General features: G+C 36.0%; 1 protein-coding gene and 1 pseudogene across 8 annotated transcripts; both read left to right on the top strand.

Moving 5' to 3' along the window:
- Positions 1-27,069: 27,069 nt before the first annotated feature.
- On the top strand, positions 27,070-143,009 carry ATP11A (ATPase phospholipid transporting 11A). Of its 8 annotated transcripts, none has more exons than XM_087967248.1 (31): positions 27,070-27,692; positions 85,298-85,420; positions 88,294-88,383; positions 89,358-89,438; positions 90,825-90,932; positions 96,411-96,539; positions 97,359-97,462; positions 99,510-99,560; positions 101,179-101,243; positions 102,187-102,268; positions 102,940-103,090; positions 104,789-104,986; positions 107,263-107,436; positions 108,756-108,919; positions 110,065-110,136; positions 110,440-110,513; positions 111,189-111,292; positions 111,971-112,152; positions 112,710-112,961; positions 113,567-113,741; positions 114,485-114,587; positions 115,072-115,217; positions 119,139-119,198; positions 120,307-120,434; positions 121,553-121,688; positions 122,998-123,021; positions 131,205-131,270; positions 132,057-132,160; positions 133,935-134,100; positions 138,636-138,768; positions 140,689-143,009. In XM_087967248.1, exons 1-30 carry the CDS (start codon positions 27,654-27,656, stop codon positions 138,723-138,725), a joined length of 3,441 nt encoding a protein of 1,146 aa, XP_087823374.1. In that variant the 5' UTR covers positions 27,070-27,653; the 3' UTR covers positions 138,726-138,768; positions 140,689-143,009. The 8 variants fall into 8 exon arrangements, with proteins under 8 accessions (XP_087823374.1, XP_087823375.1, XP_087823378.1 ...); XM_087967249.1 differs by having other exon boundaries at positions 138,636-138,740; positions 140,689-140,822; XM_087967252.1 differs by lacking the exon at positions 122,998-123,021 and having other exon boundaries at positions 138,636-138,740.
- LOC113412916 (small nuclear ribonucleoprotein Sm D1 pseudogene) lies at positions 86,807-87,403 on the top strand (annotated as a pseudogene).
- Positions 143,010-144,179: the final 1,170 nt, after the last annotated feature.

Raw genomic sequence — 144,179 nt, 5'->3', positions numbered from 1 at the left:
TTGTGTGGTATCCAGGTTGAAAAATCCAGGTGAATGAAATTGTTATTTTTATTATCCTCATCTTCCAGAAAGCGAGAAACATAACATACAGAAAAGTCTTGTTTAACAACCACTCGTTCAGTGACAGTTTGAACTTACAACGCTGAACAATTGGTATTTATACCAGTCTTCAACGTTCCAGCCATTACAGCACCCCCAATTGTGGGGATCATGTTCCAAGCGGCTGGTAACTAGCTTGTAACTATGATATTGCAGCATTTATGATCACATGATCACCATTTGTGATCTTCACTGCCAGCTTCCAACAAGCAAAGTCAACAGGGAAGCCAGCAGGAGGTCACAAATGGTGACCACATATTATCACTCTTAACGATGGCACAGGATTCAATCTGGTGGGATTCAAAACTTTTTGCTATTGTTCTGTGGGTGTGGCTTGGTGGGCATGCCCATGTGACTGGGTGGGCGTGACTTATTTTTTTTTGCAGCCATCTGACCCACCCATTTTCTGGGCCTCAGGCAAACCTCCTAGGGGCAGCATTTTTGCTCCCAGGAAGGTCCCCTGGGGCTCAGGAAGAAAAAAATGGAGCCTGGAGGGGGCGCAGAACACCCCCCTGCTCCATTTTGGGGCCTTCTGGGCCTCGGGAGCCTCCTGGAGGGGTGTTTTTGCTCCCAGAAGGCTCCCCTAAGGCTCAGGAAGGGAAAAAATGGAGGGGGGCTGTGCCCCTCCCTCCATTTTTTTCCTTCCGGGCCGCAGGGAATCCTCCCGGGCGAAGCAGTAAGACAAGCTAGGGGAATCCCAGCACAGCTGATCCTATGAACAGCTGATTGTCGGGAGGGGAAAAAAAATACCTTAAGGGGCAAGCGTCAGGCGGGCGAGGTGAGCAAGCATTTGGTGTGTGGGGCAAGTGAGCCAGTGGCAACTGGGCGACCTGCTCAAGGGCTTGGCCAGCCAGAACTCACTACTGGTTCAGAGACCAACACCAAATCCTTGCTACCGGTTCGCTTGAACCGTTGTGAACCGGCTGAATACCACCATTGGATTCAATTCACAATGGTAACTGGAAATACAAGGACTTCTGTTGCTAAGTGGTATGGTCATTTGATGACACGCTTTATTACCAGGTCACTTAGCAATAGAAATTATGGTCCCAATTACCATCATTAACCAAGGATTACCCTTGCATGTCTTATGCTTTCATAGATGCACTTTTCCCCAATTTTATGTTTTAAAAAAACAGGATTATAAAAAAAAAAACAGTGCAAACATACAAAAGAGCAACAAAAATACTGAAGACAATGAACGTCTAAAGGTACAAACCTAAAAAATAGAAGAATCCACTTAAACAAAAAAAAAAAAACCTCCATCCAATTTAAAAAAATAATCCAAACAGTAAAATCTAAAATGTATATTTTAACTAACTAGATTTAAATGGTTTACAATGTTTACATTAATTGTTAAATTTTATATTTGGACAGAAAGAACAGCCAGCCCATCGAAAAATGAGTTACAAATTAGCTTATTTCCTCCAAAGCTCTAATGTAAACACTGAAAGCACAACTGCTAAGTTCTTAATTAAGGCTGTTGAGCTAAGAACTTGATACATCCAAACAGAGGTACTATGCAAGGAAGATTCACTTATCTGATTGCTGACTCCTTGCATTATCACATATGCATTTTATCACTGCATTACCTACCGTATTTATTTTATTCTGAAAGCAGACTATATATTTTATTTTTTATTTTTATCTCATCTATAAGATTGCAAGACTAATCAATAAGCTATTCTAATTTGGGCATTCTTCCTGTTGAGAGACATTTCTCAAAGATGTATTATATATGTGTGTGTGTGTGTGTATGTATATGTATATATGTATATTTGAATAGGCAAGCCAGGGCAAAACTAGGACATCCCTTGATTTTGTTTTTTCATTTCTGTTTTAATGTACATTTTTGTCTTATTTTGGCTTTTCTTCTTCATGAAGAAAAGATGCTGTGGGATACTGTACTTGGTACTCCAAATTCTGCAGTAATAAATCTATAAGCTGTACTGTTTAAAGGAATAAAGTAAGATGCCAGTTATACTTCACTTTGGTTCTTTTATTGATGAAACATTTGAAAACAACATAAGTTGAAAACAACTCAGTGAACAGAGAAATGATAGAAATTCTTTGTCAGTCTTCACAATGGTAATGCTGGAGCTATGATTTAATTCAGAGAAATGAAATAAGAAGGAATAATGGATCTGTGAATGTCTGCAGAAAGCTTTGGCTGAACAAATGGAATAAAACCATGTAAGCACATATGGGGAGAATCTTCAAATGAGCTATAAAGAATAGAAGCAGAGATCAACAACTCTAGACTTAGTGTACTAGAGAGAAGTATATGCCCCAGAATCATTTAGAATGGAGTACTCAATCTCAAGAATAGCTTTTCTTTTTTCATTAAGAAGATTCAATAAAGAAATGTTTCACTTCTTTCCAACCTTCTTGCCAATTCCATTTCCTAACAAAGCATTTCATTTCTAATATTTGTAGGATACTCTACTCACTATGGCACTTGTATCACATAGGAACCATCACTTTAAAGTTCAAGGAGGGGAAGACATTGTAAGTCAGGTTCTGACATCCAAGCAATCTTAAGAAATTGAATGCCGGGAAGATAGCTGAAAATGGAAGCAGAGGAAGTAATAAGGCACGTTATAGTTAATTGCAATGTCCAAAGGAACTTGCTTAACTGAAAATTTTTCAAGAGTTCAGAAAGGTGCTTATGTCTTGTACAGTAAAAGAATATAACATTTCTGAAATAATTTGCAGGGGAGCAAATGCAGCAGTTATCTGCAACTTTTAAAAAGTATTTGATTTTTTTTTCAAAACTGCATGAGTGCAAATGATTGAGTTTATTTTCAGTGTTTAATATATCACAGTACAGTATTTCTCCTAGACCAGATTCCAGAACAATTACTTGGAAAACTTCTACTAGCAATAGTAGTGGAAAACAAGTATTGTCCTTTTGTTACTATCCCGAACGATGACCAGTGCTTTGTGTTTAATCAGATTTGAGAAAAAGTTTTCCTCTAAACATGTTTGAGTTGTTACTCAATTTCTTTCCTTGTCTTTGGAAAGAGTTCAGGGAGCCAAATTGCACAAAGGGATAGAACACTCATAAGTTATTGTGTCAGCTGCACATATCATCCTTATACTTCAAAAGATGATGAACAAGATTTCAATAGCAACATCCACTTTATTGGTCAGAAAATTTCCCAGAACACACATATTCATACCTCTGTGGTGGACCATTGGTTTCCAAGCCTGCAAGAAGAATAGTTGCAGTTTCAACAAAATAATCTGATCAGGAGAAACATCCAAGAGCTTCATTTCACCATCCTTTTGCTTTGTAAAAAAAGATTTAAAGGTTCAGAGTGTGAATCTCTGACTACATGAGTCTTAACTGTAATAAATTGGGATAGATCCATAATTATTATGGCTGCCCATAAAATATTGAGGTGCTTCAAGCATTTGCTATGGACACTGAAACCAGAGGCAACAGCATTCCATTAGCATTTGGTGCACAGCCATGCTGGCCACATGATCACAGAAATTGTCTTTGGACAATGCTAGCTCCCTTGCCCAAGAAACAGAGAGGAGCACAAACACACACACACACAAATATACACACACCTGTATATACCGGTGGATGTGTGTGTGTGCGTTTGTTTATGTGCTCATCTCTGTTTCTTGGGCAGAGAGATGGGAGGATAGTAGCCACTTTCCATTGTCATTTCGCAGCAACCAGAGAAGCTTGAATGCCCAATAAAAATTACTAAAGGTAACATTTTCAGAGAAAGTAAAGAAGTAAAGCCAAGGTCCTCAATGAAACATACACACATGCAAACACTAAGAAAAAAGGAAGCAAAATGTGTCCAATAAAACTTTTAAATTCATTCTAGATAACTTTTTGAGGAGGAGGAGACAGAAGAGGTAATGATGGTGGCAATTAAGACAAAGACACAACTGGATTTCTGCAGCTCAGATTAGGCTCAGATTATATTGTTATATAGTAACTGGATTCTAACTTCATCTTCTAGTCCTAGAATTATTTTCACAACACTATAGAAATTAATGGAATGTCTGCAGAAATATGGCAAGCAACCGAAGAAGAATCAATAAAGGTTTTATGTCAGCAAATCTGTAGAACAATACTTTAACCAACCATTTGGGAGAGGTCAGTCTATGTGTACCACCAATACCAAAGAAAGGCAACTTTTAATGGTTTTCCTGTGACGTTCTATAGAAATGAAAGCTGGACTTTAAAATAGCAGAAGAGAAAAAGTATTTATTTTTTCAAAAAAAAATAGTGCTAAAGAAGATTCTATCTGCAAAGGTAGGATATCATGAATAAAAGTACAGATTCTTGGGGAAAGTACAAGATTTTCATTCCAATAAAAATCCTAATAATATCTTTCCTTGGCTATAATATTTTTAGCAGAAATAGCTTGAATACATGGACCTCAGGACAGAAAGATTTCTTAATGACTAATTAGCCTATCCTTTTTCTTTACATTGTAGCATCAAAAAAATCTCCAAGTTGCAATTACGTTTATCTTCTATTTTTCTTTTAATAGAAGCTATATCATTTACCCATTTCATATTTAACTATCAGCGGTTTATAAAATATATGTAGAACTTGTATAGGCAGGCTATCTTAAGAAATAATAGAATTATATAAGTAAGGCTTTTAAAATATACGAGGAACTCCAAAATGAATGGCATCTGCTTTTCTGGTGCAAGGCATAATGCTAAAAACATTTTCAGCAAAATGTGCATTAAAACAATTAACCAGTATGCTATAACTGTACTTACAGATTGTTTACACCAGGTGGCAGTGCAGAGGTTTCACAGACCAACTATAGAGCAAAGTGTAGACTCATAATTTTACAGTATATACAGGCAATTATATTCTTTAATTAAACCAATAGGAGATATATTGCATTTTACAGAAACTTCACTATATAAGTGAAACTTAATATATACACACCTAAATAGGAACCATCATTTATCAGGCAAAGTTTTTTTCTAGGAGAAAAAGTGAAGCTATGCCAGCAGAAAAGTTTGGAATTATAGGCAAAATGTGTACCAGCACACTTGTGGTTCACTCCCTTAAGCTCACATTCTTAACCTCACCATACATGCCAATTAAAAATAAAAATGGAGAGTGGCTGGGGGAGGCCAAAGGAATTTTAAAAACTTTAATCCTTTAATGATCCATTGTGTTTCTGTGTTCAGTATAGCTGACATTCTTGGTTTTCTTATTAAGATCAATGAATGGATATAGTTAGGGATGAGTGAGAACAGAATACTTATAGGATTTCAGCCAAATATTTATAGTTTTCAATCAATATAGTGGCTCTCGCTGACAAACACAGATGCAAATGCTCCCCAAACTAATAGTGCTTACAATTAAACATGTTATGGCATACTATATTTAACATGTCTGTTAACACCTCAGTGGCTACTACAGTTGCATTTCACCATCCTCAACCATATTGCACAAGCAGAAATGAGGTATTCTCATCATTATATAGCTCTATGTGCAGATGTGAAATTGACTAGCCGGTCATTTTATAATGTTTTAAGCTTTAGATAAAATACTACAAGGGTTTCATTTCTTTTGCTACAAGATAGTGGAGAAATTCATAGCAGGACTTACATTTTTGAAAGAAAAAGAAAGAAAAATTAGGCATAGAGTCAAGGCAGCATGAGCCTATGCGGGGAGCAGTTTAAGAAGACAAAAATTCAACGAAATCAAAAGAGCCAACAATTGTGCTCCCTTATTTTCTACTGCCTGGTTTCTGCTTCAGAAATACAGTATTTTTAATACAATACGCTTGGTATTAGAGTTCAATATTTAAAGTAAAAGAAAACTTCATTAAAATGAGATTTGTGCTATGAAAAAGAGATGGAAGATGTTTAAATATACGTATTTGCAATATACTGGTTGGATTTCAGGCTGAAATACATATTGAGACAACATCAATCATACTTATGGATGACCTCTGGCAGATCCAGCATTGGGGGTGGGGTTGTATCCATTCTGGCTCTTTTTGATTTCTTAATGACATTCTATATCATAGCGTCAAACCCGGGGCGTCACATTGTCATCACATGACATTTCATGACGTTTTTCTCATTTGCAGAGCTGGGGTGAGCGTGGCCTGTGTAAGACACATCCGGGCCTGGCCCACGGGCCACCAGTCTGACACCCCTGTATAAAATCTACATCATTTATTAGGGAGTTGAGAATGAGAGTCAAGTTTCATCAGTGATTCTCCTCCTTCTTCCAAGGTCAATTCCTTTTCTGTAGATAATGGGATTGATATCTAGCCCTAAGCTACTGTTCTGACCCAACTGGGTTCCCAAAGAGCAAACAGATAAAGGCAGCAGCCCCCACCTTTTAAGGTTTAATAATGAATTCTGTTCTGAAGGCTGCTTTCCACTAATTAGCTCTGACAAGAAAGAGCCAAGTTGTTTGTCAAGGCTTCCAAAAACCCAGAGATAAGAACTAATTTACAAAATTCTCCAAACACGAACTAAGATGTCCACCAGTTGAGTTTAAGAGCTTCTTTGCTGTCTGCAAAGAACGCTTTTCCAAACCTGGCTTTTATCCTCTTGAGGGAGGGGCCATTACCTTGCAGCCTTACTCCCAAGTCACCTGTGCTGCTGTAATTGTTCTTTCGTGCACCTTCGTGCATGTGCACTTGGCGCAGGCTCCTCAGGAACCTCCTCGTCACTGCTGCCAGCCCCCACAATCTCCGAAAGCAGCAGTCTGCTCCCTGATGGTCCTGGCCCCTCATCAGAGCCATCGCTCTCCTCAGCCATCTGCACCTGCTGCCAGCTAACTACAACAGCTACTACTCTGTTGGGTGCAGGGCTTGACTGTCTTCCCATTCAAAATCTACATGAAACTTTTCTCATCTGCTGGCATAGGGTATCACCACAATTAGTGTCATCACAATCCAGATGACATTTAGTAAAGTTTCCTTCCTAGAATCTGGAAGCTCCACAGCTCTGTGTGGATAAATATAGAATAACAGAGTTGGAAGGGACCTTGGAGGACTTCTAGTCCAACCCCCTGCTTAGGCAGGAAACCCTACACCACTTCAGACAAATGGTTATCCAATCTAAGAATTGAGTTGGGTGGAGACCCTGACAAGATCTAACACTGTAGGTTTTAGGCCCTCCCATCTAGTAATTAACCAGTCTTATTGGGACCAACATTTAATAGGATTTAAATAAGGTAGGTCTCTGGACTAGAGAGATCAACGCTTTGAATCAAATAATTCTAAATGTAGAAAATGCCCCCTCCCCCAAGCTTCATGTGACTCCACCCTTATGATATGTAGGAAATTATTGAACATTTGGTTGTTATCCCAGGCCTCTTTTTGTTTGGTTTTGGTCTCTTCTAATACACTTTGATTTGGTTTTGGTATTTTGGCCTTCCAATGAGATGCATTATTTTATATGTTTTGGTGGGTGTTTTTTTTAGCTGAAAGCATCCCAATTGTTTAGAAATTGGACAACCAAATAAATAAATGTGATCACAGCTGGAGGTGAATCTGAGTGGGTGCCTCAGAGAAAAATTATCCACATGTTCTGGGAGGTGAGGGATTCCCTGAGGATGGGATCCAGTACAAGTCCAAAAACTTGGAAGAATAAACATCTGGTCCAAGTGACTGACTCAAATTGGATCCTGCAGAAAAAAACAATTGCATTCTAAGTATAACTACTTCAAATAATTTGATAGCTTTAGATAAGTTTATCAGATCATGTAATCTCTCACTGATAAAAAGGTAAAGCTCTACCTATTTTAATGTTCATCAGAATTCATTCTACACTAAGGAAATGGTTACCTGCAGATTTTCAATAAACTTCTGTTTTGTATGATGGTTGGTTTGTCCATACACCTTCATCAAGGCATCAGCTTCACTATCACGTACATAGAATGCCATAGTAGGTGTCATTAATCATTAATCAAATTTTAGCACCAGCCATCTCACTATCTAAATGACTCTGGGAGGTTTATAGATAAAAAAAAAGCATAAAATCATAAAAGATGCAGTTAAAGCAGAATTAAAACTAAATGACAAACAGATAAAAAACAAGAATAAAAGATAAGTTAAAAGGAGAAGGGAACTTGTTGCATGCATTCTTTGATCCCCATGTGGTTTAGTAGCCAGTCATCAACCTATAAAAATAATGCATGTCTAAAATGGACTGTGTGTAAGAATTGTATTCAAATCATGTACACTAAATGCCAACCAATTATCATTTCAGAGATCCCAAATTCTAATTTGAGCTATTATATATAGTATAATATATATTCCCACATTGGAAACAGAAACTGAAAATCTTGATTCTTTTGAAAATAGAATGCAGAATATTGGTCAAAATGTATTTCATGCTATGTGAATTTATCAGTGAAGGTTACAATATTGTTTCAATTGTTTACGTACTATATTGTATATTTTACAATGTTAACTCAGAGGTCTTCTAAGTTCTATTATTTACATTGCAATAGAATGCTATCTATCTATCTATCTATCTATCTATCTATCTATCTATCTATCTATCTATCTGAAATTTCTCTCAAACTAATAAATGACAAATATATATGTTACTAGGGTGAAAATCATTTCATGTCTGTCAAAGATAGAAGATGACACTTGACAGATCTGTGATATTAATGTTATAAGTTTACTGACTGATGCACGGATGACAGTTTTCACTAATGAAAATAAATAAAAGAAACAACTGCTTTTTTCTCATTTCAGTTGAAATTCTGAATGAACAGTTCAGGGGTGGTCTTCAAAATTTTTAACAAAGGGTTCTCTGCCCGGTTGCTAGGTGGGTGTGATCATGGTGGGTGTAGCATAGTCGGCCTCCTGCACCATGGTGGGGGGCATTGCCCTCCCCTGGCTTTCCTTGACCCTCCAGGAGGGCTCCACATGCTCTCTGGAAGCTGGAAATGGGCCCATTTCCAGCCTTCCTGAACTTCTGGGAGGCCTGTTTTTCACCCTCCTCGAGCCTCCACATGCATCCTGCACTTACCTGCATCCAAAACGGGCCACGTGGGGACTCCGGGGAGGGGAGGGGGAGGAGTGGGCAGGACCAGCCAGGAGTGGGATTTGGGGGTTCTCCAAACTGCACAGAATCATAGCTAGGGGCACTGCTGAACCCCTGCAAACCCCCAGCAGCCCGCCCCGGGACAGTTTATCAGGAGGTATGGCCTATTTTTCAATGCACATCAGTTCCCTGGGTTATATAGAATTAGCTGCATAATGTGGGAAATCAAAGGAGGAAGTAGAAAGTAATGCCTCTCACAAATTAATACAATGCTTACGTTATGTGTCTCTTAAATGTTTTACATATTTTATTAATTAACATGTATATAGTATTGATTTTCTGATTCTTTCTAAAATTTGAAATTAGGATTATGGCATTATTATAATTCTAATAGCTCTACTAGAAATCTTATGTGTCTGTATTGGGGCTAACAGCATTCTATCTACTCTGAATGTGTATTCATAAACTCCAAAATTTAACCTGGCTGAACAGTATATATTTAAACAATAACCATGATCAAAGGCATTGCTTGGTATTTAGCATTGGAAAATGTTAAAAGGATGAGCAAGTTCCTGGTTTCAATATTTAATGAGTTGATGAGGCAGTCAAGCAGGAGAAATAAGGGAGGGCAGAGATGGCGCGCGGTGGTACGACGTGTGATCTGGTGGCTCCAAGATCACCTTTGATATCTCCACTGCTGGACAGTCCAACTGGACCTAAACTGTCCCGTAGAGATGGTGATTGAGAAGGGCACATCCTGTCAATCCCAGTTTGTGTCAGTTTGGTGAGATAAATTTCTATTTACTATTTTTTTTTTTTTTTTGGAGAGAACACCCTAAAAGACTAAAAGTGAAATTAAAAGTGAAGATAAAAGTGGTTAAGCGGTGAGATTAAGATTACACTTGTACCAAAGGAGGACACAGACCCACAGCAAATTAAAAATTATAGATCTATATCTCTACTAGACTCAGATTATAACATTTTTGCTTCAATTTTGGCAGGAAGACTGAAAAGATATTTAAATAACTTTATTCACTCTGATCAAAATGGATTTCTGATGAAGAGACAAATTAAAGATAATATGAGAATAATTTTGGATACTCTGGAATATTATGAGGCACATCCCGAAAAACAAATGGCTTTGATGTTTTTAGATGAACAAAAAGCCTTTGACAATGTGAATTGGCAATTTATGTCATTACAACTGGAACAAATGGGCTTTGGTAAAAAATTTATCCAAGCCATAGAAACAAACATTCTAAACAAACTGCAAAGGTTATGATAAATGGAGAGTTAACAGACGCTATAGATATAAGAAAAGGGACTAGACAAGGCTGTACACTGTCGCCTCTGTTATTTGTGTTAACATTGAAAGTGCTGAACAGGAATATTAGAGAAGAAAAAGAAATAAAAGGAATGAAAATTAAAAAGGAAGAGTATAAACTGCAAGCCTTTGCAGATGACCTGGTATTTATTTTAGAAGATCCATTGGAATCAGCACCTAAGTTAATAGAAAAGATAGAGGAGTATGGAAAAGTAGTAGGTTTGAAAATAAATAAAGATAAAACAAAGACATTAACAAAGAACATTTCAACAAGACGAAAGAAAGAATTGGGGGAAGTCTTGGAGATCCAGGTCACAAATAAGGTCAAGTATTTAGGGATAATTATAACATCAAGATATAGCACACTCAAGGAGGACAATTATATTAAACTCAAACAACAGATTGCGACAGATTTGACAAAATGGGCAAACTTACAGTTATCATTGATTGGAAGAATATCTACAATTAAGATGAATATATTGCCGAGAATTTTATACTTATTCCAGACAATTCCAATTAGATTAGGGAAAGAGGTTTTTGATAATTTAAATAAAATAGTGTTAAAATACATTTGGCAGGGAAAGAAAGTGAGAATAAAACTCAAACTGTTACAAGATGCAAGAATAAGAGGAGGATTCGCTTTGCCCAACTGGGAGTTATATTATCAGGTGACGAACTTGATGTGGGTAAAGGAATGGATAACATTAAGGCACTCTAGATTATTGAATTTAGAGGGACATGATTTGCTGTTGAGATGGCATGCCTTCCTTTGGTATAAGGGAACTAAAACAGGGGTATTTTAGAAGACATTATATTCGAGAGGCATTGTTTTTAAACTGGGAGAAGACAAAAAAACAATATTATTTAAAAATTCCACTATGGTTATCTACTATTGAAGCTTTTTCTTATCCAATCACATATAAAAAGGAACAAACGGTTAGATATGGTGAGATATTGAATGAAAAGGGTGAACTTAAATCTATGCAAGCACTAGAACAACAAGGTATAAAAATGAATTGGTTTTCATATGCAAAAATACAATCTAGATTTGATAAAGATTTTAAAACAGAAGGTTTTTATGATAAATTGACTGGTTTAGATAAAATTTTGACAGGTACTGATGAAAAGGTAATCAAAAAACTTTATGGACACTTGCTAGAGTTTAAATTAGAGGAAGAACAAGGTAAAGAAATGATGATTGCTTGGGGGAAAAAATTTGGATATGGGATTGATTTAGAGAAACGGCAAAAATTGTGGCCTCAAAATTATAAAATGACAATGTCAACTGCTTATAAAGAAATTTTGTATAAGATGATTTACAGGTGGCACTTACCCCCGAGGAGAATTGCAAGAATGTTCAGGAATCGGACAAATGTTGGAAATGTCATCAGATACCTGGCCCATATTACCATATGTGGTGGACATGCTTGGATGCAAAAAGATACTGGACTATAACCACACATGGTTGGGAAAAAAAGATAAAACAACACATAGACTTTAAACCAGATATATTTTTATTGGGAATTATACTGGAAATATACAATAAAGAATTGAAATATTTGATTGTAAATGTTTTAACAGTGGCTAGAATTGTATTTGCTAAGAATTGGAAAAATGAAAAAAAATACCTATGCAGGAGGAAGTTTTTAAGAAGATTATGGACTGTGCTGAAATGAGTAAATTGACATTTGAAATTAGAGAACAAGAAGACAAACAATTTTATATGATATGGGGCTTATTTTATCAACGGTTAGATAAAAAGACATGGTAATGAAATAGACTAGGAAGTTTCATAATAAAAAACTAATAGAAGGATATAGAATATATACCGGTAACAGAAATCAATAACCATTGGATGAATGTATAATATAAATTTACAAAAAAATTAGAATCTCATGTAAAATGATGAACAATTGGTTAGTCAGATGAATGATTAACAATTGATAAATATATAAGCTTATGTTAGATTGATAATGTGAGAATTTATATGACTTGTGAATAATGGCTAAAAAAGATTAGCACAAAAGATTGTAACCAACTGACACACTGTATATAACTGAAAGATGGTTTTATGTTTTTTATGTTTTGTTTGTATATGTCTGTCGTAAAAAATAAAATAATTTAAAAAAAAAAAATGCAGGAGAAATAAGTTTTTAAAAAGTGTTAAGTGTATTTTCTGACAGACTTTGCTGTTGGGGCCTGGAGAGATCCCTTTCTTGTCAGATACTTACATAGAGTACTAGTGGCTCTTCAGCTAAGACATTATTATTATTATTTTTATTGTTCGATATTTTTCATTATGCAGGAGTCCAGAATGGTAAACAGAAGAAACATTTGCAATGAAACAATCTAACAATAAGTATATAATTTTTTACAAAAATTGTAAAAAGTATTAAGATGTACAAATGCTACAATTTATCAAAATTGAGGAACATTAAAATTAATACAAAAAAGTCAGTCATTCTGGGATAGTAATCACCCATGATATATCTAGATGAGCAAGTAATTTTCAGATATAGCTCCAAGACCAAAAAAGCTTTTCCAACTAAATTTGGACAAATGCATTGAGTTGATTTAATTCTAAGTCCTTTAAGTTTTTCTGTCAAGTATTGGTACCTTGAACTGGACCTTGTAGGCAGATACGGCTATACATTTTGTTTCTACAGACAATTAAGTCCTTATTCTGGAATTGACTTACTTGACAGAAGGTTCAAAAACCCAAGTAAGATTTCTCTTTCCCTCTCTCCCTCCCTCTTTTTCTGTTTCTCTCAGTCTCCAGCAAAGAATGAAGCCATGCACAGAAAATCAACCTACTATAGCACATAGTAATCAATCCTTTTATATAGATCAGTTGTTCTGGGTTTACATCCTGGGCTGTTGTTCCACTTTTCTGAGTCAACAGATACTTGTCTGTTTTCTTGATTGCCTCGTTTCTGATGGCCTAATTGCTTTCACTCACGTGGGAAACAGAGTAGTAGTTCATTCCTTACTATGGCAGTTGCATTCTGCAGTTTCTTTACCATTTATAAAGAGTGGATCCATGTAGAGTGAATTGCAGTAATCCATTGTGATGTTATTAGGCATGCAATGCTGAAAATAGCCCAGCCTGGTACAGGAAGATAAGTAGGTGATACACCAATGAGGCCCTTGTTCAGTATTTGCTTGAAGTACAAATGTTTTTAGGATATCCTGCTTACTTCCCCCTCTTTAAGAGACAATTGCTGAATGCAAGAAATCTGGACAATTTTTGTCCAATCTCTAATGTTCCATTTTATGGGAAGCTTGTTAAGAAGATGATAAAGAGATGGCATTGATCATGCTTGTTGACCACTCTAGCAGATTCAGACTAGGAGTAGTGTATCTATCCTGAGCTTTCTTGATCTCTCAAGAGTCTTCAGTATCATTAACCAAGATATCCTGTTCAGTTGACTAAGGGGATTGGGAGTGGAAAGCACTCGTTAATGTGGTTCTCTTTTGTTCTTCAAGGCCAGTTCTAGTCAGTTTTGTGGAATATCTCAAGGCTCTCCTCACTTTCTATTCCTATTTAACATCTACATGAAGCTCCTGAGAAATGTTTAAGGAGCAGTTCTGCTGGCTCCATTGCCACCACTTCACTGTCCTGCTAGCCGTGGAACTTCTGATTAATGCTCTGGGCATCATCAGTATTCAACTGGCTCTCAAGTTTCATGAAAATTTAACAATAAACTCTCACAAGCTAGCATGATCCAGCTCCAGCATACCATTGGGTGTTTCCTTATTTGACTTATTGCTTATCTGTGCTTTTGAATATTTTAATTGCTGTCTTGTGTTAATATTTGATTGCTCTCTTGGATTATGTAATATTCTTTAGTATTCTTTTATTGCTGCCTGTTATGTGATTATGTTGTTTGCTTAGACTGCTTTGGAATACTTATTCCTCACAATGGTGTACCTATTGCTTCCGAAACCAGAAGAACCTATACAAACCGTGATGGTGAACCTATGGCACACATGCCACAGGTGGCACACAGAGTCATTTGTGCGGGCACGTGAGCCCCAGCTAAACTTACCTGCACTGCTCATGCGTGCACCTCCCAGCTGATTTTTGGCCCATTTGAGGCCTTTTTTGGCTTCCCAGAGGCTCAAGGGAAACCTCTGCAGCCTCTGGAGGCTGAAAAAGAGGCCCGTTTCATCACTTCCTTTATTTCCAGAAATATTGGAAGTGATGAAACGGGCCCATTTTTCGGCCTCCCAAGGCTGCAGAGGCTTCCCTCAAGCCTCTGGGAGGCCAAAAAGGGCCTCAAATGGGCCAAAACAATCATCTGGGAGGCACAACAGTGAAGGTAAGGGGGCAGTGGCAGGGAATGCACAGGGTCGTGGTGTGTGTGTGCATGCATTGCCTTCTGGATACTGGCATGCGAGCGCATGAGCGCAATTTTCAGCACAGGAGCCCAGAAAGGTTAGCCACTACTGCTATAGAACCTGTGGTTCAATCCTACTTGCCTGTGAAGAGAGCAATACTCCACCATACAGAAAATATAGTCATGTGCTCTCATTGATGGCATTCACAAGCAAAAGCTATTGAAGACATGACTACTATGTAATACCCATTGAACTTAGAGGACTTTCTTTATCAATTACAATGCAAGGATCATTCTATGAGATCAGAAAGAAATCTGTAATGCCTACTTTTTGGTATTTCCAAAAAGAAGCTTAGCTTTAAGGTGCTTCTTTAGTAATATGATAGCAAAACCATTTCTTCATCTGTTAATTAAAAATCTGCCTATATAAAAAACAAATTTCTAGTTAAAGCTGAATTTGAAGGTTCAGGTTGCCAGTGCGTTCATTCTCAGAACTTCATGCTGGTGATATCTGCACTATATCATCATCATCATCATCCATCATCATCATCAAATTTATATCCTGCCTGGCTCCCAGGCAGTTATATCTGGGAATTATTATAATATACAGTATAATAATATACTTAGTGCAATATAGTACATCATAATATATTATTGATAGGAAAGCAGGATAGCAGAAAAGAATCCTAATTTTTACCAAATTAATGAGTTCTTTGTTTCTTTGTCTAATTCATAAGCAGTGACCAACACTCACTTCACAGGAACTGAGTGTTTCAAGCTGTTAGGTGCTTCTTTGATCTTCTACTGCCTGAAGGGACAAGGTGACAAGATCTTCTTTTATATGTCCTTTTCTTGGCCTTGGCCCAGCTCATGGTGTCTTTCAAGATTGTTTGGATTTTTTGTGAGACATGTGAACAATGAAACTAACCTGAATGTGTCACAGCAGGGCAAGAGGTCAATTAGGCTCCCTTGAGCATAATTTTGACAGCCATTGTGACCTGCTCAGTTCTCTCATTTGATATATTTTCTGTCTCATATAAACACAATTTTGAATTGTTACCCATTGTAAGGAAGCCTTAGTGGGACTGAAAGGTGATTAGAATTACATGCATTTTTAACATTAAAACAATATTGGTAAATGAATGAAAATGTTCTCCCCCACACACACCCCAGCAACGTATGCATAACATCTTAGAAAAAGCATTTATTCCTGCATAATAAAGAGGTGAAAAAGAAGTGTCATTTCTCTAATAAGTGTCAGACAATGCAGTTCTTATGAATATAGGTATTAAAACTAATTAAGGCTTAAATGTTAATTGTGCTAAATGTTTAGATTCACTTATGAGATTTTGAATGTATTACTCAAGTGTCTTAAATGTTGCAGCAGCCCTTATGAAGGGCTTTGCCTTATTTTATATTGTTTATGTGACCTTGAAGAACATATGAGATCTTGGTTGGAATATAAGATGTAAACCCCACAATAAAAAAAAGACATATCAGAATTCACTGAGGCAGTGGAGTGACAGTGACAGGTGAGGTTCAAAAACTTGCTCTTGGATACTTTCAAGCCTTGAAAGCAGATTATGTGTGTGTGTGTGTGTGTGGGTGGATCTATCTATCTATCTATCTATCTATCTATCATCTATCTATCTATCTGTATGTATGGTATGTATGTATGTGTATATGTATGTGTATGTGTGTGTGTGTGTGTGTGTGTGTGTGTGTATATATATATATATATATATATATATATATATATATATATATATATATATATATATATATATATATATATATATCTTTGGTTATTCGGGTTTTCTCCCGTGTAAGATTGGAAGTATCCCCACCCAATCAGAACACAGCCAAGCCCCCACCCAATCAAGTCACACCCCACTAGCAGTTAAAAGGAAGAAGCAGCTGCAAGCTCACATCACTCTGAGAAGCACAGAGCTGAAGACACAAGCCTGAAGATGATGAATGAGACTTCATCGAAACGTTGCCTAGATATGGGAGAAAACCCGAATAACCAAAGATCCACATACAAATACCCATGAGAACCTCAGAAAACATTATATATATATATATATATATATATATATATATATATATATATATATATATATATATATATATGTGTGTGTGTGTGTGTGTGTGTGTGTGTTGTGTGTATGTATATGTATATGTATGTATATATATATATATATATATATATATATAATGTATACATATATAGATAGATATAGATATAGATATAGATATAGATATAGATATAGATGATATAGATATAGATGTATTTTCTGAGGTTATTTGTATGTGGATCTTTGGTTATTCAGATTTTCTCCCACGTAAGATTGGAAGTATCTAGGCAACGTTTTGATGAAGTCTCATTCATCATCTTCAGGCTTGTGTCTTCTGTTCTGTGCTTCTCAGAGTAATGTGCTTACTAATGTGCTTGTGTCTTCTGCTCTGTGCTTACTCTGAGAAGCACAGAGCAGAAGACACAACCCTGAAGATGATGAATGAGACTTCATCGAAACGTTGCCTAGATACTTCCAATCTTACGTGGGAGAAAACCCGAATAACCAAAGATATATATATGTGTGTGTGTGTGTGTGTGTGTGTGTGTGTGTGTGTGTATGTATATATGTATATATGTATATATATATTTCTAACACTTACTAAAATAACCACCATGTTAAAAAATATTCTATATCTATCCATCATCTCTTGTTCATTTTAGAATTTCAACTGTTATTAACTTTTTGGTGAATCTTTCATGCTTCTCCTCTGGTGTCTTGTAATTCCTTTTATCATGTCTATTTAATCTAAATATTTCATTGAAAGCAGAATGTTTAAAGTGATGATAATTAATTTTAAGTAGCACGAGACAACCTGTGACCCATCAACATTTGAAAGATATTTCCTGCCAAAGAAACAAGATGACCACAAGCAGGGGAAATAGCAGTGGGAGCAGGAGTGACTTCAATCTTCCTGCCAGCTTCCCCATTGATTTTCCTTTTAGGAAACTGGCAGAGACTGGAAATTATGATCTCGTGACTATGGTTGACTGGGGTGGCACAACAGTGCAGCAGCACTGAAACAGCCATAACTTGCCAAATTTCAAATCTCAGACTCAGGAGTCATGGATTCCAGATTTTGGATGCATTCTATAAAGTAGCTGATTTGAGGCATTTTGTTTCAAAAACTATTGCCCTGTGATGCACCATTTTTCCCAATTGAAGATTACAAACAAACAGACGTAAGAGTTTTAGTAGTATTTGATTTGTAGTGTTAAAGATTCTTTTGAAAAGCAGTCAGAAGGCTCCTAAGACAGGCTGTGGAGCAGCCTCCAAAGAATCCACCATTTTCATAACAAGGACAAAAATGTAATGCTATTGCATCTTCAGTCCTTTTATACTGTTTGTGTGTGATGCAATGTAAATCAGTCTGTGAGATCTAGTAGAGAAGGTTTACTGAGATCCCAAATCTGAGAGAAAGCCTTCTGCAAAAACCCCATGGTTGAGTCTTTTCAGTAATCGACCCCAGACTCTGGAACAGTCTACTATTAGATATTCAGACCATTCCCTACCACCCATCCCCCAACATTTTATTTCTAAACATCCATGAAAAGTTGGTTTATTGGAGAATCTGCTGCCTGAATGATGTTCTTCTAGTTACATAATTGATTTTCTATGTTCTAATCTTATTTTATGTATAACTATTTAGAGTCTTTGAAAATGGAGTGGCATGTAAGCTAAAGTAAAAATCAATCAATCAATCAATCAATCAGGATTTGCCAATCATAAAATCAGGATTGATCTTGCCAGATGCTAAAATCTTTTAGCTTCTCTGAAATGAAACATAGTACACCAAAACAACAGGTTTGTAGTAGGGACTAAATAGGAATTATGGGATACAATCTTATAGTAGTTTGATATTATTGTATGTTCTTTTCTGCTGGAGTTGTGTTGGGTAAGCCCTGTTCATGGGAAATAAATAAGTCACACTGCATTCTGTAAGATGAGAATAACATGTAATTTTATCAGAAAAGGAGGATTGTAGTTATTCAGATCTATATAAAAATTTTCCTCATTCAGCCATGACTATTTGCATTTATTAAAAGATATTTTCTACATATTGGTTCACTTGTTTATGAAACTCAGAGTAATAACTCAAGTCAAGCTTGTATGAGGGACCAAGTAAAATTGTCTAATTGGCTAGCTGAACAGGTAGTATGTAGTTGTTTCTGAGACCTGCCTTGGAAAGCTAGATGGTGCTCATGTTTTTCCCCCATCTATAGGCATTCAGTATTAGTATCAAAAATAAAAATATGTTCATTGTCAATGGTAACTCCATAGACTTTGTGGGTCTTAAACTATGTAGAATAGAATAGAATAGAATAGAATAGAATAGAATAGAATAGAATAGAATAGAATAGAATAGAATAGAAAGGAACCCTGGTGGTCTTCTAGTCCAACCCTCTATACCAGGAAACCCTATACCATTTCAGGCAAATGGTTATCCAATCTCTTCTTAAAAATTCCCAGTGTTGTATTTGGTCTTGCTATTTACTATATCCCTGCCTTCTTTTTAAATCCAATTGCAGAATATACTACACATTGATTAAGGAAGTTGCAATCCATAGAATGATATGTCACAATAGTTTTTTTATGGCTGTGATCTGATGATTAACTACCAGAAGGAAAGTCATTTAATTCACCCCTACTTTTGAGCTTGTATTGCATCATGTAACAGGTCTTATTTATTAAACTGAATGATCAGAACAAGAATTAGCATATGTTTATGTAGTTATTTATCATATTTATGCACCATTTTAATACAGAAGTTCTAGGAACAATGCATAGTATTCCTTCTTATTTTGGAAGATTCAAAAATATTTCAGAAGAAAGTCAGAATCATGACTGATCTTTTGAAAGATATACTTTGCAATTGGGGGTGGGATAAGGGGAGTCCTTATAACGCACCTGTGTTCAGCTCATTTAAGTAGGTGCACCTTTTTCCTTATGTTTCTACTTATGTTGTTCCTGATTATCATAGAAGAGACAACCAACAACAGCTTCCAATGTGTATTCATTAGGGTTATTTTAAATGTGGAGTTTTTAAAAGTGTGTGCTTTTATATTAACTTTTATATAATGCATGTCGGTAACTGTAAATCTAAGAAATGCTTCTATTTCATACCTCAACAGACCCTCCTCACCACTACCTGTAGTGACATGATTTTTAGCCATGAAAATACACAATCTTTTATTCTAAGATTTATCACAGCAATCAGATAATGTAATACATTGTATTTACTTGACTTATTTCTACTCTTTGACTGGGTCATTTTATGATTTCTGTTGGTCTTTGTCACCCTTTGTCATTTCTCAGACATGCTTGGCTGACTGGTCACAGATTTAACTGAATGTTCACTGTCCTCCAGATGGCCTTGTGTTCCATGGGACTGTGAATTGCTCAGAGCATTCAATTTGCTAGCAGTTAACAGCTTTTCCAAATGCTTCTAATCCCATTGCAGGATTTTCAGCTCAGGAAACTGAAACTGAAAAAATGAACCTTGAAAAATTCTATCAAATGACAGGTTTGCATGTATTATTACTGTGAAACATAAAAAGAACACTGCTAATATATTTTTGGCCACTATAAGCAAAGTTTAATTGGAATTTTAAACCTAAGTTCTGTTTCAAATACTAGCATAGATGAAAAGCCATGGTATTAATTCACACAGTTCAACACATGAAATTTAAATGTCTACACAAGCAAGAATCAAAGAATATTAGCTAAGAGGATTTAATTCCTGGACAAAAGAGAGGCCTAGCTGTAGTTTTTTCAAGAAATACCAGTTAAACAAAACTTTTAAAAAGAATGATTTGCATTTTGTAATGGCTAGGTCCATACAATATGGTAAATCAAAAGCAATTAAAATACACATAGCTCGAACCAACATATGAACCAACCCCTACCTTTCAATGGCTAGACTGTTACAATTACTCACACAGTAAGAGTTAATTCCGCTGTTTGTAGCTTGTGGTTTGAACTTCTGGGAAGGATTTATTTTTACAAACATTTATTATAAATTTAATTAATACACAATACATTAGTGCTCTCAAGTGTGCAGTTGATGGTATCAAAAACTGCTGAGAAGTAAGGCAAGGATGAATGCATAGCATCATCCTGCACTCACCAGAGATCATTCAGAATCATGACCAACTCTGGCCTGGAGCTCCATCGAAAGGGATCCAGACAATCTGCTTCAACCAAGGTCCTCTGAAGCTGCTGCATAACCATCTTGTCAACCAACTTCCCAGAAAGGGAAGGTGAGGTCCTGGATTAACATTGTCCAGTATAGTTGGGTTTAGCAATGGGTTCTTGAGGAGGAAGTGAACTAAGGCCTTTTTAAGAAGCAAATAAACAACCCCCTCACTCAAACAGTACGTCACCATTGCAAGAACCCATGGACATGACATCCCTGTGCCACTTTAACAAGGCAGGACAGGCATAGATCTAAATAGCAGGTAGTTGAGCCCACACTTCTAAGGACACTGACCATTTGTTGAAGCCCAAAATGTAATCCCAGATAACCTGGCAAGACTTCTGCTCAGAGACTCCTCTGGACCTGCAACAATTCCACCATCCAACTCAATGCTCTCTCTCTCTCTCTCTTCATCTCCCTCAACTCTTCCCTGAACCATGGGGAGTGCAGGGATCCATGAGAGAGGAGAGAGTGCATGGGTGCAATCTGATCTAAAGCCTTAGCTGCCTTATTCCATGTGGCAACAAAGGTTTCAGCTGTACTGTACAGCCAACCAACAGGAACAACTCCCAGCAATCTCTGAAATCTATCCTGGTTCATCAGTCGCTGGAGCGGACCAATCAAATAGGTATAACCTCCCTGCAGTGGATGGTGGCTCTGGAGAACCTCATGGTAATTAGAGTATGATGTGATGATGACAAGGCCAATTTCAGATCACAGAGCCAATGCTCTGACAGGGCAGGGGTGGAATTCTACCAGTTCGCACCTATTCGCTAGAACCAGTTGTTAACATTCTAAGCAGTTCGGAGAACTGGTTGTTAGAAGAAATTACTGGCCTAATCCTGTAAGGAAGGCAGGAAGGAAACATTCTGGTGTTGCTTACAGAAACTGCCTCTCCATTAACCCTTATTACATTCTTGGCAAGACTAGACTTCTTGTCTCTGGAACTTCTCTGGAGTTTTTTTCCCCTCCTTTGCTGGCACTTTGCTTGTGTGGAGTGACCATTCAAAGTTACAATGGCACTGAAAAAAGTGACATGACTATTTTTCACACTTATAACCGTTGCAGCATCCCCACAGTCATGGGAGGCCAGGCGAGGAGATGCGTGCCTCTATGTGAGTGATATTGAGTTGGCCACACCCAGCCAATAACATGACCACCAAGCCACATGACCACCAACTAAGCCACGCCCACAGAAACGTTTGTTAAAAAAATTGAATCCCACCCCTGTGACAGGGGTCCTAGTTCTGATGTGTGAACACTGTCCTGTGCTGGGTTCTGGATGATCTGGGATAGCCCCTCAGGGTAGCCAAAAATGAAATTATAATCTATAACAGTGGCGGCTAAACTTTTTCAGGTCCCATACCAATAACTGTGTGCGTGCATGTGTGCTTGCGTGCCAGCACCCAGAAGGCAATGCATGCTGCCCCCCTATGCCCACTGTGCATGCGCGCATGATCTCCTGTGCACTGCACATATCTATGCATGCATACATGATTTTCCCCCGTTCCATGCATCTGTGCATGCCTGCGCAATCCCCTATGTGCGCCGTGCATTTGCACATGCACATGCGATCCCCCACATGCTGCACATCTCTGCGCATGCACGTATGTGTCCTGTGCAACCCCCCCACACATACACACATGCGCACCAGAAACCTGACAATCAGCTGTTGGGCAACAGTGGCACGCCCACATGCACAGTGGGGCTCTTCTGGGCGAGCTCTCACATGCCACCAGTAGTGGCTCTGCATGCCACTTCTGGCATGTGTGCGATAGGTTCCCTAACACAGATCTATAATTTATAATTAAACTATATACACGATAATCCTTAGCAAATAGAATTAAAAGGGCTGTTTCTTACAGGAAAATACACTCCACTTCAGCCCATCATCCTGCCAGGACGGTAGCATCCAGGGCCTAGTCTGGGAAATCCTGGCTCTCTACCGATTCACTATATTGAAATGTGCTGTTTTAACTTCTGGAGTATCACCAAGAAAAAAATGTATCAGTGATTAGGGAAGTGAAAGTAGGTCAGTAGCAGACTGCTTGCCAGATCCTTAGATACAATATAAAGATTCTTAGTCATTCCAAGCAACAGAGTTACTACAAATGCTGATGGACACACTGTACCAACAAATATCCTAAGGCACAGCACTTCTCATTCCTTTCTTTCCTCTATTTACTTCCCATTCATGTTTATTTTTGTCCTAGCAAGGAAGGGAATAAAGGGACTTTGAAGCAATATAATGGGGTGAAGCATGGAGAAGATATTAAATTTTGCTAGCGTTGGAATAAGGAAATAAAGTGACATTATATTTGCTTAATTCAACAAATTCTTTATATCCCATCAATATTAACCTATCCTAGCTCCCCCCAAAAGGAGGGAGAACCTATCACATAACAATAAACCAACACAAAATATCAAATATCAAATGATAACTAAGCACATAAACTTTTCCTGATTTTGTGTCCCTTGCAAGAGGAGGTATTTGAAGGCTTGCTTTCTAAGCTTATTTTAGATGTACAACATCCAAATTCCTTTCTTTAGTTCCTTCCCATCTTATGCAGGAATATAACCTGGAGGGAGCTATTCCTTGTTGCTCTTCTTCACCCAGTCATCATACCACAGACCTAATTTGATGCTCTGATGCTGGGCATCTCTTACATCCTCATTTATGAAGATTTAAGAAAAGAAGCTTTCTTTTTTTTTTGTTAAGAAAATGTCCCAAAATGTTTTTTGTAATGTGTTTTCCTACTTCAAGGAAACAATAATTGTGTTTGCACCACAGTGTGCCACAAACTAATCAATGACATTTTAGCCTTTGGTATCGTCTGAACTCTTGCCATGTAAATCCATAAAGTCAGATTACAGATAATCAGAGTTGGAAGGGACTTTGTAGGTCATGTAGTCCAATCTCCGCCCCCCGCCCAAACAGGAGACCCTACACCATTTCTGACAAATGGCAATCCTCTTCTTGAATCTCTTCTTGAAAGTCTCAAGTGATGAAGCTCCCACAGCTTCCGAGAGCAACCTGTTCCATTGGTTGATTGTTCTCACTGTCAGAAAGTTTCTCCTTATTTCCAGGTTAAATCTTTCCTTGTTCAGTTTCTATCTATTATTCCTTGTCTGGCCTACAGGTGCTTTAGAAAATAGCTTGACCCCTTCCTCTCTGTGGCAGCCCCTCAAATATTGGAAGACTGCTATCATGTCTCCTTTGGTCCTTCTTTTTACTAGACTAGCCATGCCCAGTTCCTGTAACTGTTCTTCATGTTTTAGTCTCCAGTCCCCTAATCATCCTGGTTGCTCTTCTCTGCACTTTTTCTAGAGCCTCAACATCTTTTTTATAATGTGGTGACCAAAACTGGATGCCATACTCTAGGTGTGGTCTTACTAAGGCTTTATAGAGTGGTATTTAGTCAGGCTGAGAAAATCACAGTTATATTGATTTTTGATGATAAACCATCAAGTGAGTGTTGAGTCCTGGCAACTTTTTCCTGGAAAATCTATACCCTACCTTTCAGGCCTTCCAACAGCACACCTATTGCTGCTGCAAATGAAGTTGTCCATCCAACTAGCCTAAAAGGCGGGGGTGGAACCTACCACATTTCTGTGCTGGGTCTCGTGATATCCATAAATATAGGTGTAATTTTAGTTGTTTGAAAACTGTCTCAGCAATGACGAAAGCATTGGATTGGGAGAAACTGATAAGTTGTTCACCTGCTTCATTTTTGTTTTCTAAGGCTGTGGTCCAAATACATTTTCCTCCTTACTCTTTCAAGTTTGACATTCCAAGGTCTCACTACATGCAGCACATTTTGCTTGTGCATGCTGTCAATTTCAGATTGAATGTGACCATAACAAAACTCTATTTTTCTTTTAATGGTTGGAACATAAACTTGGATAACCATCATATGTCCACAAAGTCTAATTGATATATGTTAACTGTTATCAGTTAACTAACTACATTGTCCCCAAATACACCCTCTACTGTGTCCTTCCAGACTGAAAGCAGCACTATTTCTTCTTTAACATGACCTTAGTAATGACCATGAGAAGCAATCTGATCTAATCAAATTAAGGCACCACATGAGAAAGCTGGAGACAGTAAGTTCTAGTCCCAGCTTAGGCACAGAGACAGCTTAGTGACCTTGGGCCAGTCCCTTTCTGGGCCCTAGGAAAAAAGCAAGGAAATCCATTGAACTTCTGAAATTTTACCAAGAAAACTGGAGTTTTTTAGACATTCACCAGAAATCAACACTGATTGAAAGGCACACGGACACAGAAACACACACACGAAATAAATAATGTAATTTTATGACAGAATGTGTCCAATTCCATTCCATTTTAGTTTGTATATGCCTGAGATGTCAGTATGTATTTGCTTCATTTCATTTTTCACTGTAGAAGTTCCCTGGGTTGCACAGCATACCGTTGCAGTTTTGAATGGTCTTTTCCTGCATGTCTACAAAGGAACTATGCATTTTGAAGGCTTTAATCGAAGTGCATCATAAACATTTATTAAAATTTCAAATGATCCGGAGGTCTTTCTCAATAATATGTTGAGCACCTTCTGATCTGAGAGCTCCATCAACTGGCACTGACTTGTCAATCATTTTATATTGTCTATCCACGTGGCTTCCTTAGTAAAACATGAGTCATTTACAACTGCCTCTCCCAGTCAATTTGGAATGATGTGATCATCCATCTCTAATATCTTCCTATATAATTGCTGCCTAATATAGGTGCCTGCTTGACTTAGCCAAGCACCTGGAATGACCTTCCTGGTCATGAACCTGCTGGGCATGGAGTACACTTCTGGCATTCTTTGCTCATTCCTTTCAGAACAACCCCCTCCCCATGATGAGGCAACTTAATAGGACTTGAGGGGAAATAGTTACATTAATTGTGAGTTTATGAGCAGTACAAATGCAGCCAATGAATAACATTAGTCATCATCTTCAGAACAAGGTTATTATTTATTTATTTCAGTGCGTGGGGCAAAATATAATGCACCGCCCTTCCTAAAACCCAGAGTCTTTCTTTCTGTTACTCTACTTGTATGAGTTTATTTTAACTTTTATACTTTCATCACTGATTCTAGGAAAGGGCATTGCTATCACCTTGGAATTAGGGATCCCGTATTTATTTACTTAAAACACCAGTATGGAGATTACTGTATTCCCCAAATCACAGGCTTAAAGGATGCCTCTCTCAAAGTGCAACGAACTCTTTCATGGCTCTTTCTGGCAATAAGAGTATCCAGGATGCTCCTTGCCACTCCAGCCCAGGCTGGAGCCCCTCTCAGAAGTCCTAGGCAAGGAAAGTCAGGGGCTCCAGGAAGCCTTCTCCCCTCCTTAACTTTTCACCGCTTTCGCGCGCTTTTGACAAAAGGGACTTGCGCCTTTTGTCCGTCTAGCATTGCCGTTTCTTTTCAGGCCAACTTTTCCCAGCCTGGTGCTTTTAGGGTTTTGGAGAGTATATCAAGGCCGGCCGGGAACGCGAGATGAATCCCCTTTTCACCAGACGTCCAGGAAGGAAAAACGAGGAGGAAATAAACAACAGCCTGTGAGGAATCTGAGGACAACTATAGTTGCGCTCTCGGCTGAACAAAAGGCGCATTGTTTCCCGAGTTCTTCCGCCTTCGGCTCCCCCTCGCGAAGATTTCAAGAGCCCCGCGGGCACAAGAGCGCGTCGAAAGCTGTCACACCACACCGTCTCGCGGTGGGGTGGGGGGGCGTTGAGCGCTTCTGAAGTTTGTTCTGGTGGTCGTCGAGGCGCCCAGAGGTTTGGTGAGCTGCCCGTGCCCGTCTCTTCCCAATGCACCGCGCTCGGCCGCCCCCCCCCCCCCCGTCCCTTAGGGCTCTAAACGGCCCAACGGCGCGTGTAAGGTAACCTCGCTTCCGATTTTGCTCCAGGCAGTCCTGGAAATCGGGGCGAGGAGAGCACTTGTGGGAAACAATGGGGCGGGGATGGCAGGGTGTCTTGCTCCTGGCGAAGAGATTGGACCGCGCATGCGTATGACGTGAGCTGCCTGGTTTAGCAGGGAAAGATCAAAGAGGGAGAGGGGAAAAAAAAACAACAAAAAAACCCCGACGGAGAAGCGAGCGAGGCTCGCGGGGTTGCGCAGGAAATCGGCCCAGCGCAGCGGGAAGTTTCTGGGAAGGAAGGGAAGAAGGAAACATCCTCGGCCGGTCTCCGGCCATCTCCGTGTGGAGCAAAGTTGCCTTTTTTTGTTTCTTTCCTCCATCTCCGCCTCCTTCGAAGCCAGCTGCTGCCGGCGCTGCTACGATTCGGGGCGCCGCGGACCGGAGCAGCGCACATGGGAAGACGAGCTAGCCTGGGGCACGCATGACTGAGCGGGAGCGAGAGACGAGAAGCTCCCGCCAAGAATACCCGGCGACGGGGCATGGCAGGGCAGGGCTGCGAGCGGGGCTGCTGTGAGGTAGAAATCCCAGCGTGGCTGCGGGAAGCAGAAGTGTGAGCCGAGCCGAGCTGAGCCGAGCCAGAAAGAATCCCCCACCACCACTACCACCACACTTGGGCGAGAGCAGCGAAGGGAGGGCGCCGCCGGAGCAGCTGCCAGTCGCTTCACCATGGATTGCAGCCGCCTCAGGACTCTTATTAATAGATACGTAAGTAAGCGGAGGCCCCGCGCTGCCTTCTTCGCGGTCTCGACTTTTACCTCTTCTACTCGGGGCCAATCCCGGATAGCGACCCCGCGAGCTGCCCCGTTTAACGTAGAAGCCCTCCTCCCCCACCTCACTTTCCATCCGCCACATGTTGTTTGGCAGCTGCCCCTGGAGCCTCGTACGCGGCTTTTTTTTTCTTTCTTTCTTTCTTTCTTTCCAGGGAATTGTGATGGCTTCAGATCCCGAAGGAGCTGAGCGAAGCCAAAGCCAAGCCGGCCCCTGGGTCTGTTTTGGGAAATGTTGATCCGGGGATGGGAGATAAGTCTCTCCGCCCCCGCCTTACTGTATTCGTGACAGATGAAAGAGGGAGGATTACAAGTTTTGAGGCTGCAAATATGGATCCTTTGGGTGCCCTGCTTGTTTTCCCCATTCGTGGAGGTTGCTCCTGGATACAGTTGACAGGCAGATGAGCGAAGAGAAGGGTTCGGGGCTCATCTTTGCTGCATTTAGTTGGAGGTATTTATGGAGGATGCCTCAGTGAGACTTTCTGTGCTTGATTTGGCCTCATGTAAACAGGCTTCAGATCCTAGTTATGCAGCATACCCTCCCTACATTTATTATTTCCTTGGAAATAAATGCATTAGTTCCAGGGGTAGCTATTGCCAAGACAGCGGTTCAAGCTGATTGCTTCTCCAAGAATTACTATTTCTCTTTCATTTAACTTTCTCATTTACTTTTCATTCTTCCATTAGTCGCATCCAGATGCTGCATGCCTTCCTTATGAAGATTTCACTTCAACTGATAATTTGCACCCTGTAATTTCCGTCTGAAGAAATTAATGTGGTAGCAATTAGTCAAGTTGATCACCTGGACTCCCCACCCCAACACTTATTTCAGCGTTTTTCTTTAAAAAAAAGTTTCATCAATGATTGTTGGGGGATAGCAACAGATTGTGTAATTAAAGTGGATCTTTTCATTACACCATCATATTAATTCCAAGTCTGTTGTATAGAAGCATGTCCCAACTGACTTTACTGGAGCTCATTTCTCCCTGTCTCCATTTAGACTGACTCCTTAATAGAATGGAAGCTGGTTGCAATTAAATACTGTGCCTTTCAATAAGAAGAGAAAGCCTGTTTTGTGAAGAACATATATTGGCAAGACAGTTCTATTGTACACCAATAGTACATGCATTGAAATTGGAAAGCCAGTTTGTACTCTTTTCTAAATTTGTTAAAGGTTCTTGACCTATAGAAGAATCACACATACTCCTGACATGGCATGTTTAGAAAAAAACATAACTATAAACATTTACATTTTACATTTTAGGAGGCTATTTCAAGCATGTAAAATCTCTGCAGGCCTGCTTTAAATATTATTACAAGCTCTCTTTTCTCAAGCTTTCTACTTCCTGATCAGTCATGAGTCTGATAATCCATCTCATGATTTGCAACTGAGGTCATAAGAAATAGCCCTTGAGGGATATTCTGCATGATTGTCCCCAGCAGGTAGCCATTGCTTGCTTGTGTGGGGTTTCTTCATCATTCTGTTACAGTCCGTACTTTGTTAACTCAAAAGTAAAAACTTCATGTAAAACAGCAGGACCTGATTGCTTTACTATTTGCATTACTGATGCTGACCAATAGTAATAAGAGAAATAAATCTAAGCAAAGAGAAATGAATCACATTTTGTTTAGCATAAATATTGAATTTTCCTTGAAATGTTATCTGGCTGTGAGTGTTCTGTGTATAAAATAAATTAAAAAGAGTGCTAGCTGGCTGTGGGTGTTCTGTGCAGAAAACAGGGTGGGGGGAAAGAATGACAAATTATTCTTCATACAGATATTTTGCATAAAATTTCAGGTGTCATTTATTCAGATTATTTCAGTACTACTAGTCATGTTATTAATCAGAAATTATGAGGCACAAAAATCCTTACACCATATGGAAAGTTTCTGCCTGGCTTTCTATTATAATCAGAGTCACTTTCCATGATATGGACAGCCATATAAATGTGTTAAATAAATAAAATAAATGAATAAAACCAAGAAACCAAGTTAAACAGAAGAACAAAGAGGTGTGTATCGTCTATTACAGGACAAACTTCGCTATAAATTGTAGATAGTCTTTAATATTGCAGCTCCATGAATTAGTTGACATCAGCTAAACTTCAAATTGGCATGGTGTGTTATAATGTTCTCTGCTTTATTCTAGAATTACTTAGACCCTCTGGATTGATTCCCACCCCATGAATGTATGTTAAACCATCCCTGACCAATGGTTCCTCAGGCTCCAGTTGAACTAATCAGTAAAGAGGAGCCGATCACCTCTGGGTTGTAGCTTAAATCCATTATTCTGTGTCCTTCAGACTGAAGCAGCTCACAGCCTTCTTATGTTCAACATCTTTTGGATCCTTCAAAACAGCTTTCATGCCCCCTTTTATTCATTTTATTAATTCATCTTTTCTCAAGGCCCAGTGCTGTTTCTAAGATGGTTCTATATTTTTGCAAGAACTGCCACCAAGCCAGAAATGTAGTATCCTATTATTTTGCTTTTGCTTTTTGTTTTCTACAAATGTATAGCTTTGCATTTGTCTCAGTTTAGTTTTATTCTGTTATTTTTGGCCTTTTTTTCTAATTTAAGATTGGTTTAAATTATATTTCTGATTTCTAAGATATTAGCTATCTCAAACAACTTTGTGGCGTTGCTAATCTGACAGTTGCTTCCTCTATTATTTCTTCCAAGGCTTTAGTAGTAATTTTGAACAGTATAAGACTTAGAACTGAGGTTGTTTACTCCAATTTGTTTTGGAATCATTGTTGAATTCTCATTTGAGAACAGTTTTCAAGGAGTCTGTATCTATTTATCATCTATCTAGTCCCCGTTTAACAATTTCCTAATCACAAAGAATAGGCCTATATTGTTAAATTCTTTGCTTTGTTATATCATATTCTGTAGTATTTCTACCATTTACCAAGGAAGATAGCAATAGCACTTAGACTTATATACTGCTTCACAGTGATGCCAAGTGAAATAAGATAACATAATCCAGTTTGACAATATTTATTTTTGACAAATGCATACTTTTTCTTTTAATTACCATACATTTTCAAGTACTTATAAATTATTTATAATCAACTCCAGATATTGGGGTCAAAATTTATTTATTTATTTATTGCCAACCATCTCGACCCAAGGCAACTCTGGGTTGTCTAAAATTAAACTATAGATTGCTGATCTACAGTTCCCCAATTCTTTCATTTTCTCCTTTTGGAAGATAGCAGTATCTATTAGTCTACAAGTCATCTAGCATTTCACTGGTTTTCCATGATTTCTCCAGATAATATATAAAGGTTCATCAGCAAAGACCTTTAGTAATATTAGGATATTAATCATTTCTTCTTAAATACATGTTTTTCTCTTTCTGTTATTTTGAACATTAATGATATCAGTTGTGTATTTTTGTTATCGCATTCATTATGGGAAATATCCCGTCAGATCACTGCCATACCTATTTGATTCTGGGGCATATAGTACTATAGTATATACTTTAGTAATACAATGTCTAGAAAAATATGGATGTTGTTGAGTTCTATTGGTTATTTAAGTGAACTGAAACCAGATTTGAAATTTAATACAGATAGCCGAAAGAAGTAATAGAAACAAAATGTTTAAGATATAAGGAATTTGAATGAATTCCACATTTGGAGCATAAAATGTGATTAAAGTTCATATGGGCACACTTGTTAGAAACATCTTAAACAAAATTTGTCTTTTCCCAGATAGGGTCATCCATGTAACTCCAGAAATGTCACAGCTGATTTAGATGCTTCATGAATGCCATTGTTCACTCTGAATCACATGTTGTCCTTTGAATTTGGATCTTTGTAGAACGTTATAACAACTATATTCATATCTGGCATTTTTTATTTATTTGAATTATATCCCATCTTTACAGATTGGTGTATAACCAAACCAGATAACAGAATTTAGAAGCAAGAAGAGAATATAAGCCATAAGGTTTAAAATTATCAATAAAATTGATCCTAAGATTGATCCTAACAACAATTAAAATTATGGTGGGGAAAAAAATCTGTACAGGCTTTTTAAATATTAGGATTGGAATGGCTGATGCAATACGCCTTCCCTACAATACGCCTTCCCTACAGAAAGACAGGACTTTAACAGCAGAGGGTTCTTCTGTGTGTCTTAACAGTTGTGTAAATTCAAATAGGAGAAATGGACATCAGATAAATGGGCTGTAAATGGTTTAAAACTTTAATTTAATTGGACACTATCAACACCTCAGAATAAATCTGCTTAGCAATGTATAAATGTACAGATATTTTATAATAGATATCTTGTACCATGTGCCAGTTAGTGTCCTAGCTGTGGCATTTTATATCAGTTATAAATTCCCAATGCTTCTCCAGGGTAACCCCATGTAGAGCATATTATTGTATCAATGTGGAATGCAAACAAGGCATAATGGTTGCTAAGTCTGACTAGCTTAGAAAAGGTTGTATTAGGCACAAAGGTGCAAAAACTTGCTAAATGTAGTTATTCCCAGTGAATCCAATAACACCCAAAGATTCAAGATTGCAGATTTTTAGAGGGTGTAAACTCCCTCTAAAACAGGCTAAACTTTCATCTTTGAATCCAGTTCCCTATTTAGCATTTACTCCTCTTTCAGCTTGCTCTGTTCCAGTTCTTATTCAACTTAAACAATCTTTAAGGGTACAAATTACTTCATTAAAGTTGAATAGTAAGGGCCAATAGAGCTTCAGGTATTAATGATATTTCATACTCCAGGTGACACCTGGCAGTACCTTCATGCATATTAGTAGAAGGTAAAATATAGTACTATGGAATATCATAAGTCATGTAGGAAAATCATGATCAATGTTATCTGGGAAAAGGAGCAGGGCTATATTTCTCTTGACTTGTTCTGGTGTTGGAAATCTACCAAGATAACCCCCCCCTCAAAAAAAAAAACCTCATGAAGATCAAATGGGCTCTATCAAAATGGATGAAAAAACACAATTTTATCTAATAACTGAATGGACCTACAAAAGTATTCCATACATAAAAATGGAAATAGTACGAAATATGCAAAATAGAAGTAATTGTGCAGAAATAATACACTCCTTGGACTGAGTCACATTGAAAAGTCCTTTATGCATTTCTGCATTAGAGTTTTGTACAACACAGATTTTCAAACATATCATTTTTAGCAACAATGTGGCTTAACATATTTTGGTCAGCAATTGAAGATAGAAGTAACAATTTTCTAAAATGCTACCTCATGAAGCATTTCATATTACTATTGCTTATATTTTTTATTTTTCTTCTGGGCTAAAGGTTAAAAGTTACCTTTAACAAAGTATTGGCTTATAACCATAGCTCTTTATGTTCTGAGGAAGTTTATGAATAGAATTTATACTTCACAGCTACTTTTGGAAACAAGGCAATGTTTGACTAGATTTCCAATTTGTTTACAAACATTTTTTTTAAGTGTGTAAGAAATCGATGGGGAAGTTGAATACAGAAATGGTTAAGATACATTGGTTCCCATCCATTGTATTGGGAACCCTATCTGTAAGGCATCTACAGTAAAATAATACATATGAGAAATAAAATTTTATTATGGGAACCTTACTTAGTTGGAATTTACTTAAATGGAAGTGTAGAGTATACTTACTTTATCAGGAATCTTCTGGAAATTAAGAAGCCAAAATGTAAGAAGTGTACCTGGTGGGATAGAAAATAATTGCACCTCTGTTGTCTGAGGAGCAAGTAAAGAGATTGCCCCATAAGCAAATTTGGACCTTCCAAAAGAGAGAAAACTTTTAGACTAATAAGTGCTTATTTTATGTTTAACAGAGCCAATGAAAGCCTTGGAGCATTTAGCACAGGGATGTCCAACTCGCGTCATCATGTGACGTATCGTGACTTTTTTCCCCTTTGCTAAACCAAGCATGGGCATGGCCAGTGCATGATGCATCTGGTCCACAGGCCGCGAGTTTGACAGCCCTGATTTAGCACAATGTATCCCGGGTTAGTGCAAAAAGAGAGAACAACATGGATCAGATATGAAGCCAATTATATCTCTTTGGAGGCCTCTGAGAAGATGTATAAGAAGTAAAAGCTATGTAACAGAATTCTTCCTAAATTGGCAAAGTGTAGGTTTTTCTTTATTAATATCAGCATACTATGTGTTTTGCTTGATTAATTCCATGTTTCTTATAAGCTAATGAAAGATTATTACTTACTGTAAGAAGTTCACAAGACATTGCTGACTATATTACTGAATCTTTTGCCAGTGTTCAGTTGCAACATCTAAACAATAAGCTTAAGAAATTCATCTTGATGTACATATGCTTGTTGATTGCTTAGAATCAAAACTTGAATTCGGGGGTGGGGGAATCAGACAAATCTGAGCATCTGCAAAATGCCCTTTTTAATTCAATTCCTCCACAATTTTATAGAAAAAACTAGTATGAAAAGCTAATGAGGAATTTAATAATCTAATCTCATCTTTAAAATGCAGCAGCTTTAGCCCTTAGGTTGAAAATCAGTCTTTCCATATTCCAAATGCATTAAAGGCAATAAGATCTTAATAGTCCATTTTTCATATTTTATTTTGTTTTGTGTTGAGGAAAGGGGTCTTATACATTAGTTTGAGAATCCTCCTACTTAACAAGATATCATTCATTTAAAGTAGTCTAAATTTGCATGTGCTAGTTCCTGTTGTTTGTGTTGGAACAAACCAGAAATGCAAGGTCAAATGCTTTGAATATTTTCTAGATTCAAAGAAGCAGAATGTTGCCAGTTAGCTTACCTTTTGGAAATTATGGACAATGTAATTTTCTGTGTATAATCTGTGCCCAGTCTATAAATTAAACTGGGATTACATCGTCTGTAAATTTGTGGTTATTAACTTGTAGAGGTGTGCCTTAAAGGATAAACAAACAAACAAAACAGATTCCTTTCCTTCCTCCAAAGAGTAAATAATATATTTATCACCTGACAGCATAAATATAGATGCAAATAGTTGGAGTTTCTTGTGGTTAAAATGAAATGAGATGTTACTGGTGAATAGGAATCCTAATGTCCATCAAGGAGTATTGAATGGATGGTATAACAAGAGTTACAAGGAAAGTTGTTAGAAGAATAATGCACCTTTAAATACGAAAATATTGTATGGCTTTTTAAAACTAGAGATTCACTGTTTTCTTTTTATTGATTGTAGTTGGATTGAAAAAAAATGAATCCCACTCATATAGAATAAAGGAAATGGGAGTAACAGGAAACGTAGGCAGTAGGAAAAGGCTACTCTATTTATAAAAATAAAATATTTTCATTATTTAATTATCTTCTATCTTAATAGAATTACTATGGTATAATTGCTCTGGAAGCAATAAGAATGAACTTCAAGGAAGATAATACTGGCAAAGGAATAAATCACTTGTATCAGTCTATGGACTGGTTTAAAGGGGAAAAAAAGACAGTCAATGAATAAAACAAGAGAGATGATAATCTCTAACCTTTTGGTATCCCCTTCTTCTCTCAAACCAAATTAAGAGTGAACAATGACTTGGTGAGACATAATCAGACAAAGTTCATATTCTGTCAGAACAAATCGTGTGAGTGCTACAGGCAGACAATTGAAAGGCAAACCAAGAGATTTTGGGATCAGCCTCTTGATCCCTTGTTTTGCATCCTGTATAGTCACAAGAGTAGGTGCCACAGAGGTCCAAACTGACTGCTGCTGACCAACTGACCTGCAGAAAAAATGGCGGAAGATTTCATGAAAACAATAGTTAATATGTTATCAGGAAAATTCTCTGGGTCCTCAACAGCAACAACAAAAAAAAACGAGGTCTTTGCAGATGCTTTTAATTAAACTCCTGGGGACACTTAGCCAACACCTTACAGGGCAGAGAAAGCACTAATCTCTCATCAACTTTATTTAATAGCTGCTACCACTTAGGAGAAGCCAGATGATACAGTCTGCAGCAGCCAGCCATTGAGTAGACACAGACACTAATTTACGATGTTTCATTATTACAGGGTTTGTATTCTTTTTAAAAAACCTTTAAAATAATGTTTAAGCGCTCCTGCTTTGTATGAATACATAGAAGAACACAATGATTGTAACAATACAATGCTGCCCTCGTAGAACAAAATCCTACTAAAAATAAGAATAATGCACTCTGAAAAGTTCTGATTGGAACAAGAATCAATTGTGCCTGTATGCAAAATGGATAGAGCCAAGTGAGCAAAAGTGGTGCAGAAGAGTAGCACAGAACAAGAGTGGGAGAAAGCTCAACAACGATGGAGGATGGAGTTTTCAGCTTGGGTATGCAACAGGGCAGAAAAACAGCACTCGGGGAATCCTCTTGGCTCCCACCCCAACTCAACATACATACTGCGTTCAACATAGGGACTTTGGATTTTTAAAAAATGTACTTTGAAATCTCAGCATAAATGCAGAACATGAGCATGAATACATTTATGACCACAATTGAGGCCAAACTTTCTGTTGCTAAATGAAACAGCGGTTAAGTGAATTTTGCCCCATTTTATGACCTTTCTTGCCATAGTCGTTAAGTGAATCATTGCAGTGCTTAAGTTAGCAACATGGTTGTTAAGTGAATCTGGCTTCCCTATTGATTTTACTTGTTGGAAGGTCACAAAAAGTGATCACGCGATCCCAGGACACTGCACCCCATCATAAATATGAATTAGTTTCCAAGCATCCAAATTTTGATCAAATGACTAGGGGATGCTGCAGGAGTCATAAGTGACAAAAACGGTCATAAGTCACTTTTTTCAGTTACATTCTAACTTTGAACAGTCACTAAATGAACTGTTGTAAGTCGAGGACTACCTGTAGTCTGAATCTATCCTTTCTCCGACTCAGAAAACCAGTCCAATCATTGTATTTTACTACTTTTAAGGTCAAAAAATAAACTATTACCAGTATTTTGTGTGAAGCAGAGTTGGGCGCAGGCCCATGGACACAACCTCCTCTGCATAAACTTTGTACCTGAAATTAGTACATAAATATGCTGCTCCAAGAGAAAGCTAGCATAGATGGACCTTTCAAGGGAAACTATGCCAGCATGAGGTCCCTAGCTGTACTATCATTGAGTCTCCAGGAGGTCAAACCTCTTCTCCTCCTGGATTATCAGGAGCCATCTTCACTAGGGAGATTTGCATTACTCGTAATGCTTTTATTCACCCTTGAGTATCATAGACTGGAAAATACAAATGTTTGTTCATCACCCAAGAGCTTTAACCTGCACATGACCCCTATGAGAATCCATGCTGCCAAGGCTGTTCTCACTGGAGTCTGTCTTTCCCTGAAGTTAATCCATGAATTGTTTTAAGGAGTGTAACAAAAGTAGAAGAGGGATTTGTAGAGCTTTCTCTGTGCTAAAAGGGTCACTGCAAAAAAGGGACCTTTGCTATGAGTCATGCCAAATCTAATGCTTTTGGGAAACAACTAAGCAAATCTATGGAGATGAGAACATTTACTATCTACTATTACTACTGCTGAGAAAGTCCTTCCATTGGCACAGAAGAATTCTGTAAGTGATGGGAGATAGAGTTATAAAGCTTTAGTTTTTCCAAACTACTATCTCAATATAAGTATAGCTCAATATATGATTCAGTGGCATATAAATTTATGTAAATGAATACATTAAATGCATTGCACATTTTCATACAGTATTTACATTTAATCTGCTGGTTTGCCTGCCTCATTTATATTTAAATTAGTAAATGCTTGAGCTTCCTTGACATCTAAAGATGTTTTGTGTTCCAGTCTTTGCTTTGGAATGGTTAGTGTTGGGCATCATCTGCTGCTTCAAGTTGTGATCATCACCGGATGGGCACCCATATTCAGGAGGAGGGCTTCTCCTTTCCAAACTATCATCACCCTCAGGAAGAAAATGGGTTGGCTGAGCAAAGGCATTGCCAATTTCTGTGCTGTAGGAACTGCCTCTCCTCCAGCACAGGTTTGGCTTCAGATGTATCACCTTTGACACCAATCCAGGATCAGTAGCAATTCCATTGTGACACTTAGGACGCTAGATGTAGGAGGATTTGAAGCTGTGTGAATTCAGACATTGATGAGCCAAGACTTTCAGTGGCTGCTTCTACTTTGCCTCTTTGATCTCAGAGAGAAGTTTCCTCTCTTCTCATGATGCAACTCTGCAATGCAGAGGAATTTTAGAGGGCCTTTAAATAAATTACTGTAGGATACCATGAAATATTTCTGTATGAGGAGTATTTAGAAAAGATCCTCAGGTTTTTAATACCAGGGGAAATGGTGAGAATCAATTTCTTGAAAGTGCAGTTCTTTGCTTATTATACCAACAGAATTGTTATTTTTATTAAAGTAACTCTATTAACATGAATTTATAAAGTAATTCAGCTCTAATTTCTTTTTTGGTAGGTTTTAGTTTAGTTGTCTTCAAAACTAAAACTATACATATGTGATGATTTTTAAAAGAATGATGATCCCTGAGTTTGGCTGCTAAATATTGTTGCTTTTCAAATTTGTTCCATTGAAATACAGGATCTGCTTGTCACACATTCCAGTTGCTGCAGTTCACCGAGCAAAGCTATCAGTTGTGATGCAACAGAAGGTTATGTTTTTCACCTAGCTTGTTGCAGAGTTTAATGCTGATCAGGGCTGAGAGGGATTGGTTGCCTAAGGTGATCCAGCTGGCTTCAGCACCCAAAGGAGGATTAGAAGCTGGTTTTCCCACTCCTAGTCCAACCCTTTAACCATTACATCCATTGGCTCTCAGTATAATTTCTAAGTATTTTGTAAAATTGGAAATTTAGTCATGATTTATGTTGGTAATTGTTTCATTTGAACTACTGAGCTACAGTCAAGAATGATCATATTTCTTCGGATAAGTTGCTCAACATTAATTTGTTCAAAAGTAAATTGTGCTCAGCATAAGAAACCTGCACTAGATTTTATTTAATTTTCCAAGACTTGAGGAGAAACTTTACTAGAAATCTTTCCATTTTGTTTTGTTCTTTTCCCTGAACAGGTTTGAGATCTTTTTGAAAAATACTTTAAAAGATACTTCAAATTTTCCTCCAGCACTACTTGAGTAGCATTATAAGAATGCGATAGAAAGAACAACAACAAAAATCTTACCAGCTGACAATCAGGGTCTGTGTGATCAGCTGTGCTGTCTGTGTGCTCTGAAATGTAAAAAGCTACTTAGTTGAAGTATTTAACTATTCTTTCTGTTCAAGCTGGCAGTTAGAAAATGTGCAAAATCAAATGGCCTCCTTTAATGGTGCCAAATGTAATTTCTAATAATTCCCATAATTAAAATTTATCTGTAACTGTTTACACCCATAAATGTGCACACTGCTTTTCATGCTGTGCATTATCCAGTGTGCTGCCTGATCCAGTTATGAGAGGTTGCTCTCAGCTTCAGAGGCTTGAATATGTAGACATGATGCTTTTATCTTTTGGATTTATAAGTTTTCCTCCCTTGCTGTCTTCAGTTATTTCAGCTGGGTGGATCCACAGGATAGTGAATCCATATTTGAATGATGAAGTGTTGCCAGCAGTCTTAAAGAGAGGCAGTCATATGTCCTTTTCTTTAAAAAACAACAACCCACATTTCCTATAACTAGAGGTCTTGACAGGTTCTACCTGTCACAAATATCATTTGTGGGGCTAGGTTTAAGAATGACTAGTATTTGTGCAGGTGCTGAAGTTTTCTGGGGGGGAAATACAACCATGTTGGCACATTTGAGTCTTGGTTCAACTTTGAAAAGTCTGCTTAAAAATTGAGCTCTCTTTTATTAGCATTTGCTCTGAAGAGCAATAATAAAGCTCTCTAAACAGGGCTTAGCAATGTTTTGTTTGCTGGCATACTTAATGATTTTGCAAGATTAAAAAAACAGGGCTTCTCAAGAGTCACTTAATTTTTTGTTGGAACAAAAATGGATGGAAAATGTAGGAAAGTTCAAGAAGATTGATACAATTTTAAGTAGAATGTAATTGCAACATCCTTGATTTTTCCCCAATATAAAATGTATGCAGATAGCCCTTGACGTATTCATTTAACAATGGTTTGAAGTTAGGACAGCCTTGGAAAATGTGACTCAGAACCTGGTCTTGAAGTTACAATTGTCTCACATCTCTGTGGTCCCATGATTGCAATTTGGGCACTTAGCAACTGGCTGACATTTAAGATGGATGTCTTGCAATCACCGGATCATGATTTGTGACTTTTCCAGCTGGCTTCTGACAAGGAAAGTCAATTGGGAATGTTGAATTCACTTCACCAGCACCATAATTTGCTTAATATCTGTGGCAAAAAAGGTTGCAAAATAGGTCTCATTGCATGACCCACTTAATAATGACCATATCACTTAACGATGAAAACTCCACTCCCAATTGTGGTTGTAAGTCAAGGACTACTTGTAGGTAATCACCAATAATGTAAAAACCAATTATGTTTTCATAAAACTGATAAGGATTACAACTGCACCTTTCTACCGTATGATTGCAAACTTTGAAATTTGGTATACAGATAGTCCTTGATTTACAACAGTACCTTTAGTGACTGTTTGAAGTTACAATAGCACTGAAAAAAGTGACTTTTGACCATTTTTCATACTTAAACTGTTGTCGCATCCCCATGGTCACATTATCAAAATTCGGATACTTGGCAACTGATTCATATTTATGACAGTTGCAAGTGACTTGGGATGATATGATCATCTTTTGTAACCTTGTGACAAATAAAGTCAATAGGGAAGCCAGATTCTCTTAACAACCATGTCACTAACTTAACTGCAGTGACTCACTTAACAGCTGGGCTAAGAAAAGTTCCAAGTGTCTCACTTAGCAACAAAAATTTTGGGCTCAGTTATGGTCATGAGGACTACCTATATGGCATTCAAGTAAAGTTATAAATTTGTTAAGGATCACGGAGAAAATATAAGGGAAGGGGAGTCTAAGCAAGAGCTAATGTTCTGACCCAAGCCTCGTTCCAAGCAAACAAACACCAGAGATAAAAGCAAAACCTTTTTAATGCTTCTCTGTGAATTCCATTCATTCACAGTAAAACACTATTAACACTAATTATTCCAGATAAGAACAAGCCTTGTCACAGTTGTTCAAGGCTGCCAAGAACACTAGATTAAATTGCACGGAAATATTCAAAACCAAAAGTCTCCAAACACAAACCAGGATAGTCCGAACTTCCACAAGATTTGAAGTGCAAGAACTTCTTTGCTTCCTGCAAAGCCACCTCTGAAGGCTGGCTTTTATCCCTTAAGGGAGAAGCATCACCTTGCAGCCTTACTCCTAAGTGGCCCATGCTGCTGCAGCTGCTCTTTCCTTCGAGCAGCCCTGCACATACATGCATTGGGCACAGGCTTCTCAGGGTCCTCTTCATCACTATTGCCAGCCTTCACAAGCTCAGAAGGCAGCACTCCACTCCCTGATGGTCCTGGCCCCATCCCTGCATCACACACAGGCCCCTCATCCGAGTCCTTGCTCTCCAAGACCTCCGCCATTCACACTTGCTGCCGGTGAACCACAATAGCTAAGGAAAATGTTGATCAAAAGATGATTTATTGTGATAATGGCTGTTACTACTGTATCTTACTGACCCAGTTTGTGACATTTGGGAATTATTGTCATGTTTTATGTTGATTCCACTGCTATCTTAGCAGGCAGTTTCACTTAGTGGTGAAAGTATAAGCAGTCATTCCAAGGTTACTCCAGTTCAATGTGCTGTAGGGCTCCAATCTGTCCTTAGTCCTATTTAACATCTACATGAAGGTCCTGAGAGAGGTTTCCAGAATTCCAATTTGCAGCAGTTTTGAAGCAAAAGTATCTTGATGCACTCTGGAAATATCCACACACACTATTGTGGAAGTGGGAAAAGACACAAAGAGAAACCTAAGCAGATAGGTTTCTCCATTGCAGATCAGCCTCAAGTAGAAGATCCAAGAATGGGTCCAGGAAATCTATGGGACTTTTGGGTCAGAGCCATCACAATAGCTTTGAACTCATTTCCAAAGCCTTTGAACTCATTTCCAATGTCTGTAAGCAACCAACAAAGCTCAAAGAGCACCAAGAATTCCCCAGTTCAGACATGAGCTATATATATTTTCCGTGATTTAATTAATTTCATTCTGCTTTATATGCTTGTTTTTACCAACTGGAATTTGTTCATTGGGGTATGATATGAAGTCTGATAGAATTTGGGTAATCCTTACATGTTTACATAACAAAGCTTTGCTGCTCTAGATAAATTGGGAATGTGTTCTAGAACTAAGCACTCTGTACAAGGAGTAGATAAAGGAAAATTGGAAAACTCCTAATACATGTTTATATTTTTGCAGCTTTGTTCTAGTTCAGAATACATATTTTTATACATGAATAATTTATTTGAACTGGTCGATGATTGTAGGAATCCTTTCTCTGAATAAAGATGCAGGGATGGTTTCTGGCTACATCCCAGATTCAGAAAATATCTACTTGTAGTCTGTTACTTCCTACAGTCTAGTTGCTATTGGTTACAAAGTATTGCTGGTGCATTTTCTATTAAAAACACTACTGTATAATATCGATATGGCAGTATTCAACTAAGGAAATGTCTTTGATTAGTAAAGTCATATTTTCGTTTAGAACTCCATATTGGATGTTCTTTGAATGAAGAACATGATATTAGATGATGTGAATTAGCAGTGCAATCCTGCTTAAGGTTTACTTCTGGGGAATTCTCAATATGTTTTGTGTGGACAATTCTCAATGAAATGAAGGCAGAGAATAAATATGGATTATCTTAACGAAGATATTTTTAAAAGTATTCAAAAACTTGAGAAAATGGTACTAAGTGCTTACATGTCTGTTGTAATTATTGGTGGTGCCCCCCCCCCCCATTTTAATGAAAGAGAAAAACAGAATATTGTTAAAGCACAGTAGTGGCTGGGCAGAAATCTAGTTCTGTGATTTGATAGTTTAGCAGGATATTGTTCAAATAGTATATCAGGATGAGGTTTTTCATTTCTAGCAAATGACAACACCAGCCAATCTTGGCTATCCTGAACAATTAAACAGAGTCAGATCCAAAAATTCAAAATATATTTTTATTTGGAATCGAGTCTTCTGGATTTCAGAGATGAATAAGGGAATGCTGAATTATCTCCCCCAAAAAGAATTGATTCTTTTTACTTCTTCTGATTTTAGTATTGTGTTGGAAATTAAAAAATAAAATTAAAAAATAAAACCTAATGTAGTGTCTATCTATATGTCTAACAGTGTAATTGAGAAATGGTAGCTTGGCTGATCTTTCCATCACTAGAACAGTCCAGATTTCTTCTGTTGAGGTTCCCTTTTCATCCAGCCAACATGAACATTGATAGAGGTTAGAAAAAATCTAGCAAAGGGCTTCCAAACTTGTTGATTTGATAAAATCATTATCTGTCCACAAGTCTTAAAGTTGCCAAGTTTGGAGATATCTGATCTATCATATGTTGATGAGACCAAAATTGGGAGGCTGACTGAACTGAAGTTCAAACATGTCTTTCAAGGCAAAATAATGTGAGAATACTATTATCTCATCAGTTTAAATCACCATGGCAACGATTCTACACAAATAAAACCAATAGTGGCTTTTTCTTTGTATCTTTGTCCTCCCTTCTATACTCACACTTTCTTACTTTAATTTTAATGATTATCCATATTTTGATAGGGATATCTGGAGATATCTCTTTTAAATAGTGGTGAACAGCTCATTTTAAAAAGTATGCATGTTTATCTTAAATACATAATATGTTGAAATATTTCACATATAACCAAATAAAGGAAAACCTTTTTATTTAGTTATGTATTTATTGTAGTTCAACATACAAATAGAATAAATTTGCTTTGTTATCTTTATGTCAGATTGTATATTACAGTAGTTCTTCTATTCCTGAGTAAGGTTACAATATATTACATTACCTTGAAACCAAAGCTCTGAATCCAGACATTTTACTTTTCCCCATCAATACATTGCCACATATATTTTTGTTGTACATTAAAAAATCAATTTTTATGTGACTGAAAATGCAGAGTCAAATAAGTTTCACCTTTGCCATTAAGTCCACTAAAAGATGTATCTTTCGTGTATGTATATGAATTAAATATAATTAAACTGCAAAATTGTAATGAATCTGTTTTCTGCCAGCCTTAAATAATCTCCTGCTTCAATTAAAAGAGGATTTTATCTGGCCTATTTTTAATAGGGGATTAAAGACACTTCCTCTGCATTGTTACTGTTATATGGTGGGATTTATATCTCTTGAAATGTGTATCTCTTAAAGATGTAAAAAAATACCTTTTTTAAAAAAAGATACTGCATAGAGATATATATAGGTTAATTTTTGTGATGCTTTAAAATGCTGATAATTAAAATCAAGCTTTTTCTTATTTTTTTCTGGATATGAATGTGTTTAATAATATATTAAGCAATGAACTGAGAACTGAAAATGCTACAAATAAATATTTTAAATTGATTTTGTATTAACATTTCTTAACAAAATAAGACTAAGAAACATCATTTAAATCCCTTTTAACATGTTTATTAGAATATGAATAATTATGAACCAATACTGAGAGCTGCTATTTATAATAACAAAATCAACCATATTTCAATATGCTTTAAATATTTAAGTGTATGCCGCTTCACTATATAACTTTCCATATATGAAAAATTATACTAGTCACTTCCTGAAACAACATTTTTTCTTGATACTTTTGTTTTGAATGTTATTCATTAATAATGGATGATACCATTATTTCCCTAATTGTTTGAGATGCAGATTGTTTCTCTTACTTCTACCAAATTCTCTTGCTTGATTATTTTCACTAGTGACAGCCACTACCTCACTTTTTCCTTTTTTTTATTACATCACTAGCATCACTTCTACAGTTTGTTTTTAAAAATTATTATTATAATCTGTTCATTTTATTTATTTATTAAATTTCTATACCTTTCACCTCCCTTACAAGGTGACTCTGGGCAGGTTATTTTATATTTTTCCTACTAATATCTTTAAACTCTCTCTCTTGAGGCTGCTATATCTGGACTGCAAAAATCTGGATGACCAGAGAGTTTTCAATGTCTCTTTGCTACTATCTAATGATCCAGACAAAGTATGTTAGCATTGTTCTTTTTCTCTCCATTGGTGTTGTCTCTCATCTCATATTGTTGCTTGTAATAGTCTATCCACAATTTGTTTCTTCCAGAAAATTTCTTTAGATCTCCATTCTCTTTCGCATTATTATCCTTTTTAATTTTTTTGAACATACAAACTTCATGAATAGTTTGTATATCAGTGTCCTCATTTAGTCTTATGTTTTATCCCAACTTTTTATTTTTAAAATAAATACAGTTGCACAATGTGCAAAGTTTCAAGGACCTTCTATCTTACTTTTTGTTTGAATGCAGCTGTTTACTTTGTTTCTTCATTCCCTTTGCACCTCCTTATTTGATAGGATGTTCTCAATTTCACTTTAGTCTCATGAACTGTTCTTTTAATTTAGCCAGTTGTTCTTACTTATGATTTCCCTTTCCCTTTGGGGGTTTGGCAGAGTGCATTTCGTTGGCCTTTCCATATGCTTTCTTTTGGCAACCTGGTTTCTTATTTTGGTTTACAGTATTATTATTACCCTGACTGATATCTAGTTGCTTTTTATTTTGTATCCTCCTTTCTCACCACTGATATTGATATGTCTAATTGCTTGGATGTTAATAATTTATCACACTCTTTAGCAAGTTAGAATTGTCTTCTTGCTCTTTTGAGTTGGCAGTATCAAACTTCAGTCTTTGTGGAAATGTAAGACTCTCAATATTAATTTATCATATCCTACCAATTTGTTCTTTTCCGTTTACAGACTACTTAACTCTTACCAAGTCTCCTTCTACCAGTCATTTTTAAAATCTTCAATCCTTTTCCTCATTTAATGCTTCATTGATCTTATGTTACACATGTAGTTTCTCTTCCCTATTTTCTTCCCTATTTCCTATTAATTTCTTCTAATCTTTGATAGTACTAGCCTAGATATACTGTATATAAAACTATCCAAGAAAAAAACTTCAGAAAATACAATGCTATTTATTAAAATAGCACAATCCTGATTATGCACAATTACAAACGTAATTCTCACTGCATTTAGCATGGCTAATTCTTAAGTTATACATAGAATTTTGCTTAAGTCTCATCATGACTGGGTTCCCTTTATATGGCTTTCATAAGTTTGAATCTTATATCACAATTCTTCTGCATTATTTTTTAGATTTTTGAGTCCCACCTTTATTTCTTTATACATAACACAAGACAGCAAACATGCCTAATACTTCTTCCTTCTATTTTCCTCACAAAAACCATGTGAGGTGAGTTGGGCTAAGAGAGAGTTATCAGCTAGCTCTCCTGCCTTAAGGCAGGACTATGACTCATATTCTTCTTGTTTCTATTTGGTCTATTCAAATTGGTCTAGTTCTTTGAAGAAATTATTTCTTGGTTGGCGATGGAATACTTGTGGAAACTTTCTCTGAGCTAGACTGTTTTCTTTCATTCATTTTTCCTTCATGTTCTATCATAAATAATGCAAATTTTGCTTGTACTACCATTTTCAAAACTTTTCTCCATCCTACAAAAAAGGAGTGAGCAAGTGCTACATTTGGAAGGAAAGCAATAACTATGTGGTAATTATATAAGTACCTAACAAAATATTTTGTGTTAAATCAGTATTGATCTTCAGTCTTACAGAGTAAATATGTTCAAGCTACTTCTCCTCAACACTGAGCTTTTCAGCTGGAAAGCTGATAGCCTGGGTTCGAGACCTGAGCACTGCACAATGGGGAGAGTTCCCATTACTTGTCCCAGCTCCTGCCCAGCTAGCAGCTCAAAAGCATACAAATCTGAGTAGATAAATAGGTACCACTTTGGCACATAGTCATGCGAACTACATGACCAGGGAAATGCCTTTGGAGAATGTTGGCTCCCTTGGCTAAGAAACAGAGATAAGCATTGCCCCCTAGAATTGTAAATGACCAAACAGGGGAAACCTTTACCTTTACTTTATACCCCCCTGTCCCCTGAAATAGATTGTTCATGTAACATGTTTCAAAGAGAGAAATATCACTCTTGTGTATAATGTACTGTGTGTAATCAAAGTTTTAATTTTAGAATATTGTGACATTTAGTCATAATCATGGTTTATTGTGCCTTTTTAGAAATGGGGATGTAGATCCAGAGAATTGAATGACTGGTACAGTATTATCTTTCAGTGTAAACTAGCTTCCTTTTTACTTTTAGCATCACCCTTTTAGCAGCTGAATTAATGCCTATCTTGTGGATAGATAGATTTTGTAAGAATCTTAATTGAGTGACATGGAAATAGTAGAGCCTAGCATTAGAATGCTTTACTTTTGGCAGTGAAATGTGTTTGCTTTTAACTGAGGAGAGGGTGTTAAAATCTAAAATTATTTCGATTAGTACCCTTTCATTCCTAATTCTCTTTGCTTTTTTACTGTAGCATGATGAACCATTACTTCAGTGGAGAAAGCAGTGGTGACTATCATATGTCAAATTGTCATTCAATCTCAATGTGAAATGGGTCTCCCTAGAAAACAACACTTGTTATTAGAAACATAATACATAAATGGGAAGAGAAAGCTGCTAACCTGGATGTTTAACTTAATTTTTTTTTTTGTAGTTCTGAAATTTAAATTTAGACCAACCATTTACATTACCAGAGCAGCGTACATAAAGCACCCTTCAGCAACCACAAGCATTCCAAATAAATTGGAACTATTGGCATTTTCAGCCAGCGTAGCAAATGAAAGTGCTAGCCTAGAAATTATAGTCCCAACATATCTGGTATATGTTGGGGGATGGGGCAGAAGGCTGCCCGTAGAGATGATTAAGCTACAAGAGAAGAATCAATCAGAATAACTGTGCTGTCCTGACAGTTTAGAGTTAATGGGATTTGGGATAGTTAGTTAGGAATTGAGAGCTGTCCCCTTAAGGAAATGCATCATGGTAAATGTAGTTAAGGTATCCTGGGAAATGTAGTTCATGTCATGTGGCCACATCTGTAATCCTGATTGGTCACTAAATTGACCCTTGTTGGATTGGGGGAGGCTCCCTCACTCTTGCCTGAATCCATTACCATGCAGCTGCTTCAATCATCATGGGGATGCGAGTTTATTATCTTTCTACTGTTCTGTTTATTATTCTCTGGATGGGCTATAAAGCAGACAGAGCAACTCCACAGAACAATAACATTCAAACATTGTTTCAATTACAATTTTCACAGACTTGCCAATATTCTCAAGATATGCTGATGGTCAAGACGGAAAAGCCAGCTAGGTGAATAAATAAGCCCCAATAAAAAGAATTCTGGTGTCTTCTCCACAATATTTATCTTTAAAATGCTTTGCACTGTTGTATGAATTTGTACCCAAAATTTCTTAGCTTTTTCACAAATCCAACATGCATGATAAGATGTCTCCTCATATTTTTCATGCTTCCGACATAGGTTTAAAGTATCTCATACATTTTTCATAATTAGTATTGTCTTGTACAAGACAAGAATTTATTAACAAACTCTCTTAAATGATGACACAATGTGAATACCTCAATGCAGTGATGGCTAACCTTTTCGTCGTCGTCACTTTTGCATGCCGAAAGTGCACGCGTGCACGCCTGCACCCATAATACAATGTGCGTGTGACCCCCCCCGCCCCTGTGCATGTGCGCACACACTCCCTGCATGCACTGCGCACCTCTGCAGATGCATGTGCGACCCCTGTGCACGACCCCCCTGTGCATCCCCCACCACCTGCGCATGCATGTGCATCTCCCACGCATGCATCTCCCTTGTGCGCTTCTCCCGCACGTGTGTCCCCCCCACATGCATAGCAGATACCCAACAATCAGCTGACTAGCGGGGGGCATGCATGCATGCGCAGTGAATCTGTTCCGGGTGACAGTTCATGTGCCGGCAGAAATGGCTCTGTGTGCCACTTCCGGCACGTGTGCCATAGGTTCGCCATCACGGCCTTAGTGGATTCTAAGTGATCAATATGGACCAAAGTTATTCTGAGCAGGATTTTTTTTTTCCTTGATGGAATCCATTACAGTAGTCCTTAAAGCAGAATCATAATTTAGCCCAGAATTTTGGGTATGTAACTTTTTGCAATCATAAGTTCAAGGCATTATGATACTGGATTCAATTTTTTTCCCAGCAGTTGTAAAGCAAACATTGCAGTTGTCCGCAGTGGTTTTTTTTTGCTGGAACTGGAAGTAAGTATCAGAAACTGGCAAAATACATTGTCAATCGTGGACACGTGACCACAGGATGCTACAAAAGGTGGTAAAGAGCCAGTTACGAAGAGGTCATGTAATGCCACTATAATTTTGAAAAAAAAGGGGTGAAAGTCTTTTTTGAGTTGACCATAACTTTGAAGTGTAAGTCAAAGACTACTTCTATAGAAACAAATATATAACAATTTTTATTAAAAAAAAAACATGGTGATCTCCATAGTCTTAAAAGATTGGGCCAGTGTTCAATATCATATAATTTAGTCTTCAAACATTCATCTAAGAGGATTATGTTGAACTGTAATATCCTGCATCTGCATAGTAAATGATCAGATGTGGACTACCTTGATGATGGTGTTGCATGTCCGAATAATCTATGATTACAGGTAGCCCTTCAAATTTACAATAGCACTGAAAAAAGTGACTTAACACTATTTTACACACTTACAACTGTTGCAGCATCCTCATGTGATCAGAAGTCAGATTCCTGACAACTGATGATTCATATTTGTGATGGTTGCAGTGTCCGGAGTCATGTGATCACCTTTTGCGATCTTCTGACAAACAAAATCAAGGAGAAGTCAGATTCACTTAACCATCATGTTATTAACAACTGTGGCAAGAACGGTCATAAAATGGCGGGGGGGGGGAATTCATTGAACAACTATCTTGCTTAGCAAAGAAATTTTGGGCTCCGTTGTGTTCATAAGTCGAGGACTACCTACTGTATATTAGTCGACCTCCAGCTGTACTTGAGCATGCAGTTTAATGCCACAGTTAAAAAGGCCAATTCAGTATTAGATTGTATTAAAGAGAAGTGTAGTACCATGGTAGGCAATAGTTTCATTTTACTGTACTATGTGCTGGTTCAACTGGTTTTTGAGTACAATTCTGAACACCACATTTTAAAGTGGAGCCAGAAAAGATCGGGATTGATAGGATAGTAACTTTCAAATATCTAAAAGGATGTCATTACAAATGGAGTCAATTCAATTTTCTGTTGAAACAAAGAGCAGACCATGAACCAACAGGTTGAAATCTAAAGGAATATTCAGGCTCAGAATCTCACAATATGGGAAGATCTGCTGAACAGTATAACTTGGTGTTTTTCAAATAAGCAGCCATATCATCCACATACAGAATGAGATGTAATTTGCAATTTCTGACTGAGTAGGGAAATGGATTAGATGACTCATAAGGGTCTTTCCAGCTCATACAATGTATGAATAATAGAATTTTATGATTACTTTAGAATTAGATATGAAGCAAATATTGTATAATATTTTAAAAAATAGGCAAGATTTATGAAGCTGAAAATAATGCTGACATTTCTTGCATGCCTTCAGGTGAGATTCATTCATAACGACCAAAGGTCATACATTCACTCCAGAGCTGAATACATCTTAGTATTCTTTTTAATCTGAATTATCTGGCTGTGGGTTTTACCACTTTGAAAAAATAAATAAAAGGCACTTAGTGGAAATGTATGAAATTTCAGAAAAACATCAAGAATTAAAAAGATAAGTATATAATATGGCTGTAAATAGTCATTATCAACTGGAAGCACTGCTTGATATGCCTTTGTCAATCTCATTTCCCTGCTGTGATTAAATAATTATTTTGTCAAATCATAAAATTTGAAAGTTTTGTTTATATTTAAATTCATAGAATAGGATTAAAGACTGGACCAGATTATTATTGTTCATCCATCCCTTTACTTTCAACCTTTCAGTGCTAAGTTGTTTGTAAATAAATTGCAACTATTGTTTTTAAATAAATGCCTTTAGAATCTTGTAGAAGGAGAGTGATACAATTTTGACTAGAAAAATATGTCTGATAGTGATTTAGTTAGACTCTACCTATAAACCTTTACCTCATCAGTCTCCAAAAATATAAATAGATGTAACTATATTGAAAGGAGCATATTGTTACCCAGTTTCCCAATGATCTTTATATTTTTACCTAGCATCAATTCTGAATGATTCTGTGTAAGCTTGCTATTTTATTGCCTTGTAATAAAGGAAGCATTGTATATTATCTGATTTTGCTACTATGATAAATTGATGGACTAAAAAACAGCCAAGTGGTTTGGATAAGTTCGTCCTTCATTGTCCTTTAAATCTACTCTTGGAAAATATAAATAACATCGTTTATGCAAATCTTATAGGGAGAGAGAAGGATGTTTCCTAGGACATCAGCACTGAACTTAAATTCCAATCTTAATAAAACATGTTTTAGGCTCTTTCACTGTTTTCCTGAATAGTTTACTAAACAGTTAAAAAAAAACATTTCTATAATTTTAGGATTGGTGTTAAATACAAAACTTTTACCTCTGCTGCACCCAATTGTGCTCATATTGTGGGCCACCTTGTTAAGTAGGTATGAGACCTATTATTAGCATGGCCAGATCAAGCGGTTGTTGCTGGTTTCCATGTAATGGAGATTGTCCTGTCATATGTAATGAAGGCAAATTCCTAAGGTAAATAAGAGATTTTGACATGTCACACAAATAAAAATGGAGATGTTTACTTATTTGTAGAGCAACTGTATCCTTATAGTATATGGTGAGGGGGGTTGCATCAGAATGTATCTTACATTTTTTCTCACAATTCTTGTATTAGGGTTTGTTTGTTTTTTTAATTCTCTAAATGCTGCTGATACAATAGTAGCAGTACTGAGTAAAATGAAACGATAAGTTTGGATTCTAATATGATCTAATGATAATCATCTAAGAAGATTATGCATCAAATAGAAAAGCACCAGGTTTAAAATTGCAGGAGAAGCGGCAGTTAAAGGGCTAATAGTCTTTTTGCCAACAAATATGGGAAATGATTACCTTACAGACTGGAAAACTTCGTATTTATATCTAATGGTGGCAAGAGTGAGAGTATGAAAATTACAGAATATGTATTAGATTTGTACACAAGCAAATATTTGCTTAAAATTTAGAGAAAACAGAGCTATACATAGATAAATATTTCTTTCCATTTTTTGTTAGCTAGAAAGCTGGCATTATAAAAGTTTAATTTGCTGAGATATATATTTTGCTTCCTAGTGGTCTTTTTAATTAATCCTGTTTTGTTTTTATCTCTGCTAAAATCTTTTGCCCTTTTTTCTACTTTCTTTCTGCTATATGAATTGTCATCTCATAAAACGTTTGCTTGCATCTCATGCTATCCTTATGTCTCTTTAAAAACCTTTCAACTCCTCATTGCAGTTCTTAATCACTTATTCTTTTTGTTACAACGTAGCATTTATTCTCCATCTAAAAGTTCAGCCTTTTCTCTTATATTTAAATTTCACTGATCTGAAGGTTTTTGCTCAGAAATGTGTGTTAGTACTAATTACTTAGAAATACATATAAATATACATTCTTTAGAAAAGTATCCTTTAGAAAGATCTATGTCTTTCAGAAAAGTATGTGTATTCTGTACAGTAGAATTTCTGGATGAATATTCTTGGGGATGGCTTTCCTCTTTTTGCAATAGCCTACCCCCAGGGGTGGGATTCTACCTGGTCAGTCTGGTTCTATAGAACCGGTTGTTATGATTTTGCCCAGTTCGGAGAACCAGCAAATCGAACCACTGGCTGCCCCAGCCCCTTCGTGCCCACTCACTCCTTACCTGGTATGCGCACCATCAAACTTGCCTGGGTTTGGTAAGTTGCTATTTTTCCTCTTTTTTTTTCCTGACCAGCAACTGTTCTGCTGTGCTTGGAAATTTAGATTAGCTAGAAAGCAGGAAATAGTTGGATTTCTTGCTTTCTAGCTGGTCTAAAAGCAGAGCTGAATCTTCCTTAGGACTGAAGCTTCTATTTTTTCAGTGCAGACTCAGGTAGCAGATTGCAGAATCCTAGATCTCTAAGTGAATCTGTGATTCTGTGAGCAACTAAATCTGCCTGCCTATTTTGCCTGATTTTGGATAAACATAGCTCTTTTTTTATAAAAAAAATCAATATTTACATACATGGTGTGTTGTGAGTTAATTTTGTGAGTTTGCTTGCAAGCAAATTTTATGTGACAGACTCAGGTAGCAGATTGCAGAAACATAGATCTCTAAGTGATTCCGTGATTCTGTGAGCAACTCAATCTGCCTGCCTGCTTTGCCTGATTTTGGGTAAAAGTTGCTGTTTTTTTTATAAAAAATCAATATTTACATAAGTATTTATAATATTTATATACAAGCCATGCCCAGCCAGTCACATGACCACCAAGACATGCCCAGTCAGCAAGCCACTCCCACAAATTAGGCCACACCCACAGAACCTGTTAAGAAATTTGAATCCCACCCCCGCCTACCCTTGAATATCTACCCAACTGCATTTTTGAAGAACCATGAACACATTTTCATCAGAGTGATTGCAATTTTTTGTTGCTTCTATTAATTTTAATGTTATAATCTAATGTAATATCTTGTAAAGTTTAAACCATCCAGGATCTTTGAAAATGGAGTGGTAACTAAATAAATTCTACAGCATCTTGGATGGGGTAAGGAACATAAAACTAGAATTGGATTAGTTTGAGGAAAATAAGGAAATCTATTAGGATTTAAACCTGATTATATGATGAGTGCTCTTTATTGTCAGCAAGGTATGCTTATCCAGACACTAATCTGCTTGCAATAATACTTGGTCTTAGCTGTGTTGTGTGATTCCTTGAGAAGCAACAGCTTGTATTATTTCTGAGCTGGTGAGCCTGAAACAGCTGTGAAAGTTGAACAGTGTGAAATAACTAGAAAAAGAAGATAAACAGTGTAACAGTTACTAAATATCATGGACTGCAAGATGATGGATCAGTCAGTCCGTCCTTGATCAAATAAAAACTGACAGATCCTTTGAGATGTTGATGATAGGAAAACAAAAACTCGCTTTCTTTGAGCATGTGATACAAGTAACTTTTTAAAAAAAACTATGCTTAGTAAGGTGGAGGAAACTAGAAGAAGGGGTTGATAATGGATATGGTGACCGGAAAGAATAGATGGACAAAATGGCAACCAGGAGTAAAGCTATACTGACTATTATATTTCATTTCTAAAATATTTGTATGTTGTTTGTTTTGCTGGAAGTTGAGAAACCATATGTTAAATATTTAATAACAATAATGACATCTTGTTCTCCACAGGCAGTTCCAGCTTTAAAGACAAGGATTTTTAAATTATTTATAAAATATTACACAAAACAAGATTTCTGATTTTATGACATTCATTTTATAAGTAGCATAATGAAACCAAGTATTCATTTTTAAGGAATATTAATGAGGCAATTTTGAAGAAGAGAATTTCATATAATAGTTATATAGTCTTTTAAATCAGGGTAGATTTTATTAAAATCTGAATGATAGAACGACATCTGAGAATGGATTAGTTTATCCTGTAATCTGATGTAGACTCTAATAATATCACAATTATGTTGTCTTTTCCTGTAATTTTCTCAGATTGTATTGTTTGAGGGACAGTGACAAAATATTCCAGGTGTGCTATACAAGACTGTAGAAAGTTTGCTGTGAGCTTTAATTTCTTTCAAACTGAGATTTTAATTTTATCTGTTCTGGAGTAGCTCCTGCAGAAACCTATCAAGACCCTATAACCCCACCCCAGCTGGAACAAAGTGTATATTAAAAATCTATTTCTTTAACATAGGATCACCAATTAAAAGTCAAAAAGATATCCTCTTATAAATATTATTAAAATTAATCTTAATGACAGCACAGCTGTCAAAAGCACACAGAAATAAGAAAACCATTAATAGAGTTGACTATATTGCCCCATCGCTATATCATTAGCGTTGGTTTGGCTTTTGAATCACAGAAGTGAAATGGTGGGCCCATTTATTCTTTCAACTATTTTTGTATTTCCAAAATTTAATAATAGATGCGGTATGAATCATTTTCTGTAGATTGGCTCTTTGGCATATGACAAGGTACTCTTCTTTCACTTATCCATATCTTCTCTTGACTTTTGTCTCCTTAAGATTCTTACTTGATTCTTGGGTCAAGTAATTTCATTGTTCAATGTTTTGCATTGCTAAAATTGACATGTTTCTTTCTTTTATAATACAGGGAATCCTTGAGTTACGAGTGTAATGGAGCTGGCCAATTACATTCATAACCTGAAGATTTGTTGGAGTGAATCATGTCAAATGAACATGATCACTCCCTGCTTTCATCCATGCATTTGCTAATCAAATGCACTGGTCATTAAGTGCACATAAGGCATCTCAGGGTGGGGAAGACCATGGGGGCCTAGCAATGGAACAGCCCACCTGCTTCTGACCACCCAAGGCCCCTGACTGAGATACCTCATGCTGCCTCCTCTGGGGTCTCCACAGTTGCTCCCTCCCCCATTCTGCCATGCTTGACCCTCTTACCTTGTAAAGATCTAGTGAGCTATCACCTTTCCAGCCATTCTGCTGCAGTTTCTTTGCCTGCTTGCAGTTTCAGCACAAGGTCAACAAGTAGTTTTGTTCCATATTCTAAAAGAATCAGAAACAAAAATGTATCTTCATCCTAAACTCCCTTTCCCCTGTTTTTCTTTCGAATGGAAGCATAGACAAATCTAGCTATCTTTCTGTATCAACAACAAAATCAGAAATGGAAGTTGCTCTTTAGTCCTCTGATTTTCCACTTATAAAGCCACATTATGTTTGCATAACACTTAAAGAAATCTGAATTGTTTTCTGAATTAACTCAACTGCCTGCATTGCATAATAACCACAGCTACATACAAACCACAACATACTGAATCACAAATGAGCTAATTCCGTTTTATTGTAGCATATTGTGTAAAACCAGCCACAAATTGCCAAATACTCCTTGGTCTGTGTGAACAAGGAAACCAAAATCTTTCTTTTGAATTTAGGCACTTTTATTTCCTGTATGCCTTCTTAATTCTACCAATCCTTTCTCTACCTCACAAGGAAATGTCCAGGAAGTGGCAACAAACTGGTTGGGAAGCTTAGGATAAACTGTTCTGGGGCAGAGGATTTATTAAATTACATGTACTAGACCAGAAATCAATACAAGCAAAGGCATGGTAGGTTGCCTAATTCTTGCCTAACTCTAAAATACTTACAATATTTACTTGTTTGACATTCCCAGGCCTCTTTTGTGATAATTGGTTTAAATGAATTTAGAATTGGCAACATATTTCACAGCTAGTAAATCTGGGAAGATTTTCATAGAAAGGCACTTCACTAATTTGCATGGAACCAATATCCTGGCATTGTATTTTTACACAGTTAAAGACCTTGGAAATTGTAAATAGTATCTGTGAAACATTGTTTTACATTTCTGTAAACCAGCATGCTATGTTGATCTTTAATTTTTATGTCTAGGTAAATGGTCTATAAACTTTCGCCTTACAGCCTGACCCTCTCCAGTTTCATTGGACTACAATATGCCTTGTGTTTGGCATAATTAAATTGCAGACCAACATACCTGATCAGCATCAGAGTTGGGGCAAATTTTTAAAAGTTGCCATAATGTTTTATTATATTTGCTTTTCACCCAGTAGCAATTTGAAGGGTGGAATATTGAAAAAGCTGTTTTCTGGATATCTGGTAATACATAAAATAGTATTTCCATAGCTCAGTAGAAGCTGTTTGTTGCTTTCAATTACTTTCAATGGCAAGCCTGATCCAGCACGTTAGAATCAGTGTTATTGGAGAAAAGTCTAACTGACTAGCGATTATTGTGGTGGTGGTGGGGAAAAGGACGCTATTCATTTCCCCCCCACAGTTCCAAGTTACACTGGTTCTGCATAAGCAAGGATAGAGAGGAATAGTTTGACAGATTTAATGAAACCTGGTTCAATCTGTTTTATTCCTAAGTGAGTTATCACTACTAAAAGAAACAAATCTTGCAAACAAGAGTATCTGTAAGTAGATGGAAAAACTGTAATTAACGAGCAACCATTCTGATTTTTTTTTTGAGCCCGGAATCAATAGCCCTGCCATATACATTTTACTACCACCAGATTGATTTTTTGTTCTTTCCTCAGAAATATGGAGCATCAAATTCAATTTCTTAAAAAACAGCTATTTACATTTTAAATTGAGTTTCCATTCAGCTTCCACCACAATTACAATATCATTTTCTTCTGCAGTGTGTGCATTGTGTAAAAATATATTTAGAACATCAGTATAAATATATAGCCAAAAGAATCCCAATTTGCCATGAAATTAGTTGAAACTGATACAAAGTATATACATTCATCCTTTTTTTATTCCACAAGCCATAGAATACACACTTTTATTTTGATGTTATATATATGTTGTAATATTTTTGTAAATAATAATAGGAATGTGAATGTTTTGGTACGATTAATTGGGATCCTTTGGGGAAAAGTGGAAGGTACCAATGCTTTTGTTTGAGTCTGTATATGTGAAGTTTTCATGTATATTTTATAATATAAGATGGTAGGACAGTGACTGACAGCTGTTATTCATAAGATGGTCTAATAAAGACACAAACTTGATCCAGGTTGGAAAAATAATGGGATAATGATGCCCTATAACAGTGATGGCTAACCTTTTTGGGCTCCTGTGCCAAAAATTGTGTGCGCGCCTGCACGCTCGCATGTCAGCACCCAGAAGGCAATGCGCCCACCCCCACCGCCCCCTTACCTGCACTGTGCCTCATAGGTGACTTTTGTCTGGCTTGAGGGCTTTTTCAGCCTCCCAAAGTCTTGAGAAAGGTTTCTGTAGGCTTCTGCAGGCCGAAAACTGGCCCCATTTTGTCACTTCCGGTATTTTCGGAAAAACAGAAAGTGATGAAATGGGGCTAGTTTTCAGCCTGCAAAACCTGCAGAAGCCTGCAGAAAACTTTGGGAGGCCAAAAAAGGCCTCAAACCAGCCGAAAATCAGCTGTGAGGCATGCGCATGAGGTAAGTTTGCCTGCAGCTCGTGTGCCAGCACAAATGGTTCTGCATGCCACCTGTGGAACGCGTATAACATGTATAACACAGCCATATAACATCATTTTTTTAATTTTATCATTTTTTCCTTATAGTTCTGCATATACAGAAACTACTGTTTAGGCTGCAACACTTTGTCTATGCTTTTTATAACTCATGACCACTTAGCCATAGAGTTCTAAAATAATTCTGTTTTAATATTCTTGTGTTGTATTTAGTATCTTTGCTTAGAGAACTAAGTTCCATCTGATTAGATGTGCATTGATGAAGGTGATAGTCTTCATACTCAAAAAAGTTGATGATAATTCCTTTGCTCCTATGTGAAAACCATATAATTAATATAGTGCATATGTAATATACTGCACTTATAAATGAGTCAATCCTATTTATTAAACATATAGGTCCCAAACATTTTTGCTTTAAGATAATTCATTAAAACATATGAAATCTGCCTTATTGTGTACAATAAAATGCCATCTCTGACTTTCCTTGTAGAAATTGTATTCTTTATTTCTGTAACTTCACAATGAACTCCATGGCCTGTAGGAATAATAGACACTGATTGCATTAAACAGCATAATAGAATAATGTTGACTTACATAATTTCCTGTTCATAAAATTATTTTTTCCTTTACATCATTTCCTGAAATTACTGAATGTCTTAACACATTCTAAACAGGGCGACTGAAACAGTTACTTGATAATATATGCTATCTTAAATAAAAGGATTGCTTTCTAAATATAAAGACATATTTATCTAAATAGATTTTTTTATCTGTCTACCTACCTACCTATCTATCTACCTCCACCCACTGCTGTGTTGCAATAGCCTGTTTACATAAATGCTCTCTGCATGATGCTTTTTTCCATAAAATGTTTTGTGCTTGAAAACTATCTTAAAGCCATAGTTTAAATGAATGCATTTTCAAAAGTTCACTTGAAATCTGAATATAAAAAAGTATTTATTATTTTTATTTATTTAATCAGTTTGGAGACTGCTTGACTTCCAAAAGATTCTGGGCAGTTTATAATACATACAAAGAAAAAGAAAACCAAACAATTAAAAAATAATAGGCATCCAATAAATTTAATATTTACCTCCAACCAGCAAAAACTGACAAAGGCTTGGCATCCACCCTAATCCCAAATTTTGAAGCATACATGTATATGAAATTTAATTAAATATTTTGCACCTTAAATTCTCCATTAAGATTTCTAAAATTAACACTGCTTTTCTTCCAATAGGGTTGCTCCTTGACATAAGTATACAAATATGTACTGAATATAAAATATAAAGTCTTCACAGCCCTCTGAGGCTAAGGGGTTAGAGACCTGTCTGATCTCAAATAGGAGACTATGGCAAAGGTCTGGGGTGGCCACCGAGAAAGCACCCCTCTGAAGTTATATAGTATGGTAACATTTCAGAGAGGGAATCTGGAGTGCATCTACCCTATTTAACCTAGTTGGATGGGCAGATGCTCTCAGGAAGAGATGGTCCTGCAAATTAGTATCCCTGGTTAAACACAAACGCAATTTGTGGCATGCTTCTTATCAAAGTGTACATGCAATCATGTAAGGGAGTTACCACTTGTGTTTACCTACACAGTGAATGGTAAATTTATCCAGTACTCAGTTATTAACAGGAAAGACTGGGTGCAACACTTTTTGGTATATTCTTATCAAAGTGTACATGCAATCAGGTAAGGGAGTTACCACTTGTGTTTACCTACACAGCGAATGGTAAATTTATCCAGTACTCAGTTATTAACAGGAAAGACTGGGTGCAACTCTTTTTGGTATATTATAATCAGTAGTCTTTTTTGCCCTTTTGTAATTAAATAGTAACAGGGAAAAAAATAAAGCACAGAGAATAAAACATAGAGAAACTTACAATGCAAATCTAAAAAAAGCATTGAAAGTGCTTCTAAAAAAGTTATAAAAAGTATAATATATAATTGTAATAGTTAACAGTTACAATTTTCTATACACTTGTTTAATATAAATGTCATTCAAGGGTTTATATATTTATCTCTAATACATTTATCATTCTTTTTTAAACTTCTGTATTTTATATATATTCATTTAATATTTCATTATACTTGTCCATAAAATGTCTACATCTGTAGGCAATTCTCTATTGTAATCAGTAGTTTGTGAGGTTTGCAAAAAAAGTATAGTCTATGTTCATTGAGTACAAAGCTTGTATTAATAATGCTTCAATGATGATACAGACTCTACTATGAATAGAATAGAACAGAACAGAACAGAATAGAATAGAATAGAACAGAATACTTTATTGGACAGGTGTGATTGGACACAAGGAATTTGTCTTGGTGTAAATACTCTCAGTATACATAAAAGAAAAGATACATTCGTCAGGAGTCGAGAATCATAAGGTACGACATTTAATGATAGTCATAGGGTACAATAAGCAATCAAACCATACTAGGAAACAGTCAATATAAATCATAAGTATACAAGCGACAAAGTTACTGTCATACAGTCACAAGTAGGAGGGGATGGGTGATAAGGAGTGATGACAAGATTAACAGTAATAGTAGTGCAGACTTTGAAAATAGTTGAACAGGGTTGAAGGAATTATTTGTTTAGCAGAGTGATGACGTTGGGGAAAAAATTGTCCTTGTGTCTAGTTGTTCTGGTGTGCAGTGCTCTATAGCATCATTTTGAGGGAAGAAGTTGAAACAGTTTATGTCCAGGATGTGAGGGGTCTGTAAATATTTTCACAGCCCTCTTTTTGACTCGTGCAGTATACAGGTCCTCGATTGAAGGCAGGTGGGTAGTAATTGTTTTTTCTGCAGTGGGTAGTAATTGTTTTTTCTGCAGTGGGTAGTAATTGTTTCTTCTGCAGTGGGTAGTAATTGTTTTTTCCTAATTATCCTCTGAAGTCTCTGTCCTGTTGGGTTGCAGAACCAAACCAGACAGTTATAGAGGTACAGATGATAGACTCAATAATTCCTCTGTAGATCTGTATCAGCAGCTCCTTGGGCAGTTTGAGTTTCCTGAGTTGGCGCAGAAAGAACATTCTTTGTTGTGCTTTTTTGATGACGTTTCTGATGTTAGGTGTCCATTTTAGGTCATGTGATATAGTAGAACCTAGAAATTTGAAAGTCTCTACTGTTGATACTGTGTTGTCTAGTATTGTAAGAGGTGGTAGTATGGGAGGGTTTCTTCTAAAGTCTACCACCATTTCTGCGGTTTTGAGTGTGTTCAGTTCCAGATTGTTCCGGTTACACCACGAGGCATACAATACAATATACAGTATCAATCAGATTAGATCTGGAAGAGACCTTTGAAGTCTTCTAGTCCAACCCCCTGCTCAAGCAGAAGACCCTATACTATTTCAGACAAGTGACTGTCCAGTCTTAACTTAAAAACCTCCAGTGATGATTCTCCAATGATGACAACTTCTGACAGCAAACTGTTCCACTGGTTAATTGTTTTCACTGCCAGGAAGTTTCTCCTGAATTCCAGGTTGCTTCTCTCCTTGATTCATTTCCATCCATTGTTTCTTGTCCCCTCTGGTGCTTTGGAAAATAAGTTGACGGCCTCCTCTTTGTGGCAACCTCTAAAACACTGAATGTTCTTTGCTCATCTTTCTAATCAGCTTTAACACCAAAAGAAGGATTTAGCTAAGCTGTTATTGTCCACTGTAGTGACTTTAAGGATACTATAAATGCATTAAATAAAATATTAATTTCAAGAGCAAGTATTAAATATGTTGAATATTTTATTAGTCTGTGTGTATGTGGTGTGTGGTGTGTGTGTGCATCAAGAAGATAAAAACTAATACAATATTCAATATTTTAATACTTGCTCTTGAAATAAATACTTTATTTAATATATATATATATATATATAATATATATAATATAATATAATATAATATAATATAATATAATATAATATAATATATAATATAATATAATATAATATAATATAATATAATATATATAATATATATATAATATAATATAATATATATATAATATATATATAGTCAGAAGAAGCCTGCCATATATATAAACTTATATATATATAAGTTTTCACGGGTACTTACATGTATGGCATTCAGCTTTGTTCGGGTATTTTCCCACGTCATAGTAGTTGTGCTTTTAAAGTTGTAGCGACGTTTCGGCAGAATCTCATCTGCCATCATCAGGCTTCTGTATAGTGTTCATCTGTGAGTCAGGCTTTTACAGTGGTTTCAGATTTGAATTTGGGGCAGCCTATTGCTGTGCCAGAATGGTTTTTTCTTCATCCTGATTGGTTGAGAGTCTTGGTCTGTGTTTATTGGTCTTGGAGTTTGCTGTGTTCTGCTTGATTGGTGTTTCTAATATCTTCTGTCTGTTTTTTGGCTCTTTTTGTATCTTGATTGGCTGGCAACATTGTGTTACTTTATTGGAGGCCTTTAGTGCAGCTTGGCTCCGGGTGAATGGACGGCTATCATTAGTTAGGAAGCTAGGTTTCATCTGGGTGCCTGGTTGGGGTGTGTTTGAGCTGGAGGTATCGGGGGGATCTGTTTGTGCCCAGGTGTTTGCCTGGCTTGTGGTGTGGAGATTTTTTTGTTTGTGAGTGCAGGCTTCCAAATGATTGACAGTCTGGTGGAATCATCTCTTCTGTTCATGCTTTCTGGTCTTTTTTCAATCTCTATGGCTTCTCTGATGATTCTGTGGCTGGGGTTTTCTATAGTGGCTAGGGTTTTGGTGCCATTGAAGTTGATGCTATGACCTGTGGCTTCCATGTGTTGGACTAGTGAGGAAGTGTGTTCCAGATTTTTGACTGCATTTTTGTGTTCATCCAGGCGGGTACTTATTCTTCTATTGGTCTGTCCAATGTATGTGGCTTGGCATGATGCACAGGAGACTTCGTATATGCCTTGGTTTTCCAGGTCAATTTTATCTTTGGGGTTTCTGAGGATGGCTGCTATTTTTCTGTCTGTTTTGAAGGCAGTCTTGATGTGGTGTCTGTGTAGTATCTTACTAATTTTGTCTGTAGTGCCTCTTATGTAGGGCAGGACAGCTGTTCCATAGGTCTGTTCATCTTCTGGGTCTCTATTATGTCTCAGTGTGTTTTTGTGGATCAAGCCGGTGATTTTGCTTTTGTGGAAGCTGTTGGCTGTCAGTACTTTGGTCAGGGTGCATAGTTCAGTCTTAATGTGTGTCTTGTCTGCCAGGCATTTGGTTCTAGTAATTAGTGTTTTAGCCACGGAGTTTATCTGTGCTGGGTGGTGGTGGGATTGGGAGTTGAGGTAGCGGTTGGTGTGTGTTTTCTTCTGGTATATGGTGTGTCCTAGTGTGCCATCTGTTTTTTTGTAGATTAGTACATCTAGGAATGGTAGTTGTTTGTTTGTTTCCGTTTCCATGGTGAACTTGATTTTGGGGTGTGTGCTGTTTAGGTATGTTAGGAAGTTGTTTAGGTTTTCTTTTCCACGGGGCCAAATCACGAATGTGTCATCGATGTATCTTAACCATAGTTTGGGTTTGTGGATGGCATTGGCATATATATATTTCTCCTTTTCCACTTATTTTTGATATGAATCATACAGTATTGTACTTTATTGCTCAAGAGTGCTGTTTAATGGCTTTGACAATAAGATCCCCTTTAAATGCACTTTTGGCTGGTTAATAACCTCTGTTTCAGAGAGAAGCATTATATTTTAACTTAATTTACCATCACTGCATCCAAAATGTATCCATTTATGTGAAACTAAATTCCCCTGAAATGGAATACACTGTCAATATCAGTGATTCATCAGCAAAACCAGAAATGAACTAGACCGCAAATCAGTTTTATTTGTGATTCTATGAAGCAAACAGAAACTTCAGTTTAACTAATGAATTAAGCTGCTAGCAGTGCACAGAAGCATGGATATTATAATGTTAAACTATTTGCTTTAATTTTGGTGTCCAATAATGGCATTCTGTTTTGCATTAATGTTTTAAACTTTATTTATATTGACTGTTTCCTAGTATGATTTGATTGCCTATTGTACCTTATGGTTATCATTAAGTGTTGTACCTTATGATTCTTGACTCTTGATGAATGTATCTTTTCTTTTATGTATACTGAGAGCATTTGCACCGAGACAAATTCCTTGCGTGTCCAACCACACTTGGCCAATAAAGAATTCAATCAATCAATCAATTTATTTGGGTTGTTTGAGAGTTTACCTACAGAGTTAGATTGATAAATCCACTCTATTATAGTTCTCCCGGCAACTAGAACTCAATGTACAGAATCCAGTTTTAGCTTGTCAAAACTGATTCTAAAAGCTAATGTAGTTATATATAGTGATTTTGTACCATCCTTTTTTTCTATAGAACCCTATGAAATTCATGATTTTTTTGGATTTTAAACCTTATCTTAAAAAACGCTTTTATAATGAGAATTTCAAGCATTTTCAAAATACGTACAGAAATTACATTTTCTAGTGTGTTTGAAAAGTTGTTCAGTATTTCCACAGACTTCAGATATGAAGTAATAAAGGAGTTCAAGGGACAATCACAGAGCAGTAAAAAAAAGCTAAGATGGAGGTTGGGAGCCCAGGATCAAAGCTTCACCCTTTACTATTCTGTGTCATACTATATATAAAAAAAGAGCTGGAGCTTTAATTGCAGTCATTGCCCTCTTGACTTTTTTTTTTATATGCTCTCCATCCCTTTGATGGGATTCTAGGTCCAAAACCTACATATAACCTACATAACCGACATATAAGAAAAGAATTTTGTTTTGTATTTTTTTTTTGGAACAAATTTTATTAATTTTAAAGACAAACAAACCATCATTAACCATTGAATACATAAAACCTCTTTCCATTATTAATTTTACAAGTCAAGTAAAATATTATTTTATACAACATAATTCTGTTTTACACCATTTCCATATGGACATATAAATATCTCTTAGCAAATTTCTCATTATTTCTCTTTTCGTATTCAATTTCATTATTATTATTGTTATTTTCTATATTTATCCAATTTATAATCATCATCTACATTTCTCTCTGACTGGATTACCATTATTCTCATCGAACATTCCTCCGAGGTTTTATTAATTCTCAAACAAACATGAACACACAAAACACAAAAATATAAAACTTCTTTTAAGAAAGTAGTTTGGCCCCAGATTACCTCTCTTTGTATGGACTCAATTAAATTCGTGCTCAACTTATATACCATTACCTATCTTATTTACCATTCTATATCTTCTATATAACTTCTCCCCGCTTTTCATTCTTCTTAATTCTATTTTATTTAATTCATTTTAATTTCAATCATTGTATTTGTATTTTTTGTCCATTCTTTCCAAATTATCCATTTATCTCATTCCCTACAATAAAAAAAAAAAGGATTTCTCCTGAAATCACTGATCAGAGTATGATGCCTTTCTATCCTCCCCCTAAATTAATATTTAAAATAACGCCTAGTACCCAATCTGATTCTGCTTAGTACATTCTACCTGCTAACTTTTAAAAAGAGAAAAAAATAATAAGTCCAAAATAATTAATATAATTAGATAATAAATCTAAATGTTAAATCTTATAACATTCCAATTATCTATTTCAAAAAACAAATGCTAGAATAATAAGTTTATAGTAAAATCAACACAATAGTCAATTAAACTCTTTAATTAAACTTAATATTTTAAACATTCCTTTTAATATTTTGTTAAATTTTAAAGTCTATCATTACTAAACATTTCAATATTTTAATCTTTTATTCATTCTTATAACATTCTAATTTTCTATTTCTAATACAAATACTACAATACCATCTTATGTACCTTGCAGAATCTTCTTTTTTAAAGAAATTATACATCACCCTTTATCCCTGAAAAAAATTCCTTTTTTCCCATCTTGTTTCATACCTTTGTGGCTTTTTCCCCCTTTTCCCTTCCTTTCTTATCCCACCTGGCCTTTTTACCTCCCCCTCTAATAACCTCCGCCTTTTTAGCTTCCCCTCTCTGTTGTATTCCTTTTTCTTTTGCTTAGTAACATTGTGTTGATTTTGCATCTTATTTTTCTCTTTCTTGAGTGTTTTTTTAAGTCTTAAGTCCTTCATTTTCCTTCCTCTCTTTCTCCTTTCTCTCTTAATTAAATTTTTAGATTCATTGAAGATTTCTTCTTCTTCTTCTTCTTCTTCTTCTTTCTTCTTCTTCTTCTTCTTCTTCTTCTTCTTCTTCTTCTTCTTCTTCTTCTTCTTCTTCTTCCTCCTCTCTCTTCCTCCCTCCTCCTCTTTCTTTCTTTCTTCTTCTTCTTCTTCTTCTTCTTCTTCTTTTTCTTCTTCTTCTTCTTCTTCTTCTTCTTCTTCTTCTCCTCTTCTTCTTCTTCTTCTTCTTCTTCTTCTTCTTCTATTTCCTCCATCTGTTGTTGTGTTTGCTGATAAATAGCCAGCGCCATTTCTAAAAAAATAAAGGCTTCCTTCACAGCGTCCTTGCTTTCTTTCTTTATTTTTCCATATTCCTTAAGTTCATCAACAGGTAAAGCCATTGTAAATCTTTTCTTTGTTCTTTTTCTTAAAGCAACCAAAATGTTTCAAAAGTTAGAACAATTCCCCAAAGTCCCAGAGACATCAGTCCAAACAAAGCACAAAGTTCTCACTTTCTCTTCCTGGGGTGGTATCAATAAAAAGGAAAAGAAAAAAAGCCCAATCTGTATTTTAGAGCCTTGTTGCAATTAATTTCCAGTCTCAAAATCTTCAAGGCATCTCCTCCAGCAAAATCTTAATATTTTTTTGTCCTCTCCCTTCCCACTTATAACAAGAAGCCAAGTTTTTACCTTTTATAAAAAAAGACAGGTTTCTCAATGGCCATTTGTTGATTCCATAGGGAAGGAGAGTAAACTTTCCCTTTCAGCACCTCAGTTTTGCCGCTTGAAATTCTCCTCTGGAAACAAAGTATCGTTCAAGAAGTCATTGTTTTCAGGATTAGGCGTCTCTTAAAGTCCTGGGTCAGCCAAAAAACTTTCTCTTAGAAACTTTCTCCCCTCTTCCTCCTGCTCAGTCTTACCCAGCTGCCGGCTTCTTTGTGGCGGCCATTACAGACCGCCGCTCGACCGCCTTGAGAAAAGGGGGTTTAGCCGGCTGGGGAGGGGGTCTGCAACAACCCAAACCCCTCTCCGGATCCCCCTATCTTCGGCTGCCTCTGCGGGGCAGCCTTAGCCTCCAGATCCGTCAGGATCAGAGGCACCAAGACAGCTAGCGCCGCAGGGATCGCACAGGATCGCGAATCCCTGCCGCTGGCGAAGCCGACAAACCGGAAGTCCAGAATTTTGTTTTGTATTGATGTCCTCGACTTACATCAGTTCATTTAAGGCTGTTCAAAATTACAATGATTGAAAAAAGTGACTTATGACTGATTTTCACGCTTATGACTGTTGCAGCATCCCCATGCTCACGTGACCAAAATTCGGATGCTTGGCAACTGACTCATGTTTATGACAGTTGCAGTGTCCTTGAGTCATATGATCATATTTTCCGATCTTCTGGCTAGTAAAATCAGTGGGGAAGTCAGATTCAATTAACAACTGTGTTACTAACTTAACAACTGGAGTGACTCATTTAATTGTGACAAAAATGGTTTTAAAATGGGGCAAAACTCACTTCTCAATGTCTCACTCAGCAACAGAAATTTTGGGTTTAATTGTGGTCGTAAGTCGAATACTATTAATGTATTAATATACTTTTTGGTAGGGTTTTCAGTCTTCCTGACACCTAATAATTCATCAATGCACATTGAATGTGCTAAAGTTGTTGCAACTGAAAGTTGCCTTGTGGCTAACATTGTAATAACAATGTTTTTCTATTCAGACATTTTACTGCACTGTGAAATACAGACGTTAAAGATTTGCAGCATTATGCAATATAGGAAGTATATACAGTTGTATTGTCAGATGCTTAAATAATTTGGATGAATTAAATATTCCTATGACATTACCTTATAAGGAATGGAAAATATTAGTCCAAGGTTGATCATTGCTAAAAATTTCTGAAGCTCATTTATAAGAAGAAAAACTGAAGTGAATGGCTAAAAGGTGAAATCATTGCTTCAAATAACTTTTTAATTATAATATAATATTATTTGCATAATATTATAATATAATAATATTTGCAAATAACCCAATTTGAAATATTTGTAGTATGAAAGCAGAATAGTAAAATAGATTAATGTTACTTTAGCCAAAAAATAAATAAGGTATATATAAATTAAACATAGGAGGAAAATTTAATTTCAGGCAGAAAATATATAGTAAGTTAAAAAAATGGTGCCTATCCAAAAATTGTAAACTATAAATAAGAGAATTTATATATGTATGTGTTGTGGCTCGGAGGTTTGAGCCTGCTTTGTCAGAGGTCGAGGACTTGGACAATGAGGAAGAGGAGGATTTGGCTCTGAGGTTTGAGCCTGCTTTGCTAGAGGACGAAGACTTGGACAGTGAGGAAGGGGAGGATTTGGCTCTGAGGTTTGAGCCTGCTTTGTTAGAGGATTTGGAATTGCCTTCCTCCCCAGGACTTTCCTCCTCGGCAGGACCTTCCTCCCTGATTGTGCCTCAGGTGTCGGCAGATAATCAGGAGAGCATATCAGAGCCTCTGACTGAGGATCAAGCTGAGGAATGCTGGCTTGATGCGAGGCAACGGCGCAGGCAAAAGTGTAAGTTGCAACGTAGAAAGAAAGGACAAATCAGAGACTGAGATGAGGGACTGACACGCCCCACAGGGAATAAAAGTGGGTGTGTTTGTTCTGACAACTTGTTTGGGACAACGTGTTAATTTGTGAGAGAAGCTTCAGAAGATTCTGTGTGTGACGATAGCTTGTGATTTATATTCCTGCTTTGTTGTCGGACTTGGCAGACAGCTTGTGTGAGACTGCGAAGAACTTTCTCGGCTCAAGGAATTTAACCCTGTCATTTCTGGACTTGTTTGCTTGTTTATATTCATTTGGAAATTTGGACTTCTCACCTCGTTTGCACAGGTGAGACATAACATGTATGAATCCAAAGGGATCGATTATTCAAATCATTACCCAAAACAAATTAATCTCTTTTGTGCCTTGTAAAAAGAGGCAAAAAAAATGCTACCCAAAATTAATGAAGGCAATAATGAGTTTTAAAGTGGGATTGAATGATTCATGGAGAACAAATGTATGACAGTAATAGCCGGTAAATAATGCAAAAGATAGTATTAGAGCAAATCTAGGATTGTTGGTCAGTATGTATGCTTTTTTAACTGCAAAGATGCCCACAAAAGTTTTGTTCATATTACATTTAACTTCATTTGTATCCAGAGAGTTGTACTTGTGGGAATTCAAAGTGAGGTAGTTGTTGGGACAACAGAGATCTCTTTGGTTCACTGGAGAATATAATTGATAATTGGAAAATCAATGGTAAACACTAATAATATAAGTTACAGAAAAAGCAAGGTACTTGTCTGGAATGTGTGCTTGAATTGCTATATAATATTTTGTGGTTGAAATTACTGTGTACAGATAATCCTCAATTTACAACCCTTTGTTTAGTGACCATCTACAATTACAATGGCACAAAAAGGGGATTTATGACCATATTTCACACTTACAACCATTGCTGCATCTCCATAATCACATATCAAACTTCACGCACTTTGCAACTGGCATGTATTTTGGGCAGGACTAGAACTCACATTTTCCTGTTTATGTTACTAATTAATAAGTATTGCTTGTATTATTAATTAGTATTCTTGTTACTGAGGAAACTGAGATGAAAGTCTGTGAGGACTATATGACTCTTGGAGATTTTTCATCAAATTAGTCTATAAAGCCTTGGATGGAAAGCTTTAAGTCTGATATGAGATTACTAACAATATCTGATTTTGAATTCGCTTTGGATGCTCTAGACCTAAGGCTTCAGGAAATACTTTGGAATCAAAAAGAACATGTGGTATTGAAGGACTTTAAAATGTGTCTTTTATAGTGGAGGGAAGAACTGAGGAGGGGGCAAATGACATAATATGTGTGACATCATAAAAATGACACAGTTTGTATAATTCTCAGTCTAATTTCAGATGTTTTATAAATGAATCATTCTAACCTCCAGCAAGAGTGTATTTTCCTGGAAACCTGAAAAGGAAAAGGGAAAAGAATTGACAGAAAGAAACTGAGACTGACTAAATGAAAACTGAGGAGAAAAGAAGAAACCAGAGAAAGAACAGATAGCCATACCCAATTGTGAAGAGTTGGATGAGCCAGCTCTCAGTGCCTTATCCCTTACTCATTTCAGTCCCGCTGGCTGGAGGCTGGCTGGGAGATGAAATCCACAAAGTTGCCAAGTTTGAAAAATACTGATCTATATTCAGAGAGGCTGCACAGTTCATTAAGTCAAATTGACAGCTCCTTTTTCAGCTGCTGAAGCTTTTAGACAGTTTTCATTTTTTCTGGAATTTATGCTGCCCTCCATGCTATTCGGGGAGCTCTAGGAAACTAGATGACATAGATGCAGCAAGCAGTTAAATTGGTAGAGATAAAAATAAAACAGAATCTATATATAGTTTTTCATAGTGCAAAGTTCATTTATTTTCTTTCTTAGAACTATTGATATGTGCTCTGTACCACAAAGTCATTCAATTATTGTGTTTAGACAGCGAATCTGTTTCTGCTTGGCTCTTTGATTAATTGTCTGTTTGGACTGGGATTTCATAACTCCTGTATCCTGGAATTTAAATTCTGATTGTAATAGTATGTACGTACGTAGTATACTATGTAATATAGTATGACAGAATAAAGTGGATTCATTTAAGACCACAATAAACCCCGGGGTAGGTCTCAACAGCTTCTTCCTTGCCATCATGTACTTTGCATCTTAGTAAGGAAGATATTTTATACAGGTAGTTATTAGTTCAAAGACTGACTTTCATTCTATGTGGTGTGCATGTAGACAGCAGAAAATGGGGCAAGGATGGTTAGTTTATCTTCCTCATCCTCCTCATTCTCATCCCATTTTACTGCATTTATACCAGTAATTGATAGGAATTTAGATTTAAGAATATACTTTTTGGATCATAAATATTTTCTCCTAATATTTTAAACAAGGTATATTAAAAGAAGACTGCTGAGATGCAGAACGTGTGTTCTTTTCTGCATTATTCAGAAGAAAATGATACGGGAGAAATAATCTCAGAAGTCAGCTAGAAGATGTAAAATAGCTATCTGTTATTAAACCATTTAAATGCCACCTAATTCAATGCCATACACTCATTTGAAAAAGTAAGTACACCCTCTTTGAGTTATATGGTTTTATGTATCAGAACATAGTAAAAATCATCTGGTCCTTAGCAGTTCTTAAAAGTAGGTAAATACAACTTCAGATGAACAACTGAACAAAAATACATGATATATTACACCATGCCATCATTTACTTTACAAAAAAAGCCAAAATGGATAAGCCATGTGTGAAAAACTAAGTACACTGAACACTATACATCAGCATGAAGATCTCATATCAACTGTCAAGCATGGTAGTGTTGAGGTGATAATTTGGGCTTATTTTGCAGCCACAGGATCCTGACTCCTTGTAGTCATTGAGTCAGCCATGAAGTTCTCTGTATGCCAAAGTAGTCTAGAGTTAAATGTGAGGCCATCTGTCCAACATATAGTTTGGCCAACATTGGGTCATGCACACCAGCAAATCTACAACAGAATGGCTGAAAAAAGAGAAAAGAATCAAATTGTTGCAATAGGCCAGTCAAAGTACAAGCCTCAACCTGCTGGGGTGGGATCTCAAGAGTGCTGGCCATGAACAAATGCCTATGAACCTCAGTGAACTGAAGCAAGGCTGTAAAGAAAAGTGGACCAAAATTCCTCCATAACAATGTGAGAGAGTGTTGAAGTCATACAGAAAACAATTACAATTATTGCTGTTAAAGGTGGTTCTACAATTGAATCATAAGGTGTACATTAGTTTTTCACACATGACTTCTCTATTTTGGCTTTCTTTTTGTAAAATAAATGATGACATATATCATGTGTTGTTGCTTATTTGAGGTTGTATTTACCTACTTTTAAAAACTGCTGAGGACCAGATTATTTTTATTATGTCCTGATATGTAAAACTATAGAACTCAAAAAGGGTGGACTTTTTCACATGGCTGTATCTGTTTGAGGTTTTCTGAATTAAGATTGAAGAAAAAGTAATTTATTTGAATTGTAACAAATAAAACATTTTTTATATCTTTGCAAATATGCTACAGTATCTTAAATGCCCTTCTTTTGCAGTTTAAAGATTCATTAAGTGGGGCAACTATTAGTTTGAAAACCATTTGTTTGCTTGCTTTCAGTCTCTTTTGTGCCTTTCTTCTTTGAACCCCACTGTAGTGGTATTAAAATCATATGTGAACCCATACTATAGTTAAAGTTATGATTGAGGGCGTTATCTTTTGTGAACCTTTCCAGTTGTGGCTTATTCAATAAACCAAGCACATCAGCAATTAGTCCAAAGAATAAACGTAGTCCTGATATTGGTCCTGATGTTGGTCTATGCTCACTGGCATTCTAATTTTAAATTGAATGGGCTAACTCTGGTCACATTTATTCTACAAAATAATTCAGCTTTGAATGACAGCCAGTTTCTGTACAGTTGCAAAAGTGACTGTAAGCAGAGCATCTAGTGCAGGAAAGGGAACAATTGGTACACATCATGAAGTGTGCAACAGACTTCCTAGCCATAATTTATTTGTTAAATTTATTTGCCATCCATCTTGCTGTGAAGCTGCCATCTGTTTCTCAAACACAACCCTTGGGTCCATTGCAAACTGGTTCTGTCAGGGGTATGCCACCCCATCCAAAACTAAGAAATGGAAAGTGGTTAAAGTTGGTGGGCCCTAAAATCCAGAGCCATTCAGTCTTCCTAGGGCTGAAGCCATTCCTCCTCATTCAAACCTCACAGCCCCATTTCATTTTAGATTGACTGAAATGAAATCTGAGTCAAAAAGATTGAATCTTTTTGACTACATCAAAACTCTGCTAAATTCCCATTATCAGCATTTCTGCATTCTTAGTTTATTTCTTGCTCTATTTATACAATTCATACGGCCGTCCAATTCACAAATTGAGATTTTGGGCAGTTATTGTAGAATTAAGAAGTTGGATAAAGCAATTAATATTAAAACTGCAACAACAAAACATCAAACAGCATCTAAACTAAGGAGAAACTCAACTTGTGCAGTGACCCAAACAACTGACCAGAAGGATTGGCCTACTGTCCTGAAAAGCCATCTTTTTAGCACCTTGCAGAAGGTCAACATTGATTAGGACTATCTGAATCTTGAGGGTATGCTTTTCTGGAAGGACGGCATTGCCTGGCTCCCATTAGAAGACATAGAGGGAACCTGATGCCTACTCTGTCCTTGAGAGGGATAGACATGATGGAAATAGGCTTTGGTCTCCCTTTCAGCTCGCCTGTACCGCCCCTACTTGGGTAATAGGAAGGAATAACTAGGTGGCTCCCGCCATCATTTTTTTCTTCTCTTCTTGCCATATTTGCTTTTTGGAAAGATGAAAAAAGTAAAACTAAAGAACATACTGCTGCTGTAATGAATTGCTGCTATGCAAAACCATTCTTCAGAGCAACCAGAAAGCAAGGAAGGAAGGGTTGCTTCAGGATGGAAGGGGGAAATCTTAGGGGAGAGAAGCAGGGATGAGCCAGGAACTCCCAGCAAGGGACAATTTTAATTCCAGGACTCCAGGGGCAAAACAGCGATGCTGTGTTCCCTTTGGAGCAGCAGCTGAGCTGATTAATTTCTGAGTTAATCAGCTCAGCACGTGAAGATTGCTGGAAGCCCTACAATGTCATGGGGACATGCAAAGCCACTGCTGATCTTATGAGCACAATTCAGTTCTTGTTAATCTTTTGAAAAATTACTTTCCTTCTTAAAAGAGAAAATTACTTGCAATTTACTTGCACCTTATACTTTGGGCAGTACGTGATTTTGTGCAAAGGTTAATAGGAAAAATTAGTAGCATCCAGAAGACTAAAAGCATTTAAAATTAAATCTAAAACATGCATTAAAAGATTGTTTATACAGTTTTCTGGGGATATAATTTGCCCCCAGAAACACCCTGTTCTGTTCTTATTCTAACCCTGGAACACAGACTCTCTTCTCCCTGAATTGCAGCATTTAGAGGATGGTAAATCTCTGTAAGTATTACTATTAAACTAACGCATGTGGAAAGGCAAAAGGAAGGGTAAGAAAAAGGAAGGCCATTTCCCAACTCTTGGACAAAGGAGACATGCAGCACACAACTGAGAGAGTGAAGAAAACTTGGTTATAGGCTTGGCATTTCACATTTCCTCTGGCATGTTTGCTTCTGTTCTGTTCTACATGCTCAGCTAGTCACCTTCCCCCAAAACCACAGGAAACGGTATTGTGGTGTTGCTCACAAATTCTTCCCTGCAAATAGATATTCTAGCACCATTATGAAGGAGGAGCAGGAGGAGGAAGAGGAGCAGGAAGAGGGAAGGAAGGAAGGAGATGGGCTCTGAGCATTTCAGTTATCTTTTACATGAGCTTTGAAGACCTATTTTATTGTGAAAAAAAACAGTAGGAAAAAAACTTAGTATGCCTTTTAGTAATTGTGATACAACTATTGCAGTATGTTTTTGGTTTTGCATACTCCCCTTTCCTTAATTTTTTGACCCAGTTATGATTACATCAGCAGATATTTAATCATGTGCTTGGCATGCACAATATGGATAAGTTAATAGCCTGGTTTTATCTTTTACAATATCCTAATATCTATGCATTCTGAATTAAGGACATTATTCATTTTGTTCACATCACTTGCAAGGTAGTTCTGCAACGATTTGTACTTTGTTAATTTCCAGTAACTGTAGGAATATGAATTTCAATTTGCATTCAATTTCAATTTCTGGATAATATAGAACATCATTATCCAATTTAAGACTAGTGTACCTTGCTATTGACAAAAAAATACAATAATAGATCTATTGTAAGTTGAAAAGGCAGCTACAACTAAATCATAATAATTTTGACATTACTGAGATTTTATTGACCATGAATTTTATTATGATACATATAAAAAGTCATAAGAAGATACAGTTTCTACTTGTATTTTGTGTTCCTCTTGCAGTTTTAATTTTAATCCATTCATAAATGTGTGTGATGAAAACATATCTAAAAAGATTTAAATCAGGTTACCAAGGAACCTCTTTCTGGAGATACTGTGCTACCAGTTTATTCAAATTATTCAATGGCTCCTCTTATGGATCTCAATCTCATAAGGTTTTTTTCTCTATCACTTGCCATTTTGTCAATGTCAAGTCTTATATTACACTAGTATTAAACTGGATAATAACATTATATGTTATCCAGAAATTGAAATTCATGTCCCTACAGTTATGTGGTAAAAGATGAAATTAACAACACACAAGCTGTTTAGAACTACTTATAGTTCTTGTACATGAAATGGAACTTTTTATGATACCCAGATTAGGATGGTCTGTCTTTAACTTTTAACTGTGGTTTTTGTATCCCCAGAGACCATGAAACTAGGCTTTTTTCACCCTAAAGTAGTACAATAGTCATGTTTCAATTCATTTTAAATTGAAGTTTCTGCTTTTACTGACTAATGAATAAGCCAGAAATGAAAGGGAGAACTCAAGGTTCACAGAAGTGGCATATTGTTATGCAAAACTTCAGTAATAAGTTTTATTTCTGTAATTGCCATGATTCCAATTTTCTTATTACAGACATACTTGACCTACACAAGTTCGAAAGAAATCATTCCCACATAGCTTTCCACAGAGGCAGTACTTGGGAATAGAGCAAAATTGAATGACAGCATCTACTGTAGCTTCAAATTATTCTGTGTCCTATGGTTTCTGTGTAGCTCGTTTTTTATTTTAAAAGTGATAAAATTATAACCATTGTTATTTTTATTTACCTTCCTATCTCATAACCCTTGACAGTTTCCTTTTTTTAGAAATGGCGCTTACTAACTATCAACAAACATTACAACAGATGAAGACAGCAGAGGAACAAGAAAGAAAGGAAGGAGCCATTTTTAATGAATCTCAGAATTTGATCAAGAAAGAAGGAAGAGAGAAAGAAGAAAACTAAAGGACTTAAGATCTAAAAACATTTAAGAAAGGGAAAAATAAGGTGCAAAACCAATATGATGATAGTAAACAAAAGGGAAAAGGAATACGACAGAGAAGGAAGCTGGTAAGGCAGAGGTTAGAAGAAGGGGGTAGAAAGGTTTGTTGGGAGAAGAAAGAAAGGGAAAAGGTGGAGAAAAGCTACAATGTTTTGAAATTAAATGGAAAAAGAAATTTTTATGGATAATGGATAAAGTATAATTTTTTTTAAAAAAAAAAGATTTTGCAAGGTACATAAGATGAGATGGTAGTATTGTAATGGTTTAAGAGTTGATAAGAGATTAAAATGTTAAAATGTTTAAAAATGATTGGCTTTAAAATTTAATAATAGGGAGGTTTAGAATACTGTTTTAATTAAAGAGTTTAATAAGATTATGGTATTGATGTTATTATAAAATTTTTATTATAGTGACAGTAACACTGTAGTATGCTAAGTGCTATTATTATTGCTCAATAGAAAGCAGTGTTTGAAAAGAATAGGCATTCTTTTAATATATCGCTGAACAACAGGGACATCTGGAAGTTGTGATTGTCCTTATCATCTCACCCAGACCCAACTTACACAATCTCTTTGTGGCATTTGGTAGCAAAACCAATGCAGTTCAGAATGTTTCAATCTGTTAAATGTTCCTCTGCTTATTAACCTTGAAAAAAATTATTTGACAATGACATCACTGATCAGGTTGACCTAGGGATGTTTGACAGCATTTCTACAATAAAATCTATTTTAAATGTAAAGCTGTATTAGAGATAGATAGATAGATAGATAGATAGATAGATAGATAGATAGATAGATAGATAGATAGATAGATAGATAGATAGATTATGACACAATTTGCCACAATTTATTTTTCAGGATATTTTTTTTGTCGGCCAGAATTGTATTACTGTACAGTTCAGATCAAAAGTTGCATGTTTTTTTAGCATTGTAAACAAACTCTGTATTTTCTCCTTTTTAAAAGGCCATGTCAGTATCATTATGTTAATAAAATAATTTCCTGTTCATTCAGATTAATATTTATCATCTTTCTTAATCATTTTTAAAAATTACTGCTTTTATCTGTACCCTTAGACTTTTGACAGCCTCTCAGTATTGGCTTATTTCAGATGCCTTCGCTGTTTCTTTCTTGTTTGGTAATAAATGGAGTGGCCATTTTAATTTTGCCCCGAAGTATGAGAGGTTCATTACATTAATCTTCTATAATTCAATACATATTGGCTAGAGGTTGTGGGATCCAATTTATAACATAAGTCAGAAGACTTCCCAGTGCTAAACTCCACTAAAAGTTTTATAGAAACTATTTTAAAAGAAATTTTAGAAGAAATTTGTAAGCTGCTTAACATTTTTCCTATGCTGTCATGGTTTGGGGACAAACAAATTCTAGCATAGTCTCCTATTTATCCCTGAAAAGTGAAGTTTGCTCTGTTGTTGTTTCATTTAACAGTGCATCATAATTATTTTTCTTAATCCAAGAATTGCTTAAATTAGCATGCCTAAGTATCCAATGTCTACAAAAATTGTTATTCAAAATTGCTAATCTCCAGATATTGTTTCCTTCCATATTTGTTTAAATATGATGAATAGCTCTGTGTTTCACTTATAGAAAAATGGGAAATAATCTATAAAATAATCCTGCCCAAACATCTTAACCAGAGGACTTTATTTTCTTAGAAGTCTTCAGAAGCAGCAATTTTTAAATTTTGTGGGGTGTATGTGTGTCTTTAAATCAACACTGACTCAAAGGCACCCCAAACCCACCTTTCTTAGAAGCAAGTGATTATAATCACTCTAATTACTCAAACAACCTCTTGGTATGGTTTGGTTTAGTTTTTGGTTTTGGACTTATATCCAACCATTATATAGATTTATTACAGTGATATTAGAACTACGTGTTTATCAGAGAGTCAACAATCAAAGTGAAACAAGAGGTCATCTCCATGAGCAGCATAGAAGTTAATAAATAAACAAGCATTTTCAATAATTTAATTGTTACACCGGCTACTTAATATTCCATTGCATACACACATGAACCAGGCAGCTGGGTTGATTTATCGCAAATGTGCACAGCACTGATAGAAGCAGTCCATTTGTTCCACCCTTCACAGAAATGGGTAAAGCTAATCAGAGACCTTTAGCTTATTGTGATGTCCAAATTCAAGCTCCTAATTTGTTGTTCCCAAACAAGCAAATTTTGGGAATCTACGAACCCAGCTTCGTTGCTGGAAATAAAAACTAGGATTCTGGACTCAGATACCCAAAGATCAATTTTATCCACTTGAGTGAATAGCGATGTAAAATGGAATCAAACATTCTTTGTTGATGAACTGGCTGTTCACATTATGGCAAAATGACTTTTGCCATATTATGGCAAAATACAAATATTAATTGGGAGGCATATATATATTTCAACTTTCAATTTTTTGAATCAAAAGAAGCAGAATGATTAAATTAAAATAGTACAAATTATAATTAATTTAGAATGCAGAACTCAGTGTACTATATCTGCTGTGTATATTCAAACCTTTTACTAATCCCTTCATACCAGCTTGCAGCCCATTTTGGTTATCCTCAGTAGTATGAGAGATGATAAGTGTTTTCTCAAGGCAAAAACTCCTCTTCTGCTGCCTAGTAAGCATACTACGTGTTTTTAGGACTGTAGTCTACCTAATTATGGGACAGACAGGAGAGTAGCATGTTGCAGGTGTTGTCAGTGGTGGCAATGGTAAAATCATGGTTCAAGCTTTCTGTATTTGCTGTCCATGAGTTATATTGCCATAAACAATCTCACCTTGCTTGGACAAGTCTGATGCATTTTTTCTAACGCATTAGCCTATAGATGCATTAGCCTATAGATGCTTATATCACAATAACATTGTTCCTCGACTTACAACACTTAATTTAGTGGCTGTTCAAAGTTACAAGGGCATTGAAAGAAGTGAGTTATGACCTCTTTTCACACCTACAACCATTGCAACATCCCCATGGTCATGTGATCAAAATTCAGATGCTTGGCAACTGCCTAATAGTTATGACCGTTGCAGCGTCCCAGGGAGATCACATCATCCTTTTGCAACCTCCTGACTTTAACAACCAGGTTTCTAACTTATGAACTGCAGTGATTCACTTCACAAATGTGGCAAGAAATGTCATAAAATGGGATAATTAACTTAACAAACTCTCACTTAACATAAATTTTGGGCTCAATTGCGATCGTAAGTCAAGGACTACCTATATTTCCGTGTTTGCTAAATTAGGGTAAGGCTCTTATATATTATTTGTAATATATAATATATATTATTGGTTTGCTAAATTAGGGTATCTCTTATATATTATTGGGTGATAGGCTTTTATTTCTTGAATTCATTCTTAAAAGCACGAATCTCTAAAAATCCCAATATTTAACCCAAGTCACATTTTTGTGAACATTCTGCCTCATCTTTTTCTTAAAGCTTTTTATTAGGTTAAACTTTTATGTCCTTTAAACAAGAGTCAAAGTCATATATAAATTACTATTCCTTTAAGTTTTGAGTTTGATAAAGATAACATTCTTGAAAATGGTATTTTTGTATGTGATGAAAAGACAGCTTAATGGGTTTTTCCCCCCAGTTTTTGGGTTCTGTTTTTTGCTGACAGTGTTGAAGCAAGAGAAAGCATAACTAATACTTCCTCACTGATGTGCCAATGAAACTTGGTTTCGGTACATTGAGCTTTTGGTTATTATTAGAATCTCATAATGCTAAGGCATATTTATGGTTTCTTGAATGTACCTTTTAATGGGTCTAAGTAATAAAGTACAAAGAGATGGATACACTTCACTACCCTGTCCATTTTGATGCATGATTTTTCTATTCTTTTCTTTTTGTGCATGTGTTCTTTTTTTGCAAGGTCTTAGTGGAATTTTCTGAGGGAGCTTTGGGACAGGGTGGAAAACTGTTTTGTTATCCTTTTAAAGTTTATATATTGATAAATGTTATCAAGAGTTGCAGCAATATCTATTGTACTATTTATTGTTAGAATTTGGGGGAAGGGATTATAGAATAATAACTTTAATATTGTATGCTGCTGCTTTAAGTATTACTTTTATTTATTTTGTTTTATTTATTTATATATTAAATTTGAGACTGCCCATCTCATTCACAGTGACTCTAAGCAATGTACAGTTAAAACGTAAAAACTGTATAAATATCATAGTCCAATGGGGGCAGTTAAAATAGGAATAATTAATTTAAAATAATTAACTTTTGTTGAACAAAGTTGTAGTTGAGATTAGTTTTGGAGGCTTTCTCCAAAACAGCTTTCTCTATGCTAACCCCCTTCTAGATAGATTTATGTTGCAGTTCCACAATTTTTGGTCATACCAAGATCAAGATAAAACAGTCTTAGCTGAGAATTTCAGGAATTGTAGTCCCAACATACATGGAATGAACCAGAATGGGAAAGAAATTAATATCATATCATATATCATATCATATCTAATAATATCATATGAAATATATCTGTTTTGAGATATTTTCCTACTTTTTAAATGTATAATTTTTTATTATTAACTAGGGCATAAAGCTATCAGCACCTTTTCGATCTTCTATGCTTCTTATCATCCCACTCAATTCAAATGATAATCAATTGGATTATAAAGTTTCAAAATAGTTGTATCCAATATGAATCTAAGTGTATTTCATATGACATTACTGAAGATTGATAGAATCTGGATTTATCTTTCCTATGCTCTAAAACTGCGCTGGTATGTTTGGAGACAAAGTCCACAAAGGAAGGCAAACTGATAATCATAAGATAATGGAAAGTGGTACCTCGTCTGACCACAAAGAGTTAGACCAACACTCTTGAGAGCTACCATTTTTGGGGATATGCCATCCTTGCTTTTGCCATATCTCATCATCATCAACATCAAAGCTGCAATGAGGTGCAGCAACTCCTTAAATGCACCATTCAAATGGTTCCCCTTGCAGATGAGGTTATCCTCCCTACATGGCCCTACTTTGGGAAGAATACATACTTCCATGCATGTCTCCCATCTTTTATCTTCATATGATTGGGGCTGACTCCCTTCCATGCCTCTCACCTCCCAACATGTAGATTGCAAATTACAGTAGGAGAAAGCAACCTGTGGAATCAGAAGGGCGGAAGTCTTAGTGGATTGTTACATGGCAAACCTGTTATTATATCTTTAGTCCAGTCTTTCCTGAACATCATTTATTCCCTTCCTGGGATTAAGAGAGTATTTCTTTTGTTTTTACCTTTCTGTGATGTCTCCTTGTATTGTTTGCCTAGCTTTGTGATACTTGACTTGGTAGTGGAAAGAAGAATGGCTGCAAAGAACCTTTAGTTCAGGGATCCCCAACCTTTTCGACGCCGCGGCCCGGTTCCGGCATCAGCTGGGCGCCGCGGTCCGGTATCGGCGTCAACTGGGCGCCGCCATCTTTTATGACGAAAAGGCGCTTCCGGTGGCGTCACCGAGCGCTGTTTCGTCAAAAGATGGCGGCGCCACGCTTCTGGTGAGCTTTTTGGTAGAAATGGCTTTCTACCGGAAAGCTCACGAGCATGGCGCCGCCATCTTTTATGAAAGCGCTCCGTGAGCTTTCTACCGGAAAAGCTCACCGGAAGCGCTTTTACCAAAAAGATGGCGGCGCCCAGCAACCAGCGGCCGGTAAGGCTTGTTCCGCGGCCCGGTACCGGTCCGCGGCCCGGCGGTTGGGGACCCCTGCTTTAGTTGAATGGACTTATCTTATTTTGACCTTCAGCTCAAGACTAGAAGTACAATTCAGTCTAGTTCTAAATGTTTTGTTACTCTATGGCACGGGTGTCAAACTTGCAGCATCCCAATGCTGTCACATCACGTTTCACAAAGTTTTTCCCATTCAGGGAGCTCAGTGAGCGTAGCCTGCATGTGACACATACGGGGTGCGAGGCACCAATTTGACACTCTTGCTCTACGGGGAGATGTTAGAATTATCTTCCTGCTTCAGAGAACATGGATGTTAGTTGCATTATGTCACATAAAAATCCAAAATATCCCTTGAGGGTGCTCAGCCCAGATCAGGACTGGGTTGTGAAAGATGTAATTTGAAACCATTCCTCAGTATTTGAATATTCAATTAAAAGAGAACTGGGTGGCTAGATTTAAGATGAGCCTTTAGTTTTACTTGCTATACTTTAAAAGTTTGATCAATATATAGCTATTCTGTGTTTTTTTTTATTTTGGTACATATTACTTAAATATTTTGGTGAGAAAATATATATACATAATATAATATAACAATGCTAGTTTCTAAATGGAAAACAATGGAAGCATGTTGGTTATAATTTAACTTTTATATACAGAGATGCACACACTGATACATTATATATTCTGTATATACATTGTTCTTGGTTTCTATTTTCTTGAAGGTTTGAATGTCAAAAGCTATGAGAATTAGAGAACTTTGCTAAATATACAGAATGGATGCCCCAGAGCTATATTTTATTAGGATTCAGACTTATACTTTAATAAAAATCATGTTTGTACTCTTTTTCAAGGATGAATTATGCTATTTTTTTCTGATGCTAGTGTATTAATTTGGCCAATTAGTGGGAAAAAACAACAAAATAAATACTCTTCTATTCTCATAGATTATTGTGAGCCTTTTGAGCTAGTCCAGGCATGAAGCACACCAAGAATATTATCTTTATCTTTACTGTAAGGTTTCATTAGAAGAATTTTGCAAGACTGGAAGTCCATCTCTTCCTCCCTCATCTTTACAGTTCAAGAAAGTAGAGGGGCTTCCTTCTGAGATCTTTGGCAGAGACCCATTCCTTCTGTGGACTTTGCTGCTATTGTCTGGCCATAGTTTAGTCTGTGGCTCTTCCTCCTGTCTTCCAAGGTCATTCTCACATACCATTATATAACTGTAGAGCATATTCTTCAAATATGTAGATGAAGAAACAAGTATCTAGAACAGTAAAAGTGTCAGAGATCTTTGCTATTTATAACCTTAAAGAATCTTGTCTCCTTTTACTGAATTGAGGAAAAGTGTAGTATTTAGTTTTAATCATAAATGTGTGCATATTTGGCATCAGATTTATGGGTAAGTGAATTCTATATAATTATGGAAATACAGAATTTTCTTGTCAGAAAAGATAATCAGGAGCAATATCAAGATGGAAAAGACCATGAAAATAGAAACTATGCAGGACAAAGTGAGATGAAATGGAAAGAGAGGTGAAATACAAGGATTGTTATATTAAAGAGGGTACTTTAAATAATTTTCCTGGAGTTGTGTTTCTATTGTGTTTCTATTGAGCAAGCTCTTAGTTGGTTCTAATAAATAACTCTATTGCAACCAGTAAGGATTTGATCTAAACTACCTGTCATCTTATTATTATCAGACCCTTCAATATACAGTTGATAGAGGGTGTTCTGCAAACAGAAGCATAGTGATTTGTAAAATCATGGTTAATGGATTAACCATTAAGGGGTTAATGGTTAAGAGGTCCCCAACCCCCAATCCATGGACTGCCACCAGTCCGCAACATGCCAGAAATCAGGTTTCTGAAACAAGTAACGCCCTATATACAAAACCACGCCCCCTCCGGTCTGTGGAAAAACTTCTCTTCGTGGAGCCTGTTCCTGGTGCCCAAAAGGTTGGGGGCCGTTGGATTAACATATTGAGTGAATTAGGCCAATTGTCATTTATTCTGAAAATAATGGATATGATCTGAAAATTCTTTTGCTTTGCCTTTGTCATTCATTCAGATTCAATTCAAGGCAAATTTGTGGAGGATTCTTTGTAGTACAGTTTCAAGTATGTTACTGGTGTTCAGGCACTCGCTATATAGTTAAATTGAAAGTTAAAATCCAAGTTAATTAACTTGAAGAATCCCCTAGGCATAAATTTCTGAAATCATAAAAATCAGTGGTTTAATTATTTTTTGACTGAATTGTCCTAGAAACATCTGCTCTGAAACTTCTGAATGAAAGTACCTGAAACAAAATTTTAGAAACAGAGACTGGAACTATTCAATATACACACATCTTCAAAATGTGAGGTAACATTAGCATTGGCTTAACTCTAGTTTGTCAGCAAGAGAGGCAATTCAAGCACTAGTAGAGTATCTTTAAATCTGGTTGGATATCTAAAACAGACTATAACCTATATATTTTAATAACATGTATATTCTAACATAGGAGCTACTTTCCTGATATATTATTTATCAATAATACAAAAGTAATTATTGTTTTGAATATAGGATTCTGACAACTTATCTACCATGTCAGTATTAAGGAAACTATGTTTTACTGGTTTATTTATTTCTATATCAACCACACATCTCTGGGTAATGTAATATAATGTAATGTTTTTATATATATATATAAAAATATATATATATAAATATATATATATATATAAATATATATATAAAAATATATATAATGTAATGTTTATATATATATATATATATATATATATATATATATATATATATATATATATATATATATATATATATATATATATATATATATATCCTTCAGCTTTGTTCGGGTATTTTCCCACGTCATAGTAGTGGTGCTTTTAAAGTTGTAGCAACGTTTCAGCAGAATCTCATCTGCCATCATCAGGCTTCTGTATAGTGTTCGAACACTATACAGAAGCCTGATGATGGCAGATGAGATTCTGCTGAAACGTTGCTACAACTTTAAAAGAACAACTACAATGACGTGGGAAAATACCCGAACAAAGCTGAATGCCATACATGTAAGTACCTGCGAAAACTTAAGAAAACAAATATATATATATATAATAATTTCATATTATAGATATTATTTATTAGATATTTAGAAGATGAAATTTTAATCTTACATGAAGCGTGAGTTGATGCATGTCTCATCAGTTCAGTTATTTATTACTTGTTTATTTAATATATTTCTATACTGCTACAATAAAAAGGACTTTTGGAAGCTTACATTAAAATATGGTATAAAATATGCTCATACAAAAATATGAACATAATAGCACTAATATGTTAATAGCACATAATATGCAAGTAGGGAAAAAAGATAACTTCAAATCAGGGGAATGAACCCTAAAACAAAACAAAACAACAAAAACCCAGTCTTTGATGTAGAACTACTGGCTGAATTATTATTTTTTCTTCACAGTGTGCTGGGGAAGAGAACTGGGTAGACAATCGGACAATTTATGTTGGGCATCGTGAACCCCCTCCAGGTGCTGAAGCATACATTCTGCAGAGGTATCCCGACAACAGAATAGTCTCATCAAAGGTATTCCCTTATATCTTTATTCTTTTCACTGTCTCATATCATAGTTATTTTAATATGCCTTATACTTTTGGCTTCAATGTACACATGCCCCTCTTTTTATCAACAATTTTAATTTTTGCACCAAAGTCTCTTGTTTAATTGCAGAAGTCTGGCACTGAAATAAAAAAAATGCTGTTTATTATTAAAATTTGTCAATAGTCAGATTTTTTTGCTGATTTGTGCAAACATAAAATAGCATGTTCAATGGACTTTATGTGCTGATTTACAGTTACAGTATACCATCAATGGATTATTCCCACAAAAATATGGGCTGCAGAAATCAATTGGACCACTAGACACCAGCAAAAATATGTAGTTTTCTTAATGTCTTTCTTGTCATCCAGTGTTTATGAAATTACATCTGACATCCGGTAGACTCATACTTGGGTAATTTCATATAACTTTATTAAATGTTTTTTTTAAATTAAAACTAACAAAAACTAGTAGTCAAGGGAGAGAATAAAAGCCAAAATAGAAATGACTAACAGATGTGCAATAAAATATAAAATATATCCAAAAAATTTAGCCCATCTTATCATGCAGTCCTTAACTTGTTCATTTTCTGTTTCCAAACTCAGCAAAATTTGTACATTTTAGCCATAGGATATATAATAGGATATCCATAGGATATATAACTCAATTTCAAATTTTATCAAGTTCAGAACTATACGTTACTTTATTAAGTTCAAATCTAATAATAATAATGATATAAAAAGAATAATAATAGATATAAGACTTGCTTATATGAAAACCATTGACATTTATATGCTTCTGATACCAAATCTTCTCTTAATTTTATTTTAAATGCACATAGGGTATATTCTAGCAATTTACCATATCTAACCATTTCTGTTTAGTTCCCATTTCAGTACTGTAAAATGCTTCTTGCGGATATAGCTGTAGAGGTATTTTTGGACATATTCTAATTTATATTCAATCCACATTCTCAAGATGGCACATCTAATAAAATGATTTCTGAAATTTACATTAATCTTACACTTGCTGTTTGATGGCACCCAAATCTCAAGTCATGCCCTTCTAAGTTCAATAATCTTTATCTCTCAGCATCACTCATTCTTTCAACCAAACTAAGCAATCTCTTTATCCTTCTTTAGCCTACTGTGAAAACTCAGTGGCAGTGCTGGTTCTGAAATTGAGGTTCCCAGCTCAACTTTAGCATTAGCCACAGTGCTGTCACTCAAAAAGCCAGCCTTGCACACAAGCCTTGGTTAATGGTGCAACTGCCCACCAGCCTAGCATTCCTTATGATATGCCAGCAACTTCAGGTGGTGTTCTCTTTCTGTTGACAGGTCCCTGTGGCCTAGCTGAGGCTGCTTCAGGTTGCCTGGAGGCCTTTGTTCTTGAAGCAGCTTCAGAGAATGCTGTCCTGTGGCCTCTGCAGCCTCTGACAACTGAGGCTTCTGAGACAGTTCAAGAGCACACCCCATTAATAGCTTCCCTTCATGAGTATTGGAAGCGGCCTAGTTTGAGGTGACTGTGCCAAGCTAAATTTTTCATCATCTCTTTTGGCTTCTCACCCTCAGGGAGCCCTCTATCTGGTTTATCCGTGAATTGCCTTTCTGCCATGAAACTCGTGCAATTTCTTATGAAACTTAGTCATGAAACTGTCACCATTGAACTGAAAAATGGGACTCAGGTACATGGAGCCATTACAGGACTGGTTGTCAGCATGAATACCCATCTTAAAGCTGTAAAGATGACTTTGAAGAACAGTGAACCTGTCCAGTTGGAGACATTGAGCATCTGAGGCAATAATATCAGCTATTTTATTCTGCCAGACAGTCTGCCCCTTGATACTTTGCTGGTGGATGTTGAAACAAAAGTCAAATCCAAAAAAAGGGAGGCAGTTGCAGGTAGAGGTCATGGAAGAGAACATAGAAGAAGAAAGGATGTGGAAGAAGAAGAGGGGGTCCAAAACGATAACTTCTTTATATCTGTTATTTTTTTAAAAAAAGCCTCAAACAACCAGTATTTTTTGCAGGTTTTATTTTATGTCAGTTTTAATGAACAAATGTGGAAAATGTGTCACTTAAATTCAAGTTCTACATCCATATATTATATGAAACCCCTGATTACACTTGTAGTATTTTTAACTTTGACAGAAATGTTTAATTCTAAATTTCAGAATTGTGAAATTTGCAGTCTTATATCATCTGCTGACACCTGGAAGCATTTGTGAATATTTCAGTTTAAAGCAGAAAATTAAACAGTCCTCATTTAGCAACCACAAAAAAAAGAGCACAGCCCATTTGCATGCAATTTCCATAGCCTCGAAAAACTGCATAAAACTAGGTTGTGCCTTCAAGCTGTTGGGTGTTGGTGAACAGTGGCACATCATCTTTGATCTATGTGTTATAATTTCACCACCACTGCCTTAGGAAATTAATTTGGCATGTGGTGCTCCTTAATCACTTAATCAAGCCAAGTCTATGTTCTCTGTAAAATATCAAACTTGGTATTCTTCCTTTTGGATGGCTCAGAGGTATTTCATAAACTATTACCCAATTTATCAAAATTCCCTAGAGGTTTGTAAAATGATTGTCACAGCCAAGTGTAGCAAAATACGCTTCATCTTCTCCGAAATGTTGAAGAATGGTATTTTAGGTTAATTAATAATACAATCCACTTTGTTTAATTTAATGTGACATACATAGACATATAATATATAAACTTTGTATGATCATTTCACAAAAATGCAGTTTATTCCCAGCATTAAGCAATATATTGTGCTATTGACATAGAAAGAAAAAAAATCATGTCTAATTCCTTTGTAAATTAAGATTTAGCCTTCCTGAACTTCCCATCTTTTTCAGTACACCTTTTGGAACTTCATACCGAAGAACTTATTTGAGCAGTTCCGAAGAATAGCAAACTTCTACTTTCTTATCATTTTTCTTGTACAGGTAAAATGCACCTCTTTTTTATATTAGATATATAAGGCATGTATAGGAAAAATGAAAAGGAAAGTATATGTAGTCCTTGACTTATGGCCATAATTGAGCCCCAAATTTCTGTTGCTATGCAAGACAATTGTTAAGTAAATTTTGCCCCATTTTATGACCTTTCTTGTCACAGTTTAAGTGAATAATTGCAGTTGTTAAGTTGGTAACATGGATGTTAAGTGAATCTGACTTCCCCATTGACTTTGCTTGTCAGAAGGTCACAAAAGGTGATCACATGACTCTGGCATACTTCAACCATCGTAAATATGACTCAGTTGCTAAGCATCTGAATTTTTATCACATGACCCTGGGGATGCTACAATGGTCAAAGTGTGAAAAACGGTCATGTTACTTTTTTCAGTGCTGTTGTAACTTCAAATGGTCATTATACAAACTGTTGTAAGCCATGGACTACCTGTAGTAACTTTCCTTTTGGACTTTGACATAGCTGCTCTGATCTTTGAGAAAATCTCTAAAATCCCTGTTTGCAAATATCTGAATTTGGAGATTCAATTCATTTTTAACTTAGAACAGGATGTTTCAAATTCAGATTGATGTGTGCCCTTAGGAAGGAGTAGTACAAAATCACTAAACAAAGTACATTTTGGCTGTAAATATTAAGCATGAATCACTAAACATGCGTTTGTGAAGACATGCATCAGAAAGGTATATTTCAAGGAACCGTAATTAAGTCAGCCTAAGGGACAAATCAGATTTTCCTCTGCATATCCGCATTGTACCTAACAGCACCATCAGTCATTTGAAATTATCAATGTGGCTGGATTTCTTCAAAATGCCTTGACAAGCTGTACCTCACTGTTTTTCAAGACCAGTGTTTGTTTTTATAAAAGTATAGTTTGAAAAGTATTCTTTGTTTAAATATGGTTTTTGTTGAAATCCATATTTTATAAAAAATGTGACATTTTATTTCCCAGTTAATTATTGACACACCAACCAGTCCAGTGACAAGCGGCCTCCCACTTTTCTTTGTCATCATTGTAACAGCTATAAAACAGGTAAGCGTTTTAGAGTTTAATTCAGAACTGGAGGCAGATCAGGTCTACATGGTTTTCAAAAACGTTTTTTTGACCGTTGTCATGTTTGATTCCTTCCGCCTTTACATTCCCTCAGTTGGACTGAGAGATGATTGGCCTAAAGCAGTGGTTTGTTTTTTTTTACCTCAATAACCTTTAAGATGTGTTGACTTTTAGAATTCCCCAGTTAGTCAGGCAAAAGAAAAAAAAGGGTTTCCATTCTTCTGGAAAGCATATATCACTTGTTGATTTTGAATTTTTATTTTTATTCATGATTACAGCAGTTATATTTGCTATACTGAAATGTATATGAAAAGTATATTTCTTTATCAATTCTTTATCCATTGATTTGTTACTGTCAAGGATGCATTGACTGATGAAAAGGAAATTATAAAACAATTACAATTAAGAGGAAAAATAGCCTGAAGATAAACATGCAGATACTGATATATTGGAATAATACTTTCTACCCTATGCTGCAGAATTAATTTCTAAGTTACTTCAGTAGTACTGCAATAATACCATATTTTCAGAAATAGCTTGTGACAGTCATTAAATAGTTATACAAACTGAATTTTGTTTTGACCTCTAAGATTCCTGATTGTTGTGAGGGCTCCAATGAGACTATTGATTTTTATGCTAAATTATAATTCTTAGTATGAATAAGCACTGAAAACTCAAGTATGTCAGTGAAATACTTTATGCACTCCCCAACAGGGATACTTGCAGGAATTATGCCAAAAAAGGTCTAGATAAAACTGGACCATGACATTTAAGACCCCCGCTCTTACATGCAGGTAGTCCTTGACTTATGACTACAATTGAGCCTGGAATCTCAACCATTGAGCGATCAAATATGTCATTAAGCAGATGGTCAGTGCTTCTGATCTTACTGTGCTGATTCTTCACCCTCTGCTTGGATTTTGCCTCCCTCTCATCTCTGGGGACTGGCTGGAAGAGCTGCCTTTGAAAGAGTTCAGGTCCCCTCCATGCATGGAACTCTTTCGGCAGGAGCACAAATGGAGTTTAAATCTTCAGGATTTCAGCTCTGTTTCTGCACCCCATAGAAAGAGTTCTGCTGCCCTCCATGCACTCAGTTCTGGAAGCAGAGATTCTACTCTTAAAGTCCTGCGCCTATGTTTTTCCCTCATTGTGGGATACAGTACAGATTCATTAATGTTTTTCATCCCCTTCTATCTTTCCTGGTTTCTTTAATTTATGGTGCATAATACACCAAAGAATAAAAAAGAAAGTCCATTTCAAATGGACACAACCATGCAATTGTTTTGGTCACCATGCACCAGTAGTTTACCATTTTCTTCTTCTAGCACACATTTGATTGTATGTTTTCTTTGTGGTTTCATTCAGGGATATGAAGATTGGCTTCGTCACAAAGCTGACAATGCAATGAATCAGTGTCCCGTTCATTTTATTCATCATGGCAAACTGGTTCGAAAGCAGAGCCGCAAACTAAGAGTAAGGATCAAGGGTCAATAAATATACCTATGAGGTTTTTGTATATGAGGGCGAGTATTTTGGAAGGTTTCACTTATGGCAAATAGACATTTCATAAACAAATGTACCGTAGATTTAATGAAGTTACAGTTGTTCCTATTGCCAAAGGGTGTACCATTAATGGTTTCCTATTATGGTACACGGCATTTAATGCAGTTATGTGATAAAACATTCTATATAGAGTACCTGATATTATACAGAGCAGTAAAAAAGGAATTATATCAATCCCATTATCCATCAGATAAACAAAGAAATGTTATCTCACTATCTGCATGAATTAATCTGCCAAAAGGTAAGAATGTTTGACTTGCACCAAGCAACGTTTTGTGGTTAGCCATGATAATAGCTAAGCTATGATTGGCCACAAAATAGCTAAGAATTACCATGGCATTCTCTTCTCAGCCCAAAGTAAACTTGTGATATGGCTCCATTGTTAATAATATCCCTTCTTCTGTTAGGTTTTTATAGTTTTTAAATGTTTTTATAATCAGTAATGATAAGTAGTTTTATGCATTTATTTATATTTTAGCTTTATTGTACACTGGCCAGAATTGCTTTGGTGAAGTGGGCAACTACATAATTTAGATTAAATAAATAATTAAATAAAATGTATTATTTTATTGTTCCCAGCGTAAGTGGAATTGCAATACTCTGAATCATACACCATAAGAAATATAAGAAATGTAATTATGCTGGTCTGTGATCATAATAAAGTTAATATATAGGTGCTAAGAAAGAAATGTAATTATGCTGGTCTGTGGGTCATAATAACGTTAATATATGGATGCTAAGTATTTAAGGCCACTCATGGCTTGGTTTTTGTTTCAAAAAGTAGTCTCTCATTTGTGACCTGCTGAGTTTGCCCATGATAGGAAAATTACAAAGTAGAGTGTTGTAATGTAAATAGCTACTCAAATCCATTTTGAATAAATTTCACTGTAGTATCTTTCAGAATTTTTAAAGTAGCTGAGAATAAGATTATAGACAAACAAGATGAGAGAGATAGTATAAAACAAGCCAGTAAGACTGGTATTATAGCAGGCAGTATTTGTTCTTTGTAACTTGAGCTTTACACATCCTGAAGATATTGAACCAATGGATCTTAAGAGTTCTGTTTCACTGAAAAAGGAGACTTAATTCTAGCACTCTCTTCATGATGGGGCTCTTCCTGTCTAGGTTTGTGGCAAACATTAATGTATGTAGTACAGGCAGAAGGGGGTCTCTTTAACAACTTGAAAACTACAACTGTAGTGGAAGGTTGTTTTGGGATTATCTTCATATATTTTCTTCTCTGCTGATCTAAAACAACTTTATATATAGGAACTATCAGCATAACAGGTCAGATGAGTGCAAGTGTATATATAGAGACAAGAAAGAATGAAAGGGAACTTAATTTCATCCATAACATCTCTAAGTGTTAATGTTGATTATATATGCTCCTCAACTCTCCATAGTTTACTGAGGGGCCATTTTGTTACACTCCCTGCTTAATAGGCAGTTAGGCGTTTCAAATTTCATTTTTCTTCTCAGAAAAAAGAACCACAATATGAGAAGAATGAAGGCAAAGCAGGTCATTGGCTACCTGCCTGGGTGTTGTTGTTCAGTAAAAATTACTTAAATGTAGTGGAAGGTTGTTTTGAATAAACATTTGTTTATTTATTTAAATTTGTCAAATAAAAACGAGACCAAGAATAAGAGAATAAAAATACAATGGCAGGGACGATAGACAAGTTTATGCATGCCCCCTCTAGCGACCACTTAAATATGAAGTAAGTTCCACGGAAGTCAATTTGTGACTGAGACTGTGAAAACGTGTAGCTGAGACAACTGAATCAGATAGGGTATTCCAAATTTTGACAACTCTGTTACAAGAATAATATTTTTTACAGTCAAGTTTACATACAAGGATTGTGCTTTTGATTTAGAGAAGAATTATTATCAAGATTTAGTTTCTTCCTGGATTTCGAAAGCACTCTTTATGCAATGGGATATAGATCCTTTTATTGGGCTATTTAAAAAAACAATTTTCCCACAGTAGCGGTCACAGTCTGTCAGCCCTTCCAGGAAGAGCAGGAAACCCAATGTCATATCTCTATTTTTATCATAAAACTACAGTAAGAGAACACTGCAACTCTGAATACTTCTTATCTTTGTGTAGGCTTGCCTGAGATTTTTACACACCTTATATTCTTGTCCCAGAGTGAGCACCTTTTATCTGACCATTGTATTTAGTAGCATCTCTTTCTTCTGTTTCTCAAGGCCATTCCCTCTCCTTCTTACATCCTCATTCAACTTAACCTAAACAAGCCAGTGTAATAGATAAATAGCCATAAATAAATAAAAATAGTCTAAAAATCAATAAAAGTAACATTGACAGTTTGCTTTTTAGTACCAAAATGTGAAGAAATTGTCACTAAATTCAATAGTTCTTCACCCTTTAATGATAGCTAATGCTAGAACATTTCTTCTTGACCATTTCCTTTATGTAGACCATTACAGTGTCTTGTTTTTAATGCCTTATAAGAAAGTCACTTTCAGCACATCAGATTAAAACCACCATTCCCTTTTTAGACTGACAAATCTTTCTGAATGTGTAAAGAGCCACAACCCACAACTACATCATGCAAAACAGCATCATTTTAAAATCAGAGAATGTTATAGGATGTAAATATGTGATTTGTTAAGAAGTGAATGGTGCTCTACCATATTATTATAGTACAACTTCCTGCCTGATGAATAACTTATTTCCTTGCCAGCCAATGTCCAGGAACCAATGATATATAGCCTTAATACCTTTAAAACTAGCACATTTATTATGGCACTGTCTTTTCTAAGTTTATTATATGAAATTATTTAAAGCAGATCAAGGCATGTTATTCTGTTAACAGCTAAAAAGTTTTAATTGTGTGTCCAGAGAAGTGAGTACATCATATGTGCAAATAACTTGCAAGAAGTGCATCAGGTTTCCCACAATCATAAGCACAACATATTTGTATTAATTAAAGCAGTCTAATTTTTTTCCAGGCTTCTGTGTGTGGGAGGGACAGGGAGGCTGCCACTGCTTTAGCAATAGCACTTATTTATATACTGCCCCATAGTACTTTACAGCAGGGGTCCCCAACCACCGATCCGCGGACCGGTACCGGTCCGCGGAACAAGTCCTACCGGGCCGCTGGTTGCTGGGCGCCGCCATCTTTTTTTGATGAAAAAGTGCTTCCGGTGAGCTTTTCCGGTAGAAAGCTCACCGGAAGCACTTTTCATCAAAAAGATGGCGGCTTCATTTCGTGAGCTTTTCCGGTAGAAAGCCATTTCTACCCGGAAAAGCTCACCGAAGCGTAACGCCGCCATCTTTTTGATGAAAAAGTGCTTCCGGTGAGGTCACCGGAAGCACTTTTTCATCAAAAAGATGGCGGCGCCCAGCTGATGCCAGTACCGGGCCGCGGCGCCCAGCTGATGCCGGTATCGGGCCGCGGCATAAAAAGGTTGGGGATCACTGCTTTACAGCACTTTCTGAGTAGTTTACAATGTCAGCATATTGCCCCCAACAATCTGGTTCCTCATTTTACCAACCTTGGAAGGATGGAAGGCTGAGTCAACCTTGAGTTCAGGATTGAACTCTTGGCTGTGGGCAGAATTAGCCTGCAATACTGCATTCTAATCACTGCACCCTCACAGCACATTTAAGCAGTTTAGGTGGACATTACCATTAAAGGTAATGCAGCTCTTAAAGGAATGGAGCAGTTTTTCTGCAGGCTCATGAAGAAGCTAAGGAAAAGATAGGCAACTTTAGTGAATGGTAAAGAGGTATAATTTTGAAGTGTTCTTTGCATAAATTACATTGTTTATAGTTACAGTTTTTTTCTAGGTCATAAGTACTTCTGCTTGGTTAGTGTGCCTTTCCCATTCCTCTAGAGAGAGTTTTGCATATTGTTTTACTTCACTTGTGCATGAAAAATGATTGTATGTTCTACAGAAATGGTTCCACATTTTTCTTCTTCTTCTACTTTAAACTGAGCTTAAAACAAAACTAAAAGCTATTTATCTACAGATGTTTTGGGTTTTTTGATAGAATGTTTCAATGCTACTCTTTAAATATTTTTAATTTTCTGTTTAAAATTTCCCAAAATGGAATTTATTTATAAATGCTGCATAAATGCATAAATGTATTTCTGTATTTCTGTACTTTTCTGTACTTTTGATAAATAGTAATGAGTAGTAATGATAAATAAATGAGTTTGATATTTCATTTATATTAACAGTTTGTTTCTGTTGGAGCTAATAGTCTAACTAAAAGTACAATTTTTTTCTTTCAAAGTGTAATGACCCGTGAAAACCTCACTTGTATTCAAAAGTGATCCTCTGTTCCAATTTATTCCTGTTTCATTATACTTCAGGAAGTATCATAAGTTTTAGCAGTCACAGCCAACATAACCTGAAATCATGGGAGCTTGGCACATTTCAAGAATGTCACCTAGGTGGACATTTTCAGCCAGCCATTGAGATGTCGCAATGCAAACCTTTTCCATTAGTATTACAATGCAGCATGCAAGTACGTGAGGGGTCATATTTGCGTTGTAACATCTCAACACATATTTCATTTCCTGTTACAACTGCAATTCTTCAATTTATCACCTGATATATAATATTATAGCCGAGCAGTATAGGAGACTATGAGGAAGTGCTACTTCTATTCAGTGATTTCCTGAACAGGACAGAAGTAAAATAAAGTTAATAGAGTTTGCAAATTATTCAATTTATTATGAGTATTTTAGTGAATTTCTATTTTGTTTTTTCTTCATTTGTAGTTATAGTCCTGTGGATTGTATATAGGCATAAACAGAAATAACAAAGTATAGTAGGGTTATATCAGAAATTCACAAATAAATCCTGAATCCTTACGTGCATATCATGCTTACACTAAAGTTTAGTATGCCAATAAGATCACAGAAAGAATCATGGTATAGTCATTGATTCAATTTACTTATTAGACTAAATCAAAATCAAATTATATTATGTTGCACCCTATGTTTAATCCAATTAATGGCTGTGTTAAAATGTCATGCTAGGCCATGATCTGTTTTGGCCATGATTTACTGAATAAGCTACTTTATTGGCCTAATACAAAGCTACTAACATGAGATATAAACACCATTGAGAAAAAAACAACAAAACTACATTATGACTTATCACATTCTGTAACCAAGCCTGTAGGTTGAGGGTACAATGCTAATAAACTATAATAATTTGATTTATGGGCAACATTAAACAATCTTGTTGAGTTTCTGTGTTATAATAGACATCATACTAAGCCTAAAAATAGACAAGTCACATTTTGGTTTAACATGTTAACAGTGTATTTATTTACTTTTGAGGGAAGCAACTCTAATCTTATTCTAACCATGATTTCTCTCTGTCCTGCCCACTCCCCCCCCACCCAAGGTTGGAGACATTGTGATGGTAAAAGAAGATGAAACATTCCCCTGTGATTTAATATTATTGTCAAGTAATCGATCAGATGGCACATGTTTTGTTACAACAGCAAGTTTGGATGGTGAATCAAGTCATAAGGTAACAAGTTTAATGATGGTCTCTAGCTGAAGATGAGGCATTGGATGTTTTTCTTGTATTACAGAACCTAAGTTTATGAATGAAAGTATCTATGTTTCTGAAGGATTAAGTAACCTAAAGCTGCAATATTACTTTTGTAGGTGAGTCATAAGACAAACCATCACCTCTGAAAGGGATCACAGTAGGCAAAATGGTAGATATGCTATCCTAGTCGAAACTCAACTGCTTTTATATATGTGTCAACATTGCACACCTTAAAAGGAGCAAAGTTTCTGTTGCAATAGTGTGAGGACCATCTTGCACCTTTATATCCCCTGTAAATGACACTAAATAAATCCCCTTTTTAATTGTGAGACTTTCTTCCAAATAGACTGGTATAGATTTATGCAATAAACCTGTTCACACTTCAAAGAATGGGCTTCCTGAAAAATCAGCTTCAGATTTGCATCATTCCCCCTGCCCACTACAGTACTTGCAATTACCAGCCTGACAGGACAGATGTACTCCTCATAATTACAAGATTACCCACTTTTGGTTTAATACATGGCATATCAAAATTTGAATCTGTTCAGAGAAATAGTTCTGCACCATTTTGAAAATATGAGCTTTCTGATACAGCTTATGACTTATTTAACATAATAGAGCTATGTAAAGTGATTTGATTTGTTAAAATCTCAGAATTTATATCTACAAAGATAGCTGTTTGGTAGTCGTTCAGAGTTGCAGAATTTTGCAATGCCATAGTGTTTGATCCTGTGACCACAGATGAAACTGTGTCTCATGTTTCCAATTTCACTATTACTTCCTTTTTTATTCCAGACATATTATGCGGTCCAAGATACAAAGGCTCTTCAAGATGAACAAGATATTGATAAACTACATGCTACCATTGAATGTGAACAACCTCAGCCTGATCTTTATAAGTAAGAACATGTGATTTATTATCTTCTTACTTATTCTGACTTCACTAATACTACTTTAAGTATATGGAACTCCCAAGTGTAGAAATGCACATTTTGAGAAGATATCCGGAACAATGAAAACGGTTCCCAATGCTTCTCTTCTCTTAGAGCAGAGGTGTCAAACTTGTGACCCGCAACTTGGATGTGTCATGTGCTGGCCCCACCTCTACCTGGTTTAGCAAAGGGGAAAAAAGTCCCAATATGTCAAGTGACACCCCCATGATGACGCATGTTTGACCCCTGTCTTAGAGAGACCTCTGCCTCAGGTGATCAAGATGAATCACGAAACCCAAGAAAACTAGAACACAAATGGTTTGATCTTTATTGATGGCTCTTTAGTGCTGAGGTATGGTAATTCCACATTTTTCAAATATTGGTATTATGCCGTATTTCATTTATGTGATGCAAAACCTTTGAGTTGCAGGCAGTTTGTGGGTATACCATAATGAAAGATGGGGGGACACCCTAAAATGAAGCTGAAAAAAAAGAAGTAAAGGAAAATGTGAATCAGTAATAGGAAACTGATAGTGAAACCAAGGGATTTAAATGGACTATAAAAAAGGGAGTCTATTTTCTTTCCTCGTTCTTTCTTGTAGTACTAGTTCTCTTAAACCAGATCCTAGTTATCTAACATTAAGAGTTGGGATAAATGTAACAGCATAACTGAAGAATGGAAGCTGTAGAAGTTTATGGTGTGTGAAAAGAGGCTCCATGCTGTAATCCATAGTTTCAGCATTCAGTTTTAAAAAGGTTGATTTTTAACTAGAAAGACTGGCTAAACCAGATTTGGAAGACATGTAGCCATATGGAAAGGAACTTGTATGTTGCTAATTGCTGCATTGAAAATTTATTAATAATATTTATATAGCTGTCCATCACATAGAATGACTCTGAAATGATGTGCAGTTTAAAAGACTATTTTAAAAAATCATACAAAATTAATGATTAAAACTATTATATAATTCCATAATTAAGAACACCAGTCAGAATTACTTAGCAACAGATGAAAAATATGCAACATATAGAATGAGAAAATATTCCTATTTTCTATAAATAAAAATTAGCCACTTCCTACAAGTCCATAATTTACTGTAGTAAAGCAGAGGAAGAGAACTTTAAAGAAAATTAAAATATTTTGCTGGAGATCAGGCTTCAGCTAGACCAGGGGTTGGCAACCTTAAATGCTCAAAGAGCCATTTGAACCCGTTTCCACAGAAAAGAAAACACCGGGAGCCACAAAACCCTTCCTGTGCCTGACTATTTCCTGAGCGGCCACAAAACTAGCATATCTAGTTGAATTAAACGTTCTGTTTTCTTCTGAAACTTTTCTTTTCTTGGATTTACCCATAGTTGGCCTACCAGGGGATGAAAACTCAATAAATCACATGCCAGTGGGTGTCATACATTGGCAGTCGTGACACATATTTTGAGCGACAGGGAGCTGCAGCAGAGGGATGGAAGAGTTCATTTAGTGATCATTTGAAGTTAAACAACCCTGGAAAAAGTGACTTATGTCCATTTTTCACACTTACGACTGTTGCAGCATTTCCCCATGGTCACATGATTTACTTTCAGATGATTGACAGCTGGTTCATATTTATGACCGTTGCAGTGTCCTGGGTGACCATGTGACCATCTTTTGTGACCTTCTGATAAGCAAAGTGAATGGGGAAGCCAGATTCGTCTAACAACTGTGTTTATTGTAGTAATTTAACAACTTATTATGTACCAATTTAACAACTGCAGTAATTCACTTAACAAAAATTGTAAAATGGGACAAAACTCATTTAACAAATTTATCATTCAGCGACATAAATTCTGGGTTCAATTGTAGTCGTAAGTCAAGGACTACCTGTATTCATGATGCATTTTTCTAAAGATAACAGTGGAAACTATTGGCACGCCCATACGTTCAATTATTGGCATGCACATCTCTGCTTCCCCACAGCCATACTGATGCTCGGCTTTTCCTTAACTTGGGATTTGTTTTGTTTTGTTTTGCTTTCAGATTTGTTGGCCGGATAAATATTTATCATGAGACTAATGAGCCAATTGCAAGGTAAGACTTCAAATTCAAATTTGTACACGTTGCCCAGGTAATTCATCTCTTAGTATTAACAAGTAGGGTGAAAAAAAAATAACATTTCATCCGGCCTGTGCATTGTAATAAATAAATAAACCTCTGTCCAAAGATAAGTTCTCTAGAGTTAAATTCACTGGATATTTGGTTGCAGCTGGGCAGCTCAGTGCTATATGGCTGGGGGCCAGATGAGCTGTTAGCCAGGCTACATTTCCTTAATCTTTGTAATTTCTGGATGTATAGCCCAAGGGGAGATGGAAACCAGGAATCTGTTTTCTCAGAGCTCTCTTTGTATTCATTGTGTTTGTTGCAAAAGAATGTACTGTGGGATTGTTCCTAATATGGAAGGAGTCTGGATGTGATACAACTTCACATTACATTTGACATTTTTCTTCACAGTTCTTTTTCCTGTTCCTGTTTTAGCATATCTGGCCTGATAATAGATCAATCCTATTAGCAAATCTTGCAATACTTTGACATATCTGTCAATGAGCAAAAGCAGATTATGACTCATTGTAACTCCTTCTAACAAAATTCCTTCTTTGAATTAGACTTATGCTGTTCATCATTTTGATATATTAGGTTCAACTTCAGAGGGAGTGTAAATATTTTTTCCCCTTTATAATTTTTTTTATATTTAGCATGTTTTAATTGTATTCAGATTTTGGAACCACATTTAAGATCTAATGTTTTTGAAGCATTGAAGTTTTCTGTGATCATGCAAACATAAATCATGCAGATATTGCTTGTGCATGTTTATGAAATTAAATATAGAGAATGTACAAGACTTACGGCCCCAATTGATCTCAAAATTCCCATTGCTAAAGAAGACAGTTGTTAAGGTGGTTTTGCCCCATTTTACAACCCTTCTTGCCACAGTTGTTAAGTGAACCACTGCAGTTATTAAGTTAATAGTATGGTTGTTAAGTGAAGCTGGTTACACATTGAATTTGCTTGTCAGAAGGTCACAAAAGGTGATCGTATCACCCCAGGACATTGCAATCGTCATAAATATGAGTCAATTGTCAAGTGTCTGAATGTTGATCACATAACATGGAGATGCTGCAGGTGGATGTAAGTGTGAAAAAGAGTTGTAAGTCACATTTTTCAACTCTGCTGCAGCTTTGAATGGTCACTAAATGGTTGTAAGTCAAAGACTACAATTAAAATTCTCCAATATTTAGCCACAAACAGCTAAATATCTAGTTCTCTTATTCAAATAACTTGTCTTGTATGATATATAGCACAGTGTAATTAAAATGGAATTTGCCAATTAAATCCAATAATTCAAATTCCAACTGATTAATTAATAAGCAACATTGAACTCTATAGCAGTTTATAAAGTGCATGTAGGATAGCTTTAATGTTTTCCGTCTCTAATTCTCAGTTTGTATTTCAGGAATATTTGTTCAAGAACTTTTAAAGGTTTGCCTAGTATGGTTTGGGTTAGGATTAGCATTATTTTTATGTATTAAACATGCATTTATAAATTGTCATAATCAAAATTATGTTTCCTTGTTTGTTCAGCATTTCATTTCATTCTGCAAATGCTTGGTTTCTTCCCTTGATAAAACTAATTAATATTTTTACTTTGCAGGCCATTGGGATCAGAAAATGTGCTTCTTCGAGGAGCTACATTAAAGAACACAGAGAAAATCTTCGGTAAACTTTGCCTATTGAGACACTGACTAAAAGCAATATCTTTTAGTGTAGTATCTCTTGATCAAAAACAAAGTGAAAGAGACCAACAAACAGAGCTATTTTGAGTTGAAAGCAAGGTTGTCGATATGAAATCCTAAATTATTCAATGGTCTGGGTGGTGGGAGGACATGGTTCTGGTTTTTATCAATTTCCATTTGCTACTTTTTGCAATGCTCATGAAGTATTTTCTTCTTGTGTGATATCTGCAAGAATGGATCACATGTAATGACAAAAGGAAATTATGAAACCCCTCAGTTTCTGCCATGGTCTCTTACTGGCCCAGTTGTCTCGGCATAGAGACCACTGTTGTCCTCTGCTGGGCTCCATTGCCTGTTTGATTTTATTTGTTAAACTGTTATGAACTGCCACAGAGTTCTAGGCTGTGGTTTCATCTTGTTTTCAAAGTATAAGCATAATAAGCATCCTTAGAAAATAAAAATGGTGAATGCTGTTCCTTCTGCCCAAAGAAATGGCCAAAAATGACAGCAAGTACCTTGTGGCTTGTCTGCACGTACGTTTGTGGAATTTGGCCTTGCTATTTATAGTAGAGCTTTTGTGACATCACAAAATATCAGATATGTCTGTTTGCCCAAAAAGGCTGGAATTTCTTTGGTTGGCAAATTGGATTTGGGTATACAATATTATCACTGAAGAGAATAAAGGCAATTTTGTTTTCCTAATCCTAAAAGATAAACTGCTTTTCACCCTTCTAGATCAGTATTGCAAAATCGGATGGTATTTTTCAGTGTCGCAATAACAAATTAGAATAGTACAACTACCCATTTTGGATTCAATATCTGTTAATGAATGCCATTATGCAAATGTATTAGTCTAATTAACAATGATAATCCTGCTTCTTCTTAATCCTATGTTTTTTATTTCTGTTTTCGTTTTTTTCCTTCAGGCGTTGCAATATATACTGGCATGGAAACAAAAATGGCATTGAATTACCAATCAAAATCACAGAAACGATCGGCTGTAGAAAAGTAAAGTGTTATCAACTGTTCTAATAGCTCTGTGGATGAAATGATTAGAAAATAAAAGTATTTATCTGATGAGTAGGGGAAAATATAATAATTTGTCTATATTTTATTTTCAATAATTACTTGCATAATGAAGGGATTTGGATCCATCCATCCATCTATCTCTAGAACATGGCGATTTAATGACTGGGCTATCTTGGAAAACATCAAATCATGTTCATGTTTAGCATACAGTAGCTATTTAATTAGTTACTTTGTATCTCTTTTCCTCTATATGAGAATACAATAAGACAGCCCTTTGAGGAATTATGAAACATAAATGTGATTAGCATATTTGGAAATGCTCTTTTAGCATACATCAGTACTGTGTATTGTTTCTTGTATATTAATGTAGACATACTGTATTCTCTTTTGTCACATATCAAATTATATCATTGAGAGTCTATGTTTTGTTCAACTACTGTGTTAAAATAATACAAAATCATTGACACATATAGTAATAGACATTCATTAATCTGGCTTTCAGATTAAGCTTTAATTCTGACTTGTCTGCAAAAATGGCACATGTATGTACAGAAATAACTTAGATTAATTGAAAATATAAAATGAATAGTTATGTTGTAAAATGACTATATTTCATTAATTATAACCACATTTTCTTTCATCTGTTTCAGATCAATGAATGCTTTTCTTATTGTATACCTTTGTATTCTAATTAGTAAATCACTAATAAATACCATCCTGAAATATGTTTGGCAGCTTGGGCAATATCGTGATGAACCTTGGTATAATAGGAAAACAGAATCCGAAAGGAAAAGAAATGTAGTATGTAACCTGTTTTAATTATACTGAGATATAATTATGTATTTATCATTTAGATCAGGGGTGTCCAACCTTGGCAACTTTAAGACTTGTGGACTTCAACTCCCAGAATTCCTCAGCCAGCAAAGCTGGCTGAGGAATTCTGTGAGTTGAAGTCCACAAGTCTTAAAGTTGCCAAGGTTGGACACCCCTGATTTAGATGATTTCTGCCCTTGCCTATCTTGAATAAGTAGAGTGCTTTCAACACAGCTGTTGGCTTTATTCTGTAAGCCAATGTTTTCCGACTTTGGCAACTTTAAGAATGCTGGATGCGGAATTCTGGGAATTGAAGTCCAGACATCTTAAAGTTGCCATGGTTGGGAAACACTGATGTTAAGAAGTTTTGTGTAGCCCTCCACAAATGTCACAGAGCCGTATTCTGTGGCAGCTAGTGGTCTCCCTAACTGGCCAATGGAGGTACCCTAAAAATGGCAGCCTTCTGGCATTCTCCCTCCACTTTCCTTGATGCCCTCTATGAAAAACATAATGCTCTTAAGCATTAGGATTATCAGAAAGACCATAGGAATTTCTGGTATTTATCATTTCAGGATGTAAAAGCATCAGTGTCATTGAATATGCAAGGGTAGCTTATTAGCCCAATGTTTGGATATAAAGATTTCCTGCATTTGGCAATCAATGTTATACATTACTGACTCAACAATTACCAGCAGAACAGAATAATATTTTAAAAGCATTTTTTCTAGTTATATTCAGTGATATGCTAGCAAAGGTGTCAGCTCTGTGATGCAGTCGAGGCATGAAGCACTAGTTCTGTGTTTATTGTAAGATTACATTAACAGAATCTTGAAACCCTAAAAGTTTATATCTCTCTCTCCTGACCTTTACTGTATAAGAAGTTAGGAAGGTCCCTTGTAAGATATTTGCCATGCCCCCATTCCTTCTGCGGTCTCAGTTGCCTCTTATCTGACTGTTGCCTAATTTGTAGTTCTTTCTCTTGTTAAGCTCATTCTTACTGTACCATTACATAATGTGATGATGTACAACTAGTACAAACATCAACTAAAACAATTAGCATAACTTGAAATGAAGTAAGGTTGTTCTGATTTTTAGAAGCACTTGCACAAACAGAATCGAAGTAATGAATGAAATACTTATACAAGAATTAAAGTATGGTTTCTGCATATGCATAAACCTAGATAGGACAAAAGATACTATTGGGAACAAACTTGTGGATTTCTCTGGATGAATGAGGAAGATATTACTTAAAAATGGCATGGACTTAATTCATGTATTTTAACCTGATCAACAAATCACACAAATGAATCAAGTGTTGGCATTTCGATAAGCAACCCATGGGAAGTTGAGAAGTATTTTTGCAATTGGAAGCAAAAAAGGAGGGAAAAGGTATAAAGAGTGCCATTTCATCGGTAAATATGTTTATTGGGGTAGCCTGTTAACCCAAATCTTGGCATCTCAGCAGTTTTGGCTAATCTGTGCTATTACATATTAGTTATAGAAATCAGAATATATTTTCTCTTGCTAAAAAGCAATAACAACACACCTAAGAGCACAATTATATACAAGTTTTCAAAGAAATAAATCCAACTATAACCATTTCTCTCAAGTTAATATGAATAATATTATGGTCTAGCATAAACTAGCTTATATTGATATTTTTTTATTTTTGTCTTTTCTTGGCAGTTTATCACAGCCTTTACAGATTTTCTTTCTTTCATGGTCCTTTTCAACTACATCATTCCTGTTTCTATGTATGTCACGGTAGAAATGCAGAAATTTCTTGGTTCTTATTTTCTCACTTGGGATGAAGAAATGTTTGATGAAGAAACAGGTGAAGGACCACTCGTGAATACCTCTGATCTTAATGAAGAGTTAGGGCAGGTAACTGTCATGCAGAAACAACTATAAAAATACCACAGCTGTCTTTGATGTAAAGACAACTGGACAGGCTGATATTTTAATTTTCCTGGAATTATTTTTATTATTATAATGCATAATCATTTGTCTGATTTAGATGGTATATAGACTATCTTACTGATCAGAATTTCTCATAAATCACAATTGACTTTCTTTAGATATTTGGTAAAAAAAGAAACCTGTGGTGTATTGATCAGTACCTTCAAATGTCCTGCACTAGGAGAAGGAAAAAACTAAATACAAGGTGCATCATTTTTTTCAACTCACAACACTAAGTGGAGTTTGGCAAAGAGTCAGAAAGTATATGACTTTGAATCATGTCTCTCAACAACTCCAGACAGAATGTCCAATGGTAAAAGTTCCCGGAGAACCACAGATAAATAACAGATAACAGATAATCAGAGTTGGAAGAGACCTTATAGGTAATCTAGTCCAATCCCTTGCCCAAGCGGGAGACCCTACACCATTTCTGACAAATGGCAGTCCAATCTCTTCTTGGGAGTCTCAAGTGATGAAGCTCCCACAACTTCTGAGGGCAAGCTGTTCCATTGGTTGATTGTTCTCACTGTCAGAAAGTTTCTTCTTATTTCCAGGTTAAATTTTTAGTTTCCATCTATTATTCCTTGTGTGGCCTTCAGGTGCTTTAGAAAATAGCTTGACCCCTTCCTCTCTGTGGCAGCCCCTCAAATATTGGAAGACTGCTATCATGTCTCCCCTGGTCTTTCTCTTCACTAGACTAGCCATAGCCCAATTCCTGTAATTGTTCTTCATATGCCTTAGTCTCCAGTCCCCTAATCATCCTGGTTGCTCTTCTCTGCACTTTTTCTAGAGTCTCAACATCTTTTTTATAATGTGATCATAGTTCTCTTTTTTATTTATTTATTGTTATGTCCAAACTAGACCTAACTGATTATCAGGAAAAAAAACCACTATCAGTACTATCAGTATTGAAAGTTCATATCTTGGACAAGCTTAGATTATTATTTAAATAATACTGCAAAAATCATGTAATATTCTGAAAAAGTCCCAAAGGTGCTTTTTCAAAAGGCCTTCCATTGTTTTTCCTTGAATATATTTTGCTTCTCATCCAAGGAGTGAAACGTCTTCAAGGAAAAACCAAGGAAATCCAGTTCTCTTTTGAAAAAACACCTTATGGTTCAACCATGACCTGGGTGACTGAGAATCTCCATAAACATATTCTGCTGATATATAGGTAGCCCTTGACTTACAACCACAACTGAGCTCAAAATTTCCATTCCCAGGCAAGACAGTTGTTAAGTTAGTTTTGCCCCATTTTATCACCTTTTTGTCACAGTGTCAGCGTTCCAGAGATTATCCATTCCAGCAAGTAACTCCAAGACAACCATAATCTCAAAGTACTTTTATAAGAATAGAAACTTGGCACCTCTGTGAATTCCGAAACTAAAGTTTCCCCCTAGACATCCCACAAGGACCCAACCTACAAACCATCCCCTTTTCCCCACATCATACATCACATGAACCAATCCCCCTTCAGTCCTAATTCTTGCTGCACCATTCACAATGACCTTGAATTACTAAAGAATCTATTTTGTCTACTGAGAGCTACTCAAACAACATCAGCCCCCTCCAATCGTCTGCAGCTGTGTGGCAGCTTTTAATAACGATTCCAAAGCTGACACACAGTGGTTAAGTGAATCTGTTGTCCGGCTGTTAAGTTAATGTGGCTTGCCCAATTGAGTTTGTTTATTGGAAACTAGCTGGGAAAGTTACAAATGGTGATCCCCAACCCAAGGACAGTGCAATTGTCATAAATACATAACAGTTGCCAAAAACACAAATTTTGATCACATGACTGAGGATATTGCAGTAGTCATAAGTATGAAAACCCAGTCATAAGTCACTTTTTTCAGTACCGTTGTAACTTTGAACAGTCACTATATGAATGGTTGTAAGTCAAAGATTACCGGTATCACAATCCAAATCATTTAGTACTGAAAACATGTACTGAAAACATGCTTACCATTTAAAATTCATAAAGATAATTTTTCTGAAGTAGAGTGATAAAAATATTATTTTAAAAAATAATAAAACCACTTTTTCCTCTGAATTGCATTAATTTGCATTATGGCAAAATGCCTCCTAAGAAAATATTGCAAGTTTTCTAAAAACCAAATGACATAATTTCAAAATGCACACATAATCATTCAAATCTGTCCTTGTTATGTTAATCCTAGGTTATGCTATCTTTTTCTTTTCAGGTTGAATATGTCTTCACAGATAAAACAGGGACATTAACTGAAAACAATATGGAATTCATAGAGTGCTGCATTGAGGGGCATATTTATATACCCCATGTCATCTGTAATGGCCAAATCCTCCATGACTCTGCTGGAATTGATATGATTGATTCATCCCCAGGAGGAAACGGAAAAGTATGAACAGTTGTGCTTGGTTTTGTTAATGTTAATCCAAAATATTGAAACATTAAGCTTGATTTCTTGATTTTCTGGACAAAAATTACATATTGTTGCCTTCCCATTTAGTGTACTGCCCTGTTCCACTATTAAAAATATGGCACTTGAATCACTTGGTTGAAGTAGCTTTCCATCATATAGGTATTGTGCTTTAATGCTTTTTCTAAGATATGTCTAATTTGACAGCAATAGCAAAACCACTGCTTAAAACCATTGCAGAGAATAATTTAGAATTTTCTGGTCATCAAACTAATAAATGAAGATGATACCACTTGAGCTTAAATTAAATTGGAGCAAGGTAGAAAGTGGGCTGCAGTTCAGTATGCTAAATCCAAGGATTACGATCTTGATGCCTCCCTAGTTTGATATGGCAGGAAAGAAGGATGGATCTAGAGGATGGTAGTAGCAGAAACACACTTTTTAATTGTGTTTACATTTAAATGTAGCCATTTAAATTTAGCTACACTAGTCATTCACTGGTAGAAAGTAAACTTAACTGCTCTAAAATGACTTTGTTGGGTGGACTTGACATTGACTTTTGTAATGCACAGGTGAATTGGCTCCTTTCTCAGAGACGTTTTCTCCAAACCACATCAACTTTTCTTCTCTCCCTCTTTCTCTCTCCTCTCAGAGCTCACAACATTTCAGATAATATCACTAGCCTGACTTAATAAAGTTGTTAAAAAGACCTGAGTACAAGTTGCATACTGATCCCAAAAGATCATTTTATTATTGGTTCAACATCACAGACTCTCTGTCATTGGACTAGCAATGGCCCTAAGCGAGCAAGGAAATGGCTATATAAACTATAATAAGAAAAAAAAAATAGTGATCACTTGGGACTTCTTTTGAGCAGCTAAGACCCTTGTAGCTGCATCCAGAAATAGAACAACTAAACACTTTTTAATGAACAGATCAAGAACATTAGTTCTTTAAATACATTGAATTGTTTTACTTATTTATAGAGTCTTTTTTTTCTTAAAATAGGTACATTAAACAACAGTGGAAAGTCTTTCCCTTCCTCTTTGCAACCCCTTGTATTCCATTCTACTTTGTTCATAAGACCTCAATGATCTTATGGTCAAACTTTAGGAATCAGAGGTGTTGGTGGAAGGAGGGAGAGAGGAATACATTTTTCCTTCCATCAATTTCCTTAAATTGGGATCAATGCTAATAAAATATCCCCTTCGAGCCTATCAGTCTAATAAATTTCAATGTCCAATATTTTTCCTGTACTAGTGCTTTTCATAGATCTTCTTTCCTTTTTAATTTATTAGGACCGAGAAGAGCTCTTTTTCCGAGCTCTATGCCTTTGTCATACGGTTCAAGTGAAGGAAGATGATACAGTAGATGGAGAAAAGAAAGGTCAGCTTTCAGGAAAATCTTCTGTATATATTTCATCATCCCCTGATGAAGTTGCTTTAGTTGAAGGAATTCAGAGGTACGTGCAAATTAGTATAATTGTCTCAAAAATTGTGTAAGATCAAAGTCTGTTCCATTTCATAGTATGAGCACAGGGGACAAAGTTATCTTTGAAAATATGTCTGTGGTTCACTGAGGAAAATATCTATATTAAGAAAACAAAAGTAGGCCTCGTGGTATGTGGCATGTTACTTTGGACTGAGACTCTGTAGGTTTCTCTTAATTTCTGCTGAAAAAAAATGTTTCTTCTGTTGTTTTTTTAATAAAAATCATCACTGTAATTTGTGTGAGCATGTCTGGCTTAGAGGTTATCAAAAATCAAGACCTTTATTACAGCCTAGGTGCTAGAAAGCACAACAATAAAAATGGTAAAAATCTGTTTTGAGACCTACTTGAAAGACAACATCACAACATGAAACTGGCTAAGCTAGTCTATATACGGGAATATCCACACACATCTTTTTTAAAGAATTGTTCATCCCTCAAAAAGGGAAAAGGTAGAAAATGGAATGTTGGATATTGTTATCTAGTAAGTGTGTACCATGGAGTTGCATTAGGCTTATTTACTATAAATATGGACCAGAATATAATTGAGAGCCAAAAATACAATGTCCAAATGTTTGAAAGAAAAAAATTCTGAAGACAATTGGTATACCTTATACACCATTTATGTACTCCTACTTGCTTCTTCAAACAGTATGAGCAACTAAGTAAACTTGGAATCTTTGGACTCTTTTGACTTGTTAGAAAAGGAACAAGCCAGGGCATATAAGGATAAGCAACCAGAGATGAAGTTATTTGGCTTTGTTTAGCTATTTTCACTGGTAAGGAACAGCAAAAGTGACAACTACCATGCACTTTCCTAAATAATGCTTTACAGTTCTCAACTAATTCCATCATCTGAATGCATCCAATATCTTGGTAAAAACAAAATAAAAATCCTGATTTGATTACAGATAGGCATCAATAGCTCAGGTAAATTACCTATTCTCTAATCCTTGAAATGGAAGACAGGATAAAAGAATCCTTAACCAACTTGAGTAAATTATATTTTTCTGACCTGAAAATTATATTAAAAAGGTATTTTTAGCATACATCAAACTCTACTGTAAACATGAAATATGATCATTTTAATCCCTATTATGTCTATAATTGAATTTTCAGACTTGGTTATACATATTTACGATTGAAAGACAATTTTATGGAAATTTTAAATCGAGAAAATGACATTGAAAGGTAAGTTGTTTTTAATATGACACAAGGGTCATCAATGCAATGCTTCCTGTGAATGGTTATTTAAAACACTTAATGTCATTATAAAAATTACTTTGCAAAATATTCTGCTTAGTTGATTCTTTAAGCTATTTTGGAAAGACTTTGAACTCTGTAAGTGAATTTTAAGTCAGAATATGGTGTTTCAGTGGGATATTGTTTTCCCATCACAAGAAATATAAGAGCACGGCATCCCTATTCTTCTAAAACTAACAGTGCATACATGCAAATGTAACTGATTGGAAAATGTTATTTTTTTTATTTCAGATTTGAACTATTAGAAATTCTTAGTTTTGATTCAGTAAGAAGACGGATGAGTGTGATTGTAAAATCAGCAAAAGGTAGTAAAAAGGAAACTTTACAATTTCACATTGAAGGACTTTTTATTCTTTCCAGCCCAATAAGATGCTATTAAACAAGCTATAAAAATATTGGAACTCTGCTTATATGTCAGAAAGATACTTCTCAGATAGGAACAGGACCAAATTTGTTGGGAAAAGGATGGCAAGTGAAAGATCTACTTAGGAAAGGACTACTGTAGATAGATCACATTACTTTGAAGCAAGAAGGAGAGGGCTTAAGAGTGCAGCATTCTGAACCAATGCATGTGCCTAACTTGTGTCTTCCTTATTTTAATATACTATAACTATGTCAAAGAAGGTCTATTAATATTTTCAGAAATCTGTTTAGACCAGGGAAAGAAAGATATTGTCAAACCCAAATACCAGACCAGAAAATCAACTCCATGCGAAAGCTGGAACTATCTTTATTGAGATTGGTTAGAATAATAGAATCTTACATATCTGAATTTGCTGTACCTCTCCTCTCTGCCCCTTTTTATACTCTCATGAATTGCCTGAGCTGTTTCTGAATACTATCTTCTTCCTCGGGATTTAAAAAATGTTGTCTAGGTAACCTTACATATTTTCATTAAGGTCACTTCACTTACTCTTCCCAGGTATGTTACTGTATATTTAACAAACTCTTCTCATTTTCTTTCGCTTATATATTTTCAGGGGAAATCTTTCTGTTTTGCAAAGGAGCAGATTCTTCTATATTTCCTAGAGTTAAAGAAGGAAAAATAGAACAGATTAGGTCAAGAGTTGAGCGAAATGCTGTGGTAAGATCTAAATTCGATTCAGTATAACTTATATTGTGTGTCTATTAGACAGAAAGAAATGTAATTTTTCCCAGAGCTATTGGTACTATGGAACACATTTGATGTCCACAGCAAATCAAGATTCCATCAAAATCATATGGTAATATCATGATGCAAATCCCATCTCTCTATATTTGCAATTTTTCCATCCTTCTAAGAGAAGTATATAGTAAGTTGCGATATTCAGTTCATGATGACATGAAGCAAATTTTGTCATGTATCACATTGGTCTTTTCCTGCTCCCAGCATCTACCTGTGTATAGAACCAAAGATTTGAATGATCTAACCCAAAGATCTCACCCAAGAGTGATGTAATTATACATAATTTGAATATTCTTTCCTGATATGTGAATGTATCATATGATTGTCACCATTTTTAATCTTATTTTACTTTGTGGGATCCCCAGGCATTGTTTTGGAAGATGTTAGCCATACAAGCCATCAAAGGCTCCATCTTCCTGATGCTACACTTTTAAGTGGTATGTTTGTGATTTCACATTACTGTATATGTAAGCGAAACCACAAAATCATGTGTTCAAACAAATCATGCCTTAGACTTCTGTGTAGACTAGAGCTCATTAGTAAAGCATGCAACCTTTCCAATAAATATTTTTTGTGCTTCTAAAATAATTGTTTTAGGAGGGTTTGCGAACATTATGCGTTGCATATAAAAAATTCACATACGAAGAATATGAGATTGTGGAAAAGCAGCTTCAGGAGGCAAAATTAGCCCTTCAGGATCGGGAAAAAAAACTGGCAGAGGCGTATGAAAAGATAGAACATGGGCTTATCTTGCTTGGGGCTACAGCAGTTGAAGACCGGTTGGTGTTCATCTTTCCATATATGTCAGACATACTGTTCGTGATCTTAAATTCAGTTGTGGTAGTTAAATTTTTTCCTGGTCCAAGTACCTATGTGATAAAAAGATCCTGACCCTTATAGTTAGATTGGTTAAGCAGTTTCTCAGTTTGGACAGCACAGAACATTCTAGTTAACTAAAGGTTCCTAATTTATTGAGACAAGGTCAAAGGGATTATTTGGGAAATGAAAGCTTTTTCATTTTTAACATAATAAGCTAAGCTACAGTAATCTGAATTGATTGAATGAAGCTTTAGAACCTCACCCAGCTTAGAAAAATGATCACTTTAGTAACAAATGTAAAAACAGTTGAAAAACACATGGTCATTCTTTGGAGATGAAAAATTTAATTTCTGTATTAAAGTCAAATAATTGAACAATTTGTTAATATCACGATAGAAAATATATTGTTAAAAGGAATTTAAACTGAGAGTTTCCCTTATTATAGTAATGTAATGTAATGTAATAAGATTCACTATATTTTTAATTCTGATTTTTATTAGTTATTGTTGCTTCCTAGATTACAGGAAAAAGCTGCTGATACAATTGAGGCTCTGCAGAAGGCTGGCATTAAAGTATGGGTTCTGACAGGAGACAAAATGGAGACTGCTGCAGCAGCCTGCTATGCCTGCAAGCTATTCAGAAGAAATACTCAAATTCTTGAGTTGACTACAAAGAAAATAGAGGAGCAGAATTTGCACGATGTATTATTTGAATTGAGCAAAACTGTCCTAAAGCACAGTGGCAGCTTAACAAGGGACATCTACTCAGGGTAAGTTGAAAATATTGATGGTCCAGTGTCTCTCCTCCAATGCAGCCCCTGTCTTCTAGAGCAGTCTCCGCACACACACATACACCTTTTGGGCATCAGGGACTGATTCTGTGGAGAGAAGTTTTTCTGTAGACCGGAGGAGACGTGGTTTTGCAGGCTACTTGCATCCCGTGGGGCTTCGCTTGTTTGCACAGCCCAGTTTCTGGCATGTCACATCCTGGTGCCGGTCCATGGGGTTAGGGTTGGGGACCCTTGTTCTAGAACAACAATGGAAAGTAGAAGTTTTACATCTGCTATCCCATGGAAATTTATGCTGTCTGATAGCATTGGAAAGCATCCTTCAAATGTAAAAATAGCCCATTTTTATATTTCTTGATATATGTGATATCTGAGGCAGACCAAGAGACTAATGGAATGGCAGTCTAGTGGAAAAAAAGTTTTCTGCAATCCTCAAAGGGAAAACAAACCTGCTTTGGATATATTTAAAAAGGAAATAAGACCTGGAATTCTACATTTGCTTTATTTCAGGATATCTTTTGGCGTGCTTGCTATTGCTTAGTTAAATTGCAAATCAGCATTAATTTCTATACTTTTGTCATTCAAAGGCTTTCAGCTGAAATGCAAGATTATGGTTTAATTATTGATGGAGCAGCGTTATCATTAATAATGAAACCACGGGAAGATGGCAGCTCTGGTAACTACCGAGAAATCTTCCTTGAAATTTGTAGAAACTGCAGTGCAGTTTTATGCTGTCGCATGGCTCCTTTGCAAAAAGCACAGGTTCGTATTTCCATCGTTCTCATTATGTCAATATTGAAATTGTCATATAATACGTTGTGGTAATTATAAAATGTTGAACACTCTCCTTCCAGTAACTGATAATGGATGAAAAAATGAAACACAAAGACAAAAGAAACTAAAGAAGAATTTCTACAGGAAAGCAATTAGTTAATAGTTCATTCAAGACACATCCTGCTGTGAAACTCATTTGCATAAATTTAAAGATTTAACATACGCCCAAATTAACAAAGGAAAAATGTTATTTTATTTACTAAATTATTTTAGTAAATAATTCAGAAAAGTTGGCTAATTAGGATTCTGTTTAAATTAATATCAGGAATAAAAGTGGGGAAAAGTTTAAATTGTGCAAGAGAAAAAACAACTAAAATGTATCTTTGAGTGAAACACCTGTTACTTTTGGAGCATTGTTTAATATATTCTACATACTTCCAGTGCTATGAGAAATGGGTAAATTTGGCTCTGTTGTGTTTGCTTGAATGAGAAAGCTATCTGGAAATATTCACATGGATAATCTGTGCATATAACTACTTATTATTTATTCCCTGTGATAAATGAAGGGGCGTACTAAGTTTCTTGAGGAACTAAGATTCCCCAGAAGGTGTTCTCTATCTACCCTTATTGTCAGTTTGCCAGAAAAAAAAGTAATAATCCCTTGCAAATAAACTACTGGACATAACTACAACATATAGAAATAGTAAAGTATTGCACTTTTTCCCTTTTAGATTGTAAAATTAATTAAATGGTCAAAAGAGCACCCCATCACATTAGCAATTGGTGATGGAGCAAATGATGTCAGTATGATATTAGAAGCACATGTTGGCATAGGTAAGTAGACAGGCTCCATCTGAAGTAAGTAAGCATATTCATTTCCTTCACTAAAAATAAAGGTATTGAGTCATAAGTCAAATTGTGCTGGGTCTGTCCTTCTTAACAGTCTCAAAATTGTAATCAAATGTAAACCCCAGATAATTTCTGGTATAAATTTTACAACTTGATTTCACAGCCTCACACATATTTTGCTTATCACTCATCCCCTCCCACTTGACTATTTCCTAGTGTGATTTGATTGTTGATTGTACCCTATGACTATCATTAGGTGTTGTACGTTATGATTCTTGATTTTTGATTCTTAACGAATGTACCTTTTCTTTATGGATACCGAGAGTATTTACACCAAGACAAATTCTTTGTGTGTCCAATCACACTTGGGCAATAAAGTATTCTATTCTATTCTATTCTATTCTATTCTATTCTATTCTATTCTATTCTATTCTATTCTTCACCAGCGCTTACCGTTCTTTCCCCTTAGGCATTATTGGAAAAGAAGGCCGTCAAGCTGCAAGAAACAGTGACTATGCAATACCCAAATTTAAACATTTGAAAAAAATGTTACTGATTCATGGGCATTTTTATTATGTCAGGATATCTGAACTGGTGCAATACTTCTTTTATAAGGTAAGATAGAGTTTTCTTTATCTTTTAAAAATGTTTGAAGCACTCAATAATTGGGTATCTTTTCAACTGTATACAGTGGTCTCAGAAGTTGACAGAAGCCACTTCTGCTTGTGCACAATGGCGCTGATCTACTTATACCAGTAGTAGTATACATCCCCAGGAAAGTGTAGGTTTCCTGACATTCTGATGCTCTCAGTAACCGCTATCTCCATATTAATGGAAGGATTTTCTACTCATGTAGTATGATTTTCGATACAAGCCACGACAGTCCTTTTCTGCACTCATACCAAATAAGCTTATTTTTTTTATTAGTGTTTATCTGATGTGGGCAAAGATTTCTTGAAAATGCAGAACTGGTTTATGCCCCATCCCCAGGGAGATCTGTTGGCTTATTGCCTTGCAGTCTTTTTGATCCCATATTTGGTAGCAAGTGGTGTACTTCACTGTCTTCATCGATTTGCTGGCATAACGATTGTTGTGTGGATAGCAAAACAAAAACCCTGCAGTCCTGGAACATTCATGAATATAATAAATAAAGAAGCAAGTTGTTTGATGGTTGCAATACTTATCAGGTTCCTATTTCAATCAACCAAGCTGAATAGGAGACAAATGTTTTTATGTCCAGGTTGCCTGGATCATATTAACAGTAACTTTAATTGGTATTTTTATACATTTTCAACAACAAAATCATAGCTTTGTAAACCTGTACTTTAAAATGCAAAATTTCCTCTATTTTAGATGAGCTTATTCTGCAAAGGCTTCAGAATGCATGGTATATCTTGGACCAAATTATACCGTATATACTCGAGTATAAGTCGACCCGAATATAAGCCGAGGCACCTAATTTTACACAAAAAAACTGGGAAAACTTATTGACTCAAGTATAAGCCGAGGGTGGGAAATGCAGCAGCTACTGGTAAATTTGAAAAATAAAAATAATTAATTTGGGAAACGATCTCACTATCATGAAAGGTTTAATTGATTCACTAACCCAAAAGAAGAAGATGATGATGACAGCAGGAGGCAGGAGTCACTCTCTTCCCCTCCCTCGGAGGCCCCCTGAGTCAGGAGTCACTACCGCCGGCGCGGCCCCAGTCCCGCCACCTCGGGAAGGGAAAGGCAAAGCGCTTTTTGCCTTTCCCTTCCCGGCTGGAGCTGTTGGGAGTCGCTGCCGCCGGAGGCCGCGACTCCACACCATTTTTTTTTCAGAGGGGAATCTGACTCGAGTATAAGCCGAGGGGGATTTTTTCAGCACAAAAAATGGGCTGAAAAACTAGGCTTATACTCGAGTATATACAGTACTTTATTCTTGCCCTGTCCTTGATATACATACATTAATACATTGCTCAAATACAATGCCATTCAGCTATGGCCTCTGAAATGGCTTTATCCCGGAGACAGTAATTAATGGACAAAATAAGGTGACTCAAAGGCAAGCTATTGTTTTCCCCAAGCAATTATTTTTAAGTTTGTTTGTTTGTGTATTTCATTATTTATCAAATTTGTATGTCCTTCCATCTCACAGAAAATGACAAACTTCTACTTTGAATTGAATATTGGTTTTAATATCCATTTGAACCAGCATGGCCAAAGTAGCAATATGTATTCCCATGATTGATCTGTAAATAGCTCATCTAATCAATATGGTCTAGTGTAGCAATTGATTGACAGAAATATATTTGGTTCTATATTATCCTCCTTCTCCAGATAACAGGGACGCCTTCTAAGCATTAAGTAGTTTATTAGATGCATACTATGTCCTTGTTTCTGTATCCTTTATCTTCCTTTCCCTTACACACACACACACACACACACACACACACACACACACACACACAATTGTTTGGGTTCTCCTAATCTTTCTTTTCCTAGCCTTTTCCTTGTCTTTCTTTTCAAGGGCAAATTGATAATATCAAGCCCTTTGCAGCCATTCTGAACCCAACAAATCTTATTAACTGGAAACTGTACTGCATATTGAAATGTAAACAGGATGATATCCTAGATTTGGCTACTGGCTACATATACTTTAGCACCTCCTGTATTTGAGTTTTTGATCCTCTTGCAAACTGACCTTTGATGCAGTGGGGAAATCCTTTCCCATTTTCTTGAGAACGAAAGAATATGTTGAAATTTATTTGTCAAATTTAAGTATCATCCATCTTACCCTCAGAGTGACTCTGGGGAGCGTACAGTTAAAAGCATAAAAGCCTAAAACTATATAAAATACATTACATCAATAAAAGGAGATAGATAAAAACCAAGGATAAGCAGTTAGAAGTTAAGTTAGAAGTTAAGAGGCAGGATCAAGGCACGAACCAAATCCAGGGTTGCATGCTGCTCAGTGAGCCCCATGGGAATTGTTAGAGCCAGATCTTCAAATTCCTTTGAAAGGCCAGGAGAGTGGGGACTGCCTCACCTCTAGAGGGATTATTCAAGAGACCCAGCAGGAGCACAGAGGGGCCTCTTCCTGGATCCTGCCAGTTGAAATTCTTTAACTGACAGAGTCTGTAACATACCTTCTCTGCCTAACCGGGTAGGGAGGTGTCAGTTCCTTGGGTAACCTGTCTCCACATTTAAAAATTAAATATGAAGATGTTCTAAACCTGCAATATTCTGCAAACCACCATTCTCTTTCCTTAGTCCCCAGAAGTTCATTGCAATATACAGACGTTGGAAACACAAGAAAAAATACTGTTATGTCAGGACTGAGTCCATTAGGCGAAATGTTGGAAGTCTCCAAACTTCCTCTCCCATCAACCCACTGGTTCTTCTCTCAATGACACTTTCTTCCTGCCTTGGTGTAGTTTTTACATATTGTCATTGCCTGTCTTCCAGTGGGATACTTTTACCTAATGTCCACCCAATAACTCCAATATTAAAAGGTGTAAAGGTATCCCATAGCCAGTACACCTTATTTTGAAGTGGGAAAAGTTGTAAAAGTAAAAGAAGCTGATTAAAATGGAATGCATTCTATAGCACCATCTACTACCTTGTATGTGACGATGGAATCACCCCCTTCTATTTTGAGTGCTATATCACTTTCACAATGTACAGACAAAATTAACTCCACTTTTAAAATAGAAAAAGGGAGCACAGTGGTTCAGAAGGTTAGGACACTGGACTGAAGATCAGCAGGCTCACATTTGAGACCCAGTTGCTGCCATGGGGCAGGGTGAGCTCCCATCACTCACTTCAGCTCCTGCAGACTCAGCAATTTGAAAGGGGACAACCATGAGTAGAGGGATGGACACCACTTTGGTGGGCAGCTTAATAGGGACATGAAAGGAGACCCAACTGGGTGTCCCCTGAGCAATGGTGATGCCACCAGCTAATCTTCTCAACCCAGAAGCTGACATGACTGTAATATTTAAAAGAGAAAAAATGTAATAATTTCCTCTTTAGTCGCATGCAAAGCAATTAGTAGTGCAGGAGATAAAATAAGAGAACTGTGAAAAAACAAGGACAGCACCTCAAGTACAAGAAAAAAGTGCAAAAAAGTAAGATTCTGAACAGATATCTTTATGATGGCATTGCTTTATTATTTAGGACATACACTGAGCTTGCACTGTGAAAATATTCATTAGAAACTACCTACCTACCCACCTACCATCTAGGTGACATTCAGCTGACAGTCTGGAGCAAGAAGTACATCTTTATATTTTCATTTGTCACGGCTTGTTTCTTATAGATATTCGTTCTGTCCAATGTATGAGAATTCTGAGAATACAATGTACTCTGCTTATACTGGCCTGCAATTGAATTGAATACCCATATATTACTGAAAAATGCATTAAAAAGGATATTGATGTAATGTCTTATTAAAAACTAACATATATAGTTGTTTGAACTTAAATATTTGATTGCATTGCTACCACTTTGTTTGTGATCATTTGTGCAATATCTATTACTCTTGTCTTCCAGAATGTCTGCTTCATTTTTCCTCAGTTTTTATACCAATTCTTCTGTGGATTTTCACAACAGGTATCTGAGAACATCTTTCATTTTATGAACCAACATAAATTGTGCTTTTATAGTAATTTATTTATTCCAGTCAGTTTTTCTTCTTCATTATAGAGTTGAATGAAAACTGTTAGCTTTTTTCCAGTTGGGGCTTTTTGGATAATGTATCTTGCATTAATTCCTGATAGCAGTGGATGGATATCAGTGGAAACACTGAAATTATATTTAGTATAAGTTTGGAAGGATTCCACGTTTGTATAGACATAGCATAGCAGACAATCTACTTTTTAATTTTTTTTTTCTGCTGAAAAACCAGAAAGGAACATGTAGACATTTGAATCTCCTAAATTGGGGGCTATTTCTTGAATTTAATGTGTGGACACATCTTCTAATCTAGTCTTTTACCTATGTTTTTTATTTTTTGATTCCTTGTAATGTACTGTAAGTAGTAATAATCTTTACTACTTAAAGTATGCAAATTTGCAGTGAAGGTCACAGATTCTTAAGCTTATGTACGATTAAGCTTATGAAAGATAATAAATCTTCAACATTTTTTATTTTTGTAAGGTACAGAAGACTTGTCAGCAATGCTGCAAGATCATCCATGCTTATTTTTGTCCCCAGTTGTCACAAACCATTGTTTTTGTTACTCTTCTATTTATGTGAGATATGAAGCAATAATCCACAATGATTTTGCAAGTTTTTGTTATCAAGTAGTGATTGCTGCACGAAGCACAAAACCAACTTTATGCCTGAAATAGCCAAAGCTAATCATTTTACAATCATATTTATTTCAATGGATAAGAAATATATTATTTAGTTATTTCTATTGTAATAGGAATGCTTATCATTAATTGGATTTTGCTTTTTTTATACTTATTTGTTTGTCCACAGCCAATTCAATATAATTTAGAGGAGATTATTCAGGAGTAGCATACGAATTAAAGTTGGCTGAATTGAAGAGTATGGTTACAATGATTAATATAGGTTATAACATTCATTAACATTCATTAATAGTAGTAATAGTAGTAATAGTAGTAATATAATATTTGCTAATTGGTAGTTTCCCATTTCTTTTATGACAATATTTTACTAAAAAAAATCTAATCTTTTTTTTTTTTGTCTACAGCCTTTATATGATACTGCGTATCTTACTCTGTATAATATCAGCTTTACTTCACTTCCTATTTTGTTATATAGTCTAATGGAACAACATGTGAGTTCTGAGACACTCAAGAGAAACCCTATACTATACAGGTATATGCTCATTGTTTCAATAGGCAGATGAGACCAGTTAATTCATATTCTATTTCTGAAGGATAGGCTAGAGTGTTGGAGCAACGGATGTTATGTTAGTGAAATTTATTGTGTGCATATGTTAAATATTCCCAGCAGGAAAACAACACAGGAACTTTGTTGAGGTTTTATTAATCAACACAGATAGCTAAAAATTACAGCCTGCATACCCAGTAATAATTATTGTTTATAATTGAAAAACAATTGAGTTCAAATTTGCTTAAACACAAAACATAGTTGTAGTCTAAGCATTGTCACAGTTTCTCAGCTAAACTCTGTGATATAGGATTTATCAATGGAATCACTGATGAATAAATAATTTCAGTAATATACAATAATTAATATTTACAAAAATAACTTGGGAACAAATATCCAAGTATGCATGTTGTGTGTAATTTGCATCTACTTAAAAAAAAAAAAAAAGTTCATTGAAATGAAGCAGTGTTCTGGGGACCTCTAGTGTTGTGTTATATTACTTGTGTACATCCTTTGGAGTATTTTTTGACTCCTGCAGACTGCCTGGACTGGTCCCTGAAATTTTATTGGCAAGATTTTGAAAGTAGTTGGTTACTGTTTCCTATGGCTAAGAGTTGATCACAAGTTCACCCAATTAGCTTTGTGCTAAGGCCGGACTTGAACTCATGGTCTCCACCTGGTATCGCAAGTAAACTGGCTCTCTTAAAATAAAGTAAATCATGTGTTGGATATATCTGAGTCTTCCTATAAGAAAGAATTTAGGACAGCCTTGTTCATCTTGATTCCCATGCAGATAAAGTGATCTTTAATTCCCTTAATTCTTCCTAGAAGGGAATTATAAAAGTTGAAGTGAAACACTTATAGTGGAAATCCTGGTTTAAGGCTCAATAGAAGATACATAGAGACTGAAACATAGCATAGAAATACTTGCTGCCTGGAGAATTTCTGGGAAGTGAAGTCACATATCCTAAAGCTAGCAAGGTTAAAAAAAAACCTCTGGCTTTCATAAAATCCATAGAAATAGTACAGCATTCTTTTTGTAATAAAAACATTTATTTTTCTTTATTTAAAATGTAAAAAAAATAACATATGTTATTATTCAGGGATGTTGCCAAGAATGCTCACCTTCGATGGCAAGTATTCATTTACTGGACATTCTTGGGAGTGTTTGATGCTGTCGTCTTTTTCTTTGGTGCCTATTTCTTGTTTGACAATTCAACTATGACCAGCAATGGGCAGGTTTGTATCTAATGTTTTGGAAGCTGTTTTAGAGGAAATAAATGAAATGGTTTCCCTTTGGTTATATTTATGCTGGCATTATTCTCTAAGGATTCAGGCAGGATTTAAAAAAAAAACATATTAGAGAAATTACGGAATTGAAACTAAACTGTCTATATGCTAAAGCAATGTCTACAGATTGAATGAAGTATTCTGAAAAAAAAAAACCACAGGAAGCTAAATATGATTATGGGTTTTCTTTCTCATTAAATGTAATTCTAAGTTTCCTAATTCTGCTCTGGTTGTTATAATAGGCAATTTTTAAAATGGAAAGCTGGTAGGAGTGTTAACATTTGAACTTGTTATGCTGAGTTCAGAGTACAATTTACCCTTAAAGCCTTGGGACTATATTTCCTGTAGATTATTTTACTCTGATGTATCCCTCACATTCCTCTTCAGAAGTTCAGCTCTGAGAGTACTCAAATCAGATCTATTTATCCAGAACATCACGAACCATTTATACATCACAGTATTTCCATTATGGCCAGATTGGCATGGTCCAAAGGAGAAAGAGAATATTCCAAAATTCTCTAGAACAGTCCATTCTCAGAACAGTAGGCGTTGTACTCTTTAGTTCTATAAAGTCCCTGCCAAATGAAACAAGGCAGGTGGCCTCTAGACAGATGATGATGATTGAAATAAGGCTCCATCAATTGATTATATTTGTAAAGAAAATTACCCAGAATTCTATCAAATTCTAGACTGAATTTTAGGTGTGGAACCAACAAAAAGCTGTCACTTTCTAGTTTTGTCCCTTGAAGAGAGGAGTGAATTCTCTTCCTTCACATATACACAGAAAGCCAAGAATCCCAGATTATCAGTATATGTCATTTTTATCTTTTTAATCCTTTAAAACTAATTTGTCTGTGGGAAAACTAAAGGTGTTGATTTATATTTTTAAAAGTTACTGGCTAAATTCTATTAAGGGCCAGTAATTTTTTTTTTTTAAATCAAACAAATGATAGGAGTTAATTGGGATACCTGTCACTTGAAACATTATACAACTTTATTTAAGCTATTTTCAATATGTGATATGTTATATCTTCCACTTTAAAAATATATATTATATAGTTAAGTAGCATAGTTAGTTTGAAAAGAACAAATTATATACATTTAAATAAAATTCTATTTGTATATTTTGTTAAGTACATAATTTAAAACATATTTTAAAGTCCTTCTGCTTTTATTTGCACATTAACATTTTGCAGTTTGTTTTATTTGTGTCTTGCTTTTTTCTTTTCTTCTTCCTTTCTTCTCTTTCTGTCTTCAGCTAATGACAGTCAACACTCACATGGTAAGACTGCTGTGGTTTTGTCATGATGTGTGTTTTTCTCTATTGCATTCAAATATTCCTTAAAAAAATAAATCACATTTTTTTCTTTTTTGCCTCCTATATGCTGTGCCAAAATAATAATAAAAAGTTAATTTACTTTTGAAAAATAAAAGAATTGTATGGGATTTAAAAAAAAAAATCTTGCTTTTTTTGTTTACTTTATTTCTGCTCAGCTAATGTTCATGTTTGTATAATTTAATTACATTAGAATAGTTACTGTTAACACACACACACACACACAAATGTGGCTGAATTTCAACTAGGTAAGAGAATTAGGAAAATAATGTAGGTAGTTTGGGGGAAAAATAAACAATTAGTAAAGCCACAAGAAACATAAAGTAAGTGTAGATCATTGCTACAGATGAATTAAAATAACTCACAAAGTTAAACCATCTAGGCAACTTTTGACGCTCTACATTTAAACCACGCTTCATCAGGGCTTCTGTTCCAAAGACTCTGATCTGTTCTATCATACTTGCTGTGTGAACCTGCCTTAATGCTAAAGATCACACTCTAAGACTATTCTCTACCATTCCACATTTTCAGGAGTTAAAGACAGTTCCTGTAGAAAAAGAATCTTCACAGGTGGTCTCATCTGTCAAGTTTTTTCCCATGGAGCAAAAATATAAATCTTTTTTCTTTTACCATAAGCTGGCTTTCTATTTAAATTAAGCATTTTCAAAATGTTTGTTGGAGATGTATTTGTTTTTAGACTTGCTAGCTACTTTTAGGAAAATATGACTTTATATGTTGGCTGTGTAATTTTTATTTTATTTCAAATGTAGTTGGATCCCCGTGAGATAAAGTAAAAAAAAAAATCCAGATCACTTCCACATTGCCTTTGAACACTGTCAGAGTTTCACTGGTTATATGGGTAACCTATAAATGTATTTAATAGATAGATAGTTCCATTCTATATACAAACTTTTGAAAATTCTGTTCAACAATTAAGTATGTTTCTCTCTGTGTACATAGTTTGTTCTGCTCTCATTACCATAGCTATATGGAGTTACAGTTGCATCAGAATTCTCATGATACAATTTCTCATGAGACAGGCTTGCTTGCTTATTATCTGTCTGTCTGTCTATCTGTCTATTTCCAAGCCACTCACGCCCACAGTTCTCTGGGTGCTGAGCCATACAACAAAAACAATAAAATAAAACTAATGAAACATTGGCATGGGCCAAGACATAGTAGAATAAGATTGTACCTGCTTATGAAAAGCCAGGGTGGTACTGCATAAAACTGGTAGGGTTGAGGGGTAGTTACAGGGTATTACTGAGAAATTCTGTTGACAGGCCCATGTACCCCAGAAAATTGGGGAAATCCCAGCAGGACACCTCACAATGATGAACCAGGCAGCTAGATTGGATTCTACAAGGAGTTGTCTGATAAATGTGCTAATGTAAGGTTTTTAAGAATATAACAACTAGCACTTTGAATTTGGTCCAGAATTTTATGCTGCTGGTATATATTGATAGTATATGCCAATAAGATAGCTGCTCCATTGTGTTCCAGCTGAGAAATCTCCATCTCCAAAAGTAGCGACATGAAGATTGCATCGCAGTAGTCCATCCAACCAATTGTTGGTTAAAGTATGAGTCGTTGTGGCTAAATCATCCTGGTTCAACTAGACTCATAATTGTCCAAAGGTGCTTTGCAAAAGGCAAACTAGACTTCTTGTTGTTTACCATGAAGATTTTGCTTCTGAAGAAGCTTGTTGGATGAGAAACGAAATGTCTTCAACGAAAAAAAGAAAGAAAGTCTAGTTGCCTTTTGGATAGCATCTTTGGAACAACAGTGATCTGGATGATTGAGAATCTCCATAGACATTTAGGGTCCTTGGTGCTCTCTGAGCTTGCTTGTTTTGTTGCAGGCATTTTATTACCCAAACTAGGTTAACATCATCAGTGCTAGTAAGGAGTGCAGTTTGTTGCCACTTTATATTCTAATGGCTTGCCTGTCAGTGGGGGTGGGGGTGGTCTTAGAGATTCTTCGATTGGGCTCTTTGCTATTGGCTTCTTTGGCAGATTGTTGATTGGGTATTGTTTACTTGACTGCTGGTCTAATGTTAACTTTGGAGTTAATCTATGCTGATCTGGGTGCTGATTGCTGGTGGAGAGATGCTTGGGTCTTTTTGTTTCTTTTTGGGCTGTATGATAGTCTCTTTTGCATTGTCTCCAGATGTTCTTAATGTCTATGTATCTATTAATGGCTGATTTGTCAGAGTTCCAGGCTTCTAGAAATTCCCTGACATTTTTGGACTTGGCTTGGTCTAGGATGGTCTATGGTTAAATCTATGATGTGAAATTAAAGAATTAAATAATTTTCATCATGTCTTCTGACTAGTAGTTGGTGTTCATGGATGTGTTCTGCCAGTCTTCTGCCTGTTTGTCCTACATAGTGATTTTTGCAGTCCTTACATTGCATGTTGTAGATTACTCCTGTTTTTTCTTCTGGGGTTGTTCGGTCTTTTGGTCTGCTTGGGATTCTTTGAAGGGCTTTAGTTGGCTTGTGTGCTATGTTGATTCCACGTGGTTGTAGTAGCCTGTTGTCTGTTCTGAGATATTCTTGATGTATGGCAGTGCAATTCTTTTTAGAGTTTGTGTTGGGTTGAGTGGTCAGGGACTTTTTGATAAAGTTTTGTGGATATCCATTTTGTATAGATGCTCTATTTCCCTTTTCTGCTTTTCCACACAAGCCAAGTCCAAAAATCAGAAATATCAATATTTTGTCCCTGTTCATAACTCCTTGATTGAGGATAATTGTTGGGGTTTCCATGACAAGAGTGGACAGTCATACCTGACGCTACCTTTTCCTTTCTTCTACTCTATTCGACCATCTCTATGATGAAGGGTGACCGCTTGACATTAAGCAAAGGACTGTGAGCTATAGCTCTAACAAACAATGCTATATTTTAAGTTTATAACGAAATTTTTGAGGACTGAAAATTCTTCACCTTTAGAATTTGTTATTTCAAAATGTGTATTTTCCATCTTCTGTTGCATTCTTATTATTGACAAGATGTGAATTCAGTTAACACTAACCCTTCCACCTGCTTTGTTATTTTTCATCTTTTTCTCCTTCTTGTTTTAAATCTAAATCTAAAAGTCTATTCTTCTGGCACTTTTTTGTCATAGCAGAGTTACAGGCTTTCTGTTTTGTGCTCGCTTATTATTTCCTGCTGTCCTAGATGCTTAAGTTTGTTCTAGAAAAGATAAATAGCCAAAACAGTTTCCAGAAATGACTCTTGTCTCTCTTGGATCCCACACAAGTGCTTGCTTTTCTTTCTCCTCCATGCAAAGAGATAGCTTCTTCAAATAATTGCATAGAGCATGTCTAAGTTCCATGCTTATCTATTGAAATCCGTTTAATAATAATAATATGCTACTTTAGTTATTAGTTATTTTCTCAACATCCTTTCTCCATATTTTAACCTTGTATAATTGGACAGTGGGGTTATCTACATAATGCAAATGCAGTTTATTTGTGTTACCTTTGTGTCCCAAGCCATGTAGGGCTTTATTATGATTACCAGCACTTTGCATTGCAGCACACTGGTAACCAGTGCAGCTCACGCAGGAGTGGTGTTACATTTGCCATATATCTGGCACTATTTACTTCCTGTGCAGCCCCATTCTGCACCAGTTGGAGTTACTAAATGATCTTCAAGGGCAACCCATGTAGAAGCATGTTATAGTACCGTATTTGCCGGCGTATAAGACGACTTTTTTGCCCTGAAAAACATGCCTCCAAGTGGGGGGTCGTCTTATACGCCGGGAGGACTCCGACTCCCACTTCGAGCTTGAGTTGCAGCCGGGAGGGAGGCTGGGGGAGCGGTGTGTGTGTGTGTGTGTGTGTGTGTGTGGCGGGTGTCACTCGCCACGCGCTGCCAACCTTTCCCCCTCTTCCTTCCTTAGCAGTGTGGGGAGGAGAGGATTCGAAGATCCTCACGTGCGGCGTACTTTTCTTTTTCTTTTTTTTTTTTGCACGCAGGTTTTGCATGCGGGTGGCTGTAGGTTAAGGATGGGGAGCCCCGGGTGGGTTATCAGGTTTTACGGTGCTTCCAACATGTGCGAACGGTGGGAGAGCAGAGAAGAGAGCGGCGCGCGCCCGCTGTGTGAAATCCTGCCATCAAAGCAACACTGGGGAGGCAGGGTATAAATTTACCAGGTTAATGTAGCAATGGTGATTAATGCCCAGAACATTGTTTGCGGGTATTGGGGTGTGTGTGTGTGGTGGTGGTGAGGAGAGGTTGTCCTTTGAATGCGGAAAAGTAGGTGTGACCTTGTGTAGGAAAATAAAGAGATCCTTTTTAGCGTGTTTGGCTTCTTTGCCTCCCCTCGTTCGTTTTGACGTGGAGATAATGGCCTTCGGGCGGAGGGGAAGAAAACGGTAGCTGGATCATTTCAAATTTCACTTACTCTCCTGCCTCACTTCAATATGTCTGAGCGACTCCAGATACTGGAAGACTTTTTGAATGAAAGTGTTACCTCCATTTTTTTTTTTTTTTTAAAGAGGGCCACTTGGGGAAAAAAAAAGATTCTAAGGAATTCCTTGTTTCTTGATTAAAGAGAAGGCATTGAATATACTGTTCCTTGGCAGCCTTTTCAGTGTCCGGGTTTTTGGTGTGTGTGTGTGTGTGTGTGAGAGAGAGAGAGAGAGAGAGAGAGAGAGAGAGATCAGCTGTATTGAGAAGAGAACGTTTCCTGTGTTCTCATTTTATTTACAACATATTTTACGCTTAATGGTAAGCAATGAAAAATATTTTTAAAACTCATTTCTAAACTCCATAGCTATTTGCATATTCTTGGTTCAAAATTGGATTAGCTCATTTCAAAATTGTCCAAAGCAGAAAAGTGCGTCAAAAAAAAAAGTGCAAAAGTGGAAGGTGTGTGGAAGAGGGGTAGTCTTATACGGTGAGTATATAACAAACTCTATATTTTGAGTGGAAATGTTGGGGGGTCGTCTTATACGCCCAGTCGTCTTATACGCCGGCAAATACAGTAGTTCAAACTGGAGGTTATTATGGTGAGAGTTACTGTGAGTAGAGCCTCCTGGTCCAGGTATGAGCTCAATTGGTGCACAACCTGAAGATGTGCAAAGGTCCTCCTAGCCAGGATGAGCACCTGCTCTTTGAGCAGGAACCACAAGTCCAAGAGACCTGTAGACTGTGCACCAGGTCTACTTGGGGCAATCCAGAACCAGAGATGGAACAACCTAGTTTCTAGGGAGTCCAAATACCCACAGCCACTTCATCTTGCTAGGGTTGAGTGGGAGCCCATTTTGTATCATCCAGTCCCAAAAATCAACCAGACACTGGGATAGGACATCTACAGCATCATCTAGGGAGTTAGAGATATAAAACAAGATATCATCTGCATACTAATGATATCTCACCCCAAACAGATGGATCACCTCATCCAGTGGTAAAGTGATCCATTGGTTTTGGGTAAGATATCATTAGTATGCAGATGACACCCAGCTTTATATCTCTACCCCAACCCCTAGAGTGATGACCTGGATGTCATATGTAAATCTTAAATAGAATGGGAGAAAGAACACAGCCCTGAGGCATTCTACAAAGCTATCAATATCAACTGGAACTGTCCTGAGAAAAAGAAGAACAACACAGTGCTGCCTACCCCCAGTTCTCAAAGCCATCCAAAAAGAATACTATGAATACTAAGAATACTGATGGTATTGAATGCTGCTGTGAGGTCAAGAAGAGTCAGGATGGATGCACTACTTCCATCCGTCTCCTGTCAGAGACCATCCATATGCACAATCAATTCTGTCTCAGTCCCAAACTCTGGTCTGACTGAAAAGTCTAGTTCTCCTAATTCCATCATGTACCAGAGGAACTTTGACAAACCTGGTACATGATTCATCTCATTCTGCTTATTCAGAAGAAGAAAAAATCCCTTTTTGTTGTCGATTTGTCGACAACTGAATCCTATTATTTGTTTATCTCTAATTCTGATTACTATTTGATGCAAAGTTTTGGAATACACTGATACATGATATCTAATAGCCAAAATGTAGTCATCATTTTAAAACTTATTTGTTTAAGAGGAAAATTAGAAATATTGCATCCTTTTTTAAGTATAATTCTTTTCACTATAACCTCTGAGGGTTGTTCACCTCTCATGAGTGGGAAGTTGTCTGCAAGAGGGAGAATAGATTGTAACATTTTTCTAATTATTCTGCAAGTGGAGTTACACATTTCTGGATCTGTCATTTGGTACCTAAAGTTACTTTATTGGTATTATGGATTATTTCCAAATTGTACTAGAAAGTAGATGAGTAGGTCATGAAAAAAAAGATAGAAATGTGATACCAATCAGACCACCAATGATAAGGATGATTTTTGTTTTGTTTTGTTTTACATTTGATATTAACAGAGAAATCTTATGCAGGATCTAAGGTTTTTTTTTATTCTATTGGATTTATTCCTTGATAAACATGCATAGGATTTAAATCTTTTTACATTATAATTTATGTACTATCCAATTAAAATGACATTTGCTATTTCCTTTAATAGACAACCTTTTCAATCCAACTTCTTCCTAATAAATGCATGGCAGAAAATTGTGTGAATCATAAAATGTATTTTAGATATAATGAAAGTGTCAAATGATATAGTATTGAAACACTATGTTTATTTATACCACACTGGAAACTTCCAATTCCAGCCATTCTGTTTTATACCTGCATATCTTCTACCCGCATGATGGCGAACCTGTGGCACGCGTGCCACAGGTGGCATGCAGAGCCATTTGTCCGGACACGCGAGCCCTAGCCAAAGTTACCTGCACTGTGTGTGCGCGTGCCTCCCTGCTGATTTTCAGCCCATTTGAGGCCCTTTTTCGCCCTCCCAAAGGCTCAAGGGAAGCCTCTGCAGCCTCGGGAGGGCGAAAAAGGCCTCAAGCGGGCCGAAAATCAGGTGCGCACATGTGCAGTGCAGGTAAGGGGGTGGGGGGTTGTGCACGCATATGCAGGGGGGCTAGGTGCATTGCATTATGGGTGCCGGCACATGCACTTTCGGCACACCACAACAGAAAGGTTCGCCATCACTGTTCTACCCCATACCCAACACCCATGCCCAGCATTCCAGGTTCACTTATGATCGTATGTCTGTTGGGCAGACAATAATTCTTTTTTGTTTCTATTTCCTTATTTTGGTACTTGCTGAGACTTCTGGCTTTTACAAGTAGTCCTCGACTTAACAACAACAATGGAGCCCAAAATTTGTATTGCTAAGCAAGACAGCTGTTAAGTGAATTGTGCCACATTGTACAACCCTTTTTGCCACAAGTGAATCACTGCAGTTGTTGAGTAAATCATGCAGTCATTAAGCAAACCTGGCTTCTCCCGTTAATCTTGCTTATTGGAAGCCAGCTACAAAGAGTTACCACATATTTCTGGGACAGTGTAACTGTCATAAATACATGTCAGTTCTCAAGTGCCTAAATAACCAATTACATATCCATGGGGCAACCATCATGTTAAAAACTGGTCATGTCACTTTTTGCAGTGCTGCTGTAACTTTCAATAGTCACTGAACAAATGGTTGTAAGTTGAGGAGTACCTATATATGGGCTGTAGCATTATGATTCAATCTCAGAAAGCTGAATACAGTAGTAGTATACAGGATGTGTTGCCAGCATTAAATGCTTAATTCCCATGTATCAGCATCATATTAGTCTATTACAGGTACTTCTCAACTTACAACCATTTATTTAGTGACTCTTCAAAGTTACAACAGCATTAAAAAAGTGACTTATTATCAGTCCTCACACGTGTTGTAGAATCCCCAGGTTCCTGTGATCAACCAGCATCATCTAAGAAGATTGCAGCATCCAGAGGTCATGTGATCATCATTTGCGACCTTCCCAACTGAATTCTAACAATTGGGAAGCTGGATTCACTTAACAACTGTGTGATGTTATCAAACATCACATGTTATAAAACATCAAATGTTATAAAATCAGACATGACTCCTTTGACTTCCTTGCTTGGGCAATTCTGGTCCCAACTATGATCATAAGTCTAGGACTGCCTATAAACAACATTGTTCTAAAACAAACCCTTTTCTTTATTGTAATATCTAACCTAGGACTTATTTATTCCTTCCTGAATAGATGTTTGGAAACTGGACCTTTGGAACACTGGTGTTCACTGTATTGGTATTCACCGTTACATTAAAGGTATAATCTTCTAAAACATCAACTTGACAACATTCTTATAATCCAAATGATTTGGATGTTACTTAAGAAAATGTAATGTCTCAAAGAAAACAAAATAAAAGTCTATAAAGATATTCATGCCATGCAAAAGGTAATAAAAAGAGATTTTTCTCTCATAAACTAAAAGCTATAGTATTCTCTCAGAGCTCTCTGATTACTTAGTCCTTTAAGAAGATGAGCTTTTAGAAATCATTGGTTGATCATAACGAGACTTGTTACTGCTGTGATTCAAAGACATTTTAAAAAGAGCCTGCAAAATTAATTACATAAACTGCCTCATCTTGTCAGTCTTTATATAAAGAATTTCTGAGAACCATTCTGTGTTTGGCTTCCAATTAGATTTGAATGCTTGTAGCTTTTAGAAGAAACTATCAATAGCCATCTCAGTGGTAAACAAAGAATAATTTTACAATTGAAGCTTCTGAGGAATATGACATAGAGAGGGCTGAGAAAGAAAGTGTATTTTTGGCTCATGAAGGAATAGATTTGATATGAAAATGAAAAAAATACATGGTATGGGAACAAAAAATGTAGTGGATGAAACAGTCTGATAAATGTTGATAAAACATGCAATTTATATATAACTATATTGTATTATTTAGGAGTATCTTTCAGCACTTTGGTTTAATTAGCTAAGTATAAATTGCTCAAAAATCCAGGATTCAGCATGTTAAGATCATCGTAAACCAACTATTTTTTATATAGTCTCCTTTCCTGGAATGTTGATAGTAGTATCTTTCTATACAGCTTGCATTGGATACTCACCATTGGACATGGATCAACCACTTTGTGATCTGGGGATCACTACTTTTCTACATTGTCTTTTCTCTTCTCTGGGGAGGGATCATTTGGTAAGAACCATTGTGAACCTATATTTAAATCCCTTTGTCTGCTGCATGTAAAGTTTCAGACATCCAGAGTCACATTGTATATCTAGGCCCCCATAGTCTCCGGACTCTGGAAGAGAACCTCTACGGTATCTTTTATATGACCCAGGGTGGAGATATAAAAGTGAGTATCATTATCATACTCAGTTGATACCTCATTCCACACTATTGGATGATCTTTTTCACTGGTTTCACCTTAAACAGGAGAGGAGAAAGCACCAAATCCTGAGGTAATAGAATGCCTGTGTGCAATTATTTACATTCAACTAGTGTTTGTATGTATGTGGATGCATTTGTGTATGTGTGTTTGTGTGTATATGCACACACAGACATAAAGTTAGTTTCTAATTGCTTCTACTCCCTTTTCTTGTTATTGTCTTGCTCTAATGGGGCCCTAGATGTTAACCCTAGCTCCCCAATCTAGTTGGGAGAGAACTTTTTAATATCTCTGGTTGAGTCTCAGTAAAGCCCTGTTTATATATTTGGGAGAATTGTATACAAAAAAAATAGCTTGTTGTTATTTTGGGTGAAAATTGAATATCTACAAAGTCTTTTGGTTTGTGTGTTTTTTGCATTAATTTTCTTTATCTAGATTGTAGCCAAAAGTTTTTTAAAGGTTTCTTTTAATCCCACCTATATTATTTTTTTATAAATAAAGCAGAAAACATATCTAATACTCCTTTCTCCTGCTATTTCCTCACAACAACAACATTGTGAGGTAAGTTGGATTGAGAGAATGACTGGCCCAAAATCATCCAGCTGTGATGACCCGGGGCGTGGCACAAAGGCAACACAGTCACATAAGTAAGAAAAGTCCCTTTAATACCTCCAACTTTGCCCCCAATGTCCAGTTACCTTTGGCTGGAGAAAAAACTATCCCAAGAACAGTCTTTTAAGTGGAGGAAATTCAGTCCAAAAACAAAGTACATATAAACTGTAAATAAAACTCACACAAACCATGCTGCAGCAATTAACCGGACAGGGCAGGATAAGGAATTGCAGACTTCAAAGGCCAACCAGATACACACAGTTGGGAAGACGCCAGGAACCCAGATAAGCCTCAACAAAACAAGATAATACATGATTTGTTCCCAACAAGATGCTGTGCGCAAACTCCCTTTTTAAATACTGTGTTCCCACCTGCAGCTAATGAAGGGAATCAGGGCCCTTTCCTCCCCTGTAAACTACACAACTCACATTGCTCCCTTCTCCATTCCTCCCTGCATGCCCTAGGATGAAGAGGGGGTGGGCCTGGATCTTCCTCTGAATTCCCTCTGCCTTGCTCTACTTCTCCCCTGCTCTGCCCAGCCATACTGTGCCCTTCCCCAGTTTCTTCCACACCCAATGGAGCCACACTCGCGCTCCCTGTCAGCTGCTCCACCTCCCCCTTGGAATCAGATTTTGTCAGGGCCATGACATCAGCCTAAGGAGGGATTAGAATTCTCTTAGACTGGTTACATAACCACTAAACCAAACTGGCTCTCCAACGTTCCTTGCAGAATAATTTTTCTCTTAGCTTGGGGGAGGCTACATTGCCAATGTAAATATGTACATTAAAGAGACAGATTAATGGAAAATACTGTCATTTTTGTTATTTACCTCCATACAGAACACTAACATCCAGTGAAAATTTTGTGTTTTGAGCTAACCAGTGGAGATGGGATATAATAATAAAAACATGCATGTTGAAATCTCTATTGCCTTAATTCATGACAGTATTTTACTCTTCATTCTATAGGCCATTTCTCAACTACCAGAGGATGTACTACATATTCCTGCAGATGCTGTCTACTGGTCCTGCATGGCTGGGCATTATTATGCTTATAATTGTTAGTCTTCTTCCGGATGTACTCAAAAAAGTTCTGTGCCAACAGATATGGCCCACAGCAACAGAAAGAATTCAGGTAAAAATTTAGCTGTCTTATTTTTACAGAAAATATTTAACTAAATATCTTCTAAATATCTCCGATTTTATTGCTTACATTTTTATTGAATGAATTAATAAGACACTGAGAATACAGTAAATTATTGTAATATTTTACATAGTTTATTTTATGTATGATTGGAATATAATGTATATGTTTGGAAAAATAAAAAATGACAAAAGTAACAACAAACCAATCACATAATTTGAGGGCATTATAAATTTCTAATCTTAAGAAGAGATATAAAATTGTAAAAATCCATACCCAATATTTATATCAAAAACTTGTATAAATAGATAGAATTTACTAGGAATTACACTGTTATACTGTATCGTCACAGTCTTGTTACATGGAGACCAAATGTAAACAAAACAAACTTTAACTAAAAGATTCTTCAAATAATTTTTCTACTATTTCTTACTTTTTAAACTACTACTGGTCCAAAGAAAGATGCATCTCAGTTTTGCTGCAGTCAGTTTGGCAGCTAAAAAAATAGCATATATTTGTTTCCAAGGAAAATGAATAATAAAATTACATTATTATTAATGATTAATGGCTATTGTATAATTTTCAGTTTTCTCAAAATATTAAATTGATTAAATTGCCATTACCATTATAGATATGTACCAATTCAATTAAAATCCTTCCAGCACAGATTAGAAAGATTATATTTAATTTCATGCAATTTAAAAGGATATAATAACTTATTATTTTGATATTATATTCAATTTTCTGCCAGTTATATCCAATTGTTTACATAGTTTTACTTTGCTTGCCAGGAAATAAGCTAGAGACTATATCTTTATGTATTCATGTTCTATAAACTTGTTTCCATTTTGGTTCTGTACTATAATTGTGTAAACCAACTTCTTTCTAGCTATTCATACAGATTGTCTCCATAGACATGCCCACACCTGCAGAGCTGAATGTATGATGGGTTGAATGGATTTGACATCAGTGTATCTTGACCTCAAAAACTAAAAGTATCACTGCAGTCAAAGGCATTGTACCCAAAATCAAAATCTATTCCCCTGATTATCTAATTCTTTTCTAAATCATCCTTTAAAAAATCAAATCTACTCTAAACTTCAGATATCTATAATGTGGTATGCCAAATTATGATAAAAAACTACTGCTTCTAATCTTTTATCTAATCTCCAATAAAGACTTCAGAGCAATTCATTCCAAAACAGGGTCACACATTATTCTCTCTTCCTTTGTGCATATACTGTTGACATTCTCAAGCAAGCATTTATCTTGGATTTTTTTGGAATAACAATGCAAACCACAGGCAACTGAGCAGGTTTCCAACAAAGCCTCACCAGTCTGCACCAATCAGAAACCAGTTTGGCCAAAAAGTCAATCAGAAGTCCTGGCTATAGTCCCTGGTCCATTGCCCATGGTCTGCATAGCAATTACTTTGTTTTTAAAAATGCCAGCCACAGATGCTGAGAAAACATCGGGAAATCTGATCTTGAGATCATGGTTCTTGAGACCACTCTAAAGCCCAATATTGTGAATAAATCCTTCAAATAATAAAGCACAGTGAATTCCAAAGCATGTTGTTCAATATCCAAGTTTCTAGTCAATCTGAAATATCATAAGTGGGAAGAGACAGGAAGGGAAAGGCTAAACCAGGCATTTTGATCTCAAAATCTGACATCAGATTTATTAGCATTTATATACTTTCCCATGCATTTGACATGGTAATTCTCTAAATAGTCTGACTTGGATGAAAAGAATCTGACGTTATTCAATGTTTGCTGAAGTGATACAAAAATATATTTTGACTCTTGTTTTTTCAGTTAAGCTCAATGTACCCAGTAGGATAATCTATTTTTTAAATGTAATATAATTCACCTATGTTGATATTTCAAATATATGACAAACCTATATGACTAAATTTAAATAAATGGCCTTGTCATCTTCAAATAGCTGCTTAGAGATTATTTTTAGAACATTATGTGCAAAAAAATAAAATCATAGTATGCTATATAAATTGTATTGTATTAAATAATCTGAATGGCCTATGGTAGTAGCCATTATAGAACTGAAACAGAGCTCCAGGACAAGGAATTAAATGTGTAGTAATACAGTAATAATAAGTAGTAGAAGCAAGAACTGTTTTGTATCATGCCACACTTGCCTAAAGAACTATTGAATGCAGTGGTATAGCTAAGCCATTTTGTATTAGGATTACAGTAATAAATGTATTAGGATTACAGAAATACAACATGAGGATGTTGTACTATATTCATAAAGGCATCTGGTGTACAAGTTTAAGGGACTTCTCCGTGATTTGAATGTGCACCTTTCTATATGCATTATATTGTCAATGTTTCTTTGTAAGCCTTTGGGATTTAATCAGATTTATTCCTTGTGTTTCTTCTTTTCCCACTCTCAATACACTCCTGTCTTCCATACTGCTTTTCCTAAATAACTGCTACCTTGCTTTAAACTAAAAATGATGTACACGGGTACTACCATCAATCTTCTTTGGAAATCAGACTAAACACCAGTGCCTTTCTGTTGAGCAGTCTACCATCTTTATGCTTTCTCAGACTTCAAGCAGTCTAAATTTCTAATGGAGCAAAAGGTGATTTTTTTCCTGCCTTTCTGCATGCGTGGTCATATCATTGAGAGGATATTAGAAAGTACATTCAGAACTGCAACATATCAGTCATAATTCATCTCCCTAATGGGACATTACACAACAATTACAATATTTTAATTGATTTTTTTCTTTGTATTTCCAAGCGAATGATATATATAGCTGTATGCATGTATTCTTTGTTTGTATATAAATAATACAATAGAATATCCCTGTTTTTTTAGTAATTTAAATATTAATCACAATTGCTAAGCATAGATGTGATTCAAATTTCTAAATGCCACTGTTCATTTGTTATCATGAACCATGATTGCCAATATATGAACATGTCTGTCTAAATCTATGGATTCAAAGAGTTTGCTTACTTTGAAAATGATTCAAAATATTTTGGCTCTTGTATGAGGATGGCATCTCTCTGCTATTTATTAAAGAATCTAGATTTTTTTTCAGACTTCCAGCTGTTTTGGGGATGGGAGAAAATGCTATTGTCTTAAGACATTTTCTTATTAAAATCAATGTAAATCTTACAGCAGGAATGCCTTTTTGAGATTACTGTAGAAGCCATAAGAAAATTGGGTTCCTTCAGTGGGTGGCAGAGAGGTGCCATACTGAGGTTCATCCGAAGTTCTAACTACTGATGCTAAATCATTTTCAAAGTATGCCCAGAACTATTATGTTTCTTTCACTGCAGTTTCCCTTTGCATGTCATCTTTCCTAATTTGATGAAACTAGTGTCTTTTTTTTCCTAAACACAAGCTAAACTTTTATCTAATCTTCTAAATCGGGATCAGAAATCTCTATACTTGATGTTTGGCCTGAATTTTACAGAGAAATTTTATTTTCCATTTAGATAGTACAAGTCTGATCTTTTTTTCCAAGTTCATTACTGTCTTTATGTTGCTCTGCTTGTCAGTTCTGAGTGGTAAGCAAGAACATTTATTCTTAACATCTAAACTTGAAGGAGGAAGATTGACCCCCTTTTTTTTCCTTTTGCTCTTTTGCTGTTTTGTTTCCATGTCTTAATAAAGTGTATATGACAAACTGCACTGGGCTATTAAATCAATGAAGCTGCAAAAGCTTTGGAGGAATCTTTTTCTTCGGGTAAATTATTAGCCAAATCCTATTTTCTATGATAATTCTAGACTATTACATAAAGATAATTAGAATTTCTTCTAACTTGTATCTTTTTCTGACTATTATGCATTTATCTCAATTATCTTGCTATATATAATTATTCTGGTTTTACAAGATGGGTATTAATGTATCATCATTTCTACTTAACATTTTTCTTGCTTCAAACATTAGTCTTTTGCTGTAAGCAAAATATTATTCTTTTAATTCAAATTTTCTTTTTGATTAAAAGAACAATAAAAAGCAAGCATTAAATCTGAAAATTGGAGTTCTGAATAGGATATAAAACTATAACTACTTTTCTGCATGTGGCCTATGGGTGTCTTCATTCTACCTTTTGCATGATCGTGCAAGGGATTATCTTTCCATTTAAAATCATCGCAGGTCTTTCCAGAAATAAAGTCTTAGTTGCAAAGGGAACCAATGCATAGGACCACAATTTTCAGTCAGACCTAATTTCAGCAGGACCGGTGACAATTAATGCTGAAGTCACTATGTATTTGAACACAGATCAGTTACTATCTTCTGACGTTCATGACTAATATCCATTACAAATAAAACCATTTTATGAAAGAATATAAAGCCACTGAATTCTAAGTATGATAAAACAGTTATTTCTTGACATTTTTTCTCAACCTGTCAGGTTTTCATCAGCAGGATTTAAATATTTTTGTATATATGAGCTATCCTAACACAATTATTTACATGTTCCTCTTAAGATGTTCATATTGGACCGATTGTATAGTTTCAGTGTTTTTCCTCATCCTTGCAGAGGAGTTTGAAACATAAATCAACTCTAAATACTTTGATGAACAACGATGACCCACTCCTTGAAGGAACCCTTTCTGCTTCCGAGACATAATTAGATCACTGATAGGTAACAGCATTGACCGTGGTACCCTTAGGTAATTTCTACTAGTGTGCTGTGATATTTTTAAAGAGAAAGCCATTTCCTCCAGAGTTTTTGCTTTATTTTCCCAGTTTAAGTCTTCTATTCTGAGTATTATAGTCTGTTTTTGATTAGTTCACCATACAGGTAAGTTTTAGTAATAGAATGTTGTGTGGGAGCATGTATCTACATGCATTCTGAAAAAAATAGAATTTGAAAAGCAATCTAATTTCCCCCCCTCTGATTGTAGTTAGGGTGCATGCACAACTGCAGTTTAATTAAATATGGTATTCAAATAACTATGTGTAAGATGAGTCAAAGAACATTTTCCCAAGTATTTTGTATAAAACTTCCATATATAATGAATGCTGCCAATCTGTAACATTGCCTGTACCTAACATGATGAAACAAATCTCAGAGGTACCAATATTTATCTTAAATCTCCAGACATGTATATAAGCAAAAACTGCAGACTTCAAAGCACTTTAATTGACATTACAGGTACACAGGAGTATGCCATTCAGAATAAATCAGTTTCTCTAAGAAATATTTCCATACATTATAAACAAGGAACAAGAAATGGAGGTACAATTTAACATATGTTGTATTGCATAGATTATAATGTGCAAAGAAGCCCTTGGAAAGTTAAACATACCCAAGGTTGTGTGAAACATTCAGAAGAAAATTTCCCAAAGGAAATTAGCATGAATGAAGCAGTTCTTCCTGGTGCTTTGAAGCAGCCATATCTTCTTGGAAGTCTTGTGTAGCTTCTTCAAGCGCTGTCACCAACTGTTAACATACAGATAATCCAGCCTTTGGGATCACTACTAAAATATGCAGAAAAGCTAAATAATCAGATAATAGGCATGCCAATTTTTTCATTTTAAAAAAGTATTCATATTTTGGAATAGAACATACAGTAAAAACATCTGTAGCATTAAATAGCCTATCTGATGGTGAAAATCCATTCAAAATGTCAGATAAATTAGTTTGGGGAAGGGTTATTCCACAGAATGAATATATGTAGATGTTCCTCAATTCAATAGAACTGGCTATCATTTCAGGGAACAATTTAAGCTAAGTGATTAATTTGCATTTTCTATAAAATAAATCTGTCACTGGCAATCCACTATAGCTCATAAAGCATTGTCACATTGCTCAGACAGGAGATGGGAACAATCAGATGGAAGAAATGCTAAAAACAAAAGATTATTTTTCAGATTGTAACTGCAACTGCTAGTCATACGATGATAAAAATCACTCTGGAACTCCCTACCCATCATGATGCTTTATTTAAAGGATAACCTTTGAGGGAAATAAAGTTACTGTAGTTTCGCTACTTGAACCGCAAAGCTGCAGGAAAACACAAATTAAGGCTTTGTGACTCCTGAGTAAATGAGTTTCTGTTCTTTCAGGACTGTCTTTCAGGACTGTGACCAAATCTGGTATCACTGTAACAGGTAGAACTTGGAGCACTGTTTGCCAACTATTGATTTTCCAAGTGTGTGTATTATAATATCCAGAATTTTCTATCTGTAATTCAAAAATCAGGAGGTTTTGCCTTTATAGTTTTAGGAAGGGCAAGTTAATTCTTACATGAAAATATCCACATAATTATTCTCTTTTGACATTGAAGAAAACTATCTGCAATTTCATTCATTTCAATATGTCTTGAGTATGCAGCATCATGTAAGATATAGTATAAAAATGGCTCCAAGCTGAGGATTTTATTATTCCCATCATCCATAATATTAATGCCACATAAAATGAACTGAAATTGCTCCTTCATTCCATCTGCCTTGACTTTAGTATGGTCAAACAGCTGTCCAAGGTTAATTCTGTAGCCATTTGGCCATACTGTTACTTCTAGATAATGGTACTTCAGTTGTGATTATTAAATATATGTACATATATATTCCTTTTGATTTTTTGGCAGAAAACATCAGGCCATGATCAGGACCCTATTTCAGAATTCACACCCCTTGCCTCTTTGAAGAGACCAAGATATCGAAGTAATGAATGCAAGAAGTCCTCAGCAAAAGGTTCTCATTCTAAAAAAATGATGTTCACACGCTGGCAAAACTATGATTATTCAATGCTCCCATCTATCTTTGGCTACTCCAACTATTCCAAGCGTTGCAATTCCAGCACACAGTACTACCACCAAAGTGCAGGTTTTGAAACATCTCTGTGACAGATCACCAACTCAAGCCTTTAAGAACTACAGCAGCCCCCAGCCCAGCCCACCTGCAAAGGATCATTCAAGAACCCAACCAGAAATCGTGACTTTTGCAGCCACATATAAGATCCTGAAAAGCTGGATCGAGAGCGCCTGCTACCAAGCCAAGAGTATTGGTCTTTTTTTTTAATGTTTTTGAACTATTGAAACAATAAGTTACGTACACAGTCTGGTACTGTGGAAATAGTTCTAATGCTATTTCATTCTTGTCAGTCAAAAACTGTGTGTATTACCTCCATCATTCCCCCACCCCCTTTTTTTTTGTTCGATGAGCCCTGCTTCAATATGTGACTATCTCTGGATATGAATTTTGAAAAATGGTCAGTCATAAATAACGCTTTTGGATGTTCAGTCAGCAAGTATATTCACTAATGCTGCTTTTGATAGTCTTTGTCCTTTCTTTGCTTTTTCTGTGAGTGTTTCTGCTGTGCAAATCAGCACTCAAGAAACAGATTTTAATATCTTTGTATTGTCAGAATAAGACTATATGTGATCTCAAAATATTCTCTTTTTTTGCTAAAGACCAATGCTTTTAAAGTATATTTAATATAATCCTTAAGAAGTCAGTCTGGCTATCAAATGTGTGATGTGACCAGTACAGCAGTTAGACTGAAAGTAATTATTGAACCTGCAAATTCAGCCATAGGAGTTTGTAGTAATAAACAAAGTAGCTCTAAAGTAGTACATTAGTAAGTGTTCTGCTAGTCTGTGGTCTTATTTTAATTAAGAAAAACGAATAATTGATTATTTAACAAATTATTATTAAAGCAAGTATTTTCTTGTTTTACTTTTAATTTAATATTAAAGATAGGAGGGGAATCAACACTAACAAGAAATTTTATGGTATTAACTGTGACTGTGTGTTAACTAGCACCACTATGTGGTGTTTTCCCATTATTTAAATAGGGAGTCATATGTGACTCTAGTTTGTGGTCTATTGATTTTAATAGTAGCAAACACATACCAGCTTGGTTTAATTTTTCCTCCAGTATTTTATTTAGAATATAAAAAAGGCTTAAAGATTAATGGAATTTAACATTGGTATTTGTGCAAATTCCCTGTTAACTTCCTGAGCAGAGATAGGGACAACAAATGTTTTAAAAGGCAAATTGTGAAACATGCATTATACCAAAGACTATAAAGAAAAAAGAATCTGGCTGTTCATAGGAGTCCAGATCTGGTGAAGCTGGTAATGGTGGGGCAAGTGAGGAAAACATATACCTTAATGCAAACTTCACCCCTTATCTACTGGCACATGACATTTTGTGTTGTAATGAATGGATCTTGTGTTGTAATGTCACAACTTAATATCTCATCATCTTTGCATCGTCATGTGAGGAACAAGCACTAATGAATGTTGTCATTTTTATGTTTTCCCATGCCATACAGTTCCCCATATCATAGCATTTCGGTAATTTTAAGATGCAAACAATTTCCATTCCTGGTGTTGCTAACACACTTACAACATACTTAATGTTATATATTTATTTGACGCTGCATACTTGAAGGTTGGGTAGAAAAGTCTCCTATATAAAACACTGGTTGTAAAATGTACATATATAAATATTTCTTATTTTAAAGAAAATCAACTTGATGTGGGTATTGATTTTATACCTGTACTAGTGATAAATCTCTCTCTGGGTATAATTAGCAAAATTATTTTTAATGTATTTTTTTAGAAATCTAAAAAATGCCTTTGCAATGAAATATTTTTCAATATTGAAGCTCTTTATATATCTGATTTATGCATACATTTGTTAATATATCAATTCTATTTTTAAGTATATGTTTTAGATGAATTTTTTTATATATATGAGTTTTGGAGCTCTAGAATTTAGCTTATAATGGAACTGAGATTGTAGAAACTGATGAATGTTAATATTAGACATAGGTTCAAAGCAGCTTTTTATTTTATTTGCTTTTGCTTTTGTAAATAGTGGCTTTCAGTAGACAGTAGTCTTACAAGGAATTGCTGCCACCATTACTTTGTATTGTTCCATAAAACTTTGTATCTCTTGCTCCTTTATGTTTTCATTTCCATCCATTAGCCTTAAATGGGAAGACTCTTATGCAGTTATTGAAAATGCTGCATTCCTGCCCTGCATGCCCAAGAAACAGCAACGTTGTTGCATCTCAGTTTGCCCCCCCAAAAAAATTACAGGCTGAAACATTTAATGGTAGTTGTAGAGGAAAAAAAACATTAAAAACATATTTTACCACTGAGTTCAAGGGGCATCTGCCTGTGTGTGTGTGTGTGTGTGTGTGTGTGTGTGTGTGGCATGCACATGTCCAAAAAAGGCAACTAGTGCCTGAGAGTGAACAATCAAAACCCTGCCCCCTTTTATCACCCACATAAAAAGAGGCCAGGCTTTAATCATGCAATGGCTGACACTTTCTTGACTTTTTAACAAAAAACTTTTCTGACCATTTCCTTCTAGGAGCTGATTCTAGACTTCACATTAAACTCAATAGGTCTCCTGTAATGATGATCAAATCTGGCATCCCTCTCATTACATTGTTAGGAGACAGTTTTGAATTTAAAAGCTCCATTTCATTTACAAGGTGGGTTTTAACCATATTTTAGGAAAATGACAAAAGGAAAAGATATCTAGGTATTAACTTCGATTTTCCTTCACTGCCTTTCTATAAACGGGCAGGTGTGTAGAATTCTAGGGTAGAAACCCCTATGCACAAAATCTCAATATATGTACACTGGTGCACCCAGTATTGAATTCTACCAAATAAGTGAGATATGCAGTCATTACGTAAAACTGGTTATTAGCTCAATGCGATGCTTGCACCCCATTTGGTGATGGAAATTTTTTTTTATCTGAGTGGGAGCGAAGGAAATTACAGAAATATTTTTATAGCTGTGGTTTATTTCTATGCACTGTGCATTATAATCTCAATAAAATTAATCAAAACTGATGGGAATCTAAGAAGAAGGAATACTTTGTTTTGTTTTATTTCCTCCCCAAATTAGTGCTCTCAGTTTTCCTAGTTATTTATGGTCTAATACTTTGTCCAACTACCTGACAAAACCATTTAATCTGCTTGCATCGATCTGTTTATTATACATATACATATCAGAGGAAATTACACATTGTGATATCCATAAGATCATGTCAGAAAGCTTTAACAGAACATTGTCAAAAGTATTATACAAGAAATAATTATGTGTATGATTG

This window comes from Notechis scutatus, chromosome 5 (genome assembly GCF_049901735.1).
Source record: "Notechis scutatus isolate UNSWTSFEM ecotype Mainland chromosome 5, rNotScu1.2, whole genome shotgun sequence".
NCBI lineage: Eukaryota > Metazoa > Chordata > Lepidosauria > Squamata > Elapidae > Notechis > Notechis scutatus.
The sequence above is the reverse complement of the archived record's forward strand: the minus strand, read 5'-3'. Positions and strand labels throughout refer to the sequence as shown.

What these genes read in the sequence shown, in the direction of transcription:
- ATP11A (XM_087967246.1), top strand. Translation starts at nt 27,654, where the DNA reads ATGGATTGCAGCCGCCTCAGGACTCTTATTAATAGATAC. An exon ending in CCTCAGCCTGATCTTTATAA is followed by an intron (nt 97,463 to 99,509) that starts GTAAGAACATGT and finishes TTTTGCTTTCAG; the next exon opens with ATTTGTTGGCCGGATAAATA. An exon ending in TGACAGTCAACACTCACATG is followed by an intron (nt 123,022 to 131,204) that starts GTAAGACTGCTG and finishes CTTCCTGAATAG; the next exon opens with ATGTTTGGAAACTGGACCTT.